Below are 144,179 nucleotides of genomic sequence, written 5' to 3'. Positions count from 1 at the left end.
GTACAAGTAGCTAGAATTGAATATATATAAATATATATAGAAATGCCCTGCTTTCCAACACAAAGGCATTTCATTTATTTGCCTTCTTTAATAGAAATGTTGTGCCTAGGCAAGATAATTTTTGTGTTTGTTTGTTTAACTTCTGGCTGTTGCCAGGGATTTTTTTTCAATACCCATTATGTTTGTGTTCAGATTGTATAATATTTCTTTTTGCATTAGGCTGTTCAATTGTGGCAGGCACACAACAGCAATACAGGATAACAGTAAAGAGATTTTTACATTGTGGGTAAAATATATGAAAAGAAATATTATTTTTCATTTTAGCAGCCTTTTATTATGCCAGAAGTTTCCTCCAGGGAATAGACAAAGGAGATCCTCACAGTCTACTGCAGTGCGTATTAGCTGGTTTGGTTCATCTTTCGTTTTGAACTGACTGTGGATGCAAATTGAAACCCTTCCAAACAGCCTGAAATCTTTCAAGCCTTCCAAGACCTGAGCCTCCATCTGCAACTAATTTTGCAGATCATTCATCTCTTGCCTTCAGAGAAGATATGGGTGCAAATTATAATCGTACTAAGCTATGTCAAACTTTTGAGATGTTCAGCTGAATGCAAATTTGCATCTGTTTTCTTTACAACAGACTGAACCAAAACTTTAATGCTTAATCCCCTGAGCTTTTAGAGCACTGGGTGCTCTGTAGTTGTGAAAATGAGGCCAGTCATTTCTGTGCTTATCCATGACTTTTGGCGTCTACACTGAGTGCCAAGTCAATCACAGTCAGAATTTGTCAAAGGGTACAGCATTTGCTAACACAGTGATGTGCCAAGTGTCACGAGTCCCACAATTGAATTGCATGTTACAATGCAAAAGAGCATTTCAACAGATGCCCAGATTACAACAAGAACTGCAATTCAGCCTGGCTGAATAATGCTGACCCTGTTCTCTATGAGTTAGATGGTAAATCTTTATCTCACATTGGGGAACAGACAGTTGCTCAACTGGACCCAGAGAAAGTGCCTTCCTATGAGGAGGAAAAAGGTGTTTGCAGCCTGGTGTGTGGTACACTGCCTTTCCTAACCCTGCCTTTCTACCACCTTTACAGTTTCCCCTTTGGTATCTAGTGTAAATGCTGCCCCTTTCTTGTGTGTGCTTGCAAACATAGGCTAGGCAAGAATACCAGAATAATGCTAACTCATTTTTAATGCCAAGTCTGGGGTCCATGTCTGCACTCTTAAGCAGGGTGAATCTCCACTGATTTACTTCAATGTTAAGAGTACCTGGTCAGACCTTTAAAAATGTCATTTTGGTTTTCAGTCTTTATTTTTATCTCTTTCTTGTGTCAACACCAAAGAAGATCTCAACTCTTACCTCTTCCTTTCATTGCTGTTTCTTGCAGATGCTTTTCTCTGCTTTGGAGCTGCTGCTCTTTCCCACAAACTGTTCTCTCTGCTAAGATCTGTTGTGGACTGGCTCTCAGGGGATGGGTTCACATGGGTCACCACCCTGACCTCCACCAGGATATGGCCTAGTCCACCTGGCATCTCTTTCTGATTCCAGTAAAGTTGATGGTGGGTCAATTTTCGTATGGCTCTGTTGAGAAACTCTGAGGTGTTTAGTTTCTGTTGCAGGATTGCTTTGACTCTGCATATTAGCCTTACAGGAGCTGAAGGTTCTCAGTTTCGTTCTGATAATATGTAGTCTTAATTTTACACACTGTTCTTTTTAGAAAATGCTGTGGATTCCTTCCCTATCCTAGATGTCACTTTTGGTTTAGCCACCTTTGACTAAAATACGGTAGATGCTAACTACTTTCTTGATGTTTGCTTTTGCTTTCTATGTGATGGTAGTGCCTATGTTGCAGAGTCTCACTTGCCTAGGTTGATTATGTCTGTGTTTTGGAGCATAACACAGTAGCTACTATGAAAAAAAAAAAAAAAAAGCATAAGTATTTTTTACACTTACATGAAAAGCATAAGGTCAGAAAAAAACTTTATGGCAGTGATAATCAAAAAATTCTGCAGTCCAAGCACAATGCTTGCTGTGATGGGTGTTAAATCATAGCATAAGAAAGCACATGTCAGTGTGGACAGACCTCAGTTCTCCAGTGCACGTGCTTAAGAACCACTGCTCTAGAGCTACAAGCATTTGCTGCCCAGTGATGCTGGGATTTGTGTGGCTTATTCACTTTACCATTTTCTGTATGCCTGGAAGTGCAGAAGAATAATTCAGCCTTGCCCATACTGTGCCACTCTGTTTTCTGTTCATTTCTTTTAGCGGAGCAGCCACATGGCCACTGACTATACTGAGTCCACACTAAGTAGTGAGGCAGCCAAGCAGGGGTGGGATGTGCAGAGCAAAACAGCTGGTGCTGAGGATGCTTCCTCAACATGTATGTTGCATTGGAGTTGTGTTATTTTTTACTGGTGTTATCATGACTCTGTAAACTGGTCATTGTCATTAGCTGGAGTGTATTGGGCACGTTCTTGGACACCATCGTCCAGTCCAGTACCTCCAAAAGGGACCCCCAGTTCAGGTGCTTTGAGACAACCCTATGCCACAAATGAAAGTAAAGCATGTAAGGACAGTTGAGAGATTTGTTTCAAGACAGTACAGCAGATCCCAAATGGAAAAACTAGAGGACTGACTCGGGAATCCCCAGAAATTAGGGACTTCCCATAAGGGAGTGTGCAGGCTGCCATGTATCTTTTAAAAACTGTGGAAATAAGAAAGAAGGACACATACTGCTCTGTGAATTCCTGTCCTGTGATGGCCCATAGTGGGAATGTCTTGTCTATGCAGGACGTTTGGCCCTTCTAAATAAGACGGTCCCCTTCTGCCCTAGGGCTAGGAAGTACATGGATTTCTAGCTTTTTTTTTTTTCTCCCCCCCCCCCCCCCCCCCTTCCTTCTGAGCTTTTCAACTGCTGAAGACATCTTTCACTTCAGTGTTGCAGACAGCAAGATCCCTTTTAGGGGTCATCAGAGAAAGTTTCTGTTCCCATTAGTCAGGGATAGGCTCGTTATCAAACCGCCCTGTTGGTTTTGTTACCACATTAATACCAAGTTCTTTGGGCATTTAGGCTGTAAAGTTATTGCTTTTCAGCTGTTGAGTTGGTGCCTCACATCTTGAATAAGCCATTTTTATGCCAAGTTGTTCATTTACAGTAAATCATCAGAAAGTGGTTAGAAAGGAACAGATCTGCATGGAACCTAAACAATCTGAGTTTGAAATTAACCTTTTCTGTACAATCAGCCACAAAACTGGCATACTGGTACTACCTCAGCCTTGCCACCTCATAAACTGTCTGTCAGCTTCAAATGATCCAAAGACCTTTGAATTTCAGTTGTATTTGTGTGTATTTTTGTTTTCTGATATATAAAAATATGTTCTATACCTTATACTTAAGTTAGAATGTGCCAAAATAATTGCTTCTTTTCTAATAATACCATATATGATGTATGGAAACATACTGATTTCAGATACATTTGTAGTTCTAGATAAAGTTTACAGCCTGAAAGCACTAGCATATAACGGTGAAATCAGAACGTAGAACAAACATTTTGTATTAACTTGTAGATTGAATTGGTTGCATGGCAAATGTATTGCTGAGCACTATGTGGTTTTGTGTTTCTGAAGTACAATATAACTTCCTAATTCACTGTGCCTCTGAGTAACTGTGGGATGTCTCATTCAACAGGAAAAATGGAGCACTGGGTAGTCTTGAATCTGGTGTTATACCTAGGCTTTACTGAGCACACTTCTGTACCTTGCTGGTGAGATTTCTGCTCTCCGTTGCAGTGGCTCAGGACATTGCTATTGTGTATTTTGTTAGGTTATGTGGTAAAGGCTCATTGCCCCAAACATCAAGGAGCACAGAGGCACCATAGCATTTGGGGGACCCCAATATCCCAAAGACCGGAGACCCAGACCCTACTGAGGCTGTCCCAGAGGACCCTCAGCCCCAGGGGCTGGAGGGCCACCAGCACTGTGGGTCAACAGGCGATGGTCTCCAGAGCACCTTACAGATGGGGGGGGGGGGGGGGGGGTTACCGCCAGAGATGTGGGCCTCATTATGGGGTGTGGGGAGGAACATCTTAGGATGTTTAGATTTATTGTCTTAGGGGAGACAATAAAGGCATGGAAAGGAGAGGGATTAAGGTGGTTTGGGAAGGAACAAGCATGGAAAAATAGGAAGGGGGTAAAAGGGACCAGTCTCCTGATCACCACAGTTTGTCCTGTGTTCTCAGTAAGCTCAATTTCTCACTGTCTTGCTGGGTGAGGGACTCTTTGTTCTGAGTGCATTTGTGTGTGTATGGGGGTCTCACTGCCAGAAACTGAAGTTGGACCATGGATTACAGGGGCTTACGTGCCTGTGGTGCCAGCAAAAGAAGCGAGCAACAGTATGTACATCAGTGTGCAATTGCTAGCGAGTATAAAACCGGACTACCAGTGAGTAAAATAAGAGGCCTGGGAGCCAAGTATCAAGGCAACTGTAGTCTGGGCCAGATACCAGAGGGTCTGCAAGTTGGCTACGGTGGGGACCCAGAAGTCCAAGATAACTACTAGGGAGACCATAATGTCTGTAAGTCTGGGGGGTCGACTGAGTGGGATCCATTTGCATGTGTGTGTCTCTGCATGAGGCAAATAGAGATGAGAGGATCCAGGGCCAGTTACTGGATAGGCTGAGTGCTTAAGACCAGTTACTGGAGGGATATCTACCCTGCATGCAAGAGCATTTGTGGACCAGCAGCCTGAGTGGGCCTACTAGTCCTGAGGTGCTTGCAGCTGGGGAGAGCAAAGATTGAGGGCAAGCTATTGGATAGACTGAGTGTCTGAGGCCAGTTACTTAGGGCATCTGCGCTGTGTGTGTAAATATACATGTTTATATATGTGCATGTGTATGTATATTTTCCAGTAACAGGGTTTTATCCTGCTCAGCCAGAGAGGAAAATAAGAGGAGGCTGTTGGTGCTGTTTGTTTGTGTGAGTGCTTAGTGTTTCTGTCTGCAATGAGCCATGTAGCTGGCCACATGTCTATGTATATATTTGTTGTATACCTGTGTTCGTGTGGGTACCTATTAGGAATAGATGCTCACCCTCACTACCCACTGGACCTGGGAACATAGAGCTGCAGCAGCCTCACCTCTGTCTGGCTACTGCATTTGGCAACTCCTAACACGTGTGTTGCAAACTCTATGAATGCTAAAAAGCAATAAGGTATTCAGTATATATTTTTCTATTATGACTGCTAAGAAATAACAGTAAGTCTTCGTGAGCAAAATATTGCATAGATTGCTTCAGACCTCCTGCAGCAATAATTTGCTACTCTGTTTGGTGATCACTGAAAGATTAAGCCAGAGCATAATATTCTGTTCTGTACAGACGAGAGCAGACTGGATTTTTTGTGTGTCATAACATCCATTCTGCAACAGGCTGGAAAAATCTGCTGGAAAAAAATTCTGATGAGAAAGAAAAGTTAGTTGGCTGAAAAAATTTTACAGAACAAAAGCACGCTCCATTTCTATGCGAGTTCTTGTGCAGATGATATACTGCCCTCAATTGGAACATTTAACTTCTGCTGACAGAAGTCCTGCTGCAGCTTGCTTATAAAACATAGTGATAGAAGGCTCAGAACAGTGTTCCATGTTAACCCTGGTGAGTAAGTGATGAAACCCCACCAAATCAGTTTGGTTTCCCTTGATCTGCATTCTCTATTCATTTGTACCTTGGTTCAAACAGAGCTTATTTGAGGGAAATGCTTCCAAACCTCGTACCAAAATCTAGACAACAGCTCTTGCAATATGGCTGTGAATATTATTCACAGGACTCCATTCCATTCATTGGATTATTTGGGGATCTTTTTGTTTGGTTCTTTTTTGAGTAAAAAGAAAAAAGATTGTAATATTTCCAAACCACCAACAGGTTTAGCCACAAAAAAATACAACATTCCCCTCAGAAGATAAACATCTCACAGAGCTCACTTCAGGACTCGTTACCTTGACATTTTCTAGACAAGCAGTTGAAACCTATGAGATGAGCTACTGTTTATGCCAGATCTGAAACTCCTCCTTCTACTTGCTGTCAGTCTGTTCAAGCGTAAGTAACGTTGCCATCAGGTGCCTTCTGCAGGTGGGTGGAGGGTCAGTAAATTGGCTCTTCTTGCACTGAATACATTTAGTTGTGATCTGTTTTGAGTGTTACTCATTTTCTGGGAATAGGCCAAGTGTAGTTTTGGGTTAGGTAATAATTTGCTGACAGACTGGCTGTTAGAATAATCCATAATTATATTTTTCTTGGCCTGACTCTGATGTCTCAGCAGCTACTGTCAAGACCGGCCTTAGGTAGACAAATCACTGCTGTTGCACTGTTGAAACCAGTTCAAGTAATTCCAGTATCACACTCAGAGTCTCCAAACGATGATACACTTGTATGGCTGAGTAGGCAATTCGCATTCAGGAGTCTTTTGTTGCTGCTTTTCAGAGGGTCCATGGATATACAGACTCAGGCTCTTCCTCAGGCCTAAATTCAACGCGTCCTTGTTGAAATGTTCATTTAGCAACGTTTCAATGGCCAGATAACAGCAGCTGGGTTTCTCTTCTACACTTCCTGTGTGTTTTCTCATCTGACATTTTTCAGAAAAATCTTTTTCACTCATCCAAATCAAGTCTAGGAAAAGGAATCACCACCTGTCATAACATCAAATCCCGGTGTAGGGTCCTCACTCCCACTGTCTCAGAGTGGGAAAACTTACCTTACAGATATAGCCAACTGTTGTTCCAGATATTCCCAATCATTCCCAACATAAGAGCTTATGGCAGATGAACCTAAGAGCTCTTCTCATGTTGGAAATTACTTGGCTGCCTGCAGTCATGCAGGAAAGTGGGGTTTGGGGGGAAGAGATCATAATTTAGTTTGATGTGGGCCACTTCAAGAGGGGCAAGGAGAACTGCACTTCAGCTGGGCCATCAGCCTTGGAGGAAGATAAACAAGTTCCCCTCTTGGTAGTCTCTATAATGCAGAGAAACACTGCATAAAACAAGATGTACAGCAATGGAGAAAACTCTAAAATACCATTATTAAAAAGACAGATTATGCATCCACATTACACTTTTAATGTTTTTATTTAGTGCAAAATTCGCAGGCTTATACCACTACTGTGCTTTTATCTGTTACTGATAGAACACCAATATTAATTGCGATCAGCCAATGGTGGTTATTTCAGCATGGAAACCTGATCCTTAGCGTCTGAGGAAATCATTGTAAAAGAAGTCTACAACTTTTTCTTTTTTTTTTCCTTCATTCTTCCTTCTCTCCCCTCCCCCTCCCTCCCCCTCCCTCCCCCTCCCTCCCCCTCTCCTCCCCTCTCCTCTTCTTTTTTCTTCCTCCCCCTCCCTCCTTCACTCAATACTAGCCTTTCAGGTAAAATCTTGCTCTGATCTGATGGCAGTAATCTGTAATGATGTATAAGCTGGTGCATACATAATCTTCCCATTTTGCAGCATAGGTCTGTCGTATTCTTTCAGTGTGTTTTCTCATCTGACACTTCTCAGAAATGTCTTTTTCACTTATCTAAATCCAGTCTGGAGCTATTATATGATAGACAGATTACAGCATTCCTGTGCTCCCATACTGAACCAAGCTACAAATGAAAAATAAATCTTTCCTGATCTTGAGATTTGGTAGAAATGTAACTATTTCCAACTGTCTTAAGCAACAACTTTTAGTTGTTTTATGTGTGTTTTCTGTATCCCATTTATAACTTTCTACACTGTTTGTCTCCAAAACATAAAGAAAGAAGTGACAATAAGTGTGAAATTTGTAAGGCTTTTAACTGGGCTTGCACAGCTATCTGCAGTGCGGGGCTGTGAACAAGAACTCCCAGCCAGACCCCCCAACAATTTGTTATTGCTGTGATGCTCTGGACCCTGTATCATGTTACATTCACAAATCTAAAGTTGGACCTCACAGTTCTCAATCTTTTCTTCTGTTGTCCAGAAGTGTGTGTTTATTTTTATTTTTGCAGTAGTGTTAAATAATCAAGGATTAGAGCCACTTGGATTGGTACAGCACACAAAGACCACATCTGCACTTGAAACCCTACAGTCTAGCATAGTAAACGGCATATACCAGAGATAGAAAACAGTCAATGGGATTAAAAAATAAGTGTCTCTTCATTCATAAACACAGTAGAAACCAAAGGCAAATGTTCAACCTTACAATCTGCTTTCTACTGATCTTCATCATCCCCATGATAGTGGGAGGAATCAGGTTGTGGAACCAAGGAGCAGCTCCTTAATAGGGTGACACTTACCAAGACTGGCAGTAAGGTGACAGGATCAGAGTCTCGCCAGTTCTTGGATGTAGCTCTGTCCCCCAGGACCAGCAATGAGGAAACCTCTTGCCACACACCTCACTCCTTGGTTGGAACAGCTTCAGATGCAATAGTTATCGCAATTAATGAAGTGTACTGCAATCAAGACTCATACTAAAGCTGCTTTATGCCACTTCAGCATTGTAACAGATATTTAAAAAAGCATGGCTAATTTACACCTGCTATCTGTGCATAGAAGTCTGTAAGTTGGCCTCAGTGTCTGTGAGAAGCCTACTGTTAATAAAAAGTTGTTAATAATTATTATAAATATTATTATTCTCAAATTCAAGAAAATGGACATATTTAAATCCAGACAGTGCTGTGCGAAATAATAGCTGGTCTCAATTCACATGTTAATAAGACAGTTTCAGCATGACACAAGCACCCTACCAACATGAGTGGTGTCAGCCAAGGAAAGTGGGGAAATGCACACACTGGGAGAAGCACCAAGCGCCTCATTCACAGCATGGGCCCTCCAAAACTGTCAGGGCATGCTTGTGGTCAGTGCAGGAAAGTTTGCCCAGATACCACTAGAGATCCAACTGTTTCATGACAAAGAATATTTCCCTTGCTTGAGCTGTCCTTTCAGACTGATTTATTATTATTATTCTAACATCTGCAGGCCTGGTTGTGCTGGGTATTGTATGAAGTCAGAAATCACAGCTTTCACCCTTCAAATCTGCTGTCAGAGACAAGGTATAGCAAGTAGGCAGGAAAAACAAAAGGCAGGGCTTGAGAAGGGATGGAGTAGGAAAAGTTAGGCGTTTGAATATGCACTACTTGGCTTTTTATTTCCTAAGCTTTAATAGCTTTAATAACATTGCATATATGTTGAAATATATGAAGACTTAGAGAAAAGGAAATCCACACAATTATCAATTATATGTATGCACTTCTGGTAATATTTAAGAACTGTAAGGATTTTCTAGTGATTGATCGGTATTGCCTGAAATTTTTCCACCTGTGGTGCCTCTGATAGCCATGTGCAAACTGGCATTTATCATGACACTAGTATATTTCAGCTCAACTGTATTTTTGAGGCTGCTGTTAATTTGATCCTAAAAAAAGTGAGCAGTATTGCTCACTTCTAAAATTAGTTTTAAGCTTTCTGAATGCCTAGATCATGAATGTTCCTTATCTAATTACCTGATGCCCTCTTTCAGTGTGTCATTGTATTACTTTTCTTCTTTTGAATATTATGGAAATGTAAAATAACTTGACCTTGAATAGATACCTTGTGGGGATTCCTTTAATACATGCAGTGAATTTTATGAACACCCATTGATAGCTAAAAGAATTTTACCTCGTCTATTTCATAACAGAGCTTTGCATTTCAGAAGCAGCAAGGTTTCTGGTTTGAAAGATCATTTGAATTTGCTCATTCATTGCGTTTTTATTAATTCGTGATATGTCAAATGAATAAGCGATGTCTCTCACTTCTGCTGATTAAAAAGCTCTATTAAGAACCTAGATGATAAATATATGTGATATGAAATGAGCTGAGTTATAAATCCAAAATGGAGACATAATGTAATAAAACACCTTTTCTTCAATATCGTACTCCATTTTTCTAATGTGTAGACACCTATTGTCAGCTTAATTATTTTAAGGTAAGATCAACCTTAATTAATCAAAGTAAAGTAAGACTGGCTTTGTAGTATTTAAAAAAAAAAGCAAAATACACATATGCATTGTTAATACAGCACACATAAGATATAAGGACAGAAGAGGATATACTAATAAACTGAGTCATAGTAACCAATAACGTAGTCGGAGTTAATACATTATTGACACAAATAGGGACAGCTTGCTGTCTTCATCTCAGAAATAAGCATCACTGTGTCAGCTGTCGATGCACCAAGCAGAAAGCCTAGTGTAATGACTGGTGTGCTAGGCAGACAGAGGAGAGGGATGCACCCTCCACTTTAAGAAAAATGAGCAGGTGTCAAGCTTATTACCAACTTCTTGAGTTATCTAATTCCTGTATAAAATGCCTCTCAAATCATCAGCCAAACCCAGCCATCATGTTAATCAGTTTAAGCAAGCAGTATCAGGGCATTAGAAGAAATCCTAAGTTAGCTTTTAAATAGCTCAGATTTTGTTTTATGTGTGGTGGTTTTGGGTTTGTTTTTTTATTTAATGGATTCAAACTATGTTTATCCAGGGTCTGTTTTCTGTAAGGGCTTTTAGGAAATCATTATTAAGCTACAAGCTGAGTTTCATTCCTCCTTATACAAGCATATTGGCTGCTACTTCATCTTTCAGGAGTCCTCTATTGGGATCTGTGGTGTTGCACCCTATGTATTTGAAGATCCTGATTATCCCCACATGAATTGCGTCCTGAGGAGAAGCAGGATCCACAGACCATGCCCACAATGACAAGCCCTGGAGGAGAAGGGCAGTGCTGACAGAGCCTTCATCTGAAAGCCAAGTCCTTTACCTGCTTGTCTTGAGTGAAAAGCAACGTCTGCAAAGGGAGTGCTGGGGACTGGCAGGGCCCTAGCACTGACTCTGCTCACACCTCGTTAGCTCCAATGTATGACACCATTTGGGATATCAGGTAGGACTGGCAATGTCCTCTTTGTGTCCACCCCCTTGCTCAAGGGTAGTGCACTTACATAATGACCTTGAAAATTACATTCCAGATCTAGAAACAAATCAGTTTAAAATCCAGGATTGGTAGGAAATATCTCAGTTTCCCTTTCTCATTGTGTGCATGTACATTTGGGTGAAAGGGGTGGGAAAAAGAGGAGAGTAAATTCAGAACCAAATGTGGTGAGGATCCTGGAGTTGCTAGTGTTGTTCATTTGTTGATGGTACAGCCCCACTTCACTCTCACTGCAAACCTGGGTGACTGGCTTTTCCTCAGGGTGAATCTTTTTTTTTTTTCTTTTTTTTTTCTTTCCACACAGCTTTAGTGCAGTGTTTTTGTGGCAATTATGTAAATTATATGTCACACCACTGCATATTTTCCACATCATTTGATTTGACCTTTAAAACTAATAAAAGAATTATAATTTTTACGGGTAATTTGTGTTTCATGGTATGAGACAGTAGGACAGGGACTGATGGGAGGAACATAAGAACACAGAATTCATGTTGCAGGATAGTACTAGAGGCCCATAATTAGGTATCTGGCATGCAACAGTGTCTGATGTGAGCTCCTGAAGAGTAAATTAGAAGAAATACTGTGGAATAAACTTCCCAGAGGGGGAATTTTCTTTCTAATAACCATTGGGGAGGTCTGGGCTAGCCATTGTTCTTTTGGTTTGTAATTGTTTCTAATGCATGCATTGATATCTCATTACAATCTATATATAGGTATGGGTATATATTTCAGGTAATATAATGAAGGATATTACTCTTTCCATACAAATGTTGATAGGTTATACCTCATGATACATGTAAATGTCTAATGCCACTTAATCACACCAAACTTCTAGCTACATTATCTTGAGTTAAGCAATTCTGTTGGTTAAGCATACTGTATAATTTTTCAGTTATTTTTGACCGATTTTAAAGCTGCTGTAATGAACTTCTCTATTCATCCACCTGTTAAACTACTATGAAAGTCAAAATGTTAAAAGAAAACAGAATTATCTATATATTTTCTTACCCAAGTTGCACAGAACAAGCATTATTGTGAAGAGGTTCATCGACACCACTGTAATACTCCTCTTTCAGCCTCCTTCTCCCTCAAAAAGACCTATGGAAAGTTGAAAGTGTCAAGAAAATTGTTGCAGAATTGTGATAAGACATGATGTTCAAGCAGCGAAGACTTCCATAACACTAGCTAAATGCCTTATTAATCTTACCTGTGTCAAATAAGATTTTCAATGTGTTTAGGATGACGCCCAGCAGGAGCATAGGGCTGTGGTTCAGGGAGGGGGAGGACAGAATCTTATTCTTCTGACTGAAACTTCATATTTCATATGCATTTAGCAGTAATGGGAACTACCTGTATACGGAGCCCTGGGAAGTGATGGGAAAGATTCCCAAATGGAATCACATATACCAGTATTTTGGCCACACTTCTCACTTCACAGCTTCCCTCACGGCCAATTTTTATATGGTATTTTCTTCTCCTTATTGTCGGATTACTCACCAATAATTTTGTTTGGGTTTTGTTCCCTTTTTGTCTTTCTCTGGTCTTTAGTTCTTCTCTAGACTTCTTTCCAACACGTCTGTTCTGCTTGTACAGTCCACATTTCTGGTAGGTAGTTCTCTGTCCCACCACAGCACAGCCACATGGCAGTTCAAGTACTTGAACAAGAGGTTTTGATCTAGGCTTATCATGCAGTGGAAATGTATCTTACAGGTCAGCGTTAGGCCAGCAGAGCTAGGGCATCCTGCTCAGACAGAAGCAGGAGACTCTTGTTTTCCTTTGTTCAGTCTATTTTGGTGGTGTTGCTGATGGCATAGTTCATTCTCTCTTAACTTCTTGTACAGTTCTTCACCCTTGCACTTTCTTGTACACATTTTGTGTCCACAGTTAAAATACATGAAGCTTATACTTCCGTCAGTGTGCTGCTTTGATCTTTATGGAGTCCATTGAATGAGCACACTGAAATCCAGGAATTTAAGTCAAGCTACTGTCCTGTACAAAAGACTAGCATTGAAGTAAATCATCATTGTAAAATCTGAAACCAAAGGGAAGTAAAAATCTCAAGGCCTTTTTTGCATAGCCTGATTAATTTTGCAATTACATAAGACCTGTACGTATCCTGTAAACACTCTTCTCACCTTGAAAAGAAGTTTGCACCTGTTTCTCGTCATCTTGCAATGCATTTGGGTTTTTTCCCACCTTCTGCTTCTTTCTTCAACTGAGCACACTTTTTCCTTTTCTTTGACACAGCATATCTTCAGGCTTTTTTTCAGATAGAAAAAAATAATCTACAGAAATGTAACAAAAAATATGAAAACCATCTGACTTGAAGATAGAGGCACCCAAAAACTTCACGCCAAGTTCCAGCTTTTTCAAGACAAATTACAAAAATGCTAAAAGCTTAGTAACTATAGCAGCACAAACAACACCACTACAATATGCCGCAACAGATTGTTCATATGTCACTATTTTTCCAAAGTTCCTTGGCAAACATTTCCATCAGTAAACAAGTCAAGTGAGAGAATTGTAAAATGGCCAGCAAAAAGCCTCAGTCTTCTCTGGCTAATGAAATCAAATTCTGGTACTTATCACCATTATTCTGTTCTTCAGCCTCTCTTCTTTCACCTGTGCTGACAGACTACAGTTGTCTCTGTTTCTGCTTTCACAATGAGGCTTTTGCCTGTTATGCCACCATCCTCTTTATATTGCAAGTTTATCAAAGCAATGTCATGTCTAAACGTTGGGTCGGATTCTCACCCTGGGGGGAAAACTTACATAGATCCATTAACTTTGTCGGAAAGATGACAAATTACATGAGCTGGTGAGCTGGCACTGCATGTTACTTGCAGCATGGTGCCCATCAGTGGAACTGAAAAAAACATTAATAATGCCAGTCCACCAACATTTAGAGACAGATTTGATAGTTCATTTTTTTTCTATTGTCTATTCTGCTTTGCTGCTCAATATGTCAGTATCATCAGATTTTATTGTGAATGAAGTGTCTGGGGAATCGGCCAATTCATGCTATATGTTAATGATGGGCAAATGCTAAAAGTTTAGGAGTTGTTACTTGATTATTACTGAAATAATCTCTTGAAGCTGCAAAATACATATTCCTACTGTACCAGTACATACAGCATCTGTAAAACTGGAATTGGAAAGTCACTTTCTTTATGGAAAAAAGAACCTGATTGACCAATATTTGAAACCGTCCTTCTGGGTGAAAAACTGAGGGGTTTTTGCCTGATGTTTATAATTACCTGTAATCTGAATGTTCCTTAAAGTTAAGTAAAATTAAGGTAGATTGAACTGTAACATTTGTCTCTTCATATATTAAAATAACTGGGAAAAGTCTTACCTTTACTGAAGCCAGTGGAAACTTTGCCATCAGCTTCAGTATGGAATGAATTTAACTCACAACTCGAAAAAGATGTTCTGGCTCTGCTTTGACTTTGGTATTGGCTGCAGTTCCAAGTTGCAGGGATGGGTGAAAAAATAGTATGAGGAAAATAAATATTTAATCAAACACCCAATCTGATGAAAACAATACAGAGCTAACTGAAAAGGTATCTTTTACTAATGGAAAAAAGAGAGATATAACTGGCCACAGACCTAAAAGGTTGTGAACGTATCTGTAGCATGTATCTTTAATAACAAAAACATATAATAAAAAAATTTTCAATATTCTGGGGGTCATACAGAAGGAAGGAAGAAGGAATAATTTTTTTCTGGGCAATTCAGAAGGTGAGGAAAGTCCTAGATACTTAATTACATTCAATCAAAATGCATAACCAAGACTTAGGACAGGGACTGGAGCACAATACCTCTTGCTCCCTCTTTCTGGCCTCTCAGCGCTGAATTCTTCTTTCATAGGAGTGGTACAGCTTCTTGGGGAGAGGCAGTGAGTGCCAGTGGAGCCAACTGCCAGGTGAGAGGCTTTTGGATTTGGGAGGGTTGCATCTCTCTCCTTCCCTATCCCCAGGAGGACAATGAGTTTGTGTTCCATTCCTCAGGCAAGTGCAGTGGTCTTATGCATATACTGCAGTGTTAAAGAAAGGGGCAATGCTGCTGAGAAACAGATCTCATTGTAAAGACCAGCTGTAGTTTTTAAAGGGTGTGGAGAACTGGACATTCTCATAAGCCATAATGTATATCAAGTCATGCCTTAACATGCATTTTATTTTATTCCCCTTTCTTAAAAAAAATGCTCCTTACTCCAGAATTCACTTCAGCTCTGTCCCCTCCTTCGACTGCATTGCAGCTGGATTATAAAAGGGAGGGGGCTCGCAGCATTTATTCTGTCGTTCCCATGTGGCTGGCCACAGTGTTATATCGTAGCAGTAGCATAGTCAAAAGAAAACATTGAGTCAAAGTCCTAGGCTGTCCCCCTGTTCCACTTTTTAGCAATTTAACACGTTCATCACTTGCTTTTATGCCACTCATCCTTGACTTATCAAGCATGATGGACTGCACAGCCAGACCTTTTTACCAGAGCTTTCAGAAAGCTACATCCATACATCACCTTCCCTGTTTATTTCTCTAAGTGCCCTTTCACAGTGCTCATTTCTCTCCATGCAACATAGCAATAGCTATGGTAGATAAGTTTAACTATAGCTTACTTAACTGGTATGAGGAATTGAGACTTCTGCTGTCCCTAGCCTGAGTTAATTATGACAATATTAGCAACAGAACTTTAACTTTTGTTCGAGGAGCCTACATGATTAACACACAATTCACATAATGAAATAACATTAAACAGCATGGTTGGACTTCTTTCCAGCATTTATCACTGTATAGCAAAGCAGTGAGTTCCTGACAGGCTTAAAAAGGCAAGCATACAATACAAGCCCATTTGTAACCTTCCTGTTGATTTATTCTCAACAGTCAACAGGTGCCTCATACAGAATTCAGGCTAATAAACGCAGAAAGACAAAACCAACAACCTTACAATGAAATGTGTCAGGGACAACTTCTAATCCTCTCTGTTTTCATAGCACTGCTTGTGTTGAAAAGATGAGAAGAAAAAAAGAAAAGAAAAAAAGGAGGGGGGAGAAACAAAGAGGAAAATCCTGAAAGAGTTAGTGCCCCAGAGAGCTGCATAATGATTAACTATTCTTTTTTCAAATGCTAAGCATTTCCTTCTCAGTACTGGATGACAATAGAATCATAATTTCATCAAAATTACTTTGAATAGTCATATTAATGACACATGGTCTTGGTTTGTCCCTGCCTCAAAGTCCGATAATATTTTCATACCCACTATTGAATGTGTGTTTAGCTTTGTCCTCCTCATTTGTACAATACATTCATACGTATCAGATCATCTGCTTTTGTACTTGGATGTTCAACAATTCAATAAAATGTTAACAATAAAAGGGGGGTAAAAGGGAGGGGGAGGATAAAATGAAGGTTTATTTTCAGTACAAGGTAACTAAACAATGGTAAGGAAAAGTGTATTCTATCATCTCTAGAAAGCAGCCTACTCCATCCAGTTCTAGCCACAGAGGACATTTAAAAAGCACAGGCCTTAAATAAGATTTATTGAAGTAGAGTCTTGCCTTCATTGTATAGGCTTAGAGGCATTTTCTTCTAAAATAGCTGATTAACAGAAGCAGCTCCCTTAAGAACAGCTGAACAGAGTATTCCTGTCAAGCCTCTACCTTGTATAAATATTTTTAATTAATAGATGCCTTCATCAAATATAGGAAAAAAATTAAGCATTAGTGCTCACCAGAGACCCTGCTATTAGAGTGATTATCTTAGATTTAATTTCATTTGCAGATGCCATTAATTTATTTTTAATAGATCTCTAATTTAGTTTTATCTATTTCTTGTTCAGTTTTTGCAGATATTAGCAGGCTGCACTTCCTTCAAAGCCCACCTGCTTTCCCCTCCCATCTCCTCCCAGCTCTCTGCTCTCTACAGAGTGTGTTTGTGTTTAAATTAGCTGGACCACTGCAGGCTAAGATACAGATTAATCTTCAAATGTGCCACAAGACAGAAGTTAACGGGCTAGCTGAGGGACTTAAAGCAGGAAACAGTGTTACTGCTGCAAGTCATCTGTTCTGTTTGGCAAAGCAGTAGTTATGTCACATAGGAGCAGGCTGTCCTTGAAGTATCTTCTCTTCGAGTGAGTGGCAGTGGGTATTGTTGCACAGTACATAAACTTCCTTTTGTCAGCTTGCATTAACGACAGAATTGACTTGTAAGACACTTGGAGAGAGAGAGATGAATGATGTCCTGTCTTTAACAAAGGATACGTCAGTGCTGCAGCACAGAGGGGAGATACTGGAGTTGGTTCAAAGTTTTCTGCTGTCGCAGCTCAGCACTTCTGCTTCATAGGTGTTTAAATTAGGGAGTTCTGTGCAACTGTACAGAATGAGATGGCTCCCAGAGCAACATGTCTGATAGCTGCCCTGTTAGCATGAGCTTAAATAGCCATTTACTTGGTATAGTTCTCATTAGTTTTAGGCTTGTGCCCATGGGGTTCAGTGCACACAAGAGCTCTTCATGATTACACTATGTTCCTACAAGTGTGGTGTTCAGGGAGGTAGGCAATGGGGATAAATCTTCTTTATCCCATTTAGATCAAGACAAGGAGTCAAGGGATGGAAGGCTTTGCTCTGTTTTTGATCTAGCAACTCTGATACAGAGGGATGGCATGACTTTTTTTTCAGTCACATAGGAACTTTAAGGTAGAGCTAGGAGGTGAATCTAGATTTTCTCGTTCCTACTCCAGGTCTGAACTATCTTTTATTGTTTTATTATGTATGAGTGGTATTTGCTAAGGAGCAGTGCTCTAGTCCAGTTAACTCTGCTCCGTTGTAGTCAATATGTACTTTATCACTGACTTCAGAAGAAGTAGAGTACACAATCATTAGAAGCCAAGAAACTGCTAATTTTAAATTGATCTAGAGAATAAGCTTCTCCAGCAGTGTGTCTCAGCTTCTAGCTGGGTATATCTCTAGATTTATTTTTAATCAGATCTCTTCTAAAAGGGATTAAAGGGTGCCAGTTGTGATGAGGAGCATGGTATTTCTACCTCCTGGAAACATTTTTTTACTTCAGCAAGTTCATTTAATATGAACAGTGCTTCTGTGGGGATAATTTTGACTCTTAACCATTCTTAGGCTGAATATGAATGAGCACCTCATAGATTCAGGGACCTGTGTTTCCTTGTCAGCCTCCTGACTCAGTCAGGAAACTGAGAGTGTTCATTCATAAACTCTTCCAGTAAGTGGCTGGATGGAGAAAGCTACTAATGATATTTTTTTTAAAGACTGTTGCTGTTCTTTATGATTTTGTCTCTTGTCTATATCCTGACCCCAGCAACAAAATCGAAGGTCGTGAGTAGGGAAGATCAAATCATTTTAATAACACAGTGCTGCCATCCCTCATTGTCCTTTTATTGTCTAGCTTAATAACAACAGTGTCAATAAACCTAAAACTGTTCTAGCCCCTAGTCTGAAACTAGTCTGAAAATTGTTTTATCAAGTTTAACTTGATAAAAATCACAGCAGTTCTGGGAATAAGGAGATGCTACATTTGCAGGAGCAAAATCCATGAGAGAACACGGTTTACATGAGAGAATATTTTTAGAAATTTATCGGTGTATGCAGAAGTGAACTGAATGGTAGGAGAGCAGGCTCCCATCTGATCAGCTGCATACATACATGTTCTGTTAGAAGACTGGGAATAATTAATGTTTATAGTGCATCTGTCATAGCAATGAAGCATGTACCTCCTACAATCACAGTCAATTTCTTATTGTTCACAGCCTTAAGTGAAAGAACCTCTAGTGAGGTTTTAATAATCACTTCACCTAGCTATCTATGAGATAATCCTCAGAGAAGGGGATGGCCCGCATGCTCTTCATATGTGCTGTTCAAATTGGGGGGTTAGTAAGCACATGATAGTCAAAAAAGACAAATGTTAATGCAAAGGAAGGAGGAAATGATGATGATGACTCACTACCGACCTCAACATAATAGTAGATTTTTTTCTGTTGCGTGTGACTTTTTTTATACCATTTTTCTCCTTTTTTTTTTTTTTTTGTTTTCAGTGTGTGAAGGTTAGTTTTTTATATCAACATCATTCTATAAGGTATGACTTGCTTAAAGATATTTTTGTGAACATACTCCAGTTAGAAAAGTAGGATGTTTTCTCCAACTGTATTTATAGTTGCTACTTCTGTTGTCCAGTGGTTCCTCCAGGGATAAATCTTTTCTTCTCCAGAAGAGTATGGACGATCCAGAATGGTTCCCCTGTTTAAGGAAGGGTAAAGGTTTTATGAAGCTAACCTAACCGGGTGTAGATCTGTGTGATCTTCCCGCATCTCTACAGAAAGAGAGATAAACTACAGATAAACTACTTCTTTCCTGTGACAACAATAACTAGAAAACACCTCTTTCACACAGACCCTGTTTGTTACCCGATTTCTGAAATAACCCATGCAGTCTTCACCCATTTAGGTATCACTGAAGACCTACTGGGTTGTGCACACCGTAAGAATCTTCCAAGACCATATTGTATCTAGGAATGAGATTTCTGTGGTTTGCCAGTTAATCTGAAACAGCCAAGCATAAGTACATGTAAAGTAGAGGAAAATCTATTCATAACAACCTAATATTATCAACACTCTTAAAATGAGATAAGTGTGCAGACATGTAGGCAAATCATAATTGCCTCTCTTATACCTTTTAAATCAACTCCAGTGACAATGGTCTGCTAAAGCTGCTACATCCTGACAAGGAGGTCAAAGAATGGAGTATAGCCATCAGCCCCAACATCAAAAACCATGATGGATTTCCTAATAGGAAATTCCTGGGCAAGGCTGTGAGTGGCTGCAGAAACTCAAGAGCTCTGGGAGTACGGAGCACTCTCTTGAAGGCTTTGCCATAGCATGAGGTGTTCTGTCCATATCTAGAAATGCAGTGCTAGTCTGTTCTCTTTTCACATCAGCAGATCTTGCTAGTTTCAACTCAGAAACATAGAAAGTTAAACTATTCTGAAGCAGGAGAGAATTTGGTAAAAGAAGGGATGGAGACTGCAGGGAAAAGTCCCAAGTTTTAGCCAAAATGATGTGAAAGCAAATTGAAGTAACAATAAAAGGTTTGATAGCTCCATTATGAATGCATTAGCTGTAAATATGAAATGCAGCCTGCTTAGAAGGAGCTATTGATAGTGTCTACGAACACTGGAATGAGTAAGTGCTTGTATTGATAGGAGTCCTGGCAATGTCCCATAGTGTCCCTCTCCATAGTGCCCTCTTCAATGCACTTACAGGGAAGACTTGCAGAATGTCACTCTTCTCCACAGCCAATGCCAGAAGTTATTTTTGACTGCTAAGGATTTTAAGTTTCATCTAGATGCCAAGGTAACCTTAGAGTATGTTAAGGAGACCTGACTGTGATCATTCACCTGTGGGTGATAGCCTACTTGTCATGAGAGACTGACTATCAATCGTTATATCAGCCAGATATGGAGATGAGTGTCTGTGAAGAGGTCATGCAGCTTCAGCAGAACCCAGAAGTCTGGCCAATTCCCAGCTTCTTGGCACTAGAAAACAGTCTTCTGTTTAAATAAATAAATAAAGTCATACAAGAAAGAAGCCTGCTATATGCAAGATAATGAGACCATGGATTTTAAGGGTTGCCCAGAGTCTGAAAAGAGATTGGTTCTCAGCAAAGATTGTGTTGGTGTTTGCTTTGTGAGTCCCCACTGTGCAAGGACTTACATAAACCATAAAACTTTTCCTTAAACTACAAGCTGTGTCAACTACTGGAACAACTTACCTGTGGTTGTTTCACTTCACAAATATACTGTCCTTTAATATATTCTGGTGTCACATAAATGTGGGCTAGATATTTTTCCAGTAAGAACTTGGCCATTGATTTCTTTTTAGTGCTACACAAAAATACTTGGCCATTGATTACTACAGATGAAAAACCTGCTGTGCAGTATATGCTTTCAAAAAATACACACAGGCATCACAGTAAAGGCGTGATTGTCTTCTCTCCACTCACAGAAGAAATGCATGTTCCATTCAGGGGAGCATAAGATTATAAAAACAGCTATGCTGGTTCAACCCAGGGGCTCATTATTCACTCTCCTGTTTCCAAATGTTATTGCAGGATGAAGCGTCAGGGTGCGTGGAACAAAGGGACCTCAGGGATATCATGACTGCAATCAGTGGCACATCCCTGGTCTTCTGCCTGTTCTTGTTCACCAGCATGTGAATGTACTGCATGCAACTGACTTCCTCTGAGGGACTGACCATCCTGGTGGGCAGTTGAGGTCCATGCTCTTCATCATCGTCCCCACAGTATTTGGCAACTTAGGGAGATTGGACTCTGATGAAAGACTTCAGGCAAAGGCATTCCGCAAAATCATTACCTGCCTCTTCCTCTCTGACTCTGGCCCCATCCGCTGGCCTCATGTCCATGTTTGGCCTCTACAATGTCAAAAAAGATCCCCTACCGAGAGAGAGGGAAAAGGCAAGATGAGGAATTGATACCAGGTGAACTCTCCTCAGGGTAAGTAACTGTAGGTATTTTTTTTCTGTTATGACAAAAAAAAATCAAGCCTTTTACATTTTGCTTTATCATCCTCATTCTTTTTTATCTGATAGCACAGTTTTGTAAGCCCAGCAACTGCATACTGAAGAATGGTGTGTTATGGTAAGTAACAGCAGAAATTGTATTCGATAAATTTTATTTTCTCTTTCTCTTTTGAAATTAGCAGTGGGGTTTTTTCCAAATATATTTGCTGTTTAGAATGCTTACCTGAGTAACTTTGAGCTGTAAATTCCTTTTGACATCTGTTCAGAGGAGGTAATAGTTTATTTGATTTGACATGTTAGTCACGTAATAGCGTTTCTGTTCTCTTAATGGCTGAGCCATAAAAATTTTAATCAGGATTCTAGTTTTTATCCTACAATAGTGAATTTGAAACTATTTTTCTATGTGATTTGGTTGTGTTGTTTTCCACCAGAAATACTTATTTAAAAAATAGTTTTAATCTAGACAGTCTACTTTCTGAGAAAGAGTAAGTTTGTTTAAAAAACTCATAAATAATTGAAAATGGAATTACAACCCCTAACTGGTTTTCAGCTTTGGTCAAATAATATGGCCAAAACTATAAGCATTTTAATGACAAAATGCTATTATATTGTCCTATTGTCTATTTCTCCCTGGGTTCTCTTCCTAAAGTCTACATTTTATCTTGCATTACGTGTATTTCCTAAGAGAAGAAAGCATGTTATTTTTTGACCCCAGCATATAAAGGGGTGCAAATTCTGTGAAGCTCCAAGAATGTGCTTCAAATCCAAAATATTATTGCTTTTGGCTAAAGCATTTAGAATGGGGCAGGGAGGATTATTCCACAAAGTTTTCTGTGGGCAGAGGGTGATAAAGAAGAAATGTTGATATGTTTTTAAGTGACCACTACAGAAATATTTGCTGGTATATGTCTGATATGCACGTTCTCTGTGGAATGCCAACTGTAAATGTGAATACAGGCAAAATTAAATTAAAACTGGTATCCATGCAAATATCTGTAAGCAGTATGTTTCAGTTTGTCTTCAGCTTTTCTTTCCATTAATCTGAACTAAATACTCTTTCAAGTTGTGTTTATTATGTCTGTTGAACAATGGAGTTATCCAGAATGCACTTGGGGGGGGGCGGTTTACTCTGACAATGGTGATCAATTGTAAATCTTTTCAAGTCCATTATGGACTAGAAGTTTCAAAATTATTCTTGATCAACTAATGAACTGATTAATCTTTTTTTTCCTTTTGCCTGTTCCTGAACTGATCAGGTTTTTCTATGAATATGTTAATTGCTAAAAAACTCTTCTAACTCTTGGCAATTAAAAAAAAAAATATTACAAAGGGTTTTTATGAACTATCCTCTGCTACTATTTCTTTAAGGATCTGACATTTTTTCAGGCATTTGATTTGTCTGATTAGGCAAGTCTTCTGTTTCTACACTTTGGTTAGATAATTTAGTCTGTTAAATTGAGAAAATAACCAAAAACATGTAACCCTTAATGACTTACAATATTGCTTTTCATCATAGATTATTATTCACTGATTGTTTGTGAAGTATTTAGGAATCATAAACGTCTTCACAGCTAAAAACATTTGTCATGCAAATACGCATATGCAGTTAATAATAATAAGCCACAAATAATAACTGAATGAGCCGACAGTGCTTACGACAAAATTATTCACTATTTTTTGTGGTGTTTAGCCAAGTCTGCTTAGGATCTATAAATAACTGCTGACTTATAGATTCTGAAGGCCAGGTAAAACTGTTGGATCATTTTTCTGATTTCCTAGGTAGTATAGACAAGGTACTCTTACATAGTTATGCTGGATGATGATTATATCTGTGTGCATTTATTGTTTTATTTCTGCTGAGTGTAGACAGACTGAAATGGTTTAAATAAAAGTAGAAAAAATCTGGTACAGTAATTGATGAGGCCTAATGAGAAAAAATGAATGTGTATTGTAGCAGTCTCATATTTAAACAGTGCAGCAGTCATGTCATAGTTAAAATTTCTTCTGTATACAAAGTGGAAGGGTTTCAGGAATTTCTTATTCCTTCTTTTTGTAAAATCGTGTAGAATCATGATGGGAAACAGGCTCCAGAGAACAGTAACAGTTGCTTCTATATAGCAAATGTGATTGTTAATGGAAAGAAATGCAAGACAGCCATCTGTTGGATTGCGCAGCAACATGCCTGGTTTCCAGGTCCCAGTGTAGGCTGCCGGTAGCCCACAAGGAACAAGTACAGTGCGCGTTGCAAGGGCAGATGGTGTTTGTGGACAGTTTAAATTCAGGCTGAGCATTAAGTCCCCTAAAAAGAAAGTGTACGCATGTGAAAATGGGTCCTAGGAGTGCTGCAGACATCTGGGATGCAAGCAAGGCTTTGTCATCAGCATGTTACTGGTTGTACAGAGGTTTTCTGCATCTTTTCACAAGTAACAATTCTATACTGCAGGACTATGTGGCCAGCTGCCATCAAAAACGGTGGATTCAGCACTGATCCACTGCTTGGGGAGAGCAAACGCACAGCTGATCTCAACATGCATGTCAGTGGAGAGCAGAAGACTAGCTTGTCCCTGGACTTGTATGACACCTTCAGGTATATATTGTAAAGAACATATTAGTGAAGATCACAGTCATATTTAGCTTTAAAAAGTTGGGTTTAGTGTAAAGTTTGGATTAGATATCTTGGATCGTTATATTTTGTATATTATTGGCTTTTATTAAAAACCTTTTCCATCATATTGATCATTTAGTGATACAGTCAGCAATTGGGTCTTTAGTTGTCCCCGATCTACTGATCCAGATTTATGATTTGATAAATCAGCCTAGTTTTATGTCATTGCCATTCATGCTGATGGTCTAACCCAGTATATCTTCTTTCCCATCTGAAATACTCTGCCAGACTTCTATTTTGAACTGATTTTGTACCTTTCTTAGATCTGGGGCCATTTAGATAGGCTTAGTTCCCAATACAAAGGAGGTAATGTCACTCTGCTGTCTGTCTCCAGATCTTTTTAGTAGATAGAGACAAAATAGTGGATATACTGGCTGCCCCTCTTACCTCAGTCTTCAGTGTAATGCTTGAGCACATGTTATCTCTCTTCCAGGTGACAATAACACAAAGGAGAACTCCTGATATGGTACCATGGTGCTGGGTATTTGGGCAGGGATGTTGTAAGCTTCTCCCATATTACTGCTGTCACTAGCCATTACAGCTGCATGCTGGTCCTCAGGACTAAGCTCCGAACCACAGTGAATTGAATGGAAATATTATCACTGTTTTTTATCTGGCACGAACTGCAATTTTCAAGAGCTCCCTGGCTTGCCTTTTTTTTGTCTCTGCTGAGGCCAATTACACTTAAGCTAAAAAAATTGAGCCAGTGTTGAAAATCACACCCTACATGTTCCTCTGAGTACAAATAGATTGAACTTCAATTAAAAATTAGAGTCAAGTAAAAGGTCACTTTTTAATTCTAATGTAATTTAAAATGGGTGTAAATTAATTTTGTTTTTTTCTCTGTTTTAAGTTCTGTCACATGTTCTTTTGTAGGTCAGTGAAATCACAAGGATGGATAACAGCCAGTGGTTGTGAAAGGTAAAGGGGAGACGGGCAAGGGTGTCTGAACGATAAGAAAGGTATCCAAATAACTGGTTATGCTAAATAATGGAGCAGAAGGCTATACTGGTTGATCTGCACTAATGGTTTGTTTGCCTCATTTTATGGCAGACATTTGTTATGAGTATTTGACATGTGATTGCTTTGGTGGAGATATTCAAATTGTTTGCAAACACTGAGGATTTGACCACTGCATTCCATGTGATAATAGTAAGTCTCATATTCTGAATTCCTGTGCTGGATTTTTTTCCCCAGTAGTTTGGCTTAGACTCTGACAGCTTCTGACTGTGATGCATTTATCCCCTATGTTATCATCAACAGATTAATATTATGTTCTAAATAAGGTTCAGCTGATACCGAACTGATACAGCTGGAAGGACAAGGGTGCCAGCTGGGGTAGGCCAACTTGTTAACATCCCTACAGACCTTACTGTGAGCTGAATGCTTGCCACTCAGGTTGTAACTTTTGACAATTACATAGGCAGAATTTATTAATTAAAAATTCTATAGCCCCTAGCAGGGGATCGGAATTACTCTTTGATATGGCCGTATACCCTTGATACAATAAAATGTTCACTATATATATAGGAGGTAAATCTTGAGGTCTCAGTCCAAACTCAATGAGCAATTCAGCTGGAAAGGCATTCCAGTCTCCATATATGCAACTATCAGAATAGGAGTAATCCTCATGTTCTGTTAGCTAATGAAGAGTCTTTCTGCCTGAACACAAGGCCCCTAAAAGTATAGAAGAAAAAGGTTAGACAATTTCAGGGAGATGCCTGAGAGATTGTGTGCTGTTTTTAAGAGAAGCTGGCCTTTTTGCTATGTAAGGTTTTATACTTGCTTAGTCAGCAAATTGTAACAAAAAAGGCCTAGTCTGGTTCTGATTTTATGTTATATTTAATATGAATTTTGTGACTTTGCATCCATTTTACTCTATAAAGCCTGGATTTTTCCCTTTAATTTAAATGACCCATTTTTTAAATTGCTGACTGCTGCTGTTTGGGGGTATTCACTTCCAGAAGCTCCTGGGGAAGAGGGACTGATCCCTAACCTCAGAGGAAGGTGCAAGTTTTATCCTGCATAAATAACTTCATTCTCAGAAGCAATTGGGAGTAGAATATGGGAATTGGTGTATCAGTTTGTGTTGAAGGCAAGGTAAAACAGCTTCAACAAGATAATAGCTACATTACATCTACTGAAAGCAAAAGAAAAACCCTCAGGAATTTGGGAGAAAAAACAAACTAATTTTTTTTAATAGAACAGAATGGTTTCCCAACAATTCTGAATATGTATGATTCTGTTAATAACCTTCTCCAACCTTTGCCTTTGACCCCAAAACCAAAATAGAAGGTTTTGCCTTCGTTGCTCAAGACAGATGAGTTTGTTAGAACAAGATAAGAAATGTGGATTATGTCACTACAAATACCGAAGGGAAAGGTGACACTTTAGGTGCTCGCCTCTTGCTAAGTATGTAAGGCCAGTGCTATATTCTTATCTAGGTACAAACTTTCTGCTTGCCTTACAGTAAATTAAACTGACTACTTGTCTTCTCCATGGCTGAAGCAGCTTTTCTTTTTTTTTTTTTTTTTTTTTTTTTTTTCTTCTTTTTAACCTCAGGGTAACTAATACACCTTAGTTTTCCTGTGGTAAAATATAGTGAAGGCGAGATACTTCAGTTTACAAGATCAGTGCTATACATCTGCCTGAGATTGACTTAGCTAAATTTATCTCACAGTAAAACTGAAGTACTCTGACATTGCTGTCTTATTTTTTTGTCTTTTTTAAAAAAAAAAAAAAAACAAAAACCAAACCCTCACACAACCTTCTGTGTGCTAATTACCCCAGCTAAAATGCAGCGCATCTTGATCAATGAATGAATTGTTTTAACTGCAGCATTCCTAGGTTATGCTAGTATGGAGATCACAATGCTGATGGTACAATACTTATCTTGGAAGTAATTTATCTTTTCCCACAGGCAAGCAATCTTCCTCCTCCTGGTTCATTACTCAATTGTATATTTCAATTTGATTCACTCGTGTGTGGCATTTCTGCTGTTCTCCTTACCAGATATACCTGCTCAGATTTAGCTACTTCTAAAGTGCTTATCCAGCTGTGGGCCTTCTGTGCCACTGTCATCTGTTCTCCACTGAAGCAGGTGTAATTAACACAAGAACAGTATTTGATACCTCTGCACAATTTATCCTTCCACCCCAGAGTGGCAGGCCTGAGATTTTCTGAGTTTCCTGCACTTATATAGACAAACTCAATTTCCCATGCTTCTTACTTAATTGTTTCTATTCTCTGTTAAATACGAATTAATAGATCAGGATCCTGACCCTATTCCTGTGCTACTCAACTTCTTCATTTCACTGTACAAAAAGGCAAAAAGTTTGTATATCATTGTAAAAAAAATGCTTAATCTTTCTTCCCTTCCCACTGTACCTGGAATTTCCTGACTATACTATTAAAGAAGTTATACTGGGTTATTTTATGTACTAACACTGATTGATATCTATTAGTGTATTGTGCTTCCCTAACTTGGAAACATCTCTCACCTATTTTCTTAAAAGTTCATCTGGCTACCCATTCCTTTCTTGACATATCTCCCAACAACCCATGTTCTGGTTAAGTTGCATCAAGTGCCCTGAAGAGAGCCATAGTATTATAAAGAACTTTCTAGCTCATAGTCTAACTTTATAATAGCACAAAGATTAACCATAATTTTGAGGTCAACAAAGTGCATGAAGTGTTTCAGTTCAAATGGTCTTATATATTTCTAGAAAATACATTACCAGCAAGATTTTTCTGTCTCCTAAAGAGAGTAAAGAAGTTGATGAGTGTTCAATCCTTTCCAATACAGATTAGAAAAGCCTACTGTCTCACTGTCTGAAAAATCTTCCACTAAGCGTGAATTTAGTTTTACTTCCTCCCCTGAATGGTAAAACAAAATTTATCATCTTCTTTCAAAAAGTTTTAGGTATAGATTTGATCTAAGCCACTCTTGCAATGGCATTAATCTGTGCTAACAGTGGTAGTTCAGAAACCAAAATTCAAGTGAGCAGAAGCTGAATTTAGCATAATGCTCTCAAACATAATCAGATTTTTGATAAATTGGCCAATTTTCCTGCTAATTGTGTGATTATCCCAGAAAATGAACTGTGAATTGTATGTTCTGCAATACATTTGTGACACTTTGCTGTAAAAGTCATTTGATCAAGCAGTTATTTGACCCAAGATGTTTGTTAATTTTTTAGGTTGTACAAATCATTCTCAGTATTAATGACACTCCACTAAATGAAGACATACACTTGAATTTCTAGTCTTAAATCACGACACTCAACATTAACCCACCATCCAGCTGGCACAATCCAAGCCAGGGCAGAAATTAAAACCAACATAGATGATGGGTATATATGTGTGTGTGTGTATATATGCTGTCTTTTAATTTTAAAGTATCTAGACACACACATGTATGTTACCCACTGTATTCTCAGGACACTTTAATGTGCCATTCTTATTAAAGTAAGACATGAAATGGGTGTATTTTGGGATGTTGAAATGTATCTATGTGAGAGCAGGCTGTAGTTCAAAGGCTTACAAGTTCAAATGCTTGCTGTCTGTGCAGCAGCAGGTCTCCAGGTGCCACCCAGGCACCACTTTTCAACAGTTCGCTGGCAAAAGGAATTGTGACTTGAGTAACTCATGGTATTCTGTTTCTTCACTTGCAAATGAGTACTTTTCTGGTTGATTTTAGACTTTACCCAAGTTCCGTACTGTACTAAGCCAGCTGTATTTTCTCACTCAATTTATAGCACATAATATGGCCTGCCTCTCAAAAATCTGAGTAAGCTAAGAGCATGTTCTTTCATGACCACTTTATTCTATCCTTTCTTACATAGAATCACATCTGCTTGTATTTAAAGCTCACAAGTAGTGATATTTCAACATGCTACAAAAGTCTCAGATACATCAGACAAGCAAAGTTCTTGATTTTGCCAAAGCCTGTACTTCTCTGGCAGCATAAAAAGCCTTGAAGAAGGTGGAAATAAGTGCAGAAAGGATGCTGTGACTTTGTTGGGATTTTTTCCTCAATGGCTGGGTTTTTTCTCAATGACCACTTTAGGCTTAAGGTTCTTTTGAGTAAAAGTTCTTTATTCAGTATCAGGTTCCAGCTAGCTGTGATTGGCAAGAGCTTTTCAGAACGATTCAGATCCTGTCTGACAAGTTCAACATTTACAGTCCCTGTCTTCATATACAGTCAGATTGTGCAGTTTTGAGGCTCCTCTAATTTAAACCAAACACTGAAAGAACCTTTTAATGGCTTTGTGTTATCAACAGGAAGTTGGCATAAAACCCTCCTTGCCCATTCCCTGCAGAGGAACTGAACCTCTGTAATTCAGGAAAGGCTTTTGGCAATGTCTAGGATATCAGGGTTGCTATACCAAGACTGCTGCCTTTATATTTCCTTTGGAAAAATGTAGTTTCATCAAAATAATAATTTTTTGCAGGAATATTTCCATCCCAACTATACCATTGACAGATATGTTTGTAAATGTTTCAAAAAAATCAATGAATTGATTTTGTTTGTATTTTCTTATTTACTTTTGTCTTTTTTGTTTCATTTTATTTGGACAGAATATTATGCTATATTGTCAGGTTTAATATCAAATTATCAAAGGCATTTCAGAATTGCCAGTCTGTTTAGTATTTCAAGATTATGAATTTTTCTCCAAAGTAGGGCAAAATAAAATTGTGAAAAGTCAGACTATCCAACGAAATGGAAATTCTGTATCTGGTTTCGTGTTCCCATCTGTGCTTTTGAGTTCCAAGGACCTGATTCAGTGCCCACCAAAACAAATGGGAATCTTTCTCTTGAATTGAATGAATTTGGACTCAACTTTAAGACCAAAGAATTTTCAAATTGATTATAGAGGCCAAGAGGTTTTTTCTTTCTCTTTTAATTTTAAATGTTCCTGGTGCTATCTTCTGTGAAAACCCAACTGGCAGGAATAAATGTGCACTGAACATCCACATTTAACTCAACATGAGAAAGTGAGAGAGGTCCCAGTTTCTACACTGAATCCCAGCTATGCCAGAGGATTAGTTTAGTGGAATCTGTTGTGAACCATTACTTGGCTCCAATGTGGGTTTGGTGGTTTGAGGGTTTTTCTTGGTTTGGTTTTTTTTGTTTGTTTTGGGGTTTTGGAGGTTTGGGGTTTTTTTTTTAGGGATTGAATAGATTTCCTGAGGCAGCTTGTATGTATTGGGGTATTCAATATGGAGTTGAGATGGAGCACAGAAGTGACGCTGGTCACATGTCAATATTCACGTATGCTGCTTCCAGCGGTTCACTGTTGGTTCTGAGCACTGTAACAAGTTCTTGATGCCACCAGAAGTACTTCAGGACAAGAGGCCGTATCACCTCTTCTACCACACTTGCATGACTTTCTCTGCCTATTCAAGGTAACACAGGTAGAATTCATAAGAAATTATCATATACAAAGTGCTTTTCTCATCACCATCTTTATGCCCCATCCTGTGCTATAATGGGGGGCCTACTGTTTCCTCAGCTCTGCCTTGCTCTTTGCAACATGGCGAACCAAGAGGAAATAAAGCCTCTCACTCCTCAGCCATTCAAGCTAAGTACAGAGAATCAAGCCTCACTTTTTAATTTATATTTTGTGTCACCCAAGTCAGCAAATGTGACTCTGGACATATAGGGGGAGCAAATGGCACTTTCACAGTGCAGCTTTTTAGAAAGGAACTGTATGCTGGTGACAAGCTGATTTTCTTGAAAACTTAGTGGTATGTTGTTAAAAAAGGCAAAAGAAATTTTGCTGACGTACACCGTGTTCTACTTCTGCTATTGCACTTTTGTGAGATGTGATTCTTTTGGACTTACTCAAAGTGTAGGTGGTTTCTTTTCTACAATCTTTGGTGGTAGATACTCAAGTAAATGTTTGGTTTGGAGCGTCTTCCTGCAGATAGGGACCGTAAGCACTTGTTTCTTTCATTCCCAAAGCTCTTTTGTCAGGCTTTTGGTGCTTGTTTAGGCTGTCTTCACAAGACCCATATGTTGGTTTATTTGGTTGTGTTTTTTTAATAAAGAGTGATATTTCCACTTAAGAGGCTGCAAGTTTCTGCTAGTAAGACTCCTGGATAAAGCTCTAGAAATTCTCAGTTTGCCTCAGGGACAAATCCTTGGGAGAAAATCTTGCCAGAGTGAGGGTGGCTTCTCCCCCTGCTCTGCCAACCTTTTTGGTGGACCAGGTGGGCCCATTCCAAAGATCACAAGACAGTTTCTACCATACTGACAGTGATTTAAGTTCATGTCCTTCTCCCAACTAAGTACTGCTAGGAATTGGGTCTTATGTAGTGTGTTGTGAACTCAGCAGCCATGAAAATCTTGACAGTAGTTTTTTCATCCTTCATGTGTTTTCTGCCCTATGATTGGAAATATAAACTCATTTATAAAGAAGAAATAAGGTGGACAGGTGTTTTAATAAAACCTTCTTGTGAAATTTGCAAACAGCTGAAAGAGAAAAACATACTTTCCATTGGAAATAACTTTTTTTGCAAACACTTGGCTTGTATAAATTTTTACCATGCTTTCAAAAGAAAATGATGATGCAAAGCAAATATAATGCCAGCACTCCCTTTATAAATCATTAGGTTTCCATCTCAAATGAGCTATTTTCTTGTCATGTCAACATTATTTTAGTTAGAGCACTGGAGCTCCTAAGGAAGCACAAGTAATTGCAGGACCATTTTTCATACACATTCACAGCCATCAGAGGTCAGTGCAAGTTCATTCATCTGAGCAGTTTTAAGGTCCTTAATTCCTCCAGTTTTATATAACTAGTTTTTAATAAATATGAAAATGAGCCTTCATGTCTGTGACATCTTATTAGATAAGAAGATTCTTGGGAACTGTAAAAAGCTAATGAACACAAAATATATGCTTACACTAATATCTCGACACCTTATAGTATGCCAAGAAAAGCTCTACTTCATGTTTGTTCTAGTTTTGGGAGTATAACACAGCAATTGCCAAAGGACTGGAATGAGTGGAATAGCTATACCAAGTGCTCTTCCAGATTTTGGTTAATGCTTGTGCCTCGTTGAGATCTGTTTGACATTGATCCTACTGGTTATGAAACTTAAGATGCTAAGAGCGAGCACCAAGACAGCTACAGCTACACCTTGCAATGTACTATTTCAGTGGCTTATTTGAGCCCAATATTAATGGGCCACAGTGAAGTGCCCTCTAAAAAAAAAAAAAAATCTAAATCTTCTTCAGTTAAAGAGAATGAAGAATTGAAGGCTACGTTCTGCGGATCTATAACTGATCTTACAATATGCTATATTTATTTCAAAAAAACATGCTATAAACTGCTAAAAATGGAAAGTATAACAAAACTATGAGGAATAGAAGGTTCAGAAAGTTTTGAACTTATTTTCCCAAACCAATACTTAACTTCAGTATCCTTCTGCATCTGTTTCACTGAAAAATTTTCCTTAGAGGAACATGAATAAAATTTTATTTCGCTATAGTGTGGGAGAGTGAAAGAAAGACAGTGAATCTCGTGGTTTAAGTCCCTGCTGCAAAAAAGGGCTGAGAATCTCTGTTATGAATCTGGCAGAGAATGAATTTGAACCTCTGTCTCCCACTATAAAAATGGCCTATCAGTTATGGTATCGTCTCCCTTTAGAGACAAATTCAAAAGGTAAACAAAAAAAGCATAACTAGAATGGGTTTAATTTTGCATTTGACCCAAAAGAAATTTTGAAACATAGAAAAATTCTATGAAATATGTTTTTAGTTCCCTGGACAGCAGAAATTGTAATGTGAACTGCTTCTTATCTGTAACTAAGCTATGAAAATAAAATTCAAGTGTAGAAAGTCAGTTGAAAATTAAAAATGCAATTTATTAACTTTGTTTTATTGGGAGAAACACTGAAACTCAGTCTCAGAGGGTAATAAATATTACAAAATGCTGCATAACCAGAATTGCTAAGGCTTCAGGTTCAACATGGATCTCACTATATTGGTTGTTTATCTTGAAGCCTAGTTCCCACAGCCATTTATCATCTGAAAATCTCAGCTTTTATTAAGACACTATGTTGTTGTCTTTGTGCCTGTAGAAGAACACATGAAAATGCAAAAAGCACTAACTCAAGTGTTCCTCTACTGTTATGTACAAAAAAAAAAAAAGTATAAAGCTAATCTTACAAAGTCCTGTTGCTCCAGGAGCTGAGACCACAGGAAAAACCATTAAATGAGATTAGACTATTGATAAAACTGTGACAGTTGGCAATGCTGAGTTTGGGAAGAGAGTCCTCTCACAGTATCTAGCTCAAATGTGAGTCTAGTAAATACATATTAACAGTACCAGCTTTGAACTGACTAGGAAACATTCATAGTCCTAGTGAATGATTTAGGAAATCCCAGTATCTGATAAAATACACTCTCCATCAGGATCAAACATCATCACGATCTGAACAAACACTGAACAAGGCAGTATCCTGACTTATGTTGCCATATCAGCTAGTGTTAACACAGAAGTCTTTGCTTTTTACTGGTATTAACTCAGCAATAATTAGCTATCTTGTACCATTACAAGACAGCAAAACAACTTGGATTTTATTGAAGGTGATACTGAGGGACAAAGGTACTCTATGAAGTCTAAGGAAGGCCATGATGACCCTGGAAAGAAGACTCACTAGAATCCAAACTGTAACCACATTTAATAATCACGATTTAAGAAACATTATAAGAATGGTCAGGAATTTTGCTGTATCTTATAAACTATTATTCTCAGCCTTACTTTTACACTGTGAACAGCTGTATAGATCAGAAATATTCAAAGTACATATGTAACACTAGGAAGGCAGGTATGTTTGCAAGAAAAGCTTTGTCTGGTATTCTGGGAGTGACTAGTTAGATAAAAAGACTTAATTCAAAGGTGTTCTGTGTTATTCAGAAGGTCATGATAAGAAACAGTGGTTTGAATTCCTGTAAAATCCACTGACAATTCTAAGTAAGCATATATGGAAAAGAAGAAATATGTGGATTATTTGCTTGCTGTTCTATACTACATGAAATCTGGGATTTATCTTTAACTTCAGGAGGCAGTATAATTAAAGTATTGCCCTAAGCATTGTGTGGAAGGTGGGTTTGCTCTGAAACTTTTCGTGCTTGATGTCAGGGTGGATATCTAACTTACTTGTCAAGTTTCAGTAAGACACAGTTAATGAAGCTAGTAAGAATACGATCAAACTTAAACGAGGCCTAGATAGACTCTGGTCTGAGTCTGGATGTAAATCTGGATCTGCACAGAGTGCCTAGAGTCAGCAGAACTCGGTAGAGGCACATGTGTTTTCTTAGGGAGAGGGCCATGACTCGCTGCAGAGTTTTCACAGGATTATTTTTTTTCCCCCTCTAGATTTTGGTTTTTTATGGAACTACTGATTTTGTGTGTGTGTTTGTGTCTTTGTCTTAAACATCAAAATCTGGACCAGCATAATCCTGAACATATTGCTGAAGTATTACATTTTCCATTGTTGAGGAATTCTGATTAAATCAGAGAATTTTCTTGAGAGATCCTTAAGTCAAACCCAGATGACTAATAGAGCACCAGGTTATGGACTAGGAGAGCACCAAACTGTCTGAGTAAAATTGTACTAATCTTCAATCTAATGATTCAAGTTTAGTGGTGTCTCCTGGCCTCAGAAATCTATTGATAAAGATGTAATCTTCACACTGTTTTAAAAAGGTTAAAAACAGTATCAGAATTCTGAAATTCTTACATGACAAGGAGTAGCACGTACTCTACTAATGCTCTTGATGTAAGTCAGTTGGTTTATAGGACTATAGAAACTGGCCTGCAAAAACAAGTGCTTCTGCCAGATCTGTTTAATGACTACCTTAAGTATAATGTAAAAGAGGCAACCATCTAGGGCAGCTAGGGCAGGAAAATGGCCATGGATCAGCTGTCTCCATTACCAGGGCTAGAAACCTTAGGAGCTAAATTAGCTGCTAGAACAGACTAGGGAAAGGTTAGAGTTTGAAGCATGGCAGTTGCTGTGGCAAGGAAAGAAGGAATAAGGCCTTTTTCCTTGTATTTCTTTCACGGAAGTACAATAGTAAACCTCAGTCTCCAGAATCTCTCCCAACAGTTCTCAATCCCTGCTCCACCCCTTTCCTCTATACACCTCTTTTCAATGAAAACAGAGTCTATAAAGCTTCCTCCCACTCTCAGTGCTCTCCTTCCCTGCTGAGTATTCAGTTTTTCCCTATCCTAGTCAGAAGTCTCGAGTCACCTCTGTTCTATTTTTAGCATGCTTTCCTCTAGCAAAGAAAAGGAAGGGAAGGAAACCTTAAGCAAAGAAACTACATTAATGCTGCAATAAATCTATGATATCAGCTGCTCTTTGTCAGCATAGTGAATAGCATGTGAGGAAAAGAACTACTCAAGGTAAAAGACTGGGTTAGATGTCTGCTAGCTACAGTGAAAGTGCTAGAACTGAAGGCCATGCACTAGTCTCAGAGCAAGTTGTAGCTGATCATTTAATAGCTTGAAATTTTAGCAGCATTGAAAAAGCAGCAGAAGACCTCTATCCTGGGTTACAGTCTCATGTATAGGAAAGGTTGCTTTGAAATCCACTGCTAGCAGTAGGCTGCTAAATATAGCTGGAATAGTCACCTCCCAGGCTAAGGGATGAATGCATGTAGCTGGAGAGTGGAATGAGGCCTGCCTAAAAGTAGTCTAAGGCCCAATTTGCCTAGCCTTCTCCAGTGATATAAAATATGCTGCTTTGTTTGACATAGGGATTTGTTTCAAGAGAACTGTAGAGACTGGAAAAAAGCATCCCTTGATTCCAGTTCTTTACTGACATCTGTCAAACTTACCTTGCATAATATTAAAAATAGAGATTACATGGAATATAAAAACAAATGAACACCATAGGAAAGAAGCTTTAGTTTTCCAGTGTCTTGGCATGACAGTTAAAAGATTCCAATCATAAACTAGCTTCCTGTAAGAATATGAATGTGTTTAATGAAAATCTTGTGACAGGAGCTAATGTATTGAAGTAGAACCTGCTATTCTGGGAAAACTTCAGATTATTTTATTCTCTGGTATATGTACCAGCTTTGAGCTGAACTCTTGGGAGTCCTAGCTCCTGAAACATGGCAATGTTTTTGGAATACCAGAGTGTGTTCCTATAAGTTCTGTAGCAAATGCAGGGTGTTTCAGCCTTGTACACTAAATCTTAAATACAAATAACCTCAAGTAAGGAACACAATATTTTATTTTGTTAACAAAATTATATAGTGCGATTAAATGTAAGGCTTAAGCCAACTTCAAAAAACATCTCAGAAGTTTGTGGATTTTAAAAATTCTTGGGAAAATTTTGTAACGTTGCCCCTCCTGCATTTGGGACCAATTTCTAGGATGAATTTTGAAATTCTCACTCACCCTTTCATCCTCCCATCTGACCCTTCATACCTCTTCAGAGCTCCATTAACTTCAGTGAGGCATGAAATTGAGAAAGAATTGCAGCTAAGTCTGCTTAAAACAGAATTGCAACTAAGTCTGCAGAGCCGTAGGTGGAGCAAAACTCTCAAAAGTCAAAAGAAGTTCTGCACAAGTGAAAATAGAAAAAAATGCATCTGGAAAACCTTTTGAAAATTTGCACTAAGTAGGTAAAGTGAACAATAATTTGATTTCTTCCATCTGTTTGACCGTGTAGGGTAAAAATAACTAATGTCAACAATAGTGAAGTATCATGAGGCAACTGAATGAAAAATTCTTAGTTTTTATAAGGCAACCTAGCTACCAGCTCTTTACCATAATAACTGGTAACAAATACAGGTTTGGGTTTTCTTCTCTCTCAACCTGTGTTTCCCTAAGAGAAAGGATGAACAGAACTGAAATGATGAATAACAAAACTTTAGGCAATGACAACGGAAATGAGACTATAGATAGCCCATGTATGGAGTCACATTTAACACAATGATCTAATTCTGTGTCATGTCTTGAAATGATACATTCACTGGCAATGGGGAAGGTAAATATTCTATTGTATCATGTCACTAAGTTTAGTAATGCTAATAAAAAAGCATTGCAGCATAACTACTACTTGGATGAGTAGAACTATTGAGCTTGCTGGGTCTAATCATATGAAGTGCTTCATTGAATAAGTAAGAATTGCAAAATGGAGCCATTTGTTAGATTAAAAAATGGATTTGGGGTATTTTGCAATCCTACTTTTTTTTTTTTTTTTTAAACTGGGTAGCATTACTAGTTCTTATTTGGGCCTGTATAAATCTCATGCTTCTAGAAGCACCGAACAATTACATTACAAGAACAGTGAGCAATAACCTTTAAGCTTTGTGAGAAATAGTTTCTTAATTTCCTGATTAGTGACTGAAATTTCATCATTAGACATAGGTTAAAGCTATGTCTTTTGGTTCAGTTTTATTAGTAATACTAAGGAGATTTGTCTTCCCGGTTAAATATCGGTTGTCTTAATGTTCCAGATGTTTGTAGCTAAGAACAACTTGTCTGAATTGATGTGGTGATGACACAGAGAAGGAACAGATGGCACAGAGCTGTCCCTGCTCCATTCATCACGTCGATGACTCGAAACAGTGACAATACCACACTGGCTCATTCCAAATTATGGAGCCCAGCAAACAAATTTGCCTGACTGGCAGGAGGTCTCAGAAAAGTAGACTGAAATCTGCCTTGGACAGCTATAGAGGTTACCTGGCTATGGATCGCAACTCTGGTGAAAGAGGTCAGTAGAAAAATGTCCCAAGAAGCAGGGTTTTCCTCTACCTGGTGCTTGTAAAGTTCTTTCAGCCTTTGGCTTTGGTGAGTTCTATTGACTTCACTGGGTCTAGCTACATGAAGGTTTTCATTTAAGGAGTAAGAATTGCAGATTCAACTTCACAATCAAATACTAGGTAAGAATGCAGTAATGGCATGATACTTGTAAGTGGAAGAAGCTAGAGCAAAAGGGTATACTAGGCTTACTTGTGCTTACTGCTGTAGTTTTGCAGCAGGCTCTTAGTTACAGTACTGTTATTCTTTTTGTCTAGCCCCAATTTTCTGTATTACTCTTGATTTTGTCTGACCATGACATTCCAGTCAGGTATTTTTTGTCTGGGACATAAGATGGGGACAGAACTTCTTCAGCTGTGCAACTTAAAAAGTCTTAATCCTTGCAAGGACATTAAAGTGTCAGGTGCCACAAATGTCCTGGCGTTGGGTACAGACTCCTAACCAAATACGTGTACCATATGTCAAAAATCCCAACAAATTCCTAATGTTATGAGTACTCACAGCTGATTGACATGTGGATACGCTCAGAGAACAAGTTCTGGTAATACTGCTTTAGAAACTGGGCAGGCAGTATATTTATATGTTTATGGCTTGCAACCGTTTTCCTGTCATCTTATTGTACATCATGAAAGAACAAGGAGATGTAGGATTTGTAACTAAAGAAAAGCAGATTTTGTTTTTCCACAAAAAAGGAAACTTGTTGGGCCTGTGGTACAGGTTGATACAGAACACCAAATACAAGTTTTTGGTGTAAGATATTTATTGGTATGAGTCTTTATGAAGTTTCTTCTGTGCCTTGGTGAGCACATTGTTTTTGTCAGGGGCATACTTATAGTTTGAAAGAATAGGAGTATTCACAATGATGTACTTAAAAAAAAAAAAGAGTAAAATTACTTGCTTGGTAAATAAAAAGTGAATAAAATTAACTGTTTGATCCAGACTGGAAAGTGAAATGTGGATAAACTCCGACTGGCCCCTTTACAAGTGATAAACTCTTTACCACTTTTCTTGACTGCTTTAGCAGTGTTGAGGTTATCTGCCAGGAGACTATTTTGCCCAGTGAATGGAAAAAGTTAAACTTGTAATTCTTGTGCTAAGGGTGGGAATAGTTCCCCAAATATGAAAGTGTGGGGATTTGAACCCAGGGTGATATCTGTTACTTTTTCTCTACAAGCAGAGTGGCTTGTTCTGTGTTTCCTTGTATTATCTGACTTGAGTTCCGTATGTCCATCTGAAAAGATCTCAGAAAAATGTTTGTACCAGCTTCTCTCTGCACTCAAGAGTTAGCAGAATTCTTTGAAATGAAAAAGACAGAAAAATTCCCTCTCCCCTGCAAACCCTACAGTAACACTTTGAGAATATTGCAGCAAAGCTTGTGTTTCTAACGATGGTGATATGGGGCCGTTAGAACTTAACTATCTGTCAGGAGAGATTCCCAGCTTTCAATAACAACATAAGATTTTTGCATTAGTACTTGAAAATATGACTCAAATGCATCCAAAAGTTTTCGAAAGGAGAAGGTCTCAAATAATTATTATTTTAAACTTGTTTTATGATATTTCAGTACCTGATATTGACTGTATCCAGTAAATCATGAAAACAATGGTAAAATAATTTTCATCTACATAAAAACTAAAAATGGTAAAGCTAAGTAGGTGTTTTCAGAGGAAAGCGCAATCGTGACTGAATTTCCAGTAGATCAGGTTATGATAATGGCAGACTGTTAATACAGAGTACATGTGGTTTGAGGATTTAAGTTTTATGGTAGAATAAACAAAAGGGAAAGAAAGAAGAATTTAGAAGCCTCATTTCTCAAGAGAAATATCCAGAGTCAGTGGTTACATGCAAACATTTTAGACCATACAAAGGATATTATAATTTAATTTCCAGCTTATAGACACTAAAAATACCAAAAGGAAGGACAAAAATAATGGTAGTGATAGCAAAACAGCAGAGGACCTTACACTAAGTTCTAATAGATCTAAATGGTCCAGACAAGCACAGCCCTACAATATTAATTGACCTCCAAAAATATCTGTAAGAATCACATGCCAAGAAGACACCCAAACTACTAATCATGGTAACTGAGTTATCCCGGACCATGATGCTTTTCCTTCATAACATAATACATCTGATTAACTAGTAGAAACTTGGCTACCTGGAAGCCTAGTGTTGTTTTTTTACTACTCAAAACTTACAGTCTCCTTTATTTACATAACTGAGCTAATGCAGACTTAGGATATTTAAGATATGTACTTCTGGTTATAAAAAGGAAAAAAACAGAAAATAGTTTATTAATTTTATCTAAACCCTGGCTTAGATAGTACATTTCATCATTAATGGCTCTGGAATATAAGTGAAGGTTTGAAATGTGTGGTTTCCTTATATAGTTCAAGAATAACATCCAAAGTGATGTGTGCATGCTGATACATGAAGCTTAGGTCTGGTTATAATATGCCAGTATGTCATCTTTTACTAGCCTATAATAAATGATCTATGGATTTAATAATCTAAAGTGTTTTTCAGAAGTCCACCAAAACTTATACTTGTTGCTGACACACTTTTGACAAAAGTTAGGGTTAAAAAATCGTTAGAAATTGAAGATGTCTGCCACAACTGGTAACTTATTCACACTGCTGTTACTCCACTGACATATACTGGCTTAAATAACTTATTATTATAGTGCAAGAGTAGAATGAGACTTCAACCCTAATTGCGGAGGGAATGACATCTGTGGTTAGCAAGAAATATGTTGTATTTGTCTTTTTAACAGCTACATATTAAAGTGGTAAAAGCAAAAATGACAGAAACAAGACACCTAAGCAAAGGTCTTGCTATCCAACAGTCAGATGATCTAGCATTCAGACATATGTTAGTGTCCTGTATAACTCAAATTAGCAAAACAGCTCTGCTTAGTTCATGCATCTCCTTTTAGCCACTGTTTTTGCTCAGAGAAATGTACATTAAGATTTCAATATATCTCCCTGTAGCTCTGGAACATTAACACTAAGTGCATCCAGGGAGGGTTTAATAGAATGCAACATTAAAATAAGAAATATTATGCATGCCATGTTTGGTTTGGGGTTTTTACATGTGTCCACTGGGATTGAAAGTACTTGGGTTATCAGTGATGGTCTGGCAATTCATGAGGTGCTGTCTGCTTTGAATTAACTTCACTGGTGCACACGACTAGTCCTGGTTGCACTGATATCAAACAGCAAAATTATCTGCTGTAGTTTATTCTGCTTTTCAAGAAAATACAAATTATTTCCAGTGTTATATAAGCACTTGGATATGTGATTTGAGCCCCATTATGTTCGATATGTAAAATGAGAGCCTTGTTCTGAAAAGCCTACAACAAATACAAAACAAGAGACATAGAGCTGGTGGGAAGCCAAATACCGAACATGTTCTGCACCAGGGGTGTGCAAGCAGCATAAATAGAGCATCTGCTCTAGTCAGCAATGTTTGAGCTTCCCTTTGAAAACAAGTACTTTCATGTAGGTGTGAGGAAACTTTCTCTCCTTTCTCCTCAAAGCGAACAATTAGTAGAAACCTTTCTTCATTTAAATTACTAGCACTTCATCCCTCTCTCAGCAGCAGTTTTGTCAAAAATTCTTTTTTTTTCCACTGGCACTTCTTTTCAGTCCCTTAAGCCAACAGTTTCTGAGATAAGAAGGGTCATTTGTTTTTAAAACATTTTCTGATCCCTTCATGAACATAGTTAGTGTAATCAAGTTGTTAAACTGATTTCACCCCTGTCTTTATAGGAGTTATAAGCCTGAAGGAAAGTTTTTGAAAGCGTATGGAACTGCCAGCCTGGGTGGTCTAACAAGTGTTTGTACAGGGCACCTAGCTCTCTGTGTCTTTTCAATGGGTGTATTGATTTATGCCTGCATACTGTAGATTTCATGCTCTGACCAGTTCAGTGACTTTACTCACATCAAACTAAACCTTTGATTCCCAATAAATACTCATATATATCACTGCTTTGCTGCTAGCCTGTGATCATAACTGGAAATCTCTTCCCTTCCTTATACTCATGCAAACATTTTTTTTTAGTGCTATCCAATATGAATTCTCAAAATTTTCAGTGGCTACTCTGTGTGTGTTTGTGGGGGGAGAGGTTCTGAGCCTACTGAGAATTTTGTGGGCAAGCAGGATGAAGGCCAAAAGTTCGTTGTGCATTACTGAGAGCCTATCTGCAAAAATCTGTTGAAAGGAAGGAAAAAGAAAAAGAATAGATTGCAATGATAAAGCAATACAGATGAAATTCAGATGGAAAATGTAAAAGATCAAGTCTCTGCCTGCTTCATGCTGTTTCCCAAGAGCTTCCTTGGGCCATCCATCAAAGAAAGAACTGGAAAGGATTAATGAGGTGTGTCAGGTTTCAAAGGTGACACCTGTCCAGGACTGCTTACAGCTGGATTTTGGGGGGCTTATAGACTTTTTTTTTTCCTTTTAGAGACAGGGGATCAGATGGGGGAGAAGGGGGCAGAAAATGCCAACTGCCTGAAAAAATGTGGAATTTTGTATTTTATTTGCGGAAGTGCTCTTTTCATGTACCTGCTGTGTGCATGTGACTTCCCACAGAATCATGCTGTTGTGTCACTCCTTGAGGTATAAGCCTGAAAGTAGGTTAGTAATGTTCCATCTCTGTGATTAAAGAATCAACAAATCCATCTGGGCTGTTGCCATACTAAATAACAACAAATTTTTGAGGCCCATTTGGGGAAAAAAAATCAGTTAAAGTTTTTGTGATGCAAGACAGCTGCATGGAGTGCTGTAGCTTCATAGTGTACCAAACGAAATATTCAATCTTTTGTAGACCCTGCAAATGTGTGAATCTATGTGTAAAGACTGCAAGTTTGCACAATAGGCTCTCTTTCCTTAGGTACCTATATCCGTAATCCCTAAGAAGTTCTTGCACCCTGGTAGTTCATAAGCCAGAATGATTTTTCTAAAAATGTCTCTTAGGAAAAACCAATGCAGTTCAGAAGCCTGGAGCCACATTTCCAGCTATGAAGCAACACTTCTCCATCCACTAGCCCTTAAAGAGTCCTCCATCCCTTTTAAGATTTAGTTGCAGTCTGAGGTGTGGAAGAGGGACCTCTGCCAGCAGAATGGCAACCGCCATGTCCCTCAGAACAGGAGCAATGTTGAGGAAAACTCATCAAGACTTGATACGCACTTGTAGAACAAAAGTTAAAGTTTACATAAATAGGAAAAAAAAAGTTGCTTCCTAGCACACAGTAGTCATTTCTACATGGTGACAGGATAAAATTCCTAAACTGGTATTCTTGCTTCACCCAGAAAGGTTTTTATAAAGAGCAATCAAATGACTATATAAGTCTAATTTGTCTGTTCAACAGTTGGGTCCAACAACAGGCTGCAGTGCAGCAGCTGTAAGCATGTCAGACTGCACCCTTGAAGTCCTTGCCTGCTCCCCTGGCTCTTGGTTCTTAGGGCTAGTTCAGCTTTCACAGCTGAACAAGGTTTCTTGCACCTGTGCCTACACCTCTGGCTGTGCTTTTCCTGCCAGAGTGTGAGTATTTTGCAGCAAATTCAAGGAAATTTATTTTTTAGGTGGTGCAAGACTACCTTGTTGCCAGGACCTTCCTGTTCTAGGGATCTCACAGCTTCTCTTCTAGAATTTCATACAACCCAGCAAAGTTGTAAAATGTGTGAAAAAATTTTCCCTATGTTTGATCTTCCCAGCCACTGATACCTGATGTAACTCAGAGTATGTATCCTCCTCTACCTCACCCCTGGGGAGCCTGTTTGTGCCCTACTCTCCCCTCCAGCTCCCAGACTGCAGAGGTGAAAAAAGGCAGCCATGCCAGCCCCAGGGCTCTGCAGATGATGCATGAACCTGCCAGAGTTGGAGGAGCCCTGCCTGTTGTACCGTGTCCTCTCTGTTGCAATGCTGGTTGCGTGCATCTACCTATGCCATGCATCTTGGTTCTGAGATGCTCTAGGATTATTTCCTGACCAATTTCAAAGCATTTTGTATATCCTTCAAGGTGCAGTTGTGCAAGGGCACTTGATGGGATCCATCAGCATTGGTGTGCGGTTTTACATGCGGGTGTAGGGTGATATCCCTACTCATTCCCACATATGTATTGGCTAGATATGGTTTAAAGCAGCAAACGTGGATTAGGGGTTCTTCCATGTGAACTTTTAGGAAGTTTAGCCTACAGCCAGTGCTGATGAAGTCTGGAACAATCTGGAAAGACACCCAGGGACATGACTGGCCAGCTGATACATGGTACTTGCTGTTGCTCGCGTTGCTTTGTTGTTATGGTGCCTCGCTTTTTGTTCATTTATTTCAGCCTCGCTGGTGTTGCTGTATCTTAAGTCATTTACATATCTGAGGCAGGAATTTTCTCCAATATCCATGTGTCCACAGGTACCAAGCACACTGGGATCCTAATCAGAGAATAAGTCATCAATGGTATGCAGAATTCATAAGGTGGGCTTCTGTTGTAAGAAAAGTGATCCGGAGAGCAAGAAGGCTTTTCAACTGTGTACTCCACTACTGGGGCATGCTCTGCAGCTGATTTAAATATTATTAGAACCATGACTTTTAACAAAGGAATAGAGTTAGGCTCCAAGTTTTTTCAGCTGCTGTTTGACATTGTTGTCTGTCCAGTAAAAATAAGCATAAAGCTAGTAGATGTCTTTGTGTAGATCCTTATTGTTTCACGTTGCATGTAAATTTGCATCTGTCATGAACTGAAATTATCAAGATCTTGCAACTAGATTGCAAGACCATTTCACAACTATGCTGTAACTAACTGTTCTCTGGGATGAGCAGGAATCCTGTGGAAATCCTCCTGGCCTATGATATTATGGTTTTCTGGGAATTGGCTCTCACGCATGCAACATGTTTTGGGTTTTTTTTATAGGTAGGTAATCCAGTAGTGCTATTATAAGTGGGGACCCTGTGGCCACTCTAATGACACTGAATGGTCTGACTGGGCCAAAAGTCTAATGGAAGGTTAAATGGTTTTGTCCCCATTTCTTGAGTGCATCAGCAGAGATCAACCTTTTTAACCTATCCTGTGTAACAATGGCCGTGCATAGCAGAAAAGTGATTTTCTTCAAATACTGAGAGACTGCTTAGACATAGCCCTACCCCTCCCTTTTCCCTCTTCTCTGTTGTTAAACCTCAGCTGATTAACTGTATATATTTTACTTCATTTTTGCACCACACTCCTCAGTAATTTGTCTCAGAGCATTTACAAAGGATTTAAACACTTTTATCCTAATTTCAAGAGGTGAGTCAGCAAAAACCCAGTGGCGTTAACTTGATAATGACAAAGCAAGGAACAAAACTTAGACCCTGGGAACTCAATGGTGGTTTTCTTACAGTTTTATACTAATTGTAGCCATGTCTTACAAACTTTACTAGCATCTACATAGAACACCGTGTGTGGTCTGCTCATTACCTTAGAAATTCTCCATCTTCTTACCAATGTACAAAGAGCAACTTTGTTACTTCTGACCAGTACCAAAGCCTAAAGTGAAGCAGACATATAATCTTAGTAGGAGTGCGGTCCCCTGCGGTTAAATACACACAGTTCTTGTACAGTCAGCATAGTAAATTTTTTCCTCCCACTTCCTAGAACGGTAAAAACAGGCAGGGTATTGCTGATGGTGGTTTTGGTGTTGAAAAGTACACAATTATTGGGTCCTTCCTCCAGTATCCAGGCAGCATAGGCTCTCATATTTTTGAGTATAGATTTAGATGCAGCTAATTGGTAGCATGATAGATATGGATGTAGAAGCCTGAGTAACAGATGGTTTTGAATAAGATGGAGTTCTGAAAGGCACAATTCAACATTTTTTATTTTTTTTTTTACAGGAGAAATACCACATCCTGTTTACAGATCATCTGTGTGTATTTGGCCAGACTCATCCCTTCTATAAATCATTTGCTCTGAATGGAGTCAGGACAGGGATTTTACTCAGTCCCTAGTGGTATTTGTTTTGTGAGATCTGGCTTTTAGAGCATGGTTAAAAGAAATCTGAAAGGACAGCTGTTCTCTGAGGTTTTTAAAATTGCTTGTTTAAATTCATATTTAAATGTAGTCTCTTTTTTTAAGTGCTGCTTTTTTGTGATCTTAAATGTTAGAGACATTGAAAACTAAAATTAATATAGCATGTCTATTTTATTCATAGAAGGGCACAGGTATTTTGTGGGCCTTGAAATAGATAACAAGTGTAAACTTACAGCCCGGGACTAGAGACAGAATTTGCATCATCTGAACTGTGGTCTAATCAGAGATTCCACTCCTCCATAAACCTAACTAAAAAAAAAAAAAAAAAAAAAAAAAAAAGACACATATGAGATGTTAATTATATCATTTTGTGCCCTGGAAGGTGCTGAGTCTGTTGGGAAATGTACCTGGCAGAGGTGCTAGCTGAGACACTGGAAGCTGTTAAGGGGAAGAACGCTACTCCGGTAAGTTTTCTTATCTTGCCTTTATCACAACAGGGTCAAGATGATCAGTAACTGACTGAGCAGATGGCATGTTTTACATATGTTTGATTTGCTGTGACAATCAAGGAAATAATTCCCAAATGAAGAATGCTTCTTGGCGGGAGGGGGTTACCAGGTGCAGAGACCATGCTCTACATTATCTTGTTCCACTTATCACAGTACCATAGGTGATAGTTATGCAGGGAAGTACTACGGATGATTCTTTCCACCTACTTCTGGCTTGTCCTCATCTTAGTCTTTTCCTTGCAAGTATGAACTCCTAGCCATTTATCATGATCAACAAGGTATCCTACCACTATATATTCACAATTAATCTGTAATGGAGCTATCCTTATGGATGCCTTAATAAAGCCTAAAAAAGACTGATTCATGCAGAAATGGGGCATTCTTGCCTAGGAAAAACACAAAAAGATGAAACCTAAGAAACCTGAGTTCTGATGGTGAATCTGGTGTAATTGTGAAGCAAAACATTTTGGTGTTTTACTGCTTCTGTGTCATTTTAGTCAGTTAACAGGATATTTTCTTGATCAAAACTATGATTGTCTCATTAATTTGAATATGTAGGTAAAAGGCTTCTTTCCAAGGATATAAAAATCAAACCTAGTTAGAGATGGACTGCTTTTTCAGTTGTGCTACTCTATAGTGTATCTTGAAGGTTTTCTACAGATCTTAATGGAAATCTCTGCACACCACTGGGTGGAATGAAACGAGGTGAAATGCAGAAGGAAAGATGCACAGATATTTCTTTTAAATACAGTCCAATTCAGGTCTCTCTTAGGTAGGGACCAAAAGTTTTCCAACACATTGAAGGTGTCCCAATTCGCAAATCACTTCAAAGGAGAAAATACATTTTAGCAATTTAATACATATCTAAGACATATTTTCAAAATCAATGCAACATGTTTCCCTGTATATTTTCACAGTGGTTCATTTAACATTTAATCTCCTGCATTCCACATACTCAAGTTGTAGGCTGCTTTTTCTGTATAGCACTTACCTTTCATTGCCAAGATGACATAGTAATTTTTTCTAATTAAAACACTCCAAGTATTTTTATTCTCACAGCCTTTCATCCTTACTGTTTTCCAAAATGGATATTGTAATACAGCTTCCTTTAATCTGACTCCACGCTAATTTTAATTATTTTGGGAGGAAGGGATTCTATCAAATGCTGCCAGAGATGCTTGTACTTTTATGTTTTGCCACTAAAATCTGAAACATGAGAATTTGGTTCAGCAAAGACAATATATGTGAGTATCTCCACAATCAATAAACTCTTGTCTTAAAAGCAAGGATGTATGTTAGTCCTCCTTAGTAGTTTCACATGTGATTAAAACCTGACTTTTTTTAAAACTAAATTAATCAACTTTATAAAATTCCATTTCTTGTTAATTATAATAGCATACCATTTCTCCCATTACTGGCCAAACCGAGTTTGAAGGACAGCTGACTCTAGTAATACCTGTGCATGCCTCTGTAGGATAGGGTCAAATATATTGTGTCTAGCTCTAGATAAAATTGCATTTTAATACTAAAATGCTTTCCATTTCCTTGCAGGATTAATGTTGTGTCTATCATGCTACCTGTATAAGAAGAGATTAAAAAAAAAAAAAAAAAGAAAAAAAGTTGTTCTGTTCTACTCAGTGAAATACTACTTTTTCCAGCCAATGTACTCTTAGCAAGATAAACCATGTAGTTTTAAAGATTACTCTGTTTAAATTTTCAAAACATTTTATTACTGTAAATGGAGTAACGTAGCTCTACGTTGAGTGTAATCAGGAGAAAAAAATTTAATGTTCCTCACTGGGAGGTATTTAAGAGGTAATATATCTTTAAGTGTCTCCGCCTCTGAATCCACCCACTTCTTGATAGCTGCGGCAGTCTCGTTGACTCATAGAAGCCGTGTTCATACAATAGCCAGCAATGAGCAGTATTTTTCAGAGATTTTAAGAGCACACCTCCTGCTATGTATTTTGCGTCCTAGCTTGCTGGGGTTGAAGGTGTATAAAAGAAACAGTTTTAAGTTTCTAAGATATTGCAAAAGATAGTTCCTCCTCTCATCCCGGAAAATCCTGACAGACCAGTTGGATACCCTTCAGGCCTTAACCAAGAACTTTATCTGCTTGTCCCACTGTCTTTCTTACAGTAGAAAGACCTGAGACACCCTTAAGAACTGAGAATCTGACTAATTTAAACAGATGGCTAATCCCAGTGCTGTCTGCAATGGACATCTACATCATCATCATCATCAGAAACAAAACAACATCTTAAAAAGTGGAATCTATAAGAAAAATGGAATTACTAAAGGAATGAAGGTAAGGTTTAATTGTTTACCCTAATTGCCTCAATATTGAAAACAAATAGGTAGTTGCAATATTACTTAAGCTAGTTTTATGGCAGCCTTAGTCTCCATTGAACAGGTTGTATGGATTAGGCTTGTGTGTTAAGTTTTATAATCTTGGGACCTGAAGCTGCTTTTTTTCTATCATCTTAAACTGCAGTGAGAGTCGTGAATGTTCATGCAACATACTGTTGGTGCCAGGGACGAACTAGTCTCTAGTTCATATCAAACACAACAAACATGTACACTGAAATGTAGTAGTTTCCTTCTAAAGCTTAACCAATGGTGGAGTTGACTTTGTGATGTATTAATCACTAGTGGAAAGCTGTTTTATCAACTTAAAGTGTGTGTGGAGTGGTTTTTAAAGTGTGATTTATTGCTGTACAAGTATAACCAAAAAAATGTAGGCAGGGGAAGCTGTCTTTTCTTGATGTTTACATTACTGCAAGGTTGTTTTAACTGATGCCTGCACTTTACTGATGCCTGCTCTCCAGCCTTGTACTGCTTAAAATCCAAGTCAGTTTACTTACTATTTTCTCAAGCTGTTCTCTTTGAAACTGGCACTTCCCATTTATGTGAACGTTTTGTGGAACAGTTGGCATGTAGCATCCTAAAGAATGAACCACAAAACCAAAGGTATGATTTTGCCAAAAGAGCCCAAATCTTAAATGTGGTCTGTCTGTGATACCTGTTCTGACTGGGAACATACTATCTGTCTTGAAGTGTCCTAACTCTGGATCTTGGTGTGATCATTAGTAGAAAGTCATGTAGTGACTAGAAAAAGGCCGGCTTTACAGTGTGGTGTGATGGTGAGAAGGGGATGGAGAAGGTTGCTTTTGGAGCCTGAGAGCTCACCTGACCATCCCCGTTGAAAGCTTTAGACGACGACTGTGGTGAGGGTTCTGGGTTCCGCTGTTTTACAAATAAACTGTTATCATATCTTTCTCTAAATGGGGCTCTCACGCACCTAGGACTCTAATGAAGGCACGCCCAGTGTCATGCTTAATGATTGTCTGGCTTTAGGTGTCTCCCTTGGTATGGGTGTTTCCTAATCATTGGCTTGTGTAGGATGAGGAAAGCAAAAAAGCTTGTGCAGTGATTGAAAAGTCCTTTCTTGGGATTTGCTTCCAGAAACCTAATCTAGCATCCTTTTATATATCACATATATCCCCTCATCACTTTATATATTAGCTATTTGCCCCGGTGATGTCTGAAATCCTTGCTTTCAGCTTGAGTGGCAAATTTCAAGGACTAAGCCTTGCCATTCAGTTATTGTTAACCTGCTGCAAATGAGCTGTTTTGAAGGCAGTCGGCTCCCAGGAGGGGATTAATTAGGATTTCCTTCTTAATAGGAAAGACATGGCTAGAGAAGTAAAGTAGAATATTACTGAGGGTGAGCAAAAAGGAAACAAAGATTAGCCTGAAAGGGGTGGCAAAGAAATGAAGGAAATGTTAGTAGATGCACCTGCTAGATTAGTGAAGTTTACAAGCACCGTATGGTTGGAGGAGAAGGGGTTTTACCCTGCCATGTGACGCGTGAAAGAAGCACTGAACCACTGGTAAATACCATCCATGGGTGAGGAATTGGTGAGGAAGTGAAGCATTAGAAAGTTCAGGAGACTTACCAAAGGCAGATTTGGTAAGTCTGGGTCTAGCACTGTGTTCCAAAATACATACCATTTCCCCTCTCTTCCTGCTTCAAACACAGATTGGGAAAGAAGGAAACAATAACAGACGAGTCCTGTATGAACCAGGAATCTCATTCCTGGTAGGAATCTCCCCATTCCTGTCTGGTCTGTTTCCCCGCCCCAGCTGCCTCACCCTGTTCGGTACTTATGCTTTATCCTATTTTACAGGAACAGATACTGTTCCTTCCTACCTGATCCGTTTACATGGCTTACTGCTGTAGGTGTGCAACTTCACACAGTCTTCCAGTGTGTTTATATCTGCTCACAAAGTGTGCTTCCCATTTACAGCTGGGATCTGAGGATCAGGGAGTATGGCAGCTGGGTGCACAAGGAAGCCTGTGCAGGAACCAGACCCAACTTTGTCATGATTCCAGTCATTCTCCTCCTTTCCTCCTCTTTTGCTCTTTCTCCACCTTGCCCTGATTTCCCCTAACACTCTGACACATACCCACACACATGTATATGTACTTTACTGCCTATTCAGTAAATTAATTCACCATTAAACACCTTACATAGGAGGGGAAATATAGTGCTAGGATATTCAGGGGACGTGACTGATGATGCTCGTTCTAGCACTTGAGACTTGTGGCAGTTCTGAAACTCTTGGGGTTAGTTACAGCTGTGTTACTTTGCATGGAGGGGAGGAGGGAGACGTGTTCTGGTTTGAGAGAGGCAACTGGTGGTACAGAGGCTGCAGCGAGGGCATGACACAATGAAGGCTTCTAAGCCAGGAATATGTAGCAATAGTTGCACACAATTGACTGACTGGAACATCAGGCTTTGCAGAAATCAGCTCCATAAACCTTTTTTGTCTAGGGAGCCCACAGGAAGCACTGGCTTCAGGAAATGCTGGCTTTGGAAACACTGCTTTTGAAAACACTGGTTCAGGAACAATGTGTTTTGCATCTTAATGATGTAAGAACATTTTGTGTGTCTGTGTGCATGACAGAAATAGAGAAGCAATTCTGATACAGCAAAACCCCCAGGTTTCCAAAGAAAGGATTTTGTTTAATGAGGTGGGGAAGGTAATTAGGGATGATCAAATGTGGGGGAGTAGGGAGGCTTTCTTTGCTCCTAGCAATCTGTGGCATACCAAGGATAGGAAAAGAGGTAGCTGAGTGATAAAGCAGCAGTGAAACATCCTACCAGAAGAGAAGCTGTTGCTTTTGGGGAAGAGATATACCACTTTGGGGTGGGACTGCTTGTTTGAATAGATTCTGTGATTATTTTAAGTCTGACTCACTCAATTCTAGCTGATAGCACGGACTCCCGTGTTGTAATGGACACCAGGCCTAATCACAACCCCACAACCATGCTGCATCCTTGCTTCATTGGAAGTTGGGCCACAGTAAGACCTAAGCTCTGGGAGGTGGGTCGTGGGCCACGTCTTCTACTTCATTAGTGCTTGTAACACAGGCAGATGCTTTGTGTTCTTCCAGAACCTGTACCTGGACTTGCCTTTATCCAAAGCACAATTCAATAGCTAACTTATTTATGTAACTGTAGTAGCCAGGGAAAGGTATTTTCCTAGTGACGCTTTCTTTTGCTGTTATATTGCTGTTGATTGGGTGTCAATTGTAGGGGACATTGGATTTTTAAAACAATAAATATGTTTGTCCGGTGGAAACATTTTTTTCTTACAGTACACATGCAACAACTTTACTTCTTTGATAGATCATTCCCTTGGATGCCTGAGAGAGCTTCCAAGACAGTATGAAGCTATTTGCAAATTCATTTTTTTTCTGTTCTGCACTGAAAATGGCAGTAGCTTGCAAGAAACTTGCAGTGAACAAGACTACAGCCTTTTCCAGGGCTTTCAAGCTCCTTTCTGAAAGCAAAAAAGAGCCTGGGATGAGATCAAACCCAGTAATATCTGCCCCACTTATTTGATAGCCCGAAAATGTGATAGCCTCCAGCATTTGGGGGCTCTAAAATTTGGAAGATGACTGTATTTAGCCTCTGTCCTGTGACATCTGGACCTCCTCCTAACTGTTCTGTTCTGCTATTGATTCAATACTCCAGCATCTAGTCTCAGTCCCTTCCATGCTTTTGGCTCCCCTGCTTTTCTTCCTCTCCCTTCTGCACTACAATGTCACTTACTTCCCAATGAATATCTTAAAGAAAACATTGATTGTTTAAAAATAGAGTCATGAAAGGAATATGCCATGCAACTGTTCTCATAGGAATCATTTTCTTGTATGTTGTAAATGACCCCTGTAATTTCTTTGTGCTCTGTCCTCTCACATATATACATAGCACTTACTTCATGTGCTTTTGCAGCAGTTAGTGTAACTGGGACATTTTGGATGCAAACTCAATATAAATGTTAATGAGTGCTGTGGGAAAAAAAAAAAAAAAAAGCTAATTCCCACAATTAGAGTCATGTGATAAGGCTTATTAATAAGAGAAGAGAAAGGAGGGAGGGTTAAAGTTGATCAGACTACAGCCTTTCCAAATGTTTGCAGCCTCAGCTATGCAACCATAATGATCTACCACCAGAATAATTTTTTTTTCTGAAATATCTTCATTTTTTGGTGTTGCTTTGTGTAAAAACAACCTGAAAGGGGACTTTGCTGGCCCCAATCTTTTTCACCTGCAGCACCTAAGCCTTTTCGGCCTGTTCCATTCTGCATGTATTAGTGGAAAGTGCAATCCCCATAAGCCCTCTGGGTTTCATAGCTGTAGCGACAACAGGAAGATACTGAGAATTGGTTTTCAGACTTCTCTACCAATTACTACACCTGTTGCTACAGCTGCACCACAGATATGACCTCCTCATCCTCAGTTCCTGCCTTCTCTTCTCCTTGGTTTCGAGCCCCAGAAATTTGTTGCTTCGCACCAGCACTCTCAGCTAATAATCACAGGTCTCAGATCCACACCCTTGTTGCTGTCATCTACCTTGCTATGTGATGAGCTCAATGCATTGGAAGCAGGAAATGTTGAAGACGTCTTTCCACAAACTGAGATGTGACCAGTGTGTAGGTACAGGTAACAGGCAACAACTCTTTTAGCAATGCTTTGAGTGTGTTGCATGAGACTTTACATGCAAGGCTAGAGATTTTTCACATTGGACAATAAGTAAGTTTCCAGTAGGGCTGGAGTCACTACCCTGTTAACACCTGGAAGTTTAAGCCCTAACAAAAATAGCATGCATTGATTCGCTTTGGCTTGAAAGACCTAGTATGTCAGGTGCTTAAGGACAACCTCCTCTCAGCACAAGAACAGCTCATCATTGTACTCTTGAAAACAAATAAATGTATCAGGAGACTGGCTTAGCTAACCAGATAACCCATGATGGAGCTCCAGTGCAAAAAAAGCAGTATACAAGAGGAGAAACAGGAATGGGCTACGAAAGAGGAATTTTGAAACATTGCAGTGGCATTTAGGCATGGTGTTAGGAAAGCCAAAGCTCACCTGGAGTTGACATTTGCAAGGGACATCAAGGGAAGCAAGATCTTTCACTGCTATATTAGTAGTAAATGAATAAACATGGAAAATGTGGCCCATTGCTGAATGGGGTGGTTGACTTAGTGACTGCAGACGCAGGTGAGGCTGAAGTACTCCATGCTTCATTTGCCTCAGTTTTCACCAACAAAGTCTTCCAAGCCTCTGTGTCATCAAACTACCAGTACTGGAAGCAGACTGAGTCATGGATCTCTTGAGAAATCTCAACACATACAAGTGCATAGGACCAGAAGGGAAGCATCCAAGTGTGCTAGCTGATGTCATAGTGGTATCACACACTATGATCTTTGAAAGGTCATGGATATCAAAGGAGTTCCCTGATAACTTAAGAAAGGCAAATGTTCTATCTGTCTTCAAGACAGATCATTTCTAGCAAAGGTTGTTTCTGGGAGCATAGAGAAGAAGGTGATTGGGAATAGCAAGCATGGATGTACCAAAGATAAATTACAACTGATTGTCTTCTATGATGAAGTGACTAGATTTGTGAATGAGGGGAGAGTGACGAATGTCATCTACCTTGACTTTAGCAATACTGTCCTCATATGCTACTTGGGACATTACGGTCTCGATGGGTAGACTGCTATATGGGTTAATAACTGGCTGGATCATTGGGCTCAAAGGGTGGTGGTTAATGGTTTATACTTTGCCTGGAGGCTAGAGAGGTTTCATATATGGGGGGAAAAAAAAAATCAAGATGCAGATAACAACACTGGGACATGTTTCTCTGGAGCCTCCATCGTGGAGACTTTCAGGACCCATCCGGGCAAAACCCTGAGCACCCTGCTGGGAATTTGGTGTTGACCTGCCTTTGAACACGAGGATGAATCAGAGACTGGGTGGGCCCTCAGCTGGTCTAAGTGAGTCTGTGACCCTTTAGCATAAGGAGGCAGCATTTCTCTGGTGGGAGTCAGCTGCAGTGATCTAAAAATGGACAGAATTGATGCCGAAACCCAGTAGGGCTTCTGTGGGTAAATACCTGGCAAGCAGCTTATTCTTGCTCAGTAGAGGTAATTAGTAAAAGAAAGCCATGAAGTGGCTAGTCCCATTGCCAGTCTACTTATGTCCCTTCAGCATGAGAAATAATCACCTTTGCAAGCTGTAAGTGGCAGTCTTAGCTTTCAGAAACAAGTAAGGTAATACGCATTTTCTACCTGCTATGTCAGTGAGGGATGTAGGTGGCTGCCTTCCATTGCAGAAGCAATTTCATGAATATAATGGGCAGAATGATAAGATAATGGCTGCTTAGGGACTGTCTGGGTCTCTGTGTGAGCTGGCACAAGCAGGGTGCAGGAACAACCACAAAACCACAGATGAAATGCAGAGTAAATTTTTTTTTTTGTTACCTCACCAACCAGGGGATCCCCAAAGCAGCACCCAGGAAGAGGCACACAAGTGAGGACACCGGCACCGGGGAGCTTGGTCCTGCTGGAGGATCACTGAACCTGCTGTTTTCACCTGTATTTCAGGGATTCGCACAGGCATAGTTTACCACTGTGCTTTGATCTTTCCCACAGCAGGGCAGGAATCTCAAGCATGTTCGATAGGGTACCTCCAAGTCTATCACAGGCCTATGTTATTGAAACACAGATGTTCTACTTGTCCAACACACTAGGCTAAACAATAATTAGTATGGTGTATGTGTTTTTCTACACCTCAGCTGCAGGTCACTTGAGCGTGTTTATAATCCTCCTTGCCAATCTTCCGTTATTTTACCACACTCCACCCCCTCACTCAAGGGACCACTTCCGCTGGGGCTGGCAAAGCTGGAGGTGTCTGTTTGGGCTTGTGGGGTGTAGGGCAGGGTAGTTTACAGAGGCATATAGAAAAAGGAATAAACATATCTCTACAATAATGCTTTGAATCAGGTGTTCCACTCATCCTGTCAGAGGATTAAACCACTCAGCCAGCCAGGCACCACCAGTAGATTGTTTCATTTGATGCATTAAGTCCTGGAGATGTTGAATGGTGTCTTCTATGCTGGCTGATTCATCAGTTATGTTGAAGCAACATATACCTTCAAAATCGGAGTAGTGTTTATGGTGTCAAAGAAGGAGATAGTCCACCGCCAATTGATTGTATAATGTTCTTTGGCGTATAGCTGGTACCTACTTGGAAAAAATAACAATGAAGAACGTTAATATCAAAAGCATTTAGCATAGCACAATACTGTAATACAGCTACTGGGGTTGGCATGCCAATTGAACACATTGTCAAAAGATCTACAGCCATTAATCCTCTTTCAATACAAAGGGCAGGTGAGTTAGTTACAGTACAGGCTAAACAGATCCAAGTAGTTACATGTTGATCTCTCAGAAATGTGTCCAGGGCATGTGCCTGTAGTATGACACTACAAAGCACAACAAGCCAACCTTTGATAAGGGAAGAAAACAGGAGTGTCATCTATTTGTAGTAATACATATGCTGTTGCTCCAGCTCCTTCAGCTAATATCACTCCGGGTTTGATAACCTGTTGTGGGGTAATTGCCAACACAGATTGAAGAGCTATGGGCTTGCACTTTTTCAGATTGAACTTCAATTCAATGTTAGGTTTGCAACACCAATAACACTGTTCCAATGCTATCTCTGCTAGATAAGGCACAGGCATTTGTCAAAGATACCTGAAATACAAGAACTCAAGAATCTGATATCAATAGAGGATGTAAAATAAGAGGAGAAGTTGGGGTACAGAACCATATGGCATTCTCAGGGGTTATTATATGAATCTTCACATCTAGACTAATAGGTCACAGTCCCACCATGCAATCCATTGGTGTAAATGATTCCATTTCCCCTGTAGTTAATATTTTGGGAGAGATACCATCTGGAAGAATTTCAATCCTCACCATGTTTTGTACTGGAGGTGTTGTAATATGTTCATAGGGTGTTTGATTATGAATATTTTGCCTATTTAACAAAAAGACTGCTTTAGGGAGATGCGAACTCCAGTGTTGTAAAGTTTTAGTACTGGTTAGCTTGTTTAATTGTTCTTTCAACATCCCATTCATTCTTTCAATCAATTAGCTTGGGGATGGTAGGCAACGTGGAATATCCAATCTGTCCCTAGCTCTTGAGCCCAATCTTGGACATTACGTCCAGTAAAGCGTGTTGCTTGGTTACTTTGTATTTGGTGAGGAGGTCTGTATTGATGAATGAGTTGTTCTAATGCTTCAGTTGTGCTATGTTGATTAGCATATTTGGTGGGTTTAGGAAAAAACAGTCCTGACACTGTATCCACAGCAGTAAATGTATATCGCCACCCCCTCAACAGGGGCAGGGGACCCATGTAATCAACCTGCCAGGTATTCAAGGCCCACTGACCCTGTTTTATCTTTCCCCATGGCCTATATAATGACCTTAAATATAGCTGCATACAAATAGTACAATTATGTGCACATACTTAATAAATACATAATGGCTATCAAAAAGAAAGCATTAGCGAGATCTATCACCACCTTCCAGGGTTGTAAATTTTTGCTGATTTTTTTCTATAAGAGTAACCATGTCTGGTACCGTAACTGCAAGTGGTGGGGGGGTGACTTTATTCAATTCTCTATAATCTACAGTCATTCTCCAAGTGCTGTCTCATTTTTGAACATGCCAAATAGGATTATTAAAAGCAGTCATGGTTTCCTTAATGATTCCCACTAGCTGAAGTGTCTGAATGGTTTGAGTAATTTCCTCCTTCCCCCCCCAGAACACAATATTGTTTTACAGTTACCACCTTGGCAGGCACAGGCAGCACAACAGGATCCAGCTTTGGGAATCCACCACACAAGACAATTACAGATCGAATAGCAAATCCCTTTTGCGAAGTCCCAAAGCAGAAACAACTATTTAAAGTTTCAACCGCTCGTCCTGCCAACACATCAATACCCAAGATATATTCTTTAACTGAGGCAACACCATTAACATTGTTAACACTGTTGTGGTAAATGGAGTGGCATTTCCTATTATTAAGGTAACCTTAGCTCAGAGGGTAGGGGTCAGATTTCCCACCAGTCACAGATCTGTGATGTGGCTGCTTTATTATCAATATTACTATGTAATAGAGTAACCTCAGCTCCAGTATCTACCAGAGCTAACACATGTAAAATCCCCCAAGACCACCACTTTATAGTTAAAGTAACATAAGGGTGTCAGTCCCCCTCATGATAAGAGGCTACAGTGGCAGCAATTTTCAGGGACCTGCCAAACCTTCATTTCTGCTGTTTTGGCATTTGCCAGGTAGTGCCTTGCTGTGTGGTGGCAGGCAGGGGTGGAGGGTGGGCACAGAGTTGGTGGTGGGGCCAGGGGCAGTTGGCTGGTTTGCATAGGCACTAACTTTTGCCATTGGCGAAACATTTCTGATGTTGTAATCCCATTTATATCTGATCATGGGACACTGGCTTGTATACGATCATTCCACAACTGTTTCCTCATCACCTGTGATGTAACTCCTTTTGGTTTTGCCAGTTTTCCTTTATTCACCACCCACACAGGTGGTCCCAAAGTTATAGCCCCAATTTCCCTCAAGGTATTTGCGAGGGCACCTACATTACCCATAGCATTTGTGACTGCTGGTATAATCAAGTGTTGTAGTGAGGCGGGCGCTCCTCTCAAAAGCTGCATTTTGATACTTCTCATTACTGCTACCCTGTCTGGATTGAATCCCATAATCAATGCATAAGCCATTGCTGTTATCGAAATGTTCCCAGGTACATCCGAGTAAGATGATAAGCAGTACAGCAAGCAGCAAAAGCAACAAGCAGCCACTAACGAGCACTAGACTCTAACATACAGTAAGGCAAGCAAGGCCCATGGCAAGCACAGAAGCTTGCCAATTAACAGCTAAACAGCAATAACAACTATAAATTTCATCTAGCACATTCTAATCAAATCTATCGTTATCTTGAACTCTTCATGGCCCACGTCGGGCACCAAAAAGAACTGTCGTGGTTTAACCCTGGCCTGTAACTAAGCACCACACAACCACTCGCTCACTCCCCTGCTCCATTTATTAGCAATATGTGCTATCAACTGTTCTACAGTATCTTGCAGCCCATGGCACTGCTTTGCTTCAGTAATAGTTACTTCTTGTGTGATCGTCTTTGCATCTTGTAAAGTGCCAACTTCCTTTTCCAATTTTCTCATTTTACTCTGTAATGCAACAACTTCACAGTCAAGACCTCTAAGACGGGTAACTAATAACCATCCCAATCTCCCCATTAACTTACGAGAAGAATCTGATGCCACTTCTCATGGCAATCCATGCATAGCTGTTTCAATTGTCTGGGGGGTAACAACCACCCCATCATCTATTTCAGGTCATGCTTCTGGCGGAGCCCATGTAGCCAGGAAAGTGGCCATGAGGGTCCACCACTCAGTACTGGGCCATCCTGGAATACAGGGAGTCACCGTCATGGCATCTCCAGTCCCCGACTTTTTTGCCAGCTATGGCATGGCTGTTCCTGGATCCTCTTGACTACACCAAATCGGTAAGCCAGCACAGGCAGGATGCAGGAACAACCACAAAACCACAGATGAAATGCAGAGTAAATTTTTTTTTTTGTTACCTCACCAACCAGGGGATCCCCAAGGCAGCACCCAGGAAGAGGCACACAAGTGAGGACACAGGCACTGGGGAGCTTGGTCCTGCTGGAGGATCACTGAACCTGCTGTTTTCACCTGTATTTCAGGGATTCGCACAGGCATAGTTTACCACTGTGCTTTGATCTTTCCCACAGCAGGGCAGGAATCTCAAGCATGTTCGATAGGGTACCTCCAAGTCTATCACAGGCCTATGTTATTGAAACACAGATGTTCTACTTGTCCAACACACTAGGCTAAACAATAATTAGTATGGTGTATGTGTTTTTCTACACCTCAGCTGCAGGTCACTTGAGCGTGTTTATAATCCTCCTTGCCAATCTTCCCTTATTTTCCCACAGTCTCTATAAAACCTGAATTTTCGCCAAAGTAATGGTTAACATCATGCTGCTTCTCACAGCTTGCTGTTGCAAGTGTGCAGTAGTGATTCAAATCCTGTTTTATAGGGTACTAGACAACCATAAAGATCCCTTAATTTATCATGATATGCAGGTCTGTTTCTGTTGCCAACAGACATATGAACTCTCTCATGGATTATTATTTTTTAATTTCTTTTTGAAGAAAATTAACTTTTGTTGTGGCTAGGACTGTGGTGTTAACCAGCAAAACAGGAAATTAAATTTCCCTACAATGACCAGTGGCTCAGCCAGAGAATTCCTGCCGTTCCTGGCAGCTAATTTTTCCACAGAAAACACTTTTAGAAAGCAACCAAGCCAGAAGTTTTGTGAGACTATTGTCTGAGAGAGTTTTCATTATGGGATGGATGTTGAATTGGGAGTAAAAATGTCATTTAAGGAGAAGAGCAGGCAGCAGGAACCAGCAGTATTGTGTGCCAAACTGAAGAGGAGCTGGACTGTTCCACGCTTTAGGATGTATTGATTCAGCCAGATACCTAGAGAATTCAGTGAGATACCTTTAGTATAAAACTGCAAGGTGAAGAGCTGACTTCCCAGGACAGATACCATCTATGTGCACCCATGTCTTCAGCACAAAGTAATGTTTAACCTGTTTGGGCCAGGCAACTTTCTCCCTCCTGAACTATTTTGAAATTCTGGGAGAACATCCAGTGTAACACAGCAAAGCCTTGTCCGTTCTGATCATCTCAGTCTTTGGAAATTACTCAGCTGTATCCTTTCCTTCATTTGCTTGGCCAAACACAGGCTTTGCCATGTGCTCTGTCATTTCCCCTGCTGCCTACAAATCTGCTTTTCCCCCTCAGCCTACCAAGAAGTGAGGACTTATTCACTTAGCAACAGGAAAGACAAATCTGTGGTAAGGAGCTGAGACTGGTAGCCATTTCAGCTGACATCATGCTGCACTCTGCTTCCTCCAGTAACTTCCATTTGAGTTTCTGCTTCCCTGTTGCTGCTGATGATTCGTGTGGTCTGAAGAGCTGCCATATATCCCTTTCTGTGATTCACATATAGCTGAGACTTCAATCTGGCTAATCTTCTCACAGTCGCAAAGCTGTCAGCCTACACGTGGAATCACAGCAGCCATTTGTATGTTCTTGAGTTTCTTGGGGCTATTCTGTAGGAAAGTGCGTCAGTCCGTCCCTGTATTTCAATTTCCTGTCCATTCCTTGTGCCTCCACAAACCTTTGTGTTTGTCTTCTGAAAGGAACATTTCTCTTTCTGTAGTCCCCAGGTTGCACTTCCTGAAGGTGAAGGTAGCTGCGATCAGGCATTTGTGCTCACTATTGTAGCGAGATCTGTAAAGATCACCCAAGCCACTGCCTGGAGAGGGCAGGATACAGATGTATTCACCCAGTCCTAGCAGCCATGTGTCAGTGACTAGTGATTTAGACAGGAACCTTGGAGGCCAGGGAATATAACATGAGAAATAATTTTAAGACCACCCATGCTTGTCACATTGTACCTCATTGTAAGCTGTTCCCTGAAAGAATCCCAGCCCCGTGATCTGATCAAATATATCTCCTACTTGGACCACCTGCTGATCAGCCTCAAAGTTTCAGGTGCTACACAAACACCAACACCAAACAACAAAACAATTCAAAGTGAATGAGCTTTTGTTGAAGGCATTTCATGGTCCAAGAAAGCATTTGAAAATTCAATATATTTTCCCAGCTTTTTAAGATCATATTCATGGAAGTTCATGAGTTTGAGCTTTTGAACTTCCAGCAATCTATTGACAACAGGCATGCTCAAAGGGAACATTTTACTTTGGCACAAAAATACGTGTCTGCATGTCTCTTTATGTTGTATCTTCTTTATATAAGGCATTGCTTTCCTGTGCAATTTTTTCCTTGCATCATTGTTATATAAACAAGCTTTTTTGTTTGCATATGTGGGTGGTAAGACTGTTTGAGAGTTTCTAGCAGGTACCAGGGTGTGTTAATCCCGTAGGAGGAAATCTTCTTGGTTTTTTGTTGTTTTCTTTTGATCACAGAGGAAGCAAACCCTGTTCAAACTGTTTTCATGCAATCTCCACCCCTTTTACTCTCTTCTAATTACAATCATCCTTCACCTATGGACCATCATCCCTGGGGTTTTTTCACTTGTTTTAGGTTATAAAAGAACCAACAGTGAGATTTTTATAAGCCTTTTAAGTATTGGGTTGGTGCACCTGTCGGTGAATATATAAGGGGTGTTACAAAGAAGATTCTGCTTTATGTGTGTGTACAGTCCAGTTTCATCCCAGGTTCAGAAATATGAAATTACTTTATCAAATAATCTAGGAAGAATCCCACATGGGTGGAACTTGTCTATTAGTAATTTTTGGCTTTCAATACATTTCTTAACAGTGTGTCTTCAAGTTGAACTCAGAACCTTTGTTTCTAAAATCTAATTCTTACCCATAACCAAGCAGGAACAAGTACAGATTCCAAAACAAAAAATGAGCATTTACTAAAATCTACATCTTTTGAAGAAAAAAGTTAACATTTTTGGTTTTTGTTCTGTGACAAGTATGCTGCTGATATATGATAAGTGTAATTGCTTGTTCTTAAAATCTACACATGGTTTCAGGGGATAGAAAGCTTATCAAGTCTGTAATCTATCTTTATTTTCAGATATATATTAATGGAACTGGTATGTTGACATGCAGTATGTGAAATGTTGGATACACTGTGTGCATTAATAAGACTTGGCAAAATAATTATGAGTAAGTTTGCATTCGGAGACAGGAGACGTGCTCTGAGAACTGAATAAAATTCAGTTTCACTTTGGGTTAAACCTTTTGTCCCAGGAGAGGTGTAATTTATTGCATCCCTGAAAAGGAATTAATTGGCCTCCTCACATCTCTTGCTCACCAGTGAAAGCTAACGAAATAAAATCCAGCAAAAGATGACTGTCTTTAACCAGAGATGTACAGGATCAAGAAGGGCTGCAAGGAGGCTGTCTTTTTTTCATATGTCTATTGTAAGGATGGATAGCTGAGCAGGCTGGCCCCAAAATCCTGGCCCTTGGGCATTGGTGCTCAGTGTAGAAACCTTGCAGAGGACTTGTTGTTACAGCAGCAGTTTTCAGCATAAAGTAATGTCTACAAGATCCTTCCATATCTCTCCATGTACAATGTCTTCCCAAGCACACAGGTTCCCCTGTCCATTTCCAACAAGCTTTTCTCTGCACTTCATTATCGTCTTGCCTCTTCCTAAATTTCTGTTGTGACAAGAGAAATGTCTTCTCTTTATTGTCTTACTATGTAAAGGAAGTCCTGTCATCACCTGTTTGATTTGGTGTGATGGGTTGACCCTGGCTGGTTGCCAGGTGCCCACCAAAGCCGCTCTATCACTCCCCCTCCTCAACTGGACAGGGGAGAGAAAATATAACAAAGAGCTTGTGGGTCGAGATAAGGACAGGAGAGAGATCACTCACCAATTACCGTCAGGGGCAAAACAGACTCAACTTGGGGAAAATTAACTCACTTTATTACAAATCAACCAGAGCAGAGTAATGAGAAATAAAACCAAATCTCAGAACACCTTCCCTCCACCCCTCCCTTCTTCCCGGGCACAACTTTACTCCCGGATTCTCTACCAAGCCCCCCAGCGGCACAGGGGGACGGGGAATGGGGTTTACGGTCAGTTCATCACACGTTGTTTTCTGCCGCTTCATCCTCCTCAGGGGGAGGACTCATCACACTCTTCCCTGCTCTAGCGTGGGGTCCCACCCATGGGAGACAGTCCTCCACGAACTTCTCCAACGTGGGTCCTTCCCACGGGCTGCAGTTCTTCATGAACTACTCCAGCATGGGTCCTTTCCACGGCATGCAGTCCTTCAGGAGCACGCTGCTCCAGCGTGGGTCCCCCACGGGGTCACAAGTCCTGCCAGAAAACCTGCTCCGTGGGCTCCTCTCTCCACAGATCCGCAGGTCCTGCCAGGAGCCTGCTCCAGCGCGGGCTTCCCACGGGGTCACAGCCTCCTTCGGGCACCCACCTGCTCCGGCGTGGGGTCCTCCCCGGGCTGCAGGTGGATATCTGCTCCACCGTGGACCTCCATGGACTTCAGGGGGACAGCCTGCCTCACCATGGTCTTCACCACGGGCTGCAGGGGAATCTCTGCTCCGGCGCCTGGAGCATCTCCTCCCCCTCCTTCTTCACTGACCTTGGTGTCCGCAGGGTTGTTTCTCTTACATGTTCTCACTCCTCTCTCCAGCTGCCAAATACTGCCTGTCCCAACTTTTTCCTTCTTAAAAATGTTATCACAGAGGCGTTACCACTATCACTGATTGGCTCGGCCTTGGCCGGCGGCGGGTCCGTCTTAGAGCCGGCTGGTATTGGCTCTCTCTCGAACACAGGGGAAGCTTCCAGCAACTTCTTACAGAAGCCACCCCTGTAACACCCCTCCCCGCCCGCTACCAAAACCTTGCCACACAAAGCCAATACATTTGGTAAAGAAATCACTGTGGCTTTTGCATTAGAGAGCCATCTCTGGAGGTTATGCAAGAGTGAAAGTCAACACTCTCTGCTAGTAATGAACAAGACAGCATTACCAAGCATGACAAATCAAAAATGGAGCTCTGTCAGCTTCCATCTCACCCCCAACCCAAAGTATCAATTAATTGATGCTTTTGAAAACATTGGCATGAGCTTCTTTATGCTTTCAGCACAGCATAATTAAATCAAGCAAATCAGAAGGTAAAAATCAGCTTTGCCCATCAATATGTGGAAAATACTTTAAAATTTGCAGACATAAGGTACTATTAGTAATTTTTTATATCTGTGATTCAGTATAACTGAAGACCTTTTGAAAACTTGTCTCATGGGCTGAGAATTACATGGGTTTATGTAAGTGAAGTGAAGCATGTTTTTACTGGATTTTGTCAGTATTATTATCAGAGACTTTGGCTTTTTTGACTCTGTCAGTATGTACCTGATGAGAAACAAAGCGTTGTAATCCTGTGATTTTGTTTTAAAGATGTTAACATTTACAGGAAACAAAATTTCATTCAATGACAAGTTATGCAGATTCTTAAAACATCAGGTAGGCATGCTTATTTTTATTCCCTGCTGAACACTTTATAGGTGCCAAAAATGCATGTAGTTAGGGAAGCGGAGTGTTGTATGAGGGGAAAAAAAGAATCACCTCCCTAGTTTGTTCTTTCAGCATGGTAGCATTATACAATCTTGGTTGGTTGGTTTCCTATAGGAACAAGACTAATTTAGTGATGCTATCTGTCTGTCAACTCCTTAACAACTTGTGAACTAGTCAGCCATCTTCAGTCAGATTTGATAAAGGCACATCATCAACTCTTTCCTTTAAGTAGGCAGCTGGGCACAGGAGAAAAGCTCTGCACATTCTCTGTTGAAAGAGAAGCTGTAGTGTGAACTCATTCCTCCAGTACCCTGGAGAATCTGCAGTAGAAAGGAGATTTGGTCTACGTCCCAAATAGGAAGGAAGTTTCTGTCAGTGTGTTGCTTTATTTGACCCCAAAGTCAGTCAACATGCGACACATGTAGAAACCCAGAATTTATTATTCCCAGAGTTCACAGTGCTCTGTTTACTTCTGCTCTAACTCATTTCTGCATGGTGCGTATCTTATCATTGCATTTCTCTGGAATTTATTTAGTCTGTAAACTTTCTGAGAGAAAGACTTTATTTTCTGTCCTCTTCTTGTAAAATACTTGGTACACATAGGAGCAGTATCTATTAAGTGCACCTTCATTCACAGGGGTTTTCATCAAAGTCTTCCCACTTTTTCAAATATCAGTGATTTGTTACCAGTATTGTGTAAAGCAGTTGACCTATCTCCTGTTCTAGTTGCTGCTAGTAAGTCTGGATAGAAAAGTGTATCTTGGTCTCATTTCTCATGGGACATTTCTCCTCTACCAGTCTATCTACAGAGGAAACTTGAGTTCAAGTTAAATGTTATACTTACTGTTTTGCAGTAGTTCAGTTCTAATTCAGTCATGCATCAGTTCTTCATCTTCAGAGGACATTGATCCAAAGGTGAGCAGATTCAGATTCACCATTGTCATCTGGCTGGTGTTTAGCCATTTCACAAAGGCTGCATGATTTCAGTTCACGTCCTGTTAATCAAGTATCTCACCTACTCAGCAACGGCATTCTAGTGGGAGCTGTGTTTCGGGATGTCAGCATAAAGACAGAAATGGAACAGATGCAAACCTCTCATTCCGTGACAGGTAATTTCTGTAGGCTTGGGCTGAAGGTTGATGGTTAGGCATTTTAGAGAGCTTTGACTACTTCCTTGAGATTTAGGTGATCATAATTAGAATATTTTGTTTTTCAGGGCTACCCACAGAATAACTTGAATAGTGTGGAAAGCCTGTTAAAGAGATTTTAAACAGATATCCAAGAAAGGCTTCTGACTCAAAAATGTAGTTTAAAAGACTGGCAGAGGACGGTTTGAGGGTTCTTTAGTTTTCTTGTTGTTTTGAGTAATGCTTTACTGGGGAAGCCAATTAAAATATCTCTGCACCCTAACACTTCTCAGCAAATAATCACCATAGTTGACTGACAATAATTTGTTTGCAGACTTCACTGTTTGCTGCTTATTCCTATCTTCTGTTTTTTTCCAGCCCTGTACACCTTCCTGGCTTATGGCTAACATTTCAAGGCTACATGTAGTCACTATTGCACAGTGTGTTGCATTCTTGGCTGTGCTACATGCCCACTTAGCTGTGTGGCCAAAAAACCCAGCCATTTTCCACAGGACTCACACAGGGTTTGCAATGCAATATTTCAACAGACATATGAGAGATGGGCATCGATCATGTGTAGGCAATTGTATTTGTCAACTATACCTTCTTGGAACAGGAAACAGCTTTTACTATGAGATCATGATGAAAAACAGAGTTACCAAGTCTGATGATAAATCTTCTGGCACAATTTCTTGAAACTCCTGGTAGAGGCAAATGAATCAGTATTACTTTCCATGTTATTGGACAAAGAACTTTTTTCTTAACTTGAAACAACTGCTGGAGCCTTGTTTCTTTATTAGCCTCATTTAGCAATGGTTAAAACAAGCAGATACACCTGCGCTTTATCTATTCACATGTTCTGGCAGATTATTGCAAAACTGAACAGCAGTTTGTGATTTTGGGGTTTTTTTTCAGCCCACATTGTTCAGCGTGTAAGGTTTAGCAGAGCTCATAAACAACACTGTTTAAACAATTGAGTAGGTAAGAACATCGCCAGGACTTTGAAACATTTTGTGTTTTGAAAATTTGAAAAGACAATTAAATTGGGGAAAAAAAATCAAAACTACACATACATGCAAGACATTGGAGTGGAAGGATGTCCCCAAAGCTGCCAGAAATAGGTCCTCATGTATGGATACTGGTCACTTTTGGAATAGGAAAATTAATTCTCGAGCTGCCTAATACCTAATTTATCCAATATTTGTTAGTTTTGCATATTCAGATTACTCATCAGATAGATACAAAGCCTTGTTTGTATGTCATAAGCTAGGCAGGTTACAATTATAAATAAACAGTTTGGTTTAGGTCCCACTTTCACATCTGTTATGAGAAAAGCGTACTTGTGAATAAGACATACCTGCGTGGCACAATTTCTAGTTATTCAAGTGGCAATACGAGGGACAAGGAATCATAGTTGAACTTTTCTAACTTCTCACTTTCAAGTCAAGGTCAGTAAAATCTGTATTAGTCAAGGGACAAAGAAAATAAAAATCTGTATTAGAAGGGACAAAGAGCACTCTCACAAGTGACAATTGGCTAGTCAGTGTGGAAAGGGGGGAGTGAGATAAAGCAGTGGTTGAACTGGAGAGTCTGGCTTGCTTGGTTGTCCTGAGGAGCAAGCTGCATTCAGCAGTGTAGTAGTGCTTGGGTGGAGTGAGGTAGGAGTAAACTGTATTCAGCAGCGTAGTAGTCCTTGGGTGGAGTGAGGTGGAGCTGCCTGAGGGAGCAAAATGCACTGTGAGAACTAGGTCAGGGGAGTGCCGAGCTCGCTGGGGGTGCTGGCATAGCTGGAGGCTAGAGAGGGAAAGCCAAGAGGAGGTGAAAGGTGGATGGGCTGAGTCTGTGGCAGGTGATCTCAGCCAGGATGAAGGCAAGGAACGAAGGGGAAGGAATGGCGAAAGGCGGGGAAGATGTAGATCTGCAAGCAGTTGCAATCTCAAAGGAAGGGAATTGATTTTTCTTTATTTTTCCTTCCTTTTTTTGCAAATAGCAAAGAAATAGGACTGGCAAGCAGACAGACGCAGAAACATGAATTAGTTCACAGCCAGCATGTGTACTGACTAACATGTAGTACTCTGAAATGAAATACTTCAGTGCTGACTGAACGTTAAGTTAAAACAAAAGCAGCAATACTTGCTGTGGCTGCTACAGCCAGCCTTTTACTGTACTCCCATTAGGAAAATTCTAGCATAACCTTTTTTGTAACTGTTTGCACCACCCTTGTTCTGTTTGTCTGGGCTAGTAAGAGTGCTTTAATCCATTTTGTCATACATTCTTCAAGAATATACTTAAATTTTACAATTTTCCTTCCAAATCCAGAACTGAGCTGTAGTATTTCTGGGGAAATGTGGTCTCCTGTGCAGTATGTCTCTTAAGATACCACAAGCAGATTTGAGGGCTGTGTGGGCCTGAGACGGATCTTAGGAAATGAGGATAGAATTGCAGTTTTTTGTGTAGGAATGCAAGCCTTCCACATTATTCTACTGAGGTTTGTAACACAGGAAAAAGTTGGTAACGCTTAGCTCTTGTTCACTACAGAGACACAGGGACATATATGGAATTTCAAAATAATTCAGCTCTGCTTTACAAACTAAGCGGTCAGATTTTTGGAATGGCTCCCACAGAAAATAAAAATATTTCAAAATTCTGTGGTCTGTGATCCTTTCTCCTGGCAGCGCAGGAATGCCCATGTCAAATATTTTCCATTCTTGGCATGAATTTACTCCCCCAGAGGTTATGTTCTGTTTTAATGCAAATAATCTACATGGTGTGATGCACCTGAGTGAGGGTACTTTAAAGTTTTGACATTCCATTCCAGTCAAGACATAAGTGATAATCTGAACCTTAAGCATAATTATATTTTTATTTTATATACCTTCCTGTATAACTTCAGTTACCACTGCACTACCTGACAGTTGCATTTTAAGTTCTCTAGGCATGGTGTAGGACCCAATCTTACTACTTGACTGTCCTCAAGCAATTTTGGCATACAGGAGATAGATCTAGCCAACCCTACCTTTTAGGGCAATGTGTCTGTGGTAGAAACCCAGTTTGGATGCTCTTCCATTGTTCAGTTTTTTCTTTCTAAAAAAAAAAAAACAACCTTCTAATCTGTTTTGTTCATTAACAAATAACAGAGGATACTGGTTTTTACTCCCGCGCTTTGGCTTATAGTCATTCTGTTAGAATGAAGCAGCAATGCATTTGGTAAGGCAAACCTGTAAGTAAACTACCTGAACACAGAATTTATGTTTTAGAGTATTTGACATGAAGTGATTTAATCTCTCTGCATGCTTTTCACCAACTCTTTTGAAATGGGTATAACTTTTTGTTGGTACCTTTCAAGGTCCCTCAGGGAAGTCAATGCCTTCCACTGTACATTTCTATACCATTTCCACACAACAGCTCCAATGGGCATGGCTATACCGAGCACTGAGCTTAGTCTGAACTGCCTTAACCTTCCTTTCATACAAAAGGAGAAACTTCTCATTTATTCCTCTTTTTTAACTTGACTTAAAGCTAGAGCTTATAGTACGCTTCAGAGATTAGACTCTATAACCGGATGGGGATATGAACTGCCATCTCTTTCTGTGTGGATGTAGGCGAGACTCAAGCCAGACCACTGCTCTGATTGAGCTGAGTCCGACTGCAGGGCCACTACCTCTTGCAGAGGGAAGGTACTGCCAAGGTATCTTGCTTTTGGAAAACTCAGCATCAGGAAGCAGTTGGCAAGCTCCTGTACAAGCTGTGTGCCAGGACCCCCTGCATGTCACTGAGGCAAGACCTTGCCTTCAGGCTTTGCAGAAACCACATGCCACATAGACTGACTTACTGCAAAATAGGGAGTACAGCTTGGCAGCAGAGGGCATTATGTGTGATCTCCTGCCAGCCTGGAGTGGAAACACTCCTGGCTAAAGAGAAGAGTAAGAAACAATGTTGGAAACATCAGGTCCTCCCATAATTCAGGCAATTATTTAAACAGGTAACTGAAGCTAATTACATAGTTTAGCCTTTGCAGCTGACAGTTCTGTTTTTCTGGAAGCAAGATTCATCTTTTTTAGAAGTTTCTTTGGGGCCTTGTGCTGGTGCCTATAGCTGCGTTTCCTGAGTACCAAGTTGTGCTTTCTTTGGAGCTCACAGTGCCTTAGCCATATTCCCCCACTGACAGACCTTGGATTCTACCTCATGAGTCCCTGCTGTTGGGCAGCTCTACCTGAGTTTTTTTCTAAGAGCTTCCACTTTCTTCCTCCTGAGCAGAATGCAGAAAAAAAAATTAAGATGTAGGAACTGCAAATAGTGTTTTACTATACTTTTTATCTTCCAGCAGCTGCTGTGCTCTAAGTGATTAGCTTTGATCCATGAAAATGAAGAAAAAAGGGGGGGTGGAAGAGACCGCCATACTATCTGGTATGAATTTGGTCCTCAAAGGGGTATATTCTTGAATTATGATGGTTAATCTGCATGTCCCTCTTGTCATTCTTGATTTTGTATCAACTGATTTTTTACACAGGTTGAAGTTATTCCATTAGTCCATAAGGGAGCTGTCAGGATAGGCACATAAAATTTCTTAATTCAGTTTAGGATGATTAATTTCCTATATGAGAATCAGGGGAGTGCAGAACTTCCTTCCCTGTGGCATGGGAAAGAATGTAAAACAAGGAGTTATCAGAGTATATTAGTATTGTTTCAGAATTCACTGTGAAGCATTATGTCTGAAATTTGTTTATGTGCATGAGACCTCAGGTAGGTTGTTTGGGTTTTTTTCCCCCACCGTAACTCAGCTTTAGTAATTCTTTATCAACTCATTTGTACCATGGGACATGCTAGTGAGATCATATATATTACTTTGCACATGTGGACATTCCTCAGAAGTAAATTATATTTTTCTCTGCTAAATGGTAGGATGTAAGTATGTAGTTCACCCTCTCAGAGTAGTTACTAGATGAACTAAAATTGTCAGAACAAATTTGAGATCTCTCTCCGCAGTAGTAGACACTTGCACCTTTCGTCATTGCTCGTTATTTGCCTCATTGCACAAGTATATTTGTAGCAGCCATTATAGAAGGGCACGAAGTTAATCTTCTGTTCAGGTTTGTAATTTTTTTCTTTTTTTTTTGCAGATGTGGAAGGGTAGAGGTGAAACATGAGGTCTTCTGAAAAAGGTTTATTTATCTTCTCTGTGAAGTTTTACTGTGACTTGCTTATCATGTATAACTTTAAACAACAACTTTTTCAGAAATATGAGACTATTTGTTTTACTAGCACTTTAGAATCTTTGCATTTTAATAGGCTTTAAAACTATGTTCTTTTCTGAGAGAGAGCAAGCCTTCCTTTTGGGTTTTGTTGACAATGGTCATATTTGAGAAATAAGATTGGTGTATAGGCATCTCCTGTCATTCCTGAAGTGTGTCAGGTAGCTCAGGAGAGTGTATGGTTGATCAGAGCTTCAGTGCATCCCTTCTAAATGGTCCTGCCTAGTCTTTGTGTTGCCAGCTACTGTTGGTCTGTCTCGGTACTTCCCAAATTTAGGAGCACAGACACAGATGTGGGAACAGAAGTGTTATCCTAACAGAAAAGTCAGAGAAGCATTATCATATCTCTCAGAGGACTGGTATAGTAGAATGGTGTTACATAAAGATGTTAGTGAGGTAGAGATAACAGGGGGGTTTGTGTGGCCACAAAAGAAGAAAAAAAAAAAAAAAAGTCTATACAGTCTTTGTTAGCCAGAACTTTGTTCACTGATTTATAAAGTGTGCTGAACAGATTTAAATTCTCCAGATATGGACAGTTGCCAAAAGCCAGAGTCATGTTAATTTTATTTTAACTTTAAACAGAAACTCAGTATATCTACTTCCTCCTTCCGGCATCCATGGTTTAGAGGTTGTCTCTAACTGCTTGCATTTCACTCTGTGCAAAATGTGTATCAACTATTTTGAGATGTCATCTGGTCCATTTCTATACAACAAGGCAGACTCAGTTTTATCCAGGCCTAGTTTTATGCTAGAATATCTTGAAGGCTATTCTGGAACTTTTTAGCCCATAAGCTGTGCCACTCTGTTTGGGGATTTTGTTACGAGACTAACAGCACTGCCTTCTGATAGCTTTTGCTAAACAATATTAGCTTTGACTGTGCATAAAATGTTCCTGACAGAGGTTTGTTTATACCCATCTTAAACACCTCCATTGCTCTAGCTTCATGTTTAACTGCTTTTATCAGTAGAAAGTTCTTTCTAATGTCTGATTTAGATCACCTTGGCTGTGATTTAAGCATGTTGATGCTTTCCAGAGCATAGATTATTCTCTTCCTCTCACAGTTACCTTTTACATGTTTGAAGACTCTTAGGCTGCCGTCATTAGGGTTTTCTCTTCTCTTTAGACTAGACAATTCAAATTCTTTCATTCTTTCCTCATAACTTACTTGACCAGACTTTATGCTTCTCTTCCCAGCTCCCTCCATTTGGTTCACCTCTTCTTTCTCAAAAAGCATTGCCCAAAGCTGGATGGAGTACTTCAGCTGAGACCTGCATGCTGCTTAGTAGTATTAGAGTGGTTTGTCCTTTTGCCCTCACATTGCTTTCTTAGGAGATGGCTGGGTTTTTTAACTCCTTTTAGCTTTAATATTGTTTCCTATAGAGTTGCCTGCAATTTCTGAGTACAGTTGTGCTCTCCTGAAATCTGTTATTCTGCTGTTCCATTTCCTGCTTTTCCTGAGTCCCTTGATTTCTACCATTTTATGATCAGTATAAATGAAAACTTTGAGTTAAGATACCCTAATGTCTACTTAAACTACTTCCAAGGTGCAGCAATGTTTTGAGTATTGTTATTTAATTTGCCCCACAGCAATATGGGAAGAAATAATATTGGAGGTAAAATAAAGGCTTGTGAAATGTCCACAACTATTTTTTCCATGAGCAATGGGTCTAATGAAGCCTGATTTCATCATATTTCACGTCCAGCATCTTCTACCACCCCAGAACATCCCAGCTTGCGTACCACGTCCTCACCTTCCAGACAGGCAAGAGACAGAATGTGCTGAACCTTGTTCAGAGCTATGTAGATGCTGGCTTATGGGTCATTACACTTGTGCTTGTGTAATTCACTCCAAGAATCGCTAAAGAGCCAAGTTGTTACTGTCTTTCCTTCAGCACATGGATTTGGATCTCTTCATACTACCAAGGTCAGATTTTCCTGAAGCTCTCAGGAAAGTTCATATCTTGAAGATCTCTATTCTTCCATCAGATTTGATTGAAATTGGTCTATGAGCTCAAAAGCTACTAGAGGGGTACTTGCAGACAGAGGAGTAACGTGAGGGCATAAGCCATTGCTTTCTTAGAAAACACATTAAAAACGTTCAAATCCAAAGGCTGATTCAACTGACTTTTTGCTTCTTGCTATGCATTTGAAAAGGTGTCTTCCTTTGCTGAACCAACAAAACATGCTTCAGTCACCCCTTTCCCTCCATTTTCTTGCACCTGATTTGTGTCTCTTGAATTTCTGGTGTGCTTCTTTTTCCCAATCCTTGTATTTTCAGCCAAGAACCGCAGCTTCTAGGTGTTTGCCTCTAGGTAGATGTGGATCTACTGATGAAAATTAGTGCATGATGGGGTGAGGACTTTCCTTTTTGCCTATATCTAGACTGCTATAAAACCTGAGGATAACATTTATTTAAGGGTGATTTCTGCAAACCTGATAGTTACAGAATGGTCAGACAAGAGAAAGCCAGTGATTCTCATTGTCAGTGTTATGACTTACATAATTACTGGGACAATGTATAAAGAGTATTTTAATGTATGGTGCACTAAAAAAAAAAAAAATCATGTAACAATTTATTTCTAGATTATTTTTTATTAATTTTCAAGCAACTGAAGTAGAATACAATTATTTTGTTTTGAGCTCTAAGATTGAATTAGCCAATTTAATAATGGTTAATGAATATCATTACAATTAAGTAGACATTAAGAAGTCATCAAGGCCCAGATCATTTTTTCCAATTGTACAAGGCAGAAGTTGAAGTCAGTGGGAAGAGGCAGCCTCTTGCAGAACTGTTGTACCACTTCTGGGATCCTGGAGCAGTCCACCTGTGAGTTCCTCATGGGTACAGAGGTGGGCATTACTTAATCATAACACATTGAAACCACCTTTTCTTGCTATTTTCCAAATTAAAAAAAAACAGCTAGAGAAGGATGTTACTGTTTCTGTAGAGTTTTAGATGGGGAAAAAAAAATCTAAAGTAAGTAATTGGTTGTCATCTGTTAAAATACATAGCTTTTCTGCATTAGGGTACAAGTTGGTGAATCCAGGTTGCTCTGTAAACTTTCTGGGGTTCTCACAAGATAATTTGAGGATAGGTGGGTTGCAGCCCTTGTCATGTTGTTAAATTCAATGGTGCACTGATTTGATCATGTATGCCAGTTCTGATGCTGGCTTGGGTATAGCCCATCTGAAATTAATTATGGCACTGCTGCCAAGCTGCCTAACTATTGTTTAAATGAATTCCTGTCTTCTTGCTTAAGACAGCTTCTTTTGTGTTTGAAGGTGTCAAGCTATTCATTTTCTCAACTTTATTCCCACCATGATGTGCTGTAAGACTATTGGCACATTTATAGAATGGCTGTCTCCCTCATCTTCCTTGAATTCTTCTGTCCTAAAATCCTATGTGCTATACAATAAGTGAGTTTATTCGGAATGTTTTTTTTTTTCCCCTAGGGCTCTTTTTTGATGCTTAAGCTCAAAATGTCCTAGCTCAGAGGAGGACATTGTCTACCCAAATAGTCGTCTTCCTGCTGAGTTTTTAATTCCCCTACCTGTAAAACTAGCAACACAAATCCTGATTGCCTCTTTCTCAGCTGTTCTTGAGAAATTCTGCTTTCCCTATCATTAAATTGGTAATTTTTTGATCATGGTATTTCATATCTCTTTCTTTCCTCTCCGTCTGTGGTATACCAAGAGATCTGTATTTAAATATCATTTAAAAGTAGCCCATTACCTTGGAAGAGATAGCATAAATCCAGCTAAGACTCTGATTGCATAAACAAAATTGGCAATGATTTTCTGTGTTGTCACCTTTCTAAAATATACGTTACTCCTTGCAATAATAGGAATGTCTTGGAGGGCACACTGTTTTAACTTAACCTGTGCATAACTCTCACAACAATTAGAATAATGTGCAAATTATTCTAATGATACACAACTTTCAGGTAGGAAGTGTGAATGCTGTAAATTACATTTGTGATACTTTAACAAGGGACCTGATGTATTAAGCCTTCCAGAAGTCTTCATCAAAACTGGTGCTGTCGTCTCGGGAACCAGTGATGGCCTGAGACTGTTTCTGAAGTTTTAACACATTAAGATTGAAGCTTGTGATGTATTTGGCGTGATCCAGGAAAGTCCAGGGAGACATCCATTCTGATAGGGGATATGTGTGTCATTATTAAACTGTTTCCATTTGTCACCTGTGCAAAATCCTGGCCCTGTCTGAAGTCGTTGTACTATATAATGGGAAAAGCTCTGGGATCCAATCATGATTCAGTTATGCAAGTTAGTCCTTAAGATCTGTCTGTTCACCTATAGTGTTTTCTTCACGAGGGAATTTTGCAGGGAGACCAATTTGATGCTAGTTAAAACGTTTTCCAGTGTTCTTTGCAAAGTCACTACAAGGGAAATTGAATTGGTGGATTGCTTCACGTAGATTTTAGCTCAGAATCCACACTGGGCAAAATCACTAACAGTCTGGTTAGATAATTTTAGGTATCCTTCCATTCAGTTACAGTCTTGATCCCAACAAAAACTAGTTTCTTATCAAAAATGTATATGAGATCTATAGAATGTATTTCTAAATGCTAAATCACTTCTGGAAGAAATTTCCTGTATTAGATCATTACCAGTGATGTGCAGAAACTGACAGCCTTTGAAGTGATACCACTTCATTATCATCTTGTTTGTTTGTTTATTCTTAAAGCCAAAGCCATAGGATTTGAATGACCAGGAGATATTCTGATGAGGCCAGGCAGTGTGAATCTTGTAGCTTACTATAAGCTTTGGAAATAATAGCAAACACTTGCTGCAACTTGAAGCCATGAACTATGTCAGGATTGCTGTAACCCATACGTTTTATCTAGTTCTTTTGTCTGATTCAGTGTGCCTGGCTTTCTACTCTGTAGTTGCTGTAAGGTTAGGAACTACCTTCTGGTGTTTGTAAGTATCTCTCTGGGTAGTGAACTTGATTGTTTTGTCTCTAATAATTTGAAATTCTTAAGCTCCATCTTTGCCCTCATGCCTTCCTAGTTATGTTGAGTTGAGTCCATTTTGAATTTTCTGGGAGTGATGGTGAACAGAGTAATAGCTGTATCAGGCATACATATTCCTTTTTCTTTCTAGTGTTTCTTGCTATTGCTTGCAATGTACAGATGTAAAGCCATGGAGAAGAGTTTACTATGCAATTTTTTTTTTATCTCCCATGTACTGTTTGATGTAAGTGCCTTAGTTAGTTGGTATTGGATAGTATCTGTTATGGTTTATATTGCAGTTTCTGAAACCTACAGTTCAAAGCAGTGCTTTCTTAAATTTTTGTCACCATCATCACATTGCATTTTCATGGTTTGCTACTGGCATTTGTCCTGAGTCTGCATGCATGCCTCTAAGCTTCTGTGCTGTGAAGAGATGTATATGGCTTTTCTTTTGACAGTTCTGCAATGTGCAGTTCTGCTCGCAGGACTAAATTCATACCAGATGAAAACATGTGCTGATCTATAGGTTTTGCAAAAATTGCACACAGTAGACAGTTTACTTAATAGTTGCAAATAAGCATTCACTGATGCCAGAATGCACATTTCTTGTAGTGTGTGCAGGGCTAGAAATTCATATCCTGGCATACCAGACTAAGAGACTTCTTGAATGAATATAAATATCTGCATAAAAACTTACAAAACTAATACAATGAAATCTGCACGTTCTAAGTTCATCTTTGTTCTAGTTTGGACCTCTTGCCACTGCTGTCTCTAGACTTTTACCAACTTCTTTTCTTCCTGAACATTATTTATGAGTAAGTCTTCTGCATCCTTCCAACCTCCTATGTTGCACTCCAAAGTATCATTTTAGCATCAGAGTAAAGTGTTAGTCTGAAAATTGTATAGTAAGGGTATTGTTTTCCAAATTATATAACAATGTTTTCTATTTAACAGTATACGTCTAATGTGCTTGTCATTCACTTCTGTATTTTCATAGAATTAGTGTCACAGTCGGCATTGCAGGACTTGATTATTTGATGCTAAAAGAATTTATTATAAGGTGAATAAGTTGGAGTTTCACTTGTGCTTTACAAAAAATGGTGCAAGTCTGGAAGGTGAAGATCCTGTCTTTTCATACCTTTATCGGTATTTGCCTGTAGTACGCTTTCATGAATATTTGTACAGAGAGCCTGCAAGTTTTTAGTCAGTATTTAGATGACAGTTGATTAACAAATCAAAAGCCATTTCCTGGTGCTTGCGAAAAGTATGGTGAAAGGACCCAATCTTCATACAAACCTCAAGTAGCAGAACAGAACAAACAGCAGTTAGTACTGTTTACAGGGAGCAAACTTCAGAGTTCCTGAGTTGTTAAACTCTAAGTCTCCGGCAAGTTCAACAGCACATGGATTCCTAAATTATTCTGAAGGTGTCTTATATTTCCTAAACCTCCTGGACAGTCTTGGAAATTTTACTCTTAGTCCTTATCGATTGCCTTACTACCAGGTATATATTTTTTTTGAAACTTCAGCAGAAATCAATAATCAGGCTAAACAAGTATTCTGCAGACACACAGTACTAAGAACTAAAGTTTTTTGGCTTGGTTGCTATTTATAGTTTGTGTTGTGTGAAGATTATACCTTCTTGTGGCTTTGTCACATCGCAAGAGGCTGCAACCATCATTTTAGCACCTTCTAGGCGTATAAGTTTCACAAACATTTTTCATTTAAGTCTTGTCTGTATAGCTCAGTAAGCTATGAATTCCCCATGTAGCCATTTTTGGTTTACATCTTAGAAACTTGAGCCTGTAAGATCTGAAATGTGTTGTAACAGAAAAGAAACCACATGCTTAAAGTAAAGGATTTCATTGCCAGTAACTGAAGAGACTTGTGAAGTAATTTCAATGTGTCAATAGTATAGTCATTATAGGAAACTTCTGATTTTCATAATTTCAGTTTCCTTTTTTTCTTTTCCTGGGGACTGCATACAATTATTAAGAATCCCCCAGTGTCTAATGGATGCCTAGGTATGGTGATTTGGGGAAAATGTAATAATTATGGCAGTCAACCTAGTAGGTTTGCATAGAAACTTACAGTTTTATTCTTTGAGACCCAACCTTCTGGTGACAATGATCCATAGGGGACAGAATTGCACGTCAGCCACCTCAGACTGTGACTATCCAGTGGCAAGCTCTGAGTGGGATTCAGCCAGACCACACCCTTCTCACAGCTAAAATGGAACCCTGCAGTACTCCATCTTCAGCTTCTGCTCCAGACAGGTACGGGCCTCTATAGGTCCTGTCATCACCATGTGGCTGTCTCACACATCCTAGGACATCTAAAATCACCTACATTTAGGGTCTTGTCCCACATGTTTTCTTCTAATGTTAAGGAGGAAACATCTGTTTAGAACCAAACCATCTGCAAGCAATCAGATACTGCATCAGTGATTATCAGTCTGTTCTCCCATCAGTTTTTAGCTGTAGCAATGCACTGTCCTGATTTGCTCAAGACTTCAGTGTCATCTTGAAATCTGGCAGATAGTGAGCAAACGTGGCTGTCACTTAGTTCACAGTTTTCAACACCTTTCTCTTCACATACATATCTGTCTTGGAAGCTTTATATATCTCAGTCAACTTGCATGGCTTTTTTAATAGGTTGTATGCAACAACATGATAAAATCTTATCCAGAAGCAGAAGAAACATTCTTCTTAAACTGAGGGAGAGTAAAATAAAGTTTCATCCAATTCTGGATCAGATTTTTTTCCTAGTGGAGAACTTATTTTTAAAGACAAAGACTTTATTATTCTCCCAGTAGTTTTATTTCAAGGATATAGCTGTCTGCAGCTACTGCTGCTGTATTGGAAGTGGCCATAATAGCTTAAAAAATATTTAATTAAGGAGAGGTTTCAAAAAGCAGATTGGGTTTTTCTGGATTTCTTTAGAGTTTATGTTGTCTCTACAGAACAGACTTGCATGAAAACATGAGTTCTCGAGTCTCGGTTTCCTTGATGCAACTAAACTCACAAAGGTTTACTCCTAACTTACGCCAGCATAAGTGGTTACCTCTTAGTTAGTTAGTTAATCAGGGCCAGCACACAGGTTTAGTACCGTGACACTATGTCTATGCTGTTCAATTCTAAGCTCTCCCCTTGATACAAATCTGGCTCATGCCAACTAGCACTATTCCAGAGGCTGCAGGACCTAAATGCAATGAAAAATTCTCTCCTCTCTTTAAGGGTAGTATGAACAAATATTTATGTATTATTCATGATATTGCATAGCTAACTTTTATTTTTCTTTCCTAATGCAAATATCATGTTTGGTAACTTTTCCTTATAAAGGTGTTACCAGGAGTGTGCTTAACAGACTTTGACATTAGTTTACATTATTATTAGAACAAGCTATTTTGATTAAGATTGTGTGTCCATTATATTCAATATTTTATACTGATGCCCATTCTAATAGCACTGTTACATTTGTTATTAGTGTTAATCTCTCCATTTTAAAAACTGAAGGTGTTTAGGAGGGGATTCTTCATTAGGGGAGAGTTTCAAAATACTTTGGGTAACTACAGAATATGGGGATTTAGGAGGTATTGCACTCAAAGCTGACTTTACTGCATTGGCATCACTCTTGTTGACTTCCTTGGCATCAAAATCTTGCCCAGGAATTCTCTTGCTGTGAGTGTCTTACTGGAAACCAATCTGCAGCTGTGGTTTAAGGCTGCTGCCAAACCTGTTGACGCAGGTTCTCTATAACTATGTGCTACAGAGTTATAAGGCTGAGTTGCCAGTGTGGCCTTTGGTATCAAGAGAGTACAAGACAGCATGATCTAATAAGCTAAGCAGAGACTCAACACACAGAAGTTGCATATCCTGGTTGTGTTTTTGATTTCCGAGAAGTCAATGAAATCCTAGATTTGTCAAACTCCATGGCAAAACATCCGTTCATTTTCAATTTCATCTATAGCCTTTATGCATTGGGTGTCTTTACATTGCATTAGCAGATTCCTTGTGTTTGTGCCTGGAAAGTATACTTACTCTGTGGCAGACTACTGAGAAACTATTTTGATTTGGAATGCCAGCAGAATTTTTAAAACAAGCCAATAAAATGTGGATTAGTATATCACAAAGGGTAGTTACTCGAGATTTTTAAAGGAAGCCAAACATAAAATTGCTGAGTAACTCTGGGCTGCTGCTTAAGTTGGCCCTTTTGCCAGAGAAATGGGGGGGTTACAAATAAGATACAATTTTTGAAAAGGTGACTAGGGAGATGCAGGGAATGGAGTCCCTCAGGGATCTCTTATTGGACCTGTGCTCTCTCACATTTTCACCAATGGTCTGGAAAAAGGGATGAGAAGAAATAGGTGACAATATGCGTTCACAATACCAAATTCTTCAGGGTAGTGAAAAATAAGCTCTGGACAACAAGCATTGCAGAAAGCTCTTGTTGGTAGTGTGTAATGCTGATAAAACAGTAGACAAAATCGCAGGTCACTAAATAAAAAACAATGAAAGAATTGGAGGGGGAAATGATCCTAAGAATGCACAAATAGCAGTGTGCTCTAAATTAGGTATTTGTTGCAACTGTGGAAGGATACATTGTAATTATAAGAGATATTTCTGAAACTGTGAACTGTGGCAAGAAGGCAAATAGAATGTAAACAATTTTTTAAAAAGCAACAGAAAACAAGACAAAGCATCATTTGCAGATGTATAAATCCATACTGTGCCCTCAAGTGTTGTATGCAATTTTAATTCCCTTCCTCTGCATCTCAAAAAGATATTATTGAACTTTGCAGAAGGAAAAGAAAGTTGAGCATTAAAATACAGATTTTTTTATTTTTTAAATCTGTGTAAGGACAAGGACACTAGACTAGGCTAGAATTAAATAGATTAAGATTCTTCAGCTTGGGAAGAGACAAATGGAGAGGCAGAAGTCATTTAAGTACAGAAAATTATGAGTTGTGTAATTGGTTGAGTAGGAAAGCTGGACAACAGAGGTCAAAGTAAATTGTCAAATGAAATTATCAGGCAATTTTATAATAAAAAAAGGAAATACTCTTTCTACAAAATAAATCAATTATCAAAATTCACAATTCATTTCTACAGTATTTGTGGGTTCAAAAATGATGAACAAATTCATAGTTATCCCTTGATGACTATTAAATGTGATGACACAGGCTCATGAGATCTCAAAGCCACCAGTTGCTGGAAGTTGGGATTATATGCTGAGGCTCTTTCTCTACTTTTTTGTGGGATGCTAGGGATGGATGAAATGCTCTTTGCTTTCCTCACTTTAGTTTTTAGACAAGATGTCACTGTATTTTTTTGAATTTGTTCTCCCAGCCTTGTACTAACCTTGCACTGTTTGAAGACTCTTGGTTTTCATCATTCATAGACTGGAGAATATGGGTCACTATCTGACTCTGCATTCTTAGTACTTTACTACTATTGACACCATTTACTACAAGCTGTTTGTATTAAGGATAGTAGGTGACAGTGATTACATGTTTAAATACATATGTCATACTGACTGGATAAAACAGCAGCAGCTGAAATGAGAGTTCCACAACAGACTAGTTTTACTGTGGAAGAAGAGTTTTGCAATGCAGGAGTCTGATAAGAGCTTCTCTCTTCCTTTACCAATAAGATATATAACAACAAAGTGTTTCTTAATAAAATTGATAAAGAGAATCATCATGCTAATTCTCTGCTCCGGGCTCAGATGCATTGTCACATCCATCACAGCTTGACAAGCTACGATGTCAACTGAATTGCCATAGGTGACCATAAGTATGCTCTTAGCCCATGGCAAAGGTAAGGTAATATGACTGAGCTTAATCCTTAATGAAATAAATACTTTATCTTGTCACTGTGTGCACACAGCTCTTGTGGCTCATGTGAAATATGACTTGACCATGTATTTAACTCATCATCATAAAATGTTTTTCATGGTAAATAGGTTGCCCTAAAAGACCAATTAGCTTGAGGTAGGAATGCATGTGTAGCATTGCTTCAAAGGTCTACGCTCACATGGTAAGAACCAGCCCTGCATTCCTTCTCCCTTGCAGGGCAATAAGTCTTTCTAAAGTCTAAATGTGTTTCTGTTCAGCCCTACCAGCAATTTTTTCCTTTTTGGGTTTCCTTCAAAATCGTTATATTCTATCTTGTGCCCAACACCCTTTTTTTTTTTTTTTCCTCTCTCTCCCAAGAAAACTTTGTGAATCCAGGATCAGACAGCAAGTTACTACTGAAATCAATATCTTTTGAAGATAAAGGCATTTTAAAGCAGTATGAAGATCAATAATACTCTAGGTCTGACAAGTAAAGCAGTATGAAGATCAATAATGCTCTAGGTCTGACAAGTACAGTGAATTTGCAGTTGTTCTTAATATGATTATTCTATTTCAGCTTGCTGCATTACATAAATAGATAATCTACCTTTTTTAGTTCATCGACCCCACAGGCAGCAACGTATTACTGGTACTTCTTCATATGGTAGTCTTGCTTTATAATATGCTCAAAAATGTATGTCTTGTGTCTTTTTTTTTTTTTTTTTTTTAAAGAGGGCACTATTTTTTCTGGATTAAATTTTGTTATTTTTAATTGGCAGGTTGGCTGTTACTAGACAGTAACTGTAAATGTCATCATATTTTGCAGAAGGGATTTGCCTCTCTTCCAAAGAATAATCTGATAACCCTACTGAATATAAGTTGATTTGAGAAGATTGCAACTGAAAAACTTAGCTTCTTTAATTTGAAAATGGAAATTTTAGAATAGTTTCAAGACAAAATATTTTGTCCACACATGGTTGTAAATTTCAAGAAGTTGCTCACAATAGAGTCACTAATTCCAACAAGGAGTGTGTCTGTGTATCTCTTCTCTCCTCTTTTTTTTTTCCTCTCCCTTTTTTTTTTTTTTTTTTTTTTTTTTTTTTAAGTAGCCTTAGAAGTATGGAAGAGATCACTGAAGATATGACTAAAAGCATTTGTGAAATCAGAACAGAAATAGAAGTCTGGGATCATAGCTGTTTTGGATACTTCCTCGGAGCTGAAGAACAACATACAAAAGTTGCCCTATTTTAGACAGGATTTGTTGTATATAGGTTAGTTGCTGCAATGGGTTACACAAGACTTCTAGAAGCAGAGTCAGGCGCAGTGTAGGTGAGTTTTTAATGCTGCCCTTCCCTTTTTATAGCTCTGTCTCACAAGAACAGAGTATTGTGGTTTCCATTTAATCACCTTTGAAATAATTATCCAATTACACAATAATATGTTGCCAATCTTTCATAAGTTTCACATGTTTCAAAATAGACAAGGGAGTGGTGTTGAAGACACCTGCAATTGAGGACATTGGCGGAGAAGAGAGAAAATGGAAGATACTTGTAGCGATCAGTAACAACTGCAGTGTTAAAAGTCCTCCTCTTCAGGTATAGGTTGCATCAGCTGACAGTGTGAGGTCTAAATGTCTATCCTAATTTCTGGTGTGTTAGAGAAAAAGATTTGCCTAGAGGTCTAACATCTAAGCTTTGATGAGATGAAATGTATTAATCACAAGTTTCTCTTCTATATTTTCAGAAGAATGGCGTATCAAATGGAACTCTCCACAAAAAAACAATTACTGAGCACTTTGAACAGGCACCAATGTATGTTGCTGTTCTTACTTTCCTGGGTTTTGGAGTGGGAACAATATTTGGCTACCTGCGAGATTTTATGAGAGCCTGGGGACTAGAAAAACGTAACGTTGCTGCAGAGAGAGAACAACAAAAAGTATGTATGAAAAAGACATTATGTATCCACAGCTGCGTTTTCCCCTGCTTGCAAGTTATGTACAATAACCTACCGAAACAACAGGGCAGACAACTTTCATCTTAGAGAAGAACATTGCATAGGGATGAGAGGAATGACATGCACTGCAGTACAGTTAAACACATGTGTATGAATATGTACCTGTATATATGTAAGATCATAATTTTCACCCAGAGAGATGTTCACCTTGTTCTAAAAGTGTCAGAATACTCTCAGAAAAATAGAATCTCAGTGTATTAGGTCAATCCACAGAAAAAGAAAACTCAGAAATGTGTTGTTATTAAATATATCATCTCTCTAAATCTCTTAAACCCAAATTTTTCTTTGTCCCATCTGGCTGTCTTAATTTGTCTTTCAAAGCGATACATCTTTGTAATTGCTGACTTACATTTGCTGAACTGCTGGTCACAGAGCACCTAGGAATCATTGCCCCGGCCCAAACTGAATGTAGCCTGAATTCTTGCAAGTCCTGACTTAGAAATTTTTTCAGACCACATAGTTCTCAGTGAAACTTGCACGTCAGCAAGCTCAATTGCCTTCTAACTTTGTTAACTTCTTTTTGTTGCTCCTCCTTCTCTGTGCAGTTTGATCCATCATGTACAATAACACCTGGCATAATGGAGGAAAATGGAATATCCTTTTCAATTCACTTCATGATTTGGCCATTTGCTGAGCTATTTTGATTTCAGACATGCCAGTTAAATCTTTTTGCCACCCACCATGGATTATGTGCTAATTTAATTCTCCAGTCTCCCACATATGTAACTACATCCCATGTTATTTTATCAGTTTATTGTATCCATTATCTAATAAGGCTATATTGCTGTTTCATATAAAACTTTGTTTAGATTCCATACATCTCTTTTACTTTAATTCCCAAGTAAAATCCATAGATAGAAATCAATTGTCAACCAAACTAGTTGTCTTTACTGGCTGTTTGCATGTCCAGTCTAGGCCGATAATGCCTAGATCAATTACATTGGACTAGCCTTAATCTAATGTATCCAGCACTTCATGAAATATAATGAGTTGTTTATCCTAGTTTTACAATCTGCTCCACACATAGCAAAATGCTCAATTTGTAGCATTTGGTTTCTCCAAGTGAAAGAATCATGAGTTCTTCCGTTTTCAACTTTCCAAATATTGGACTGGAGAATTAGGCCAATTTGTTGACCCTTAAAAAAAAAAAAAAAAAAAAACCACCCCCTAAAAAAGCCAACACTGTATTTCAAGGGAATTAAAGTAAGATATTTGCTGATTGGAGCTGTTTGTGACATAGGAACATGTGGCTGTTACAGCTCTTTGTTTACTAATGAAACAGTTTTTCCTTTTTAATGGGAATGACTTGGGTACAGAAGCAGACATTTTCCTAGCAACATAACCCTGTGCATGTTTTCAAACCAGGATTTTGTGCCACTTTATCAAGATTTTGAGAACTTTTACACCAGAAACCTCTATATGAGAATACGGGATAACTGGAATCGTCCAATTTGCAGTGTCCCAGGCCCACAGTTTGACCTCATGGAACGCGTTACAGATGATTACAACTGGACATTTAGGTGAGTCAGCTCACACTCAGCAGCTATCAGCTTCATAAGAATACTCCTGATACATCCGCAAAGCGCAGAAAGTTGCATCTAGCCCCTTATACCTAGGTTCTTGACTAATATACATCAGCATATTTTTTTCTGAAATCAGTACTGTGCTGATAATCTGTACCCTTTCTTCTGAATATTGTTTGGAAATGCAGTGCGGAAGGGACTGAACTCTATTGCAAATGGGTTTTGTTTGGCTGTGTCAGCACAAGAAAGACTGCTTACGCTTCATAACAGACTGTTAGTCGGAATATTGCAACGAAATTTGTTGTATCCCTTGGTTAGGATTTAAATCATAATTTCTTGTATTGCATAAATGTGGCTTCTTACTTACACAGTGAGTCTTTGGCAGTGAGTTTTAAGCAGTTTACATCTTGAAGACTTCAGTGTATCACAACCATTACTGAGTTAAATAGATACAGAAATTCACCACATAGACAATGTGTAGGTTGACTATATTTTAGCTTATTGAGAATGTGTTATAGTGTTTCCCACACCATTTTCCTTATGTTTAATTTCTCTGTGTGTGTGTGAACACTCATGACGTTCTAGAAGCTGTTGACAATTCGCTTGAAAAAAATAGTGTCTGTAAGTTGTTCCCTATATAAAGTCTTAGCTTTGTTTATTTATTTACATCCATAAAAGCACCATTTCACCTAATACCAGTATATTGCCATCTACAGCTTGGAATCTGGAAAATATTCTGAGCAGGATGCAGTATTTAGTCAGGAAAACAGAAAGGCTTGAAAAACTTTTAGGACATTAAAGCATGAGGGTTGTAAATTCCCAAATAGGAAAACTCGGGGGTTTTTCTTTTCTTTTTGTTTGGGGTTGGAGGGAAAGTTGCACTATTCTTTAAAATTTGCTTTAATTATAGGTTTACAGGAAGAACTATCAAGAATGTAATCAATATGGGTTCTTATAACTACCTCGGCTTTGCAGAAACGGATGTCAATGCTTTGAAAACTGTGACCATAGAGTTACAAAAATATGGGACAGGAATCTGCAGTACCAGACAGGAAATGGGTGAGTAAACAGCTAGATGGCCACCAAAGTTTCTGTAACTATATCCTTTTTCTTACAGATATCTTGAAGGAATTGGATACTTAGAGAATTTTAGTCACATCAACAATTACTTGTTTCACTATTAAAAGTGATGCTGTGTTTTATTCATTATCACATAAGGATTTTTTTAAAAGGAAAAATGTTATTGATTTTTGGAAAAGCAAAAACAAATGTGTCATATAGTGGCCTGGGATTTTTAATGATAGAGGTAACAGGCTTATTTTTTAAAAGAAGTAAAATAAACATTGAGTCTTCAAGAATTGTTCTAGGGCAAATTTAATTGCATCACAGATTTATATCAGTTACCACATACAGAGTGTTCTGATTAGTAAAATGAGCTTTTACATACTTTATTTTTTTTTATCCCATGTTCTAAGAATATATTGTAATGTTTTATGAGACATTAATGGGCACAACATAGAAATTTCTAGTGTGCCTCCAAGGAATTAATTCAGGAAGGCTCCATCTGACTTTTTTGGTTTATATGTCCTTTATGTTTTATCTGCTTTTTTGGTTTGTAGGCTGCATGTAGTGTTACCTTCAATTGTATATTTTCACACAAAGCCTTGCATTCCTAAACATGCAATCAGCCTGCATTTCAGAGAAAACAATTGCCAGTCATAGAAATGCAAGGGGAGGTTTCTCTTCAGGCTTGATCTTTCTTGGGAGCTCACAAAAAAAAAAAAAAAAAGGTAGGCTTCCCAGCATAAGAAGTCTTTTATAAACTTTTTTTTTTTTTCATCCAGCAACTTGGAAAGTTTTCATTCTGTGTCTCTCAAAGCAAACTCTTTTTCTCCAGAAATATTATGGAAAAAAATACTGTATTTCATTCGGGGTTTTATTTAAAGTTTCATTTCCAGTCAAAATATAATGCAAACCTTGTCATCTGCTTCTTATCTTGTCATCATTGTTTGATTTGCCAATAATAAATATGTCAGTGATGCCACTCAGAGAGGGCTTATGGATTGACCCTACTTTCCTTTTGTAGGTAACCCATCTGGTGACTGCAATATATTGTTTAACCTGAATTGCATGCTTGAAAGTGGTCACCATTACTAGTCATCTCAGGTATTGAAGGAACATTTCTCTGTATCTTTTTCTCTTGGATTCTATTTTGTCTGAGAACATTTTGAGTTGTTTTCAGTACGTCAAAGAATATGCCTCGTGTTCCTCTTTCTTTCTTTTGCTTGTGGAATTTTTTATACGGAGGAGTTGCATGACTTTGACTTATTCTCAGAAAAACCCTTTATGAAAAGATTGATTCAGTCTTCAAATATTAAAAACCTTATTGGTTAACTTAATCTAGTCTGTTTTGAGAGCCAATGTATACAGATTTCTAGGACTTTCTCTTCGTCTGAACTCTTGTGCAGTACTCAAAGTTATCTTGAAAGATTGAGCAAAGTTTTAGATTCATTCTAATTGCTTTCACAACAAATAGTCCCATGAACTTCATTCAGACTATTCACAGTGCAAGAATGGGCTACAAATAAAGAACATCATACAAGTCTTGTCAGTATCAGTCTTTTAGGGAGTGAATTTCAGAGAGCAGCTTGGACATCAAGACTTATTAAAATAGGAAAGCAGGGTGTTAAGATATGGCTTAGATGGTGTAGATGAGCAGTCATAGCATTTTGTCCTAGGTAGCTAACAGAGAGCCTTTGCTTGTGTAGTCAGTGGAGGAGAGGTTGCTCCACAGAGCAATTCTGAGCAACAGTTACTTTATTGGCCCTGGCTCTGTTTAGAGCCTGTCTACCACCAAGAACTGTGTATAAACGACCTGAGGAAAATAGCTTCTTATTAGTAGTGTGGATACCCTCTTTTCTTTTTCCTTTACCTTCTTGTGCTGCTTCAGCTCTATTCTGATTCACTGTTGAGCAGATTTGAAAAATTATACCCGAGTTAAGTATATATACACATATACTTTCAAGAGAGAGGTAGGGAAGGGTCTGTATGAAAGTTCATACCTTTTTTAATTATCATTTGCCATCCTCATCCTAGAAAAATAGAAGAGAATGTTTTGTTCCTGGGCAGATAACATTTCAAAACTTTTGTTGTTATTGTGTGGCTGAGCTAAAGTGGTTTGAAGTAAAAATGCAGTGAGCTGTAGGAGCCAAGGGTATAAATTGCCTGTGGTGTCCTAATCCAAGAAAGCACTTGAACAGATTTATAATTTCAAGATAATTGACTTTGAAAGTAGTTCTGCTTATCTGCATTTAAGTGTCCGCCATCTTCGGGGTTTTACCAAGATCTCTCTCAAAGCAGTGATAGGTGTCTCTTTTTGAGAAGGATCATTCCACTACTTTGAGAAGTTTTCAGAGAAGGGGAAAAACACAGAAACAAATAAAATCAATTGGAGTGATGTTTGAAGGAATACATGATGGTAAAACTGCCCTTTGTGGCCTTCTGCCGAAACTTCTCCTCTTATAACTGTGCAGAGTGTGGAGTGGGTATAAAATCCTGTCATATCAGAATGTTGTTACAGGTATTTTGCTCTCAGAATAAGTTAATATGGATGTTTTAACATGATTATTTATATCTTTACAAAACTGTGTTTTATTAAGGAAACTTAGTGAAGCTAAACCTTGCTAAATGTAAACCAGTTATTCTACATTCCCAGAAAAGTAACTTAAGACTGTGTGTAAACATAGTTCAGAAATTAACTTCAGTGAGAACTGTGAAGCCCTGTTCATGATTTCTCTAAAATAATAATGCACATGCCACTTGAACAGACATTCCTGTTTAAGCACAAAAGCATAGGAAACTGATAAAAACAGTGGCTGGTCTTCCTGGATTTGTCCTCCGTAAAAAGATTTAAGGCTTTTCACTCCATTTTTAATTCCATGCTCTTTTTATATTATAATAATAATAAATCACTTTCTTAGCATAACAACGTCATTTAAGACACATTTCTGAGGCTTTTGTGGGACTTTCAATTCAAAAGAAAAATATTTTCCTTTTTTTAAGACCAAGCTAACTATTATGCCTTAGGAGCAAGATCTTGGGGTTATAAGTGGTAGTTCTATGAAAGCTTGTTATTCAGTTGTCAGAAAGCAAATCAAATACTAGAAATTATTAGGAAGTGAACAGAAAGCCAACCATAGAACCTCAGTATGCTACTGCATAAACCTGTGGTTTGCTGTCATCTTGAGTACTCTGTACAGTTCTCATCAAAAACATTTAGCAGAACTGGAAAGTGTCAGAGAAGGGCAACAAGGATCGTCAAAGGCCTCAAACAGCTTCTGGATGAAGAACTATTGAGCTAACTGTGTTCAGCTGTCCAAAATGCCTGTCATCTGGCTCAAAAAGAGCCTAAAGGGGGAAATTATAGAAATCTTCAAAATCATGTGTGGCATGGAAGAGTGGTCAGGGTTGGCTGTTCATTGTCTCTTCTACTACAAGATCTACAGGGCGTTGTATGAAGTTGATAGGAGGTTTCCATCTAAATACAGGAGGCAGCTCTTCATACTGGAGCCTGGCAGACCCGAAGAACTCATTGCAAAGACGATTGCAGATGCTAAAACTTTACATTCCTTTGCATTCCAGGGGACACTGGCCACATGCAGAAGAGAGATCATTGATAGTTACTAGAAATACCAAAACTATTTTCTGATTCAGGATGTCCTTATGCTGAAATTAGTTAGAAGCTGGGATACAACTATATATATGTTTGTCCTGCTTTCATTCTTCCCCAGACTTTGATACAAGACCACTGTCAGATGAAGGATTATGGGCAAAAAGGACCTTTTGTTTGGCACAGTGCATCTAATACTAATTGTTTAGCGTTATTTTATGTAATTAGTTGTTTAGTATTAATTTTTATTATTATTTATATGCCTGTGGCCATTGCTGTACAATCATTAATACTGGACCTGTGGACTAGCAAATCATGGTACAAATTCAGCCTGAGTCAGGAACGTGCACATACTCCTATTTTTATAAAGTTGGGCAGTATTTATGATAAGAGGTAGCATATAAGGAAATAATGAAGCAGTAACCTGTCTGTTTTCAATGTTTCTGAGGACACTAAGATTAAAAAGACATTAAGGGAAGACACTTAAAAGAGATCAAAAAGAAAGAGTTGCACATGTGCTTGGGGCATGTCTTCTAAGACCAGTAGCTTGGGTGAATGTGTGAAAGTGGTTTTTTGCAGACGGTAGGCAGAAAGCAAAAAATGCTGATATCATGGTCTGCTTAGAGGTGAAAGACTTTTCAATTCTGTGTGGTACATGGGATGGAAGTAGTCCCTGAAAGATCTTGGCAGCAAAAATTTAAGCATAAGTAAGATCCTTCAGAAAATTTTGGAGCAGCTGGAGATGTAGAATGATGACCATCTTGGTCAGAGGGACAGGCTGGAAGGAATGACAGGACCATTCACCTACAATGGTAAGAGCATTCTGAGTGCATCTGAGAATGGCAAGGTTAAACTTACCAAAGCCAAAGGAAAAGATGCTGCATTTACTGTGTGAGGTGTCAAGGGGAGGATACAGAGATCTGCACCTACCATATCTGACAAAACTGACCATGGGTGTAATTTAAATTAAAACAGCTTTTGTCAGCAGCAGTCTCTCCTGCAGGTGCAGAAAAAGTAAATTTTTTTATTTCTTTGGCTAGTTCATTATAAGTCAAGAAACCAATCAGGACATGAAAAAGCAGGAAGTTTTGTTTTCCGGGAATTGATGTTGGGTCTGAGACAATAATTCTTAAATGTTGAACGATTTAAGTAACTGGAAACCAGCTATTCAAGTAACTGGAGTATTCTGAACATTGGGGTATTTCATGTAAACCACCCCCAAAAAATCTCCATACTATGTTTTATTTCTGTTTTATTTATTTTAATCTTCCACTCAAAAGTGTTATTTTTTAGCTTAATGAAAGTGCTAACAAATAGGAATCTAAATCAATTTGAAATGGCATGTATTCCCTCTGTGTAGAGAAAGAATGACAACTTGAATGTGAAGTCCTTTTTTTCCCATGCAAATCGATGTATTTTAATGGCTAGAGCGGGAGTTGGCTACTGTTGGGAGGCAGGCTCACAAGCCTTTTGTCTGAGCCCATCCTGTCATTCTTATGTTTATAGTCAGCCTTTTCTAAGCAACGTAAATTAAAATTATAAGGGAGAAATATGCAAAAGATTATTTAACACTGTCGTCTGCTTGCTGATTGCAGATGATAATAAAATCAGTAATGTTACACTTTTTTTAAGGTAAGGCAGATTATCATGCCCTGAATGCTCCTAGACTTAGCACCAGGGCAGTGAAGGGGCTGTCACACGAGCAGCTAGTAGTTCCAATGCTCTATTTATCTAATTCACCATTATTCTTTATGGAGATGATATACGTGAGTAACAGGAGCAAATGTATCATTAGTGCTACTTAAGCAGCCAAGCAGGTTTCCTGCCTTTTGAAATCCTTCTGCTGTGATTATGCCTTGGACCAAAAGACAAGATGGAGCCTGCATAGAACACTTGCAGGGTGATTCATTCTGGAGGGCATGGTTAGGAGATTACCTTTTAACGCCTAGCTTGCACTCAGTTGTAGGGCTTTTTGTTTGTTTGAGGGGTTTTTATATTTGATTGTGATCTGATTTCTAAAAAGCAAATCTGAAAACCTGTGCCAACATTTAAACTACAAAAGTAGCTCCAACCCCTTCACTTCCTTCTGTTAGGTTTTAAGGCCTAATATGAATTTCTAGAAGCATTTCAAGAAGGTAAAAATAATTATTTGACCGTTCTTTCTTTTATACTACTTCAGCACTTTAATTGGGGTCAGGGCTCATTTTAAACTCAGTACCGTACTGAGAAATAAATGGTCCATTTTTCAGTTAGGAGAAAGAGATAAAGAATTAAAGTTCCCATAATTTACAGTTTCCAAGTAGGAGCCTAAGGAGAAATACAGCCACATAAATGAGAATTAGTGTGTTTATATATATATATAAAATAATCTTGGCTACTTTCTGATAGGGTATGCTATAAATTAGGAAACAGTTCACGGGAGGAATTTTCCCTCTTTGTCATCTCCTACTAACATAATTTTCCTTTTTGTGCCTACCCTCTCATAAATAACTGATCCAACTTATGATCAAAGGGTCAAGATTTTTCCTGGTATTTCACCATTGCAAAAGTATACTTTGCAATGCATGATTAAGCTCTGAACAGTCCATCTTCTGGCAGGTGGAACTAAAGGCATCAGGAGTAACCAAGGGTTGTGTGACCTGTCTAAAATCTAAATATATCTCCAATATATAATGTTATCTAAGTACATGCAAATATTCAGACACTTAAGATGCTGCCATCCAGGATTTGGCATGAAGAGGCTGGACTGAAACTAAATTTTAGCCTTGTGTTTTTATAAAGGAGAAAATGAAACAAAACTGGAAGATCTAAATTAAACTGGAAGCTTTGTTAAAATGAAATCTGCTCTTTTCTGAGGATCAGTGAATTACACAGGTACATCATTATATCTATGACACCCGCAGCATATTTGTGATATGAAAGCCCTATCTGCTGGTTGCAACATTAAGAAAGCTTGAGCATTTCCTTTCTTTCAAATGCTTCCTCAAAACCCACTTCTTTTGGGGCTCTTCTGTGCACATGCAGTGCTAAACGAGGCAACTCCATAACATTACTGCATCCTTCTCTCCCTCTCTTTTGCCAATATGTATCATTCTACAAGTTTAGGCTTTGCTCTTGCAGTGGGCTCTGTAGGACAGTGAGACCATCTACATCATCCACTCTTGCAGAATGGTGTAAATAAATAATACACTTTCTATCTTCTGTTTCTTCATCCTTCTAGTAATAACTCATCCAATCTCGCTTTTGTAAAAGTGTGTATGTGTTTCAGTAAGATTTTTTTTCCATCTCTGACAAATATCTTACCAGAGTGAGTTTGTGACCTTGAGTTTCAAATGTGGCAGGGAAGTTTAGGTGTTTTGTTCTGTTCCCCACCCTCCTAACAATACCTCTGACAAACCATCATTTTCATAGAGTAATGGTTCTTATTCACCTTGGTGAGTCATATCAGTGATCCATAGGATTCCCAGTTGCTGCTCATATGTGGAAGTGGCTTCTATGGGAATCTTTTTTCTTTCAATGACTTGTTGCTTATATCAGTTTATTCCTCCAGGTTTTTCTTAACTTGAATAGAGCAGGTATTTTCCTGTCTTCTTTGGGTCTCAGAATTCCAAACGAAAAATTCTATTAAAGGATACTGTTGCCAGTGTTGGCAGTTTAACCAATACATGTCGTTAGCATGTAAGAACCTGAAAGACTGTATTGGGCAGACTAACCAGTGACATAAACCACCTTGTTCAAGCTGAAAGTGTCAAAGCTAAATAATGAGCTGTGTGGATCACGGGAAGCGCATTTTCAAGCTTTATCTGTCTAGTAGACTGACAGTGACTTTCAACCCAAGAGCATCATAAGCCTATGAAAGCCTGCCAAAATACAGTGTACTTCATGTTCCCTGTCCCCAGACTGCAGCGGCAAGTTAATGGAGACCTGGGTCATCAGATTTTGAAAAGGAGCGGATTTGCTTTGAAAAGTGTAGGAATCTGTGGAAGTGGCTTACATTGTGAAAGTCCAATTTTGATAAGATCTTTGATTTTACTTTCCATAACACCTATATAATCTTGAAACACAATAACACCTACCGTACTCTATTGCATACAACTGTTCAGCAGAGAGGAATAACTTTCAAAAGAAAGTATTCCATTTTGTCTCTTAAAGATGCAGGTAGCTTTCTCTTTTCCCTTTTGTCTTAATCTTTCCCAGTAAGATGGCATACATTATTTAGTTGTATCCTCATTTCTCAGGTCAAACCAAGCTGTAGTCAGCATAAAAATCAGAGCAAGTAGAGTATGGGGAAAAAATCTAATGTCTATGTATAGGGCAAGTATAGAAGGTATCTGCGTATACAGTGTATTAATAAAAATATATCTAGTATATCACTTTTCATTCACCAGATCATGATGCTGGTCTGAATCCAGCACAATACAAGACATTTTAAGGGCCACGATAACCTGACTTGATACTCCTAAGGTTGTACTTAATGAAAACTAGTGTAATTACTGCCTTTCTTATGTAGCTTGAAATGTAGCAGCTTGTGCCAGTGGAAGTTCCTTTGGATCAAATTTGCATCTATCTGGTAGTTCTGTTTATGCTTGTTGGGGTGGTTGCTGTGACCGGCTGGGATGACTAGTGGACAAGCCTCATTCCAGCAGAGCATATCTGACCCCTTGTTTCCTCCCGTGGAGAGAAATGATATAATTGGTGCAGTTTATATGATGTCCAAGGACTGACTCATACTGGAGAAATCTTCTGATATGATTAAATAATTGCATAATTTATTAAATAAATACCCCTTTTGCTTTAAACCTGGGAAGATGCAAGCTGATATGCTTTATCAGCTCTACTCAATGTATATTGCTGTCACAAACCTCCCGCTGTCAGTACTGGTGTGTATTGTATTGCTTCCGCCACACCTCATCTACCACTTACAATATTGCCATTATAATTAAAATAATTCAAAACTAGGGCTCATTTTGAAAATCCTTGTCATTCAGGTTTTGGTTTTGCAAACCAAAACCCCACTGATTCCAATTTGTATTCCAGGATTTGTAGGCAATAGCGATATACAATATAATCTGCATTCACTGTTAGGATTAGTAAATAATAAGTAGGAATCGGTCACTTTCACAATGTCTCATTCTTCACCATCACAAAATCAATAAAAATAGGTCAAAAATGCGCTGTTCCTTTCTGGTTCATCTAATAGATGCTTGAACAGAATAATCTGCAGTGAGTCAGGCTTCTCTTGTTTGTAAAAACCGAAAACATATGATGCAACCCCAAAAAGCAATTTAATTCCACCCCAGTAGTGTCAGATTTACCCCTGCAAGAGTTAGGGACAATTTTCTCATGCCTTAAAATGCCTGCCTTGCAAAGCACACACTGCTTGTTTCTTATGCTTTCACAAATTCTCAGGTCAAATTTCACAAATGCCCCTTCTAATTCAAGCTGTGACTATAGCGTGGTTGGCTTCAAGCTTCCATTTCAGACTTCATGTTCTGTTTGCGTGCCAATAGCCCTCAAGCGACAAAATAACATCTGTAAGGAACACTAGAGCAGCTGGCCGTGCTGGAACCCTCAGTTGTCAATGAGTGCTATAGCCAGGTTGAAGAGTAACTGGGCCCAAAATGCAAAAAATATTGAACCGTAGAAATACACCCTGAGACCTACTGGGCTTACAAGTTAAGACATAGATTCACACACACATCTCCAGTGAGCAGCTCAACTCTGAAACACTATGTGGTTTTGTATTTCATGGAGCTTGGCTACGAAGTGGTGGCTGTGTGCAGAGCCAGCACATATCCTTGTGTATCTCAGGCTCTACAAATGCAAAAACTAGCCAACCTCAAAGAGTTTCATGCAGAGTCAGCTTACATCTACTGGAGGTTCTGCAGAGCCAAATTTTCTGCATCATGTTACCTAACTTATCAGAGCACAGAGCCAGAGACAACCCAGCTCAATGTACAGCCAATGTGATACAATGAGTGCAGAGACACTCTCGAAGCTCTGCTGGAGTTGGCTAGGTCTAGCAGAACCCAGGCAGGCTCTGTGCAAAATCATGGCACCACTGTTCTTTACTGTCCATGTAATCCAGGTTTTTCCAGAAACCACATGATCCTTGCTCCTTATTTCCCTGGCTATTGGAGAGTTACCTGCCTGCATGATATTTTTCACATTCTGTTTCCAAGTGAATGCTATTCTTACTTTGGATACTTAATGAGGAAAAAATAATGAAAACACTACCTCACTGTAACCAGCTGAGTTAGTACTGTTGCTGAAACTGTACAGCTGCCATTTTTATTTGGGTTCTTTTTTTTTTTAATGAGCTTTCCTCCATGATGAAGGTAAGATCATCTTCCTGACTAATCATTCTTGTCGAGACACTCTAGCCAAGCTTCTGCTTTCCTCTATTCATCTGCCCTTTGCCCATCACAGTGAACACGGATTTCTTGTTTCCATCAATTGTAATTCACTTTGCCTATACTGTGACATCAATTTGTGCAGCACAAGTGAGGTACGATACTCACTTTCCTAATTTTTTCTTCTGTTCCCTGCTTACAGCCTTATTCATAGGGGAAGTGCTCTGTCAGAATCCACAGGCCACTCTCTTTTCTTCCTCATAGATCATCCTGTAAAAGTTCCTTCTGCCTTGGTACCTGCAATGCACAGCCAGGCAACCAAAGACTAGAGAGCTAGCAAGTTGAGATGATTCATTACTGCTCAAAGTTATTTGTTATCTCAATCTCTTAACACCACTCTTTTGTTTGTTGCCTTTTGTATTTTGTCATCCTCCATTGTGAGTTGGGTGGGAAAGATATTGCTTTTGTTGGATAGCTGGAGCACCTTATTTGTTTGGAGACTCCAGGCACTAATATTAGATACGTAATGTGTGATAAAGAAGGCTCTCTAGTGTTGCCTTATCATTTATGTTTGATTGTTGGGAGGGAGGAAAGAGGAGAGCTATCATCAATTATGGAGAGTGGCATAGCTTTTACCTTCCAAAGCAGAAAAAGGTGGAGAACACTTTTGTTTGTCTATCCATATAAAATCATAATTAAGTATTTTGTACACGTACATAGGCACCCAAGAAAAAATGGAAGGATTTTGTTGTCATTGGGTTTTGCTTTCACATCCAGAGAGAACTCAAGAATGCTTAAGATGTTTGTCCCACATCTTGTATAAAAAGGAGGTATTTTTGTCCTCATTGCAGGGGGAGAAAAAAGCTAAAAATTATTCTTGAGAATAAACTATGTCAACAGTTGTTGTTATGGAAAAAGGAAACTTTTTCCCAAAGCAACTGCTTTGCTACCTTAACAGCAACAATATTTGTTAGCATTAGTTATAGCTGGTTTGCTTTCTCTTGCATTATCCCACATGCACAAGATACCAATGGAAAACCTTCCCTAGGTCTTAATGTCATATAGCTAAATGACACAGTTCTACTCTGTTCTTTTATATGTTTCATGTCCTTAGAATTAATAACTTTCACAGTTCAATGAGATTTAAGATTCCCTGTGCTTACTTCTGCAGGCACCCTAGACAAACATGTAGAACTAGAGAAACTTGTGGCCAAGTTCCTTGGTGTGGAAGATGCTATGGTGTTTGGCATGGGCTTTGCAACTAACTCGATGAATATCCCAGCCCTTGTTGGGAAGGTGAGTACTTCCTTAAGAGGCACATAGAATAATTGTTTATTAATTGTTTTAACAACTGTTGCAGTGTTCTGGGCATGCATTAAGTGAAAAGGCTTGATCAAGGAACAAAGCTTGATATCAGGAATGCATGAGTCATAAGGCTGATGACCTTGTGACCTTAAATATGCTTCTTCATCATTTTTTCTAGCTCTGGGTGTTACTATCGCACATACCTAACATCTATTTAAGGATGACTGATACGTTTTTTTAGCTTCTCTTAACGAAGTTGCTTCTCCCTAAAAAGTAAGCAAATGTTGCATCCCATGTCTCAGGTGTTGTGGGATGAAGTATTTGGGCCGCTTGCAGAGATATTGCCCAACTGCCTGTGGTGAAACATGATGATTAGGGTATTTTTTACAACACTTTCAGAAAAGAGAAAGCACAGTGTTTAGCATTCCTGATGAACAGATCTCCAGCCAGCCCTGCAAAGAAAGCTGGCAGCAAACGCAAGTCTAAAGTTGTGACCATATGACAAAAGTTGGGTTCTTATTTGGTGTTGAAGGGACTTCATCTCCAATTTAGGGTACCTAACACAAAGGCATGAAAATCCATCATCTTGTTATGTCAGAAGTTGTGATTGACAAGCAGATACTCTGTGCTGCTAGCTGGGAAAGTGGATAGCTCCTCTTTAGTTCATGCAAGTGTGAAACAGTGTGAAGTGTGTCATGGAAGTGTGAAACAGTATTTCCCTCTTGGTAGAGACAGAATGAATTTGCTGTGTGGTGTATGATCAAGATTTCTTCTGAAGCACCAGTGTAGAGGGGAAGTCACTTCTTCACTCACTATTGAAGATGAATCCAGCTTTTGCAAGAGATTTCTGAAATATATGTATACAAGGGTTGGTCAGGGAGAATTGCTTCAGCTGCCCAGAACATGAACTTCAATCTGCAATGGTGCTGGAGAAGTTGTCCAGCAATTTCAAAGGGAACAGATACAGAGAATTAATATGGGTAAATTTATGAAATTGCAGACCTACATAACAGCATAAGATACCTGTCCCTTGCTTAGCTATAAAATAATTTTCCCTCACTTAGCTGGCCTCATGTGGAGATTCAGGCCTCTGTCAGAGGTGGGATATTTAGATATAAGTGGCACAAATAAAGATATTACTATATGTGTTATATAGAATATAACTATAATAATTTAGTATATATTAATAGTATATAGTATTGTAATATATTATATATAATTCAGCTATTATGTAGTTGCCCTATGTTGGGGAGACTTATTCCTAAATTTTTCTCTATAATTAAGCCTAGCAGCTACATTTTTTTGTCAGGATGCATATACTCTTAATGTTAGTTCTGCATTCTAGTATCTAGGCAGATTTGTGTGAGTATCTCTCAACCTAGGCATAATTTGTGTTTCCAAAATAAGTATTTACTTAATGTTGTATAGCCTTTTGGGTAATGAAACCACAGCACAAGATGTGTAATAGAAAGCAGAGCTAAGTTAGGGTTCCAGCATGAATTTCAGCTGTGAATCCTGGCTCCTGTTAACATATAATATACAAAGTTATTTCTCCTGCATTTCTATTTTATTTTCTAAAAAGATAGTTTTCAACTGAGATAATGAATGAAGAATATACTACAGGTGAACTGTATATGCATTTACCAGAGAAAGACTCTGCCTGTTGCCTAGGCTCCACTCACATCTTAATGGAGGTGGGATTTATGAGGCATTGATCTGTCCTGATCTCATTTCTGCAGCCCAAAGTGATGATGTCAGTCCAGCCTCAGTATTACTCCTCCTTACATTACTGTCATGCAGTCTTTATATATGGGTTGGTGACTGCATTTTCCCTGCAACACAAAGTAGACTGTAGACAGGTGATAGAGGAAGAAAAGTCACTTGATTTTACTATAAAGCAGTCAATCTCTACTAGGGTTATTCACTACTTTCCAGTTACAGGAAATACTTGACCGCTTTGCACCACCCGGGAATGCCTGAGAATCTGATCCCACAGTTTCTGCCTGCCTTTGCAGTGCATCCTGGCACCTTCAGAAAAGTGGCAGAAAATCCAGTTCATGTTTACTACTTATGGCTTAATTGATGCAATGCTATATCATAGACACACGTGTATGCTGACACACACATGCACACATGTCAACAGCCTCCCAATTCATGCAGATGCTTATTATACTCCTTCTCCACAGGGCTGCCTCATTTTAAGTGATGAGTTGAACCACACTTCTCTCGTTCTTGGTGCGAGGCTTTCAGGTGCTACTATTAGAATCTTCAAGCATAATAGTGAGTATTGAAGTTGGAAATATTTAGAAACAGAGTTGTTCACACCTTAAAGGCAAGAATGTTTCCTTTCAATGCTTGCTTTGCTGTCAGTTCCCAGATAATACTTTTGTCCAGGCAGAAAGATTAACTGTTCAATATTATGACTATTTTCTGATGCAGAAAAATTAATAGTGTGACACTATAATTGCTATTGTGCATGATCTGGGTCATCGGGTTGGACCTTAATTTCAAAATCCAGTGTCTTAATCTTGTTGGTGTCTTTTTGACATGCTGAATGATTCTGTGCTGTCATAAAGGTTTTATTGTTATTGTCACTATAGCCAAAATAGTACAAACATACTTACAAAAACATACTCCATATTTCCTGCCTCTGTTTCTAGCAGGTTTAGTGCAACCAGAGTTAGATTAATGTGGCATTACTTTGAATCGGTTACCCTGAATTCCCAGGGGGCTATACCAAAGATGCAGATGGTTATATCAAGAGCATCATCCCAAATATTCTTTGAAGTATAATTTTAGTATAGAAATCACACATTAACTTTGCAATCATGTAATTATCTTCTAAAATATTCATGCTTTTTAACTTTTATTTAGTTAATGCTGCTGTGGTTACTGTCAGAGACATTGTGACTGGCTTTGATGACAAGAGCTTGTTCTTTTCCCTTATTCCCCGTTGCAATTCCCCTTTCCATCCCCATTGCTGTCACCAGGCAGTGATTGCAACAGAGGTTAAGAAGCTAGAGAAGTGGTGAGGAACAAGAAAAGAGGTCTGATCACCTTTGTTAATAGCTAATGCAATCCCTTCTCTTTATTAAGTGTTGTGTTCAGCCCTGAGGTGAGCAAAAATGAATTACGCGTATACTGTAAAAGGCCTAAGGATCCATTGAAATGAAAGCACACTATAATTATAGTATAAGGTGTTGTTATAATTAATATCTATTCATAACTTGGACAAGAAGAAATTTCTGAAGATCATTCAAGAATTAAAGGTCATCTGAGCCCGAATGTTTTTACAGAAGTAATTATTTATAGATTAGCCTCTAGCATACCCCAGCTTGGTTCACTTCCTTAGTTTGTTCCGTGCCTTATCCCATTCAAATTTAGGTTTGCACCACATCTTGCAGGATGACCTCTCACTGCCCCAATCCAAATGTTCTCAGCCTCTCCACCCATCAATGCTGCATGCATTTCATTCCACTCCCAAGAATCTGATACCTAACCTGCCTGTGCTGTGCTTATGATAAATTAAAGCTGACTTTTTTTTAATAATGTGTGAACCTAAAAATAACAGTGACCTGTCCAAAAAGCACTAATCCAGCACTGGAAAATGTAGACAGTCCCTTCAAGGGTCTCGGCAAATATCAGTGGAAGCCCATCCAGGTTGCTTTGGAAAAACCCATTGCTTTCTAGATTAGAGATCTGATTTGCCAAAGTCAGTCTTTTATGCTGTTTCTGAGACATCACCTTAACTTATTTTCAAAATGAAACTGTGGAAACTTAAGCAAATACTGTTTGGAATTCGAGTGTCGCCTTTTGTCATCACAATTTTGTAGGCCTTGACTCTTAACCTAAGTTGTATTTAGAGACCACTTCATGTGAAGAAACTTTACACATTCATGCTCTCTCTCTTGGCCCACAGTGAGTCTTTCAGTATGTTACTTCCATGGTTAGAAAGTTCTTTCTTTTTAATATTTCTTTAATCATACTCATGAGTTACACATCACCAACAACTTTTAAAATCACATGTGCAGAAATGTATGTATGTGCTGTTTGCTTTGGAGAAAACAGGATGTGTATTGGGGGAGGATAGCAGTGGAAAGCATAATCCAGCAGCACTGCCTTTGTAGAATGCACAGTTTCACCCAAAATGTAGTACAGCCTTGTTCTCTGTGGCTCTGTCAGGGAGTAGTGTAATACAAGTCAGTACAGCAAATTAATTAATGACACGCATAACCAAAACTTCCAGCTTGTGTTGGGAGGGTTCTTTTCAGTTAGGCAGGTGCTTGTTTGTTTTGTTAGATCAGAGCTGTTGCTTATGCTCCCCGACTATCCTTCTTGCTAATGTGTAGATATATAGCATATATACAGGCATGCACACGCATGCCCAAATTGTCAGAGTATGTTAGTGCTGTCATTGTCATGCTTATGAACAGGGGAATTAAGCCATTATCCATGTCATACTACTTGATGCACAAGAAAGGTTCTTTATGCTGTGTTGGCCCTGTGGATGAATAGAAAACTTTGCACCTTCTTTCCAAGGACAGGGGATTGATGTGTGTCATTTCATATAAGGAAATCAATGAGCCTTTAAAGAGCTTGGCCCTGGGCATCAGCTGGAGGATGTTACTGTGTCAAAGGCTTGGCTAGGGCCCTTTGATGAGCAGTTGAAACGATTATCCACCAAGGTGCAGAAACAAAGAATAAATCTGAGTCCTATCCCAAAGAGGATTAGGGCTTAATGTGCATTTCATTCTTACTTGTATGTACGGAGCCAAGTTGTGTGCTGGCATGAGTTGGCTCATCTCCTTTGGAGCTGTGCCAAGTTACACACACATACTGTTTGACCCAGTATTGCTCTACACTAAAGACAATGAAAGAGATGCCAAGCAGTACCACCACTAGAGCCTGAGACATGTTTTCTGTGCAGAAGAAACAAAAATGAACTCAAATCAGGCAGCAGATTTTGAAGTTACCTTTTTGCTATTAGAACACAGCTTGAGAAACAGACTTTTTTCCATGCTCCTTGTTGCTTGCATCAGCCTCATTTGAAATGCTGTGTAATACCCTTGATAAAACTGCCTAGAATATATTTACTTTGGCTCTGACTTCGTTGGTTGCACATGTGTATAAAAGACACTGAGAGAAGGGTGAGGTGTTAATGTTTGTTGCAGTTATTATAAATGGTTATCAAAACGAGGAGAAATAATTATGTAACAATTTAGTGAAGCAATGGTATATTTTCTAAACCAGCTACTTCCTGAATATTATACAAAAAACATGCACAGGTGTGTGCTGGTAACCTCCCTTTCTAACAAGCTTGGCATTGTAAATCTCTCTCCCCTCCCTTTTTTCCCCCTGTTATGGAAGAACTATTTTTAAAAGAAAAATTATAGAAAACTTTGTTCTATGATAAAAATATTTCACAGAAAAGAGAGTAAAACCTGCCATTTTAAACTTGCTACTGAAGCACATTAATCCTTCAAAGGCTATGCTGTAGCTAATTCTGTAAAACTGTGTTATTTTATTTCAAAGCATATCATCTGTAGTACTGGATCTGTTTGTCATTACATAAAAGTAAATAATTATGTTTATTTCATTATTAAGCCAAGAACTAATGTCTACGTATTACCTTAATTATGTATCATATAATTCTTATTCTTACAAAAGTTAATGAAATTCTATTTCAAGTGGGTAGCTGTCCTAGGCATTACACTTTTCACAAAAAATCTGAATAGTTTTTCCAGAAGAGATGGAATTGTTAGACCTCTATGCTTCTCCTAAGTAAAATAAAAGGCATCTGGATGTTTCTCCTTTTTGACAAAAACGTTGCACAGGTGTATGAGAAGGTTTTCAAGCCTTAAGGTGAATAATAGAACAAAAATGTGCTGTGGACCTGTAAGTCCATTTTTATTTGGGCATAGGAATGTGCCCTGCATCCTGCCTCCCAGTGAACAATCCTTTCCTTGTAAACAGACAGGAATTTACAGGCCTGGGCTGAAAGAAATGCATAAGCACACACCTACAGGTCAGCTATGTGAGAGAAATTTAGAATACTGCATTTCAGGCCTATAACTAAAAACTCCTGAAAAGGGCATTCCCTTCTTGTGGGCTTTCATTAGCACTGTTGCTAGTCCTCACCCTCCCAAGGTCACACCAGTATGCCACAGAGTATTTGGCCTTTAAGGGACTTTTTCTGTCCAGGGACTTGTGAGTTTTTGTGGATGCTAACAGCAAAGCTCAATTCCCTGGAGCCCCTGCTCTGAGGAATGGGTGTAGGGGGAATTTTTTTTTTTATTTTTTTTTTTTTTTTAGGACCTGAGCAGTCCTGAATTTATGTAGTAATGTTTTTAGTGGGCTAAAATTGTTCTGACCTGCCCATAAAGCATCTGCCTTTTCTCTCCCCTGCAGTGGTGTGGGCACGACTTTCCCAGGCAGTGATTTGGTTAGGGAGCTAGAAAAGATCTACATTTCTACACTTGAAACGCAGCCAGCAGCACAGTCCAACTACGAGTATGCAGTGGGAGGAAGGTGGAAGGCTAAAACATCTCCCCACCTCTGTGGCAGTAGTGGCCCGGCCTTGGTTAGTTTTGTGCCAGAAGGTGTCTGATGTTACCCTTACCAGGCCTTGGCTCCAGGGAGCCTGTCCCACCCTCCCCAAGTGACCTGCATGGGGGTCCTTCAGCTCTATAAGGGCTACACTCTTGGGTGGTTTTATTTCCTGGCCCAGGGAGAGACTGACTTATCACCTGCTCTTTTTTATTTCTGAGACACTCTTTTATTAATATCATATATTTTAAACCACTTTTTCAGAACCTCTGACCTTTATCTTGGTTAAATATTAGCCAAAATCCCTTGACCCTTCCAATAAAACTTGAAAAGCAAAACCAAATAGCTAACCATTAATCAGCTTGTGACTTTATCAGGGGTTTTCTGTCACAGCAGTTCTGGGTCTTACATTGGTATCGGGTGCAGCGGTTTTGGGTCTTATACCAGTATCAGGTGAAAGGCTATCTTTGTTCATTCAGTGGACAGATGAGTGTGTTACTGACTAACTACATCCAAGTGAATTCTGTTCATATCAGCCTGTATGAGAAGGTGCTGGACAAGGCTTAGGATTTGTTTATTCTTTCTAATTCTACTACATTTTTCCCATATAGCATCAAGCAACTCAATTGCAATCACATTTTCAGGTTTAGATTTGCAATTGCATGAGCAGTCTGTGGGAATGTCATGACTGCACAGAAATCAGGCCATGTGGAAAAAAAAATTTTTGGTTCTTTTCATTGCAAGGGCACTTCAACATGCAATCAGAACAAGTGATACTACAAGGAGGGCAGGCAATTGCAAGGCAGAACCAAGCACCTTGGTTAGATGAAAATCTGGCGTCTAATCTGGTGCTTGAACCCACATCTGAAACTGGGATCACAGTAGTACACTCCTAGCTCCTTCTTACATACCTTTTTAGAGTGTTGTGAAAGTAGCAAGGGTTTTTTGGAGGTTCTCACAAATCAAGTTGTTGATGACAGAAGTGTGTCATGCAGGTATGAGCTGTTCAGGTCTAAACATAAAATATAATTTCCTACTTGGACAACAGTTGTGAACTTATGTTAATCCAACTCCAGCGTTTTTCAGTCTACTCATTCAAATTAGTGCTTTGGAGTTCAGATACATGTGCTGTGATGACACCTTAGAGAGAAAACACGGCTACCTGGAGGAGTTGTAGTTAACACTGAAAGAACTTTCAGGCAGCAGTAGACCCTCACCTTTCAGTGCAAATATATTCTCTAGCAAAAAAGAAGGAAAGAAGGGAAAAAACAAGTGGAAAACTCTAAGCGCATGCCTGCAAGCAAGCAAGCAAATAAAATAGAGGGGAAAATGAAAGAGATAAATGAACAGGTAAAAAATAGTGAAAAATCTCTTTGGTCACAAAAAACAAAGAGTTTGCAGTGGCTTAGTATAAGATTGTTCCTTAATTTTTTTTTTTTTTCCAAAGGTGTAAGTGGCCCTTGAATTTAAGAAGGGAGGGCAGTGTTATAGCTATTACAGAGCAGGATGAAAGGCTCATGACCCACCAAGGTTTTGTCCTCCTTGAAGCTTCTGGCCACTATCAGAGACAAGATTATTGCACCAGATAGGTGGACCGCAGCCTAATCCAGTTTGGCATGTATTTCCCTGTGACACATATAGACGCTGCCACAGAGAGGAGACTGGTATATCCTGTTCCTAGCATGCTGTGTCTGCATTTGCCCTCTCTGATTTGAGAAAGCCATTTCTGACTTGCCAAGTGTGAAGAGGAAGCTTTCCTGAGCTAGTGCTCTTTACTTTCACAGAGATATATATTTATTGAGGAGCGGGGGGGAGTCTTAGGCTGTTACTGTGGCTGCAGTAGTCACCACTCCCACCACTCCATTCCAAATGAAGGTATTTAAAGCTGTGATTTCGGGGAAATTACTCTAGAGATCCTTTTGCTGTTCAGAGCTGTCCCAGCAGTCAGGGACTTTGCAAAGACTGGTTTTCACTAGAACAAAAACCACCTTCTACAGTCCTACAGTTACTGTTTAGATCAACAAAACCCTTGCAGTGATTTCCCTTTGTTGCTTTAGGGATCTGCAAGGAGGGACAGCATTGGACCTAGCCACTTGAGTCACCCAGGAAAGGACAGTGACCAGGAAAGGTACCAATGGGGGGAGAGCAAGAGAGGAGGAGGCAGATGCTGCAGCAGATGCGCTGCAGCAAGAGAGAGGCGGTTGCGTGGGAGGTTGCGAAGGGACAGGTAGCCTGCATAAACTTGCATGAGAGTGCAAAATGCGAGAAACTGAAAACGAGAGTGGCAAACACAAGGCAAAGGAAAGAAGAATGTGATAAGGGTAGTAGCAGCTTGTTTATTTTAATTAAAAAGGATTCAGCTGACATCGCAGGAGATTTCCAGCCCACGCAGAGGAATGGTGATGACAACCCCAGCATTGCAATGTAAGGATGAGGGGTGGAGCCACGGTGTGTCCCTGCAAGGAGGCACTGAGTGTGCCTGGGAGAGGGCAGGGGCCTCTCCGGGAGCCAGGAGTCCCACCTGCACTGGAGGCAGCATGACACACGGCTGCCCGCCCAGGTCCAGGCTCACTTCGACCCACTGGCAGTTTCTGGTGTTGGTGTTTGTGTTGAAGTAACTCTGAAGGATCCCAAACAAGGATTATGCAAGTCTATATTAAATTCTAAAAAAACTAAGAGATCCGCTGTCTCCACTTAGGAAACTTTATCCTCCATATATAGACAATATGCCATCGAGAGAAGGTAGAAAGTGAGACAAGGACAGATTTGGTCGTGCTTTGACTAATCAATTAAGTGAAATGCTTAACACCATCTCCTGGGCTCGTGAATGGTTGTTAGCCATTACTGCTGAAAAGCCTGGGCTGGGGATGGTCAAACAAGGAAGGACAGTTAATTTCCCCATAACTGGTTATTCAAGATGGACTCGTGCAACTCATGATCTCAGTGTCCCAGTGTTTCACAGTCTAACTATATTTAATGGGCAAATAATTTGATATCCAAAAGTCACCTGGGGTTGCACTGTTGTTTTTCCTGATCTTCAGTATATCCCACTTTCTGGAAAGTCTAAGCACAAGCACATAGAGAGCACTGCATCTTCACTTTGAATAACAGAAGCAGCCTTCTGGCGGGAAGATGAAAGGTAACAGATTTTCTCTTCCTCCCAATTTTCCCTTTCCAAATGAGGCACTACAAGCACAGAGTAAAAAGGTCAGTAAAATTCATTTGCACCTAAACAAATTATGTGTTGATTGTTACAGGCCTAAGAAAGGGTCACACAGACATGTTTTTCAGAATGAGACATCAAAACCAAAGTGAGATAGCCCTGATCCTGCAAACAGACATGTCCTTAGCCTGTACTCCAGCAGGACTATGTCATGTGTAAAGTTAGGCAAGCTCATCCCTCAGAGAGGTTCTTTCCTACCTGCAAACTCATGTTCCACACTAGTTTGGATAGAGGAGCTATTCACATCCATGTATTTTTTAAACAGCTCTATCAGACAGGGTTGTATACGTTTCACTTCTCTCTATCGTCTCCTCTTTCCTTTCTTTTTTTTCATGTGGATGTATGTTAAAACAACTGAATCTTCAAGCCATGCTTTTAGCTCAGAGGGCTGGGCAAACTGACTTTCCTGAAGTCTAGAACCAGTCTGACATGTAGACAGCATACTGAATTGAAAGACCCTGTGTGATTCAGAGGACGGTTTCAAAGGTCCCAAAAGGATTTAGACGACAATGACATCAGTAGAGAAATAATTCAGTGGAGAAAAGGGGCCACACAAATTTTACTTCATGTGACTGAGTGAGTTTTCTGTCATCCTCGGAAGTCCTTTAATGCTTAGAACTCAAAAGGAATTCTGAATATTATCTACTCAAAACAAAAGAGAAGGTGAGCAGTTCTCTTCTATGAAATACGCACATGCTGCAAATGCTCAGCTGGGTTATAAATTCTCCTTTTAAAGCACCGAAGAACTTTTATTTCCTTGATTGCCATCTAGTGGAAACTGTGCTGTCTGCATCGCATTATTCATAATAGCATTTCCGTCTCGGAGCTCATTATGCTGTGCAGATGATTGCAGCTTTGAAATAAGGGGCAACTTCTCATGCATGTTTTGTGCTTTGTAAGTTATAGCAAGGTCTTGCTAGGTCAAGAGATTACACAGTAAGGTGCAGAGTGGCACAGGTGTTTCTGAGAAATTTGTCTTTTACCAACATCAGTAAATGGTACTAGCAAGAGGTGAGGTATCAGGATAGAAAGGTTCAGCTCATAACCTGGCCATCTCTCAGGTCATAGGTTATTCACGATGGACAGTTACTGTGCAAATGGCCCAGTTCTGGTCTGGCAGAAACCAAACTATAGGTCAATATTAATATATCTGAGGTGTTTTTTCTTCACTTTGGACAATTGTATTTTACAGATTAGCCTTGTACTATTTTAAAAGGTTATAATAACTGCATTAAGATGTGTTGCTGAAACAGTGGGGTTATATTGTGAAAAAATGCCATTGATTTTCTCAACCCACAATTTGAGCTGACCTGCAATGTTCCTTCAAGTTTTACAAGTCTCTGTAAGATGTTCTTTCAAAACATTTTGAAATGTCAATCCACATTCCTGAAAAGTACCAGAATAATTCATTTTGGAGAGTGTTCATTCATGTGGAGACACCAGAATGCTGGTTAGATTTCAACTCTGCACTGAGAGTTACATTTGGTCTGACCCTTATTCCTGTGATGTTTTTTCTTGTTTCTTCCATGTTTTTCAAAACTTCAGTGGCTTTCCTTCAAGAATTTTATTAGATTACCCACACTCAGCCCTTGAGAAAGCAGCTAAGTTTCTAACACTGTTCCAGGCCTCCTTATATCAAAGTCCCACCAGTGCCAAGCATTTTGGCACCAAATTAGTGTATCCATGCCATGTGCTTGTATCCACTTGTCTCTCCCTCTCTCATCAGCAATCTTTCACTCACTCTCCTTCTTGAGAAGGACAAGATTTCTCTTGCTGCCATCCTGATGTGCTTCACGCAGCCTGATCCAAACCTTTGCTGAAGCAATGCATGTTATTCATGAGCCCATGGTGATGTTGGAAAGCTACCAAAAACTTGCTATTTGAAAGCCTTGAGACATTATGATTATCAGCAGCCCATACAGAGAAATGCTGGCAATTAGCCTCAGTACGTAAGCAAAGTGGTTCCCTTTTGCCTTTAAATAAAAACGTATGCCAATAATTTCTAGAAGTTTCCCAGATAAGGTACATAACTGGAAGCTTTTTGTAACTCTCCTTGTCACTAGATTGCATTCAGGCAAATTAAATCAATCCTTGGGTCTTGTCTACTAATAAAGGAAGTTTGTCTTCAGGACACATATTTTTTAATGTTGTCTTTTTCTGTATAAGAAAAATAATGCCCAGTAGAAAATCAAAAGTTCATTAGAAAAATCTTTGTCAATGTTTTTCCTTCCTCCTTTTTCTCATTTTTAAATAAAGATATGCAGAGCCTTGAGAAGTTGCTGAGGGATGCAATAATATATGGGCAGCCTCGAAGCCGCAGAGCATGGAGAAAAATTCTCATCCTTGTGGAGGGCATTTACAGGTATGTTTGTGTTTTAGAAACATGAATACTCTTTATCATTTCTCATGACAGAATGATATATTGAGTGAAGCGAACATTGACTCTAGGTATCTGAGAGAAATCTTAATGAGAGTGGAGGTTACAATAACATTCTGTGATCTTATAAATATGTTGATTTCCATTACGTCAGTCTGAGCCCTGGTGTAACTTGTTCCAGTTAGATCCTGTGTGTTGTTCTGAATGTTGATTTAGGAAATCACAGTGGAGTGGGAGATGTACTGTGAGAGCAAGATAGATCATCAGCTCGTGTATGTTGTCACAGATGTGATAAAATTCATGGAGCTATAGTAGGTGAGGAGTTTTGCTAAGTGAGTAAGCTGAGTTTTCTGGAGTTGTTTGTTATGCATGGGCAGATCAAAAGACAACTACGCAGAACTAATTAAGTTCTGCATGCCCAGTTCTTACCCAGCTGTTGGAATCTAAAAACTCAAGCTAAATATAGGCCAACCGGTATCAGTACCTTTCTAGCAATTAGTGCTTTATCTATTGGACTCACACTTTAACAGGAAAAACAATTTTTAAAATGGCTTTCAAAGAATTATACAATGATATTTCATGTAGCCCCAGTCCCTGGAGGAATTTGAATGAGAGAAGCGCCTTTGAGAATCCATCAGATAATATCAGCATCAATAATACCATGTAATTATAGAGCATCCTAGTCAGATAGCTCCAGTTCACTAGTGTGGTGCACCTTACACCCAACCAGAAAGACGAACCATCACTAAAGTTGAGCACCAAAGCAGAGGCACCAGCCAGGCTCACCATCCTGGGCTTCATCCTGGCAACTGCTCAAGTCAGGAGAAGGTTGCTGGGGAGGCAGCCACGGGGCTGGTGGATGGCATGGAGGGGGAGCCACTGGTGGGCAAGGAGCTGGAGCAGGGAGAGGCAGAGATCATGAAGAAGAGGGAAGGGCTGAAGAAGCAGGGATCTGGACAATAAGAGGGTTTGCAGGGATCTAGGCAAGGCTACTGTGGTGATGACAAGGCAGAGGGGAGTGGGAGAAGGATAGTTTGGGGAGCAGCGACACCTACACCAGAGAGAAGGGAACCAGAACCACTCATTCACAGGACATGACATGGTTTATGAAAGCAACATTAAACTTTATATGTAGGGATCATATCATGTGTAGCTGAAATACAGCCAGTCTGGATGGGCTGTCGTTTATGTCATTTTATTGAGAAATGCTAGCACAGTTGCGCTGATTGGCTTTTTTCATAGGAATCTTTTACAATCTCATGTCATCAGACCTTCATGGTTGTCAGTGCTTTCTTTTTACCTAACATCTTCCATCTGCAAAGAGAACAAATCAGTCCTTATCTAAACACCTGTCACTCAGAGCTGAAACAGGTCGGCAGCAGATCAGCTGATCCAAAGCATGCTGAACGTCTCCTTTCAACCAGAATAAACAGATCAAAACTTCAAATAAACATAGCTTGGCACTACTAAAAGAAAGGACTTTGATCATGCAGAAATTAAGCGGACCACCAACATTTTACTGACAAATATTCCCATCGGTCACATGGCCTGCAGAAAATGCTCCAGCTGCTGAGCGGTGTTCACTTTTAAATCCTTTACCCTGGATATTGACCACTAGGGAGCAAGAAGGTAGACTGGTGACACAGAAGCACAGATAGGTCCAAGCAGTGGGACAAACCCACTGTCAGATATTTATAACTATAATAACTGTAACTATATTTCCAGATGTATATTCGATACAGAGTTTTCCTCTAGTTTTGCAGTTCATTTTCAAAGGAGATTTCTTTCTTAAATGTTCGAAGAACCTTCCGTTGGAATGCAAAATAAAAACATGTTAAACCTCAGAGAACCTCACTAAAAAGGAACCATAAGGTTCCTTCTGTCCCATAAGGGCTAAATAATGTTAAGACCACTCATGCCCTGAGTGTCCATGCTTGTGAATGGCATAAAGTAAAAGAAAAACAAAGCTCAGCTCTCTAATAGTCTCTCATTGGAAACTAGCCCTAGCAGTAGCTAGGTTGGTTGGTTAGCTGTTTTTATAGTCTAAGCAGATCAGAAATTGAAGATTGTGGTTTGGTTGCAAAGCAAGTCAGCTCTGACTTGAGGGAGAATACCACCACGCCCCACCACGTTGTATCCCTGCCATCACTGCCAACCTGAGATGCATGCAGCTCATCTGTCCTTACAGCACTGCTGGGAACAGACTCACAGGCCATGTAGTCTAATCCACTAAGTACCTAATAACATTTCATGTGCAAAAGAAAAGCTGGAGAAAGACAGATCAGAAATACTTTCACCTTTTCTCGTGTGCAGGTTCTTTCCTTTCTTGGCCCATCATTTTTGAAAGAGACTAAAATTTTCCAACCCCATATTGGCTAATGTTAGAATGTTAGTTTTCTTGAAGATTTGACAGATGCCAAATTCATCTAGAGCGTTTAAGAGGAGGTAGAGTGTTGTTAATGTATTCTTCTTACAATAGTTAATTTTACCTTTTTTTTTTTTTTTCCCCCTTAAAGGACTTAGGTTATGCTTCAGGGACAACTAATAGAGAATTTTAATAACTTGGTCAGAGCCATTCTTAAAATATCTTGATTTGCAAGTTTGGCTTGGCAAATTTTTACAGAAATGCTTTTTCCAGAGATGCAAAAGAAACACTAAGCTTTCCTTCTTTAAAAAAAATTTTGTTAAATGGGACACCATAGTCTTAGTATGGTGAAGCCGATGGTACGGAAAAAAATTTGCCTTCTGTTTCTATTAGGAGTATGTTTAAGTGTTTACACTGAGCATAACCCCGGACTTACCAGGTGGCAAAATTTGAAAAGGGTCATTGTTAGCCAACACGAGCATTTCTGGAAATCAGACTTGTGTCTGAAACCATAAGCCACAGATTTTGCTTCGTTACAACTGAAGGCAGAATTGGCCTCTCAACTTGGGAAGCACTCAAGCTACATGTCAAAAAAAAGCAATAAGTATATGTTTGTTTGCTTCTTAATGTCTCTATTATTTTAAAGAGAAACAAAAATCATCAGAAGTAAATGTAACTACTAGTTAAAGCTGGTTCTTAACTTGGACTAGCCTAGGAGCGAATATATTCCATTTGTGTTTCAAACCGAGAGAGACCATCTAGCCATCAATCTTCAGTACAAAAAGCATGCATAAGTTTTGGCAGTGTCCAGGGCACAAGTTAAACTGACTTGCTACATCATATTTCTATTATTTAAATTCCAGCTAATGTTTTCCTTGGCATCCACCATTTCCAGTTCAGGATTAATCAGTTACTGTATTCTTACATGGTTTGTGGTAGGCTTCTGCTCTCTTGCACACATATTTACCTAGGAGTCAGGTAGACCAAGGCCCAGGGCAGGAGTTATGGGGCACCAGAAACTGATCAAAACAGATTGTTTTTCACTTGGTTTTTCCCTGGTTTTAATTGAATTTGGGTATTTTCCCTTCCAGCTAAGAAAACAGCTCTCTGATCAGTTAGGTATTGTCCAGTGCCTTTTCATGTGCATTAGAAGTTCCTTGGGATTCAATGCCAATACCATAGGAAATTTATCAGGGTTATTTTTTATTTCCTGGGATTAAGTGACTGGACTTCCAGAAAAGAATGGGGTAACATTTAATGTCTTTGGCCAGGGACCAGCATTAAATGTTAACATTTCTATCATTTCAGTGTATGGGATTGTATTTGAGGGCAGGGTTTGAAGGTTGCCTTAAAACTATTGCTTTAAACTACAAAACAGATTGTTGTATGAATGTGCAAGCTTTGTGTAAGAAAACAATACCTAAAGTAAACATTAAAATGGAATGCATACGTCTTGGGAGTAACAGGTCAGGAAAGGAGGGATTTTCCCAATTACAAACTAGCCTGAAAGGGGAACAGATAAAGTTTTCAAATGTTGAAAGGATGGTGGAACTAGAGGGCATGTTTAGAGATGTTGAGTGATGCAATTATGAAGAAGATAATAGGTTGAATATCAGTAAATTAATTTTCCCTACAGAAAAAAAAAAAAAAAAAAGAAACTGTGGTACCATAGTAGGATGTAGAAAACTCTTTTCCTGAGAAGTTTCAAAATAAACTGGACAAAAACTGTCAATATGCTGTCAAGAGTGAGCCCGTGTACCAAGCAAAGTGACCAGCACAAGCCTACTCCTCCTGTCTCTCAAAGCACCTGGCTCCACAATTCATCAGCTGCATCAGGAAGAATCTCAGTGGTTTGGTAGGGATCAAATCAAGCTTCAAAATTCAGTGATCCCAAAATTTTGGATTATCTCCTCACATGTGGAAGTAGGTTCAACCTGAGTGTGTACTGAAGCAAGTTTTTGTGCCTGCCTGCTGAACAAGGGAGATCCCTGCCACCAAACTAATAATTTTTGCTAAAAGACGGGATGTAATACCACGTGATGAGAACATCTGGCCTGGGCAGAGCCAGCTCATGTTTGTCTGCACCCAGCTTTTTCGATGTGCCCTGTGTGCTTGAGCAGATCGGGCAACAGATCAATAGCTTTGTAAAAGTGACACAACCAGACTGAGATAAAATTATTACAGTTCACTTCTGGCTCCCTGGTTTAAACTCAGTCGACATCAATATTTACAGAAGGATTCAGCAAACTTTCCATTTGGGCTACCCAAGGCGTTATGTGAAGTGAGCTTTATCTTGGAGCAATTCTAAACAGAGCGGTATTCCTATCACAAACCATCTTCCAGGGTCAAAAGAGAGACCAAGAACAGAGTAGGCAGCAAAACAGCTCTTGTCTCTGCCATCAGGAGGGCTGAGGCCTGTTTGAATGGCAGCAGAGAAAACGTACATGAAACAAACAGCGTTTTATCCACTCCATGGACACTTCAAGGCCATGTTAGGATCTGTCAGCTATTGTAACATTTGTCAGCCAGCATCTTTCAAGAGCTGTAAATCAACACTGAAAATGAATACAAGTGCCTTGTTTTGCTGAACAGCTTAGGGTTCAAAGAGAAATCTCCTACTCATACAAGTAAGAAAAGTTTTTGTTAAATCCTCTTAATGGTTAAATCTTGCAACAGCCATGTACCAGCTCTGTATTCTGGGATTCAGCAACAACTTTGCTTCCATTCCAAAAATATGCAGCAAATCAAGCTCTGTATTTTTAATTTACCATTTTTACTCTTGTCTTTTTGCTGTCTCTCCCATCTGAATCTCCATGAGCCACTAAGCCTAATGATGTCTGTGTAAATGTGGAAAAAATCTTACTGCCCTTCTCTGCCTAGCTGGTCTGCCCAAGTATTGCCGGAAGGTGGAGGGTGGGATGCCTATTCGTTTCCCTCTGCAGAAGTGCTCCTTGGCACCACTCTCACTCTCTGACCATATAGCCAACCTACAGGCTGACTAGACACAGCCAAAAGCTGCCATCCCTAGCGCGTACGATGCTGCATGCCCAAGCACACCCAGTGGCTCGGTATAATTTTTAGCTGGCTAATGCATTGACTCTGGGCTGTGTGAGAACTGTGGGCTCTGCCCTTGTATTCATTAGGAAAATAACTGTGGTGGTTCAAGTTGCTTTTCCCCCCCCATGCCAAGTGCCATTTGGGAAAAGTGAGAAAGGCCAGTCCTCAGCAGCTTGCAGTACAAGCCAGCCTGTCTTTGCTGCAGTCTTCTATGGCTGGGCAAGACAGAAGGGCAAGATTTGCCAGCAGTCACGTGACAGCCAAAAATATGCCTTCAGGCACACACAGCCAGGCTCTCTGAACCTCCCAGTACCAACAGCACAGGCAACCCTTGTCCACGGCTGCTCCCCCGTGCTGTTCTTTCAAACGAATGGAGACTTGCCTATGGGCAGGTCTCCTTCAAAACTTGGAGACCAAGCTGTTTCCAAGCTTACTCGGGAGACCAAAGGATGAAAAGGGACTAAAATTGTCAGAAATTTCCCAAGTGCTAAAAGCACATCCTACTCCTTTCGTGGTACCAAACTTCCAGCTGCATAGTGCAGTGGAGTGGCAATAAAACAATCTGTGAAAACCACTGGTCCAGGATCTAAATATAGCCAAGAAGTTGTGTTGATTGCACTGCTCTTTTGTACATGCTGTTTGGGAGCAGACTCGATGTTTCTGCTTAGCTGAAACTCTTGTAGCATTTGCAGTCAGATACACCTTAGCTGTGGGCCTTAGCCATGGAGCACTGGTTTTCCTGGCACACAGCACACTCACTTTGTGTTTGATAGGAAGCATTTAGCATTTAAAGACCTGTTCACTAGAGCTAGTGGAAGAGAACATGTTTAACTCATTATGAAATGAATACTGAGTGCATCAGAGCATATCCAAGCATAGCTGTAGTCGTCTCACTAAGGTTCTCAAGACATAATAGTCTTCACAGCAATACTATTGATACTTAATATTTATGGGATTAGAGTGCATTTCTTATTTATCTCCATGGGCTTTCACTTTGCTGTACACCTCCTCTGTGCATTCTGACTTACTGACGTGATTACCAACAATACAAAAGATTTATCATCTTTTCTTATTTCTGCAAATCTCAATACACCATTAGTGCAAGTTCAGAATATCTCCTTTTCCTGCATGACTGTAAGAAAGTAAAAAGAAAATGAATGGAAACTTTCTTCTTTTTGAGTACTAGGTAGCAGATTACATTCCCTAAATAGTAGATATTGGGAGCAAGAATTGGCAAGAGTCGATTTGAGCTCCCTTTTCTAATCCCCAATTCTGTCCACTCTGCAGACTGGGGCTGCTTAGAGTTATGGCACCATCTATGCATCTCATGTAGCCCATATCCTGTGTATGTTAGACCCAACTCCTCTGCACCAGAGTCATTTTATCTAGAGCTGTTACCCCCAAATATTGCCACAGTAGCTGGCAATGAAGTAAGCAAGGACCAGACTGAATTATAGTGGTTCCTTATAATTCATTACAATACTTGTGTTATAGTGAATTGTAATGTGCTGCTTTGGTTGAGTATCTCCCCCTTGCTTTATAGCTTTCCTTCTCTTTTCTGGCATGCTGAATATTTGCAAATGTTCAAAGACTTTTTGACTGGTTTTGATTGTTTGAATTCTAAAACTGTTTGACTGTTTTATACTCCCCTGCAGACGGGAAAGGGTTGCAATTTTTCTTTGAACTGTAAATACAAATTGAGGTTCCAGAAGATCTTTCATGGAGTAAAGCAATTAATGCCTATATTTTCTGGCAGTATCTTAAAGAGAAAGAGAGTACAAGATTTGTTGTTCATTCATGATTCTCTCCATCTGCAGCATGGAAGGGTCCATTGTGCGCTTGCCAGAGATAGTCTCCTTGAAGAAGAAATACAAAGCCTACCTCTACTTGGACGAAGCTCACAGCATCGGTGCAGTAGGAGCAACAGGACGAGGAGTTGTGGAGTACTTCGGTATGAGTCCTGATGATGTTGACGTATTAATGGGAACATTCACAAAGAGCTTTGGCGCAGCTGGAGGATACATAGCTGGCAAAAAGGTAAAAGAAAAACACAAACACTTTAACATCAAGGCGGGGGAAGTACCTTCTTATTATGTATGATATATTTCATTATCTTTTCACATAGACTACTTTACAGGAGCATTATTCTAAAGTTAGTACCATTTTTGTCTGGATCCCAAATGCACATCAAACAGTCAGACTTTCTTATTTTTGTCTAATGTTCATATTATGTAATTTGCTTGGGTTGGGTATTTCTGTGCCACCCTGATGACTGTTGTTTGTCTTGGAAATGTTTAGACACATTGTGGTTGGCTAAATATACTTCACTACATTAATTTGCATGCAGACTGCTCATTACTTTGTTTCACATTTGTAAACAGTGTGTGGAGCAATATTGAGAGATTAAAGCCACAGTTTCATCCACTGATGATAAAATTCCTGAACAGTTGTGGGTTGTCATAGTTGCATTTTTTAGGAGAACGGAGAAAGAAGGTTACTGAGGGCCTTTTGCAATAGTAAAATCCATGTCCTCAGTTGCTGTGCGTACATTAACAAAACAACCTCTTGGCAACAACAGATGTCAACAAAAAGTAGAGCTGAGCTTGTTTTAACCGGGGGTGTAGAAGAAGAGAAAGCATAATCGGCACCATTGTGAAATGTCATTGGTTTTAGTGCTTGTCAGAAATATCAAGTGGTTGCTGATTATTTACCCTTTTCATACCCTGCTGAATGTATTTCTTAAGTAGTTTGCTGAATGCATAGGAAGCCTTTTTAGACAGCCCATATGGTTGTTGTCAGGGTAAAATTAATAAGGGTAGCACTTGAGTAGAATAAAAGGGCTATAAGAAAGTATAAAGTGTATATTTCTTACTGTCTTTTTTAGTTTTGCCCCTGGCGATCTTAAAACAGGCTATCATAATACATAAAGAACCACTTTTCTTTGTTTCCTTTGCTTCCTGAATTTGTATCTGAGGGTTTAACTCTTAGCAAAGACAATGTGGCTAATGTAGCTAGAAATTATAGGAAGCCTAGGCCTGTGAAAAGCAGTCTAAAGTAATTCATCATCTAATCCTTGGAAGTTTTCTTAAATGAAAGTGGGTCGCTCTTTTCACACCTGTGCGTATCACTAAGCTTGGCCTCAGGCTTCCAGGCCTTGGTGGCAGCTGCTCACCCAATACACTTAGCACACTTACATTCACCGCAGCCAAAAACTCACTGTGGCACTGTTTATTCTGTGTCAGCTAGAGCACAGAAGCCTTCTCAGCTATTTGATCAATAGGATTACAATTGCAATATAGCAATGCATAACCTGTATAAGGTTAGGTAAATCTTTACCCTTAGCATTGGACTTATGGCATAGACTCATACAGCTTTTTTGGCAATAATTTGCGTTACTATCTTTTGGGTTTTTTCTGGCAATATTTTTTATCAAAGGCAGTTTTCAAGCAGGTCTCATCCCTTTCTCACTAACACGCATTCAGCTTTTAGTGTGGTAACTGTTACTCTGATATTTTGCACTGGGAGGTATAAGCTGTCATAACAATGACGGTCTTAATCAAGCACTGAATTCCTACAGTGTCCCTGGATTCAGGAGTTACTGGTGCTTTAGACATGCCTACAGTATAGCAATGCTTTTTTGTAGGAGCACAGATTGTACTCTTAGTTACACAAGGAAATGTTAAAGCAACTATATTGACTCTAACATGACTGTCCCTGCCACACTGATGGGAAGTTTCAATTGAAAGAAATTTATATGCTAATAGCCAAAGATAGATCCCAGTAAGGTTGCTTTTCGTGGGTTACATCTTGTGGCAGAGAAGCTGTACTGATGTCATGTAGGCTTTGCTTCATCCCCAGAGAGGAACTGAGTAGTATTTTAAGTGCAGCTGTTCATTGGTCTTTAAATGATTTTGGCTCCTTTATAGTAAGTCTTAGCACAGAAGTAAACATTGTTCTATTCCAGACCTTTGTTTCAGCTGTAATTGCTCTACTTATATGGTAAAGTATTTGCACCTGCTTGATGTTTCTTCAGGCCATGCATTAACAGTAGCAGCCAAGAAAGCAAACCAATAACTGGTGAAACGTCCTCTTCTTTTTTTATGTTCTCACTCCTGTGGTAGTTAAGAGGTAGATCTGCTGTTTGGCCAGCTCAAAGCTCATTCATGCTTTATTTTGCTTCTGTAAGGACCTTGTGGACTTTTTACGAACTCATTCTCACAGTGCTGTGTATGCTACATCTATGTGTCCACCCGTAGCAGAGCAAATCATCAGGGCGATGAAATGTCTCATGGGATTAGACGGGACAACACAAGGTAAGCCGCCTTCTTTAACTGCACTTATTTCAATTACTACCAGAGCATCTACTGCTTACAGGCATACACAAAATGTCATCCAGCAGCAAAGTGGTATGGTAATGCAATGCAAAGGAAATAATTCTTACTGCAAAATTAATATCCAAATTATCATACTTATAAGTATTATCAATTCTATTTTTTTTTCCACACTCATCCACTTGCAGCAGGGATGGAAACATTCTGGAATTCTGGCTCTGTAGTTGCCACCACTCTGCTTTGCAGCAACAAATAGAAGTACAAAAATTGCCCTTTGTGTGGATTGTCTGGCTTTGTAGGAGGGGTTCATAAGGATAAACCTTCATTAATGGCCTAGATGCTGTCAGTTTCGCTTCTTTGTAAGTGTGAACCTTCAAAATGGCAAGCAACTCAAGCATGGTGCAGAATTTCAAAACAGATATTGTATGTTAAATGATAGTATGAGAAGATGATTATAATAATTCCTACCTCACCCAGGCATGAATTATGGTGTCCTAAAGCTAATTTTGAAGTACATTTTGTCCCAAAAGAATTGACTACTTGGTGTCTTTATGAAAAATTACATTTATTTATATTCCTTTCCTGAAGTTGCAGATGCAGCTACTGTCCAGTCCTCTGCGTAACATGCTTTCTATGCAGCAAGCAGCAAAATAGCTGTGACATATCTATCTGCTACTGCATCAAAGTGATACTGAGATGTATTCAATGTTCTAGGGCTTAAATCCTAACTCGGAGTGGTGGGGTTTTAATTTGTACAGGTTTTGTCAGGAATGCCTGAGAATCATGTCATTGTGTAACATGAGGTTGAAGATACGGGTTCTGCTCTGAATCGCAATCTCTTTTACACTGGTCCAGCAGCACTGTGCTGTGCTATTTTCCCTTACCTTGTGTAGGACTAACAGAGTAATTCTGTATTAGCCCTCCCTGATAGATATGACTGGGGTAAGGTGGGAACGGAAAGGAAAAAGGGTATATGAGAGCAAGCGAGGTACTGCTCTGCACTATTCAGTTGCAGTGCCCTAGAGGGAAGTTTCAAACCATGACAGACACGAGGCTATTAAGACGTTCATCACAGCCCTTCAGCAAGGCCAGAATTTACAAGACCCTAGTGTACCAAAGGAGGGACAGAGAATCCAGTCCCAGCACTGAATTCTGCTGAGTGCAATGACAAAGTGCAGCAAAACTCCAGCGCGATGTGCGGACGATGAGGAAACAATGCTTTTGTCATTTTGGCAGAGAAGTCAGAGCGCAACAACCGTTTCCGACTTGCGGTTTGAAAGGTCAAGGTTGCGTGTGCTGGTGCCTACATCCCGTTCAACGTAAGAGACCAGCTCTGACGTGGTGGTTGGGCCTTGGGGACCAGGCTGCAGGCCGTCCCGTGCGGCTCCCCGCGCTAAGCTGCAGGAAAAGCTTGCCGTCAGAGGGCGGCCTTACACTGGGCCTGCCCCGCAGTTACAGGGTGCAGGCTCTCACAGAGGCCGCGAGTGAAATATTAAACATGCAGAGCATTTCCAAACCTTCAAAGCCTCTTAAAAATGGTCTTCAGCTAGCGTGATTCTGCATGCAGTTCAGGGCAGGCTAATAGGAGAACTTGGTTCAAGACGAGACTGTCTTAGGGCTAAGAGTTTGCAGCCTTTCTCTTCCAGAAGCAGCGTTGTTTAATGACACGATGTTTGTATTTCTGCACAAAGTAAGTGCTTATTAAGTCTTCTGCAAATCCTTTATGAAATAAATCAATGTTCTGTCAGTTTTTTAAAATTTATCTTGTAATATGAAATGCAAATGAATATAAAGACAAATAGATAAATCCTATATCACAACTTAAGAGTATTGCACAAAGGCTAGCAAACTGGCTATGATGTGTAAAAAATGTTTCTTGTCCTTCTGAGCCAGACTCATTATTTTAGTCTATTGGTTTTTCTTTCATGTGGGTCTCCCTTCATTAGGCTGTCTTGTGGACTACAAAAAAAAAAAACACAACCCAAAACACAGGAAAAAATGTTATGCTGGACCACACTACAATGCTGCTTTGGCATCAGAGAGAGGAAGGTGGTGGCTTAGAAAGGAGGGGGGAACAGAAAGAAGAAAGCACTGTGTCGTCTTAGATATTTTTGTTTCCAAGGTCAACAGCGGCCTTGGCTGCATTCTTTTGGTCCGCTGTCATAGAAAATGGTGAATCCTGCATGTGAGCCGTCCTTGTGAGAGTATGAGACATGTAGCAGAGACACCTGGTAGACAAGTTTCAAGTGAACCAGAGTTGCCACAGGGTGGTATGCACCCTTTGTTCTCTGGAAGCCTGTTGAATCGATAAAAGGAGTTTATTTTGCAATTTATTTCAAATGGCATTCTCTTCCCACAGGATGATTTGGGGAATCCTTTATAAGAGATGTCCACTGATGGGCTTGTCCTCTGGAGGGCATTTCTGTAGGGGAGAGTACCTTGCAAAAAATACTGGGAATGTTTTGGAAAAGAATGAAATTAGAGTTTGCTAAAAAGATCCATGTTAACTAGAAGGTGGTTCTTGAAAAGAGTATTCAAAATAACGGGGTGACAAATGTGTTAACCCAGCATGTTCTTATATCTCAACTTCATGACTGACTCCTCAGTAGACTAATAGAAAACTAAGAGAAGGAAGACTGATTTGGTCATTGAAATTGCTGCTCTGAAAACTCTTTATTCTATTTTTTTTAGCACTTCACACAGTCTTCTTTTATATTTTCCCAGATATCATGCTTTTACATTCCCTTCAATTTCTTGCTAGTTATTCTCCACTAATTTGTTAAGCAGGTGATCTAGAAAAGAGAAGCGTAGGTGGAATTATATAGTGAGTAATGCCAGAGGCCAGAAATGCAGTGATACTGCTTGTGTTTATCCTGCTGTATATCCAGATGATTGATCTCCCATATTTTCTTCCTTCATTTTCAGTTAGTAAGAATATGGTTGTTTAGAAAAGGAATTAGGGTGTGCATTTCCAGGATAGGATCAGTATACTGGATAAATAACTGCAGGATATGAATAGATGTTTATGGACACAGGGGCTACGGCTTCATTACAAGGAAGGAACAGGTTAGCACTTTAAAAATAATTTTATGAAACCTAAACTGTTTGGCTGGAAATATCCATGGCAGGTGTCAGTTTCAGGCTACAATTTTTTCATATCAACACAAAGGTTCAGTCCTTCCTCAGAAGAAGGCTAGATATACATATGGGGGGTTGATAATGGGGGGGGGGGGGGGGGGGAGACACGACACAACTTTAAAAATCCTTTTCCCCCTGAAGATCTTCAGTTGCTCTAGGCTTTGGGATGAAGATTTTGATTGTGATACTCAAGTTTATAATTTTTGCCATGTCTGTGAAATACTATCTGAGTCTTGTGATGTTACAAGTCTCTAAAAAAATCTGTACTTGAAATTAACATTGACAAATCTCAGGATCCACTGAGTGAAGGAGCATCTTCCAGCTCAGTTTGTGGGGCCTGAACAGAGCATCCCCCACCTGGAGCCTGGGCAGAGGACTGGGGCTCTGAGCACCTGCATCCATCCGGCACTGTCAGACACTTAGGGAGGTAAGCCAGGAAGGTTTAACAGAGAAGAGACTCTGACAAGCAAAGGAGACACAACAGGGAATAAATAACAAGCGGGTGATAAGGATGGAGACTAGGACCAAAATAAGAGGCTGAGAAGATGGGGTGGAGACGCTGTGAACAAAAAGGGCCTGATGTGGGGAAGGAGATGAAGAGGGAGAAATGTGTTTGCAAGAAACTGCAGCAAACACATGACTCTCCAAACCAGTGCTGGTACCTCAGACATTCCTTGTTCTTCTCTGGTCAGCAAACTGCTGTGGAAGTGTACTAGCAAGATGTCTGCTTACCTTCCTTTGTAGCAGGAGACTCCAATTTGGATGGGAAGTTCTCATTTTAAAAGCCTTGCGCTGACATAAGTAAAAAGATACAGAGAAGACATGGTATCTCCCACAGAAACCATCTATCAATGTATGGGTATGTCCCATATCAATATTTGTGATAATTGTGAGACATTAATGTCATGAGCCCACAGCCAGCTATTACAGTTTCCTTCTTTTGCCATGTTTTCTGCTGTGACTTGAGAAAATGAAGCACAAAAAATGGTCAATTAGGAGAAGATAGTAGCTCCCTCAAAAATTGTATGCACAGTTGTTCCTGCCTGGGAGAGAGGGGTAGATTGGGGTCACTACGACCAAGTCCTTTGTTTCTTGAGTGACTGGCATCAGAAGAGTCAGAGAATGACAACAAAAATTGCAAATGTATTTCCAGTTTTATGTAAAATCATATTTTTAGTAGAGCACAAGTCCTGGTGTTTTTCAGTGCCGTGTTTCACAGGACTCTCTGAAAATCAACAGCTTGTAGAACAAGACACATTTATTCTTGGTAACATAATGTCATAGGTAGTATCATAGTTCCTATAATAAAGTTGTTCAAAAGCATATGAACTTCTGGCAGCTCTATTTCCTTTAGTAATGTCATAAGGCAGCAAGTTCCACAGTTCAGTTCATATAGTCTATTAAAAAAAAAAAATCATTTTATCCCTCTTAAGCCTTTGTAGCCTTTTCATCTCAAATGTGTCTCTCCTCATTTATTAGGAGATATGGGAAGCAGAAGTTCCCATGCCATTTACTCTTTATAATTCATAATATAGATATTCCTTATATGTTCTCCTCGTGGCTTCTCATTACACCACTGGAGATACCTCAGGAAACTCAGCAGCTGCCTTAGCGGTTTTATCCCCGTGATGAGACTGTAGTTGACTCAGAGTGTTTGGACCCTGCACAAATTTTCAAGTACGCTTACTTGCATGCAACACAGTCCCTCCAGCTGTGACCTTGGACCTTTTTTTTTTTTTTCCTCTTTCTGCCTGAGAATACCAAAAGCATATTTTTACACTTAAATTTGATAGGTAAAAAATAGAACCACTAGGCAGACAGAGTTAAGACTGCAAGGAAATCTAAAGCAATTTTCTTGATGACTAATAATAGATTATAGTGGTGTAAAAAGCAAATTGCAGCATTTGCAAAGGCATCATTTTTCTGTTTAATGCATGGAAAACAATAATTCACCAGCAACAGTAGGCATTTTTAGTATGTTTTTATGGGATGCTGAAAAATTTAAAACCCTATCCTCAGGAATCTACTGTCCTTGTTATGTTAAAAGATAATTCCTGAGGTTGTTTAGATAGAAAGTGTTTCTTTAAAAATGTTAATTTACTTTGCTATTTGTGCTGATTGGTTTATCTTTTTGCAACTACTAGTTTTCATTTTTGTTTTTAGCAGACACTGAGTTCTTGCATTTGAGCTCATTCAGATTGTGAGAAGCTGCAGAATGCTGCTTTCTGTTTTGGCCTGGCATTAAAAAGATCTGTTTTTAAAAGGTTCCTTTTTAAAACATTTCCGTCTGCCTTAGATTTTTGTATAACTGGAGGACCAGCTTCTTAAAATGCTCAGCTTCCAACATTTTCCACAGCTATCTGTGCTCAGCAATCTTTTGAAAACATTGGCTTTGCCTGTCAGGGTCCTCTGTAAATTCAAAAACCTTAGTTTCACATCCCTTCAACCTGGCATAAACCAGCACTGGTACAAGGAAGGGCAGTCTTGCCCTCCTTTTTGCCTTTTCCCCCTGCCTGTCCCCTTATTCGTGCCCCTTTTCCTTATGCCAGCATTAGTGTTCATGCAGCCACGCAATGAACTGAATCAGAGAACTGATCTAGCTGAAAAATAAGCGACCCTCCCACAAATGGTTAGCCTACAGCCAAACTGGTTCCCCAAGCCAATCTACCATATGGCTACATGAATCCCAGTGCCAGGACTTGAGCAGCTGGAGCTGAGAGGAATGATCCCATTTGCAGCAAAATAAATCTGCGCCAGACTGAACTGATCATGAAACTATAGCTGTAAGCTTTAATACTGCAAGCTACTTAGTGACGGACCCCTTGAACCTGCTCAAAACAGCTTGCAGAATCAGTCATACTAAAGTACATCTTTTTACTGTTCCCTCTCAAATTCTCATTTTGTTGCTTCATTCTGAGGTGATTGCTTCTCTTGGGTCCTCATCAAGCAGAATGCTTGAACCCTGGCTTAATTTTAAGTTAATAGTCCCAGTAAGTATGTGCTTACATTTAAAGCACTTAAGCAAATTTATTCCCTGTTTGCACAGCATTGGCTCCATGACTAGTGCTCCCAGTCACTATGACAGTGAAGATGCTAATGATGATAATATGCTGTCACGATAATTATTTGTCTAACCTGAACATCACAGATGTTCTCCCAGCAGTGACTGATGAAACAGGGCTAAATTCTGTCATCTTTACTCAAAATGAGTGAGACACGTTGTTCCAGTGGAACCACCTGCCATGTGGTCCGCCTCCTAAAGGAAGCCAAAGGTATCCGTGGAGGGTCAGTTGATCTGAACAAGCAGAGGCTTTGGAGTAATAGTGTTTGCAGTGATTTGCAAGAGCTCTGAGAATTGACCAAATTCTACCTCATTTGAAGTCACTTTTTCCATATTGAAAGTTAAACCAGTGCTGTAGTCCATTAGCAGACCCTAGCCATGGATAGGTGTCCCCTGCATTCACAAATAGGTATTAACTGGAGGCAGAGGAGGGATGCGATCACACTTGGATGTGACTCATAGCCTGTCCCCCAGCAAAGAAAGCTAAGCTTTCCCCAGGGTCAGCAACACAGTCACCTTTTAAGGGTGTCTTTGCTGCCAGGATAGAACACGAAGATCCCTCCTCCGTTCCAGATGCTGCTTGCCACTGCCCAAGGAATCCAGTGCTGTTATCAGCCTGAGGAGCAAAAAGGAGAGAAGTGCCTTTTCTAACGGCATTTAGATCACTGGCATTTCCGAAACACCTAACGTGATACAGATGGAGCACGTTGTGCACTGGCTGGCTTTCAGCAGCAGGACTGACCTGCTTTGTGATTAATCACCTGTGCTGGGAGTAAATAAGGCTCAGCCAAGGCTGGCTGCTCTGTCCCCGCTTTTGTGCAGGACACTGAATGCTTGCTTGCATGATATATCTGAATATAGATAAGGTGCTGGATAGGCATAGCTGACTTATTCGACAAATAAGGTAAAAATGACAGAATTTGTACAATTTTTCTCCTTTCTGTTTCAGCTGAAATTGCCACCTTTTCTTCCCTTAACCTGGTCTGGAAAGTGTTTTGCAGCAGTTCACAGTTAAAATTGGACTGACTAAATAAGTCCTTAAGGGCTTATTTAGCAGCTGAATTAAGTTGAAATTACTAGGTTTCTAGTTGGCATTAGATTGTAGAAGAAAATGTCTTCACTTCTCCCCAATTCATAGCAAAGTTATTTTTTTATAAAGATTTTTTATCTGAGAACATATTTCCTTTAGGCACCCCAGTTTTATAGCATTCTATTTGTGATTTAATACACATGGAGGTACATGTGTGTTACTCTTATAATGGAACCAGAGGAAAAAAAGAAAATCTGTCCATCTGCAACAGTTTAGTGGGGAAGAGCTATTGTTTTCCAAATTTTTTTTTCAGCCTACAAAAGTTTGCTTTTTACTATCTAGTTGTTAGCAGAGGAGGGCAGGGAGTGGCATTCTCCATCCAAGGAACAGAGATTGAAGAGACACACTGACACCGGTATGTAAAAGCTTGATTGTGTAACTAATTGTCTAGAAAGACCCTGTGAAACAACAGCTGGAGAAGATTAAAGCAGGTGGATTTGTGTCTTGAAGAGTGCACCACATGCCAAAAAAAAGTGTGGTGTGGGATTATCTTTCCTGGAATGGGTTCAGGAAAAATAGCTCTCCTTCAATTAAAATACACCTGAGAACTTGATATGAAAGGCTACAGGTTGCTTATTCCTGTTTTCAATATAGTGAGTCAGAATTTCCAAGGGTAGAAGCCTACAGGAAGAGTTCAAAGGTAGAATGTTTTTGCAGGAATTGAATGCAGCCAGCTTCTCTGCTTATTAAAATCTTGCAGGAGTGAAAAGCAGACATCTCTGAAGGAGGAAAACAAACTTTTGTTTCAGAGAGCTGATAGTTTTACTACCTCTTTCGCTGCCAGGATAAGGTCCTCAGCTGGCATAAATAGCAAAACTCTATTGAAGTGTGTGGAGCTGTGCCAGGTAACACCCGCCTGAGATCAGGCCCTCAGACATGTAGTCAGGGTGCCTTCCTGCTGTCAAACTCCAGAGCAGCTCCTCAATGAAAGCAGGTCTGAAGTCATAGCCTGGCATGTGACAAAGCATCTACCAAGTCTGTTACTCCAAGTGGCTCTCCTAAAAAGCTCGTTGCTTCAAAGAAATTATGAGCAAGCCACTATCTTTTATCATTTCTCTCTCTTGCCTCCTCTTTGCATTTTTCCTTAAACTAAACCATATTAATTTTGAGCTATAAAGCCTTCTAAAAGCCTGCAGAAATTAATGAGCTAAAACTGGCAATATGCAATAATGTGTGTCAAATAAAAATACAATCAGCATTTTTCCCAGAATTGCCAACACCTTAGAACTTCGCAGTAAACCAAATATTTTTAAAGTAGTGCAACAAATGTAAACTCTAAATTTGCCAGCAGTAGGTGGATTGCAGATGCAGTAAATCTGGTTTTGTTGTACCAACCAGGTAATTAATCCTGTATTTCAACAAAATCCCAGTAAGCTGGCTGTGTATCACTGTATGTTCCAAGCAATGTGAAGATAACTTGTGAAATTTAATAATCCTTTATTGTTCAGTTTTCTCCCTTTCTGTTCCTTCTTAATTCAGCTAATAAAAAGATGTAGAGCTCTTAATAAGGTCATGCTCAACCTTCACTGAAAATTCTGGAGCATTAGTGGGCTTAGTTTTAATTAGCTAAGGGTCAGTTTTCCCCATCCAGGCTGTTTTCTCTGAACATATGCTGTGTTGTGGTTCACATGTTTTATGGAATATAACTATCTGGTTATCCTGCGTGCTGTGCTCTAAGCTATTTGCATAGACTGTAAATCCTCAAGAAGTTTGCAAACTAAGAATTTTTGAACAAATATATTTACTAAGGACCTGATCCTCTAATTAGTGCCATACAGGTAAATTCTTATACTCAGATAGATGCAGCTATATCGTTTTACGTCAAGGGTCCAACTCTGCAGATTTTCACTCAATAAATAATAAAGGATGCAAGATCAGAGCCTCAAGAATCAAAGAAAATAGTTTTAAAATGCGGTGTCTTTGATTAAACATACCACAGTGAATTTGGACTAAGATCTGATTCTAAGTGAATTCATCACTCTTACACTGGTTTAATCTGCAGTTTGGGGGAAAAATTGGGCCAATGAGACCAAAATAAACATTTTGCTCAGATCTGCCTCCTTATCTGATGTTGGAGGATCCCATAAAGGAATGAAAAAGAGTGTTGAAACACAGTTACAAACTTTAAGGTTTTTATTGCTCTTATCAGGACAGCATACAAGATGGCTTGTATATGATGCATGTACGTGGTCCTTGACCACAAAACTTAACATGAGAAAGGAAAGTGTTGACACTTGGTAAAGAAATAGGTTCCTCCCAGCCAGCCACCCACAAATACAGTGTGTGTAGCAATCGTCTCCTAATGTGCTTTTTTTCCCTCCAGATATATGTGAGTGCTCTGATCTTTTATTTGGCTCTTTAATGCATCCCTGCAAATGAAATTACTATTCTGGGATGTTGCTAAAACATTAAAGTGGCTTTTTTGCATCTGCACTGGCTGCCTTGAAATGAGTTCCATAGGGAGTCTCGAAAGGGGATCCGTCCCATCGCAAAATTGTTGAGGATATAGATCTAGCGAGGGAAGATTGGAAGAGGTGTTCGGCTTTTGGGGGGTTGCCTGAAACTCCTCTTTCAGCTCTAATGTTTCCTCTGCTGGATTCCCGCTCTTGCCTTGGAGTCTAACTTTCCAGTACCTAAAATAAGTAGAGACAAACTGATCAACTCTGGGCCATGTGCATATGGTTTGATAAATACTGAGCGGCCTGGAATCTTGCATGGCTGACACTTTGTTTCCAGCTTTGTGGTAAAGAGCTGAATAGAAAGAAGAAGGCAGCAAGTCTTCAACTGCACTCGCCAAGAACATCTGCATTTATGAAAACTTTCCCTAATTGAAAATCTAGTAGTTTCAAATGCTGTAGACTGAGTTTGGAAACTAGCTCAGGGGCTGCTAAGATAGCAAGAAGCAGCAGTGGTTTTGAGCCCCCAGTTCAGGTTAATTCCCACCCTCCTCCTTGTAATTTGGGCATTCAGGATGTGCTAATGACATCTTTACAAATTCTAACAAGGGAAAAAGTCTCTCTTTAGAGTTCAGAAACAGTATTCTGCGGTTCTTCTCTAACTCCCTTTGCTTGCCATCTCCCCTGCCCCCATTTCTCCTCCTCCTCCTCAATATATCCTCCTGGTTCTTTGAGATCTACTACACCAAAAATATTTTTGGAAATACCACAGACTATTGTTTTTATTAGTGACTGGAAAGCTTTGTAGTAGGATGCTTTTGTGTTTCATTTGTTTTCCTTGCTCTGGCACAGCTGGTTTTGTTTTAGCAGCATTAGAGAGATGGTTAAACTATTTGTGGCCTTTTCTAACCCACCAGATCTCTTCCACTGAATACTTTAAACTGAATGACTGAAACTGTAACTAACAGGTTGTCTGTGTGGGCAGTTCTGTGCATAAAGTTGCAAATACACTGGTTTTATGAGATCTTTTAATTTGTTCAGCAAAACACTGATCACTGTGAAGCAAGTCCCAGTTTCCCTATAAATTTCCCAGCCAGAACACTGACAGAACCTTGACTTGGGAAGATACAGAACAGATGAAGCAGTAGATCTTGTTCAAACCTACGCGCGCTCAGAAATGATTAATGGAAGAGAGGTTTATATAGGTGTGCCGATCCCCACCTTAGCCAAGAGGGAATAGGAAGAAAAGCCACAGCAGGTGGTGGGACAGAATGTGGTCTGAGGACAAATCTGCCAAAGGTGGTATGTAGCAGCTACGAGTGCCTAACTGGCCACTGTGGTTACAAGGAGGAAGATGGGAAATTAGGAAACAGGCATCCAGTCAGAGAAAGGTGACAGCAGAAAGTAGCAAATGAAGAATGAAGCAAACGAAAAGTAAAGTAAGATGAAAAAGTAAATGGAGAGTGAAAACGTAATACATCTGTGCAAAGGCACCTTAAAAGCAAAGAGAAAAAGAGGAAATGAGTTGTGCTGGAGGCTTCAGTGTTCATGTCTGGTGACATAATGTAAGTGATATTGAAAGTATGGGCTGATGAATGGCAGGAAAATGAAAGTTAAGAGCATAGCTGAGATGTGTCCCGCTAAATCCCAGTCTTACCACATGTTCCCACCACCTCTGGTGAGCAGGCGCAAGCAGCTGCACAGTGATTAGGTTTAGAGAACTGATCTGTTTGACACTGGTTTGGCAGTTTTCTTTCTGGCGAGGTCAGGCAGATGACGGACCTGGCTTAATTCATTGTGTGGCTGTGTGAACCTAGGACTGGTACTGGGGAGGCGGTGGGAAAGAGCAGCATGTGGGTATGGGGTAGGTGGCACCATCCCTGTCAGCACCTTCCAGCATTGGAAGAGCAGCACATATATCAGCTTGCTGATGAAATATAATGCAGGTGGAATGAGGAAAGGACATACTATATCTCTTACCTACAGGGATGCTGAGTGTGGCTCTTCCCTTTTGTATGCAATGGGTGGGGAAGCAACGGCACTTGTTAGAAACCACCTCCTTAGTGACACTGCAAAAGAAAAGACTGAGATGACTTTTCAAGCACATTTTTTCTCTGCTGTTTTTTGTCTTTTTCCTTCATTAAAAATAACTGTTTTCAACTTTCCTGTCAGTTTTGCTGGGTGACACATCAGTGCATTCGTGACTGAATGAGGCCAGGGACAATGCAGAGAACAGAACTTGTGTCTGAAAGTCTTGAATGACTAAAGTGTGTTGTCAGATGATGATATTGAGGTAATAACAGCAAGATAAGAGGACAGAGAAACTGAGCAAGGGTTTGCACATGTAGGTGCATATTAGAGTAACTGGAGTTATGCTGAATGTTGGTAACACTCTGCAGAAGATCAGACCTTGTGTAATAACAAAGTTTATTGCATGCTTTTCCTCTGTCTAAAAAATTGCAACAAAAGCATCAGTTTGAGCTGACCCCAAATGTAGTATTTTCTACTTTAAGCTTTATTGCAGTCACAGAATAATTAAAAAAAACCTAATGTGTATGCACAGAACTAGCTAAGATATAAGAGGACCCCTGTGGAAAATTGTGAATGAGAAAAAATATGCATATACTGACAGCTGTATCAACATCTGTAGACATTGGTTGTTTCCCTTTATAGTGAATATGTTGAAAAGACCATACTCTCTTTACATGTCCTGTATCCACAGAGACATATAACTACTTCTCTATAGGTGCGTGTCATTCAGTAGGCTTTATTCAGCGCGATACAATAAAGGGAATTGTTCATCTATCTATCTCCAGAAGACATACTGTTTCTGCTGGTGGGAAAGCACCTCACAAGTACAGGAGTATCAGTCGTCTGTCCTACAATGCCATAATAATCAACGTAGTTGCATTTAGCTCATTCCATGGTTTTCTTCTGAATCAAATAGCAACATATACATTTCAGCCAAACTTTTTTGAACTGTTACCCATAGCCCTGTTTCTTGCCTGTTACTAGACCCTGGTTATGATCTTTGCACTGACTGTTCTCCCGACTGACTCATTGCAGGGCTCCAAAGAGTGCGCCAGCTGGGGAAAAACACAAGATACTTCAGACGACGACTGCATGAAATGGGCTTCATCATTTATGGAAATGATGATTCTCCTGTTGTCCCATTACTCCTTTATATGCCTGGTAAGATAGGGTAAGTACTGAAAAAAAAAACCTATTGGCAAAATAAACACTATCCAAGTTCATAGGTTATTTGGTGTACACTGTGGAAAATGTAGTTATGTGTGGTAGATGCTTCACAAGAGAAACATACACCATTAGGTGAATTCATCATTTAGTTATGTTCTATTTTAAATTTGGCCCTAGACTTAGTTTTGAGCTGTTCCAGTATTCAGAATTTTTAGAATTTCTCCTATCCATTTTTAACTTGCTCTGGAATACTACTTTTGATAGTATTTTGAATTTGGATTTTTTTTTTTTTTAATTTGTAATCATGAGAAGAGATACATTGTCTTTGATGTATGAATTGTTTTGGATGTTCTTTTTCCCCATCTGATCTTCGACTGGTCTTTGCATGTTTTACCATTCAGTACCTATCAAGCAGCACTTGTGCACTGACTTGGACATGCAGACCAGAAGTCAGTAGCAGCATAAGGTAAGGGTTGAGCTGTAGGGAGTATTTACAAGTAGATTAGGGTGGCTATGTGCTCTAGGTCTAGTACATACCACACAAAAGGTTCCTAAACTGGCAGAGTAATTGCGAGAACAAAAAAGCCATCACACAAATTGTTTTATTCCTGTTGATGTGCAGGAACCCAGCTCTCATACCTTCCAGAAGCCCAACTTCTGTGCTTAGGGACTGTGAATGCCCACACATTTTGATTTGCACTCAAAGCCTTTCATTGACATAATTGAATCATGTCTGTTCTACAGTACACTCTCTGCCATCACTGCTTCTAGTATTTGACGCCCACTTGGCTTCATGAGCTGTTAAGCAGCAAAGAATCTCAGTCCTACTGGTAAAATTCTGGCTGTTATTGAATTCAATGGGAATATTACCATCCACTTCAATTGGAGGCAGCATTTTACCCATTGTTTTATTATACTTGAATGTTTTCTCTCTGTGGTCAGTTTATTGGAGATAATTTACTTCTGTTTTATTTCTTCTTCTTCTCTCCTTAGGGCTTTTGCAAGACGCATGTTAGAAAAAAATATCGGGGTGGTTGTGGTTGGCTTTCCAGCTACTCCTATCACAGAATCCAGGGCTCGGTTTTGTGTGTCAGCTGCACACACACGGGAGATGTTAGACACGGTAAGCACAGCAGATGTCCTGCTGAAATTAACTTCAGATGCAAAGGAGGTTGGGAGAAGCTGTGTGTCTGTTACTTTGAATCCCAATAATTCATTTTTACATTTGTTTTTCTGGCCTTGCCACTTCATCTTTAAAGGCATTTTAGCCTTATATATTTTATTTTTTAAAATTAATTATGGGACAGTTAATTTGTTTTGTTCTTCTATTTCTAATAGTGACCAAATCTGACGGCACTAATAAAGACCTACATGAAGAGCACAGCAAGACAAAAGTTAAATGCTAGGTCAAAACTATCATAGTAGTAGGAAACCTGCAATGATATAGAAATAATTGAAAATCGAGTTTTGCATAACCTTATTTTCGTTCCATATTTCCACGTGTTTCTTGAATTGCAGAAGTATATGGGACAGCCTTGGGGGTACAGGTGGAAATACCAAACAGTATTTGGAACTGTTTGAACCTAATGAAGTTTAACTGGTGCTGTCTGGCCTGTCTCAGTCCTGTATCTTTCTCTGATATCAGAAATACTGTTAAGAGTATGTTAAGACTTCCATCTTTAACCTCCATTCCAACGCAGTCAGAAATGTGTTTAAAATAAACTCTTTGAAATTTTCCATCTCCCTTTCTTGCCGAAGGTGTTTTTGGCCTGGCTTGATATACGTTCTTTCATTCTCAGAATAAGCCAACTTAGAGGCATGAAACACAGAGGCTTAACATTAAATGTCAGGCTTTCTTTTTCCTCTCTTTGCACAAGTATGATGGTCAAAGCAAAAAATCCGTTAACATGGAAGGCATTTGAGTTAAAGATGCCACTCCTTCATGCAGACAAGCACCTGTGCCTGCAGAGAGCCCCTGGCTCTCCATTTGCATCCTGAGATTCATGTGGAGCTTGAGGCCAGAGCCCTGCCCGGCTGACCAGTTCCCACGCCAGTGCAGACCCCTCTCAAGCAACACGGAAAAATCTGCCTTACATGTGTGCAGTGTAAAATTCCTGCTGCTCTTAAAGGTGCAGTAATTATTAACAAAGTATAATACCATAAAGAAAATATTGCATGGAACAGGGCATAGGTACGTACTTGTGTTGGTCATTGCCAGCTTTCTGTTTATATAGATTTTTGGCTTATGTAACTAGCAATAGGCGATGAAGTTGATCTGAAGACTGATCTCTCGAGGTTACTGCTTTGATTTTCTTTCTCTCACCCCACCCCCAAATGTCAAGCCCATTATATTTTGAGGCCATCATTGCATCTTCACTTCCTGCTACCTGCACGTTGCTGCTTCCTGGTAGCAGTGAAGGTCTGAAACACTCCCCAGCCATCATTCTTGAACATGCTGTATTTTTGCCTTTGGGCAAAGTGGGATCATTGCCGTAGTACTTGTGGCATTCTTTAAATGTCCTTACAGTATGGGGGAATGGAAATGGCCTGAATTTAATTACTTGCAGATGGAAAGTATTTAGGACAAACACTTTGTGAATGTGCCTAAACCCAGGGTAACAACAGGTAACAAGCACAATGAAAACTTCTCCCTTTGGCAAAGTTTGTTTTGAATCTCAGCCTGGAACTAAAAAGAGGAACGATCCATGAAAGGGCAAGCTCCCAAGAATAACTTCCTTAATGACCTTGAAGCTATCTCTCTGCATAAACCATTGCTAAATTACTCCTTTTTGTTCTTGAGCTCATTTTAGTGGCCTAACAAAAACAGGCTCAAAATCAAAATTGCTGTTTTCTTCTTTGATGCCAAAAGGTTGTCTGCTTTTGAATGTAGATCAGATGCTGCAAAACAGTGAGCTGCTTCTCTATGGTATAGTGTTCCCTGGCTACTTTTTGAATCTGCTGAGAGCTGGGGACGCAGCTCAGCAAATTGCATTACAATATTAATGCATTATTAATTAGGCCTGTGATATTAATACAAGAAGATAATGGAATGCACTAAAAATATCTCAAACTATTCAGACTATTTATGATGACTCTGATCAGCACTGTGGGCTGAGTCTCATCTAAGAAAATGCAGTGGCAACTCAAGTCTTTGGGATCTATAGGGAAATATTGAAGTTTTGCCTTACACATCCCTTTTGCACAACCAAAGATAACTTTTTATCTGGATTATTATCTCCATGTGCTTTTAGAAGAAGGTCATTTTTTTCATCTGTGCTCAATTAATATACCTACTAATAAACCATAACCTACTGAAGGAGTAATTTCTGTTCTTGTAGATTCTATTGTACATCTATGACTGCATTGATGCTCACTAAAGGAGAATGAAAGCAAAATTTGCCCGTTTGCCCTTCAAACTTTCTTTAATTGATGCTTTTGTGATCTTCTTGTTCTGCTGTGAAGTAGAGGTTACCAGAACTTCATTTCTTTTCTAAGAGAATTGACACACTATAATGGTCTTACAGGTTTTGAATGCTCTGGATGAATTGGGTGATTTTCTACATCTGAAATATTCCCGGTATTCCAAGTCATCTCATCCTGAACTGTATGAAGAAACTAGGCTTGAACTTGAAGATTAAGTTTTCCACCCATGAAGAGAACATTATGTTGCTATGAAAAGGGGGAAAACACGAAAACTAAAAAACACGAATGCATTTCTTCCCTTCTAAGGACAATTTTTGTTACACAGTTAATTGAAAGGAGGGGAAGCTCAGGTGTTGCATTTTATTGTATCAAATTTCTGTATTCAAGAGACTGAAATATTGATACAGATTTGCGTCCCCAGGAGATCTGTCCTTCTTATGGTATTTTTGATGCAGAATGAATGCATCCATTGATCGAGTTGCTAATGTTCAGCTTTTGTTATGGCCCCTTTTTATGAAGAGGCTTCAGATAGTCTTAATTGTGACTGAAATAATAAAGTTTAAAAACTGAATTTATTCCAGTGTACTATGGTAATATAGCTGAGCTTCATCAGTGAGATTGCTTTTATCTGTTAAAGAGCATAAATCAAGACATTGGTGTGGACTGCTATAGACAAATAAGCAGAAAGTAACCTCTTTAACTAAGTTGCCCTATCATGCATTTCTCCAAGGACAGAAAATATTAGAAGGCGGCTCATGGTGAGAACAAGAAAAGTAGCCTGATCAGATCATGTATTTCTGACATGGTTATGAGAAAGGGAAAATGCCTCCTCCCCTCCTCAGACCCTTTCTCAGCTATTTAAATACACTGTAAGCTTCATAATGTACAAAAATTTGGGCTTAGACATAAACAGAAATGCTTTTCTGCTAACGCATTTGACCCACAGCCTATCACATCTTATCACAGTGTAAGCTCTTCAGCAGGCTTGCTCCCTTTTCTTGCAGCAGTAGTAAATAATTTTAATAACCATTTAACTTTCCCGTAAAAACCTTGATCAAAACAGTCAGATACTTGCAGTTCACAAACTGCAGATGACATTTACGGGCCCATTCCTAAGTTTCTTGAACTACTTATGGGCTTAATAAATTCACTAACAAGTACATAATTCTGAAGCTGTTAGTTATACAGAATGTGAAGATCAAGATGCCATAAGCAGTTCTGCCACCTGTTAAATTGAAAATTCCACCATTTCTAAATCTGCTGAAGTCACCCACTTAATAACATTTCTTGACATATTCTTGTCTGGTTTATGCATGTCAGGGGTTGTTTTACTTGGCTAGTTGCAGACTTTTGAGTGGTTTGTTTTTCAAATAATTGATTATGTCATCTGAGGGGGAAGATGTCCTTGTCCCCTTTTCCACTGCCTGAGTGACAAATGCTCAAAGATACTTGAAAGAATTGATAGAGCCGGCAACTTCCCTGCAATGCCTGCAGCAGCATTATCATCAGGCTTATGTGGGCTGAGTTGTCTGAAGGAGATTGGAGGCTTTTTCCCTTTTCTGCAGCGTTGAAAAGTGGTTCTGCAGCTTTAAGAATGAACTCCAAACCATTCCACGCTATCAAATGTCATTGTAAACACATCAGATGAGAGATGTTTAGCTTTCTGTTGCACAGATGTACCACACTTTCATGTTCTCTTGAAAGCTGTGGTGTAAACTTAACCCACAGCTGCAATATTAGATTTAAGAACAGAACAATTAAATTGTGGAATACCAATTACACTATATTACTCCCTGCTTGTTAAAGCAGCTTTCAGGATATAACAAGGCTGATTGGTTATGAGGGCCCATTTTTTGTTGGATTTTTGTTGTTGTTGTGCAAGTTAATAAAAATCCAGTGGTGCTATAACTTTAAGAATTGATTACAACACATTCCATAATATCAAATGTCCGCTTTAGGAAACATATATCAAGGGCTGGGGGAGGACTAAATGGTGTCATATGATTCTTCGCTTTGGTAGACGGACTTGAAAAACATTGCAGAGGTTCAAGGGAGCTGTGTTTGTGGATAAGAGCAAACTCACTGTATAAATACTAAAATACTCAAGCACAGGACAAGGCGAAATTAGGATAAGTGAACTTTGTCTTTGACTAACCTGGCAATTTGTGATGTACAGCTTTGTTACATGCAGGGTGAGTGCACTTACTGTGAAGGAGAGAGGTTGAGAAATTTCTGCAACCTGTTCCTCGAGGAAAAGTACTGAATTTGATATATTGCGTTTTGATCTCTCATGTCGAACATCTGCGGCCAGATCCTCAGTTGACTTCTGACCTTCCATCCTGGGGTATATGGCCATAGTTTATGTTTCAGCAAACATTATTACACGTGCTGTTGCAGGCAACATGCTATTTCCCTCAAAGAGAGGCCTGAGATTGATTAAACAACGGAATGATCACTTTTTGTCCCCCTATAGGGGAATGTTTTCTGTCTAAAGCCAAATTCTTCCTGCCCTCAGAACATTACTCTCTCTCATATTAAGGAGACAGGACAGCTATTTTTCAGAGACTGTCAGTTGATTTATTATATGCTCTCTTCTGATTTCTTCCATCCCTTACACATTAGAGAAAGTACAGGCTGACTGTCCCTGGGCTTGGGGAACAGTTAGGGAGAAATCCCTGCTCCACTGGTGTAATAATAAACTCCCAGGAACTTCAGACTTTTAGATTTTTCCCCATGGGGCTTAGTTATGGTCTGGCACTGGCTTTTCCACCACTGTAATTTCAGTGGAGTTTTTCCAGATTTACATCAAATTTAATAGATTTAGAGTTGATCAGCACTTGGAGACTCTATTTTAGCTAGCTTAATCAAAAAACTGATGGAGTACTTATTAGGGAATTAGTACATCTAGCATAAGGATCACATATTTCCTAGAATATACTCCATCTTCAGGCATGCATGTTCTCAGGAGATGGAGTTCTCTTCTTCTTGTTTTAGAAGGTTTTGAAGAAGAGCTGCCTTTAATAAATAAAAATTGCTCAAGTTGTCATATTTTAATCCAGTGGAAATGTAAGTATGAATACACTAACTTTTTGTTAGCAGGCTGCAATTCCAGTATCTTGTTATCGTACATAAAATCTTGATTAACCTTCATGCTATGGGAAGACTCAAGAGTTGTCTGTTTGACAGAGTATCTGAATTGTTTGCCCTTTCCTGTACCTTTATCCCACCTCATCTTTTAGAAAGCATTCCTTTCCTGAGCTTATCAAACTTGTCAAGGTGTTTCCCCCATCCACTTCTCCTGCCTCTTTATGTTCTCTCTGTTCTGCTAGTTTCTGTCCTCTGGGTCTAGGGGAAAGCACACTGGCAGCTGCAGAGGACCTGAAGTGTAACAGTTGGCTTTTTAGGCATTGCCTCACTCTGCCTGCTTTTCTGGGTATCCACATCAGCTTCTGCAGACTTCAATCTTTCCTTTTCAAAAAAAAGTTTCCTACTGATGGTGCTAAATTTCTAAGCTGAACCAAATCTGAACTGGCCAAGCTGTTGAACTAAGAATGGGCTTGATCTATCACTCATGCAAGTGTAGATCCAGTTAAATCTTGCTTTGAAGACAATACTGTTGGTTTAAAATGAGTGCAACCATGAGAGCAACCTGTCACCATGAGGTGAGCTGCCTGCATTTATTTCAGAGGGGTTTGAAAGCTGATGTCTCTGGACTATTTCACAGCCGCTGCTCTTCACAGAGGACCAAGATATGGGAGTGGATTTATTTAAGGTAGGATTTCAATTTTCTTTTATTTCTTTCTTTTTTTTTCTTTTTCCAAAAAATGTGTGTGTTTGAAGGTGCATCACATATTTTCCTGTCCTGCTGAGAAAGGGAACAAAGTAATGCTGTGAAAAAAGCAATCTACACTAAAGGTGTTTTTGTACTTTCTAGCCTGCTTTGAAATCCAATAGAGATTCTCTAATATATGATCTGCTTTTTATTTGTGCATAGAGTTTAATTGTTCTTTGAATTAAAACACAGATCAGTACCAAATTTTAAAGAAACCACACCACCAGCTGAAAAATGGCAGATGTCATTCCAATATTGGCAGCTGAACATTTGAGCCTCCAGAGGCCTTCAAAAAAAGTATCTGTGTTTCCCTCATTTACTTACACATCCGGTGTTTTTTGTGCTCACTGCAGACCAGTCACAAGATAATGAGATTCTCACTCTATCCATTAGAAGGACAGAACTTCAGACCTGTCAGGATGGTCCCAAAACCACACCCAAGTGACCACCCAAAATAATAATTCGGCACCATCAGAAGAGGAGTCTGGGGTCTGAATCAGACTGGTTGCTCAGCGGCTGCCTAAGAGGTGAGCGGTTTCTTTCCACATACGTAGTATGTCAGTGATAATGACATAAGGGAGCAATGTTAAATCCGTTTATATCACATGCTAATCAAATGAAAAGGGTAATGTAGAGGCAAAGGATCTGGAGAGACATGGTGGACCTGGAGACTTAGACTAGATCCAGTTACGTGCAAAGAATTTTTTTTGTGCAAGTGTTACAGGAGTTATTAATTCTTTTTAACCATCTAGGTGGAAAACTTGGTCTTTAATATCAAAATAGTGACTGCGAAGCAGGCAAAGAGAAATACTGCACCCCGAGTGCTACTCCAGTTTGTTTATGAACAGAAGGCAGGGTAGATAGGGTGCCATAGCAGATGTCCCTGATACTTGGTACTCTATTACATTTCATAGATCTTTTTTGGAGAGACACTTCTGCCAGATGCTATGCCAAGGCCAACAAGTATTAATTGTTATCAGTATACCTGAGTTCAAAAACTTGTGCTGCAGGGGTTACCAGGTTTGCAGTAATGCTGGAGCCACCATCTATAGAGAACAGTGCTGATGCTGAAAATTGTTCAGACATCATTCTAGTGACAACCATGCACAGCATGACTGACAACTGTGATGCCCTCATTGGGCATCATTGCTGGGATGCCACTGCTGGGAGTGGCTGTGGTATGGTGACAACTGCCTGTGCTCCTCTGCCAGGTGTAACTGATGTGGCTCCAGGACAGGCATGACAATATGTCCTCTTCTTTGCAGATACAGAAGGACATGGCCTGTAGGTCACTCCAGCAGATGAGTTTCTGGCAAATCAGCTCAACCAGAAGGTGTAGCCATGAAAGCAGGACACTGTAGGAAGTCTAGAAAATCGATTCTCACAAGTCAAGTACTTGCAGTAACAGAGAGAGAAATTTTGGTATGTGTGACATGGTGCAATGGTACTAGATGTGATGGGTGAAGCTTGCTTTTCTATCACCTCTGTTGAAATGGTCTCAAAGAATTTGCTATGAATGTGAGCTGACTCCAGTATCCTGTGAATGGGCCAATGTATATGTATACTCCAGTTCCTGGAGCATAGAACTGATCTCTCATGCCATGAAGTACTGTCATGTCTATTGTCCTTATCTTCGGTAGCTCCATTTCCACTCCCAGCACAGCAACCAGCAAGTCTATCTTACCAGTTCAGAGCACAGCATAAAGTGGACAGCTAAGCCTATTGGGTCCAGTATGACCCTAAATGGTTCATGGCACTGCAGTGAGTAAGTGTTTCTTGGCACCAGGTGGCTTTTGCTGTGCTGCAGATAGCCTCTCGTCTGAAGCGGGTTCCTCATCTGTTGACCTCTCCAGCAGCTGTTTTGGAATTGCACAGAAGTGATGAAATCACTGGGGACATTTCAAAAGCATAGCTTCCCCTGTGTGTTTCCTGGAGCTTGCTCTGACACAAGTATCCTGTGTGTGTCCTACTCTACCCTTGTTGTTACCACACAGCCCTTGTGATGACTTGGCTCTCTGCACTGTACAGAAACTGTTTTGCACGTTGCTGGGGATCCTACTTTCATGTGGGAGCTGCTTTTCAAAAAAACCCTAACACCAAGGATGGAGCTACTCTCTCAGCCAGAGTGGTCAGAAGAGGCATGATATTTTTCATAGTTCCTGGACCTTCTATTTACACTTCTGGCATTTCCTAGTCTGCAGAACATCCTGATACAAACTCTCTGACTCCCACTGCATGCTCCAATACCCGTATTTTAAAAATTGCTCAGCAAACCACTGTAACCTATGGACCAGAGCTCTAAACTGGTTGCAAGACACCCAAGTTCTGATCTGTCTCTGCTCTGCTAAGTAACTGCACATGAGACACTTCAGCATTCTTTGCCTTATTTTTATCCCTCTGTAAAACTGTGATAGTGATCCTGATTTATTTGTAAAACACTAAGTTGAACTGATGAGAAGACCTACAAAAGAGCTAAGTGTTGTTATTATCTGATCGATCTTTTAATTTCTACATCTCGGAACTTCTCCATTAATCCTGTAAAAGTCACGAGTATTCTGTTTACCAGACCTAGTGTATGAGACAGCACAATGATGAGGACTAATTATAAATCATAGAAAAAATTTCTGGAAAACAGATTCTTTTAACATTTCCATTCTGTGCAGGCTTTGTCAGTGTCTTACTACAATGATGCCAGTTGGATTAGAAAGCTTTTTAAAATGTGAATTTATCTTTTCAAAGATTTGTAGCCAAGCTTTTCCAGTTTGTTAAAATGTAATTAGTGTCTGCTTGTTAATATGATGTTCATTGATTTTTAAAGTACACAGACTTCAAAGCTAAAAATAAATAAATAAAAAGAGAGATAATTCAAACCAGAGTGGAACAGCTCGGACAGTTTTACTCTTTTGCCAGGATCCCAAAGCTGTTGTGTTCAAACAATGCCACAGTTTGAGTGGAAATGTGAAGATTAAATCCAAACTCTGCATGTCAGCTTTTTTGCAAATGACTATCCAGGATTTTAATAAAATGTCCAACCACAACAGATCATGTTGCAGGGATTTTTATTGCTTAATAGCTTGTGATAGTCTCCTGTTTCTCTAACATGTATTATAAACCAATGCACCTAGCACCTAGTATCAGTGGAATTTTGGTACCTAACTCTGTTAGGCTCTTCTGAAGAATAATTTGAAATGGACAAAAGAGGAAAGGGTTCACAAAGATGATGGATGGTTGTAGAATCTCCCAGTTGCACATCAGTGCTGTGTGGCACGCAATGAAAGGTACATACGTATGAAATGTAATTTGACCACAGTCATGGAGGAAATTATGCGAGTGCTAAAGAGGCAAGTGGAGGTAACTTGAAATTCAGACAGGAATTCAAAGATGTGATTGAGGAATATCCTGAGGAGACAGCAGAAACAACACTAGAGCACAACACCTTCTGAAGAAGAAGGCCTGGAGAACAGAAAGGTGGGAAAGGATATCCATGGAAGAACCCTACCCAAGTGCAAAAGAGAGCATGAAATTAGCTAGTGCAGGAGCGATGAAGCTGAACAACAAATTTGTTCAACTGGAGAAGGAAAACAATTCAGAGGCAAAGAAGAAAGGAAAGGAAACTACACCCCGAAGACAAAATGACAAGACAGTGGAGACAGCCAGGATTGAGACTCCCCAGGGGAGGATGAAGGGAGAAAGAAAAGACAGACTGATTTTCAGACAAGCAGGAGAGAAGAGGAGATCCCACCACACCGGTATGACATGGGTGCCCATGACAGCAGACAGGTCTCTTGGTTGTTTAGAACAAGGGAGGAACAATGTGGAGCCAAAAAGCAGAGAGATGCCTTGTTCTTCCATAACTAGGAATGTTAGATGTGAACCAGTGGCAAAGACAATAAGGAAAGCTGATGGGAACAAGGATTGTCTTCTATTCAGGACGAGTGATACTGCGGAAACAGGTCAAGAACAACTCCAACAGAGAGAGGACAATGTTTTAAGATACGGATGGTCCAGTAGTT

At 39.5% G+C, this 144,179-nt stretch overlaps 1 protein-coding gene across 4 annotated transcripts; it reads left to right on the top strand.

The window, feature by feature from the left end:
- Window positions 1-37,877: 37,877 nt before the first annotated feature.
- On the top strand, window positions 37,878-136,905 carry SPTLC3 (serine palmitoyltransferase long chain base subunit 3). 4 transcript variants are annotated; one of them, XM_030023386.2, is made up of 15 exons: window positions 43,112-43,542; window positions 43,649-44,406; window positions 46,383-46,464; window positions 48,650-48,818; window positions 84,010-84,201; window positions 85,645-85,799; window positions 86,713-86,861; window positions 97,996-98,120; window positions 100,316-100,409; window positions 110,155-110,260; window positions 117,515-117,734; window positions 119,884-120,010; window positions 132,780-132,915; window positions 133,905-134,034; window positions 136,436-136,905. In XM_030023386.2, exons 4-15 carry the CDS (start codon window positions 48,702-48,704, stop codon window positions 136,547-136,549), a joined length of 1,665 nt encoding a protein of 554 aa, XP_029879246.1. In that variant the 5' UTR covers window positions 43,112-43,542; window positions 43,649-44,406; window positions 46,383-46,464; window positions 48,650-48,701; the 3' UTR covers window positions 136,550-136,905. The 4 variants fall into 4 exon arrangements, with proteins under 4 accessions (XP_029879247.1, XP_029879246.1, XP_029879245.1 ...); XM_030023387.2 differs by lacking the exons at window positions 43,112-43,542; window positions 43,649-44,406 and adding an exon at window positions 37,878-37,950; XM_030023385.2 differs by having other exon boundaries at window positions 43,112-44,406.
- Window positions 136,906-144,179: the final 7,274 nt, after the last annotated feature.

The sequence above is a fragment of the Aquila chrysaetos genome, chromosome 8 (genome assembly GCF_900496995.4).
Source record: "Aquila chrysaetos chrysaetos chromosome 8, bAquChr1.4, whole genome shotgun sequence".
In the NCBI taxonomy this organism is placed as follows: Eukaryota; Metazoa; Chordata; class Aves; order Accipitriformes; family Accipitridae; genus Aquila; species Aquila chrysaetos.
Note: the sequence above shows the minus strand (reverse complement) of the source record. Positions and strands in the feature narration are given on the sequence as shown.

Excerpts from the sequence above, each read along its gene's own strand:
- SPTLC3 (XM_030023387.2), top strand. The coding sequence starts at position 48,702 with ATGGCTAATCCCAGTGCTGTCTGCAATGGACATCTACATCATCATCAT. Across the intron at positions 98,121-100,315 it reads TCCCAGCCCTTGTTGGGAAG|GGCTGCCTCATTTTAAGTGA; the intron begins GTGAGTACTTCC and ends CCTTCTCCACAG. Across the intron at positions 110,261-117,514 it reads CTTGTGGAGGGCATTTACAG|CATGGAAGGGTCCATTGTGC; the intron begins GTATGTTTGTGT and ends CTCCATCTGCAG.